Genomic DNA, 115,776 nt, shown 5'->3' with positions numbered 1-115,776 from the left:
ATTTCAATACGGATCCCGCAATTTCCCCGTGTACGACCATCATCCAAAACCAAACCATCATCTGATGCTTATTTTCGCTACTAGGTGGCACTAGAGAGTTCGGGAATTTCGCAAATTATACTGAAAAATTTGTTGAAGGAAGATAGTAACGCCTACTTTTTAATATAGTAGCCAGTAGATTGATGCTTTATTGTTCATTTCATATCATACTTATAATTTTTGATATTTAGTGGTGAAAAATTACTTAAAATGAAAAATACTAAACTAAAAGTAAGTTTCAGGACCAGAAAGTATAAAAACTGAGCCGAACGCGGAGGGTTACTAAAATATATACTGAACTTTCTTTATGCTCTTGCCTTCTTTTCAATCAACCATATAATTATTTCTCTTGACTATGAATTAAAATATTTTATTAGTTTTGTTTTTTGATCAAGCAAATATTAAAACTTTGTATTCTCTTTTTATTTTGTCATACATATTTCTTGAACATTTACCTTTAAAATATAAACAAATATGAAAGAAACTAAAAAAAAAAACAATTGTGCTAATGTTTGTGTAATACCCTTTTTCTATAGTAAAACATATTAACTTATAGAGGATATGGGAAGGCTAAAATTTCATACCTGTGCACTTATAGAACTGAACACTGTACATATTTGTCATTAGTTGTATCATCCATGTACATATATCTTTGAAAAATAAGATATCATTTCTAGAATATAATATGTTGTCTCTGTAAATATTATAACTGTGATTCATTATGTACTGAATGAATTGTATCCCGATTAAATGAACTTGTTAAGCCTTATCTTTAAGTATTTTAGAAACAGCCTTAAATTTTATCTAAATTTGATAATTGAATATGCATTGTTATTTTTTTGATATAAACGCATCTCGAAAGTTCTTATTTACCATAAATTGGAGAATATATGTTTTCACTTCCTCAACTATGATTGCTCTTGTTATATTTATCTGCTGGCAGATAATTACGTAAATTTTTTAATAATTTTAATGCTATGTCTAAAGAAGAAAAAATAACTAGAGTATTATAAGTGATCTTAAAATTATTTATTAAAATAGTTTTTATATTTAAAACTGAAAAAAACATATACATAAGGACGTTGATTATTACAACTCAAGAATTAAAACTTCTCTAAAATTTTGCCAAATTCTTTTTAGTTTTAAAACAAAAGTTTATTCAGGATGTTCCATAATCACTGAATCACTAGTGAAGAAAGGAGGATGAAAAGTATTTTGATTGCCTTGATAACTTAAAGGTGTTTCTAATAAACGATTTTCAACTCCTGATTCCTCCAGCAGTCAAACAGGTTTTGATGTTTTTAGACTTGTATTCCTCATTAGTGATTTGTTAGATTTCGATAGTATATTTGTTTTGTTCGTCACTTTTAATATTGATTTGAGAATACTTATTGAGAAGGTTTTTTTTTTAAAGAAAGTATTTTAAAGACTGTCATTACAAAGCAACTTATATTTGCTAAAATAATTTTTCTTTTTTATATAAGAAATACTTAAAATATTTTAAGCACAGTACATTCATAATGAACTGTATTAAAGAATTAAAACAAATAATTGAAATTACTAACAGAAAAGTTTATTATCTCAACTCTATGGTATGTTGAATTTATGCGTATTTGATTTTAATTCAAAACTGACTTAATTGGTTTGATTAAAAAAATTAAACATTAATCACTTTTTTTGAGGTCCTATTCCTGCTATTTTAGTTGCTATCATACCCAGTTGTTTTTCATTGTGAATCAGTTTTGTAGAATTGAATCATAACAAAGCTAATTATGCAGTAGAATTGAATCATAACAAAGCTAAATATGCATCACTTTTGTTTTATTTTTAAAAGTGTTACCTCTTTGATACATGGGAATCATTCTTCCTTACAATCTTGTTAGTTTACTCTTGGCTGTATTTCAAATACTCTGTAAGTAAATCATGTTATCAACTAATTTAATGTATTTATCTCAAATTGTAAATCAAATTCTTTTTCTTATAATAAATATATTTTTTTCTTAACTTGTGGGTTTGTTGAATGTGGACTCATGCATGACTTAGTTAAAATTCCACTTACCCTTCCTGTTTTAAAATGAGAGATTTCATTTTTATTTTGTATTCAGGACAAAGTTTTATAACAGAATTTTATTCTGCTGCAAAATACCGATGAAAAATCACTTATCTAATTTTAGATCAAGGATTTTTTTTTTTAAAAATAATTTGAAGCAATAAAACAAAATTAGTTTAATATGGAACTATAATCAGTGCCGGATTACCTGTTAGTTTAGACTAGGCCATGGGGCTCCCAATGATTAAGGGCCCCCTTAAAAATTTTTTTTTTGAAAATAAATTTTTAAAAAATTAAGAAAAACAATTATTTTTTTAAAATGAAAATCAATTTCAAATATATGTTAATAAAATACGATAATTTTTTTAGAACTAATTTAACAAAATAAAGTAAAATTTAATTTATTATATTTATTTTTATTTTAAATTTTGCTTTTTTAAATGAAAAGATATATAAATACTTTTATATTTGAATAAATAAAAATTATACGAGAAAAAGAATTTAATCTAAGGGCCCTGCTTGCGCTTAATCCGGCCCTGACTATAGTTTAGTAGGGGTTGTTGATTTTTCTGGAAATTTCTTGTAAGAATTTAAAGCGACTCGTGCATTTATATAAGTAATATGCAATTATAATTTGATAATAAACTAGAATTAAAATAAAATGTGTTAAAAAATCACTATTTTCCTGTAATAACACAACAGGAAATTCAATTGAAATACACAAAAAGTCAGGGGAAAATGAATGAAAATAGTATATTTTTTTAGAATGATAATAATATAAGAAGGTAGAAATATATTTCCCCCCTAAAAAATGGATTTGCAGCAACTTTTTAATTTTCTTTTATTTTCAGCTTTCATGGCCTGTATAAATGTTGCGCTATTTATTTATGTTTAATATTGGTACATAACTGAGTATTATTAAGGGATATAACACTAAATACAAAAGTTAGGGAAATTTGCTAAAATCAGCCTGGTAAGAGGTTTTTCTTTTTTTAAATATTCAATAAGGAAAAATTTATATTAAGTTACATCACTATTTTTACATATGAAAGTAAAAGAAATAAAACAACTAAATAATTATACAATCCGTAAATGAATACAATCAGTGTAATAATTAAACAGATACAAATGAACATTTCAATTCAACTCCAAATTATCTACTATAGGCAAAATGCAAATTTTTGAAATAGGCCTTGAGGCCACTCTGTAGATTTATTTTTAAATTATATTGGTCAGTTTTAGTTGAAGATGTTTCTGTTTCTTACCCGTACATTTTGGATTCAGGGTTACTTATGAATAAATAATGTACAGTAGGGAACCGATTATCAGGAACGATCGGGACCATCGCTATTCCGGATAACTGATTTTTCCGGTTTTCTGGATCGCTACAAAAAACCGTTTTTTTTTATTGTTAAACCCAACTAAAAAAATAAATAAATTGGAAATCTTAAAAAGAAGAAAAAACGATGAAGTAATACACTAATGATTATTTCCAAAACGATGGTAAGGTAAACATCTTTCAAAAAAGAAAGAAAAATCCTAAAATCTTCTGAGGAAAAAAATTTTTTTTTTCAAAAATGGCGGCAAAATTTATCGAATTTCGTTCCGGTTTTTTGGTTTTCCGGTTTTCTGATTTCCGGATAACGGGTTCTGTACTGTACTATACTTATAACCTTTTACTTAAAGGGTGGCTACTAACTCTTGAAATAGGAAAAATCTGGAATTTTCTGAGAAATTCCATTATCAACTCAAATATTATTAACAGCTTAGTGATTACATGAATGTATTTATCTCTATTAAAGGGTGCGTAGCGTTTTTAAAAAGTGCTTAAAGGTGCTTATTTTTTATTTATATTTTTTAAAAGCCCGTAAAGGTGCTTTTTTTTACTCGGTGTTTGTAAAAAGTGCTTAATTTTCTATCTTTTAAAAAGATTTTTTCTTTGCTGTATCAGTTGTTCTAAATTACAAAAAATGCCTTATTTTTGCAATTTTTTCTGCAATATTTATCAGAAACTAGTTATATCATCATGTTAATGTCAAGTTTTTGAAAATGTTATTGATTTTATATTTATAAATTAAGTACTTAAAACGATAGAAAAAATAATTTTTATTATTGCACAGATCCTAATTATGATTTTTTTTTTGGAAGTTGATTAAAAAAATTTTTTGAGTGCTTGAAAAGCACTTAAAAGGTGCTTATTTTTTGATTGAAAAACTGGCCATGCAGCCTGTATTATGCATTAGCATTCTTTTATACATATATATATATAATCAAGCATATCTTTTTTAAACCTATCCTGTAGTACTATCATATTTTTTTACTTTTTTAATAAATACTTCTCAATAGCTTACTTATTTCAGCTTAGTATTGTACAATAACTTAGTTATTGTAGTTATTATTAAACATTAATTCACTATTAAGTAAGACATGCAATCTCGATTCAATCTAGAGGTACCTTTTTGATAGATGAAGGTTGACTAAGTTAATAATTATATTCCCACAAAATGGAAGAAGAGAGAGGAGATGAAAGTCGATTATTAATAACATCAAGTATCAACCTGCAATTAAACCCGTTTTGATGTTCATACACTTGCTATCCTTTACTGGAATTTATCAGATTTCAATTGCTGATTGTTGTTTTTTCCGCCCTCAGATTTTGTTGCTTAAAATTTGCAAGTTGCAATTTGTTTTATTTTTTTATAGGATTTTAAATATGTATATTAAAGGCGTTCCTTACGGAACACTCTGAATGTGTTTTACATATCTGGTAATAGGATTTTTCTTAAATATTTTTATAGGTAGCTTGATTAATCATTTCTTATGGAATGAAATTCAATTCGCGAACGCAACGACCTATAGGGGGCGTTGTTATTTGAGACGAATGAATTTTGGTTAACTACCAGCGGAAAAAAAAGAAAAAAGTAAGGGATGTGTGTCAGGACTTTTAAGAATAAAATCTAGAAAGGGTAACACAGCAAAGAAAATAATGAAGTGAGAAAAAAAAATGCAACGATAAAATAAGTCACACAATACATTTTTTTAAAATCATGTTTCATTTTATTACCAACGTATGCAGACGTCCAGAATATTCAATTGACATCTTAGTATTTACACTATTTTATTTGGAAAAAAAAATCTCCCTTGTATCGGAAATGTATCGATTACAGATAATAGTTTTGCCACGGATTCTTGATATTAATCACACCTGACACAAAAGCGGGGGAAAAAGTTCCTATAGGGTTCGAGATTAACGCCTGATAGGAAAAAAGAAAGTCACGTGGTATAGGAGGGAACAAAAAGTCGTCTGCATTCAATTTTCTGGGTCTTGCCATTTTGCCCATTCAACTCTTATTTCTATAACACGCAAGGTTTCCTTTATAAAAACTTTTCAACGTTTCAGTAACACAGAAGCTGTAAAGTGCTAAGGGAGAAGTATATTTTTTATGAACTCAGTAAGGTACGTGAGACGTTTACATCTGATAGGATTGGTTTAAAAAGCTGATATGCACGTAAATATAAATCCCATGTTCTAAGTTGCCTTGTTTGTTCTTTATTCTTAAATTTTCTTTCTATTTTACTGGGAAGCCTTTTATTTTTCGCAAAATCAGCAATCGATTTTATGCTTATAAGAATGCTACTTTGAAATTCGCTGTTAAGCTGTATGGAAAATATAGCAAATGGAATATTTTTTAAAATTAATGTGCTTTATATTATGTATGTTAGGATTTCAAACTGGGGTATTTCTAAATCGAATAAAAGCTCAATATTAATATATTGATAACTATAATTGATTCTTTGCAGCATTTTCCGTCGATAATTGTTTAGGAATTTTGATTTTTTTTATACCTCGAAAACTTTTTTGGATTTTACTATACTAAATATGTCCCGCAGTGAACTGATCGTTAAGACACGGTTCCCAGTAGAACACCGAAGTCAAGCAACACTGGCTGTGGTCAGTGTGTGGGTGGGTGACCACTTGGATCAGTCTACGAAGGGCCCAAGGGTGTGCGGTATTGGTCCTCGTCTAACCGTTCTACCGTAAAGTGCTCGACTTCAAGCTTAGGTTCTCGGGCTACCGAAGCAGGGGTGCCATCCTCTCTGCAGACGATCAAAATTGAGATGGTATGTCTTTGGATTATCCTGTGAGATGTTTCCCAGACCGTTAAAAGCCAACCTATTGCGTGGGTGGCGACGACCCGCCTTGACGTTGCGCTTGCTTAACTTTTTGGTAGTGAAGTAAAAGTGACTACAACTTGAGTTTTATATATGTATTGGAAGTGCATAATTTCCGATCAAAAAATGACTTTTTTAAAATTTTTTCATTGTTTCCTGTTTCATTGGAGTAATTTTAAAAAAGGAAATGCTTGAACTACCAGCTTTCATTTCAGCTTCATCTCAACCAGCTTTCATCAAAAAAATATAATATTTCTTTTGATCAATCATTTTTAGTAAATAATTATTTAAAAAAATGTGTGCTAAAATTTTAGAGTCGCGCAGCTTGCTGAATGCTTGCTTATAATCGTTACGGTTTCAATATCACTAGGCTTTTTGTTTTATTTTATAACCGTTGTTAAACAGCTGACCCTATTTTCGGGTTTACGACTACTAATGTTCAACTACGTAGCCTTGTAATTTTGAACCCAATCCAGAAGACAACTGAACTCCTGGATCAAGTATTGGGAGAAATTTGCCTTCGTGGAAGACTTTTTGATGGAACTAACCCGCATTTGCGTTACATGGAGAGGAAGGATACGAAAACCTTCCACGGTTAGCCTGACGGCAAGGGGACTCTAACCCATGATCCATCTACCACTGAGGATACTTTACGTAAGCACTGTGGTCGGTGCAAGACGGATGCGGAATTCGTATCGACCAGCCATTGCCGGGATTCGAACCCGGTTCACCTCATCGGAAGGCGAACGCTCTATCCCCTGAGCCACTAGGCTTATCACAATCAGAGACGGGGCTAAGAAAAGCAAGGAAAATGCTGAAATGAGGAAAGCATGCAAGGACAATATCAAAAAGCGTCGCTTATGAATTTTAATTTTATTTTAATCTATTTCAGAACAGAACGAGACTGGCGTTTATTTCGAAGATATTGTAAATTGTTTTTCGATGTACCTAATGCGATTTAATAAATGAATATTTATATTTTTTATTTGTCTCTCAATTGGGTACTTGCATTTCAAGAAGAAGAAGACCTCCCATACCGACGCATGTGAGCTATGACGTCAGCGCTGGCTAATCTTTATCAGCAAAATGGCGTATTAAAGTTGAGCTAAGTTTCTCTACCTAAGTTAAAAACGTTAATTAACGAAACGATAAATTAATTAAATACAGTGCCGTATCCCACATCGAATTAGTTTAAATATAATTCTTTCTTGTCTACTTCTTTTACTTATCTTAGAATTATGATTTGTTTATGTATTTTATTGTGACCGTGACATATTTTTGTTTTGTGTACCTGGCAACTTCGATGCACAATTAGTTTATGTTCCACATGGCATCGTGCCTGTCTTTGAGTTACGTCTTTGTATAGATATATGGTGAAAGAATTGAAATCTTTGAATCTTTGTTAAAGAATTTAGAATGTATCACTTAAGAGAATTCATACTTGATGGGCTTGGCTTACTCGAAACAGAATGGAAAGAACAGTTGCTAAAGTAAACAAACAATATGTTTCAACAACCAATCAGGATCAAGATACCCACACTACGTCGCTTGCATGCATCCCATTGCACTAAATCAAATTTTTAATTCAAATAGTATTAAAACTTTCGAAACATTAAACAACCATTTCATACCTATTTCGCTATGGAATGCACTACACCAAACATTATTAAAACATTCGAAACATTAAACTACGATTTTATACCTATTTCACTATTAAATTCACTGTTTAAAACAATGTTAAAACTTTCGAAATATTAAACAACCATTTTATATCTATTTCACCATGGAATTCACTACACCAAACAATATTAAAACTTTTGAAGCATTATACTACGATTTTATACCTATTTCACTATAAAATTCACTGTTTAAAACAATGTTAAAACTTTCGAAATATTAAACAACCATTTTATACCTATTTCAAAATGGAATTCGCTACACCAAACAATATTAAAACTTTCGAAACATAAAACCACGATTTTATACCTATCTCACGAAAAAATTCACTGTTTTAAACAAAGATAAAATTTTCGAAATATTAAACAACCATTTTATACCTATTTCATTATGGAATTCGCTACACCAAACAATATTGAAACTTTCGAAACATAAAACCACGATTTTATACCTATCTCACGAAAAAATTCACTGTTTTAAACAAAGATAAAATTTTCGAAATATTAAACAACCATTTTATACCTATTTCATTATGGAATTCACTACACCAAACAATATTACAGTATTCGAAACATTAAACTACGATTTTGTACCTATTTCTCTATAAAATTCAGTGTTTAAAACAATGTTAAAACCTTCGAAGCATTAAACTACGATTTTATACCTATTTCATAATGGAATTCGCTACACCAAACAATATTAAAACATTCGAAACATTAAACTACGATTTCATACCTATTTCACTATGAAATTCAGTGTTTAAAACAACGTTAAAACCTTCGAAACATTAAACAACGATTTTATACCTATTTCGCTATAAAATTCACTACTCCAAACAATATTAAAACTTTCGAAACATTAAACAACCATTTTATACCTACTTCGCTATGGAATTCACTACTCCAAACAATATCAAAACTTTCGAAACATTAAACAACGATTTTATACCTATTTCACTATAGAATTCATAACTTCAAACAATATTAAAACTTAGAATTATTAAATAACCATTTTATACCTATTTCGCTATGAAATTCACTACTCCAAACAATATTAAAACTTTCGAAACATTAAACAACGATTTTATACCTATTTCACTATAGAATTCATAACTTCAAACAATATTAAAACTTAGAATTATTAAATAACCATTTTATACCTATTTCGCTATGAAATTCACTACTCCAAACAATATTAAAACTTTCGAAACATTAAACAACGATTTTATACCTATTTCACTACAGAATTCATTACTCCAAACAATATTAAAACTTTCGAAATATTAAATAACCATTTTATACCTATTTCACTACAGAATTCACTACTCCAAACAATATTAAAACTTTCGAAACAATAAACAACCATTTTATGCCTATTTCACTATGAAATTCACTACTCCAAACAATATTAAAACTTTCGAAACATTAAAGAACCATTTTATACCCATTTCACCATGGAATTCGCTACACCAAACAATATTAAAACTTTCGAAACATTATATCACGATTTTATACCTATTTCACAAAAAAATTCACTGTTTTAAACAAAGTTAAAATTTTCGAAGTATTAAACAACCATTTTACACCTATTTCACTATGGAATTCACTACACCAAACAATATTACAACATTCGAGACATTAAACTACGATTTTATACCTATTTCACTATAAAATTCAGTGTTTAAAACAATGTTAAAACCCTCGAAATATTAAACTACGATTTTATACCTATTTCACTATGAAATTCACTGTTTCAAACAAAGTTAAAACTTTCTAAATATTAAACAACCATTTCATACCTATTTCACTATGGAATTTACTACACCAAACAATGTTAAAACCTTCGATACATTAAACTACGATTTTATACCTATTCAATTATAAAATTCAGTGTTTAAAACAATGTTAAAACCCTCGAAGCATTAAACTACGATTTTATACCTATTTCATAATGAAATTCGCTACACCAAACAATATTAAAACTTTCGAAACATTATACTACGATTTTATACCTATTTCACGATAAAATTCACTGTTTCAAACAAAGTCAAAACTTTCTAAATATTAAACAATCATTTTATACCTATTTCACTATGGAATTCACTACTTCAAACAATGTTAAAACTTTCGAAATATTAAACAACCATTTTATACCGATTTCTCTATGGAATTCACTACTTCAAACAATGTTAAAACTTTCGAAGCATTATAAACAACTATTTTATACCTATTTAAATCCCTCCCACAACATCTTTCAACCAACCATTTTTTTTTCTTTCTCTCCCAAACCAAAAATCCATTAAAGTAAACACAGAATACCCCAAACGCGTTTTATAGACTGAATTATTTGTTCCCCATTCAGAATTTTTTTCCCCACCAAGGGAAACAGTGTTTAGAAATGATAAACGATCACATGATGTAAACTCTCGTGCAAAAAGTCCCTTTTTCCGTTTTTGTCTGATAATGAGTAGTGCCAAGGTAAAAGGGATGTTGTGTGGAATAATAGTGCTTGAGGGATTCATCACTATATAATGTAGTGGATATACAGTCATTATCTATCTTTTGTGGGCATTAATTATAATTATTAACACTGAAGAGGACAAAGAAGATAAATGGATTGGTTTTTTGCAATTTCGCGGGGGTGTTGTCTGAATTATTTATAGTTCGGAACAACGGGACGTGCCAGGGATTAGAAATATTGTGAAAGTTGCCATCATGTTAAAAGTTGTTTTTCGTAGGGTCTGTCTTCACATGAAAAAAAAAATTTTTTTTAAATTTTTTTTTTTGCTGTTTTAATAACTGTTGAGAGTTTGTAACAGCACAACAGTTATAAGTTCTGTAACAGTTATAAGTTCTATCTTTAAACAGCGCCCTCCTCTGCAAATTTTGAAAATGGTGCAAAAAGTCAGCATGAAAAAAGGTATGAAAATATGAAAATAAAAAACCTTTGTGATCGAATTTTTTAAAACTGTAAAAATTACTCCAGAGGTGGACCATCTGAGTTCATAAAAATTTGCAAAAAATGAGAATTGTTTCTCGATTTTTAAAAATTTTCATTTTGTGAAAACTGGCGATTTTTAAAATTTTTCATAGCTTTTTAAGTATAAAAATTTTTGTTCGTTATTTATTTATTTTATATCTATCTATCTAGAACCGTGGTGGCTCAGGGGATAGAGCGCTCGTCTCCCAATGAGGTGAACCGGGTTCAAATCCCAGCGATGATTGGTCGATACGAATTCTGTATCTGGCTTGCACCGACCACAGTGCTGACGTGAAATATCCTCAGTGGTAGACGGATCATGAGTTATCGTTCCCTTGCCTTCAGGGCAACTACGGGAGGTTCTCGTGGTCTTCCTCTCCACGTAACGAAAATGCTGGTTAGTGCCATCAATAAGTCCTCCACGAAGGCAAATTTCTCCCAATACTTGATCCAGGAGTTTCCTTGTCTTCTGGATTGGGTTCAAAATTACAAGGATACACAGTTGAACATTAGTAGTCGTATACTCGAAAATTGGGTCTACTGTTGTTGTCGTTTGACAAGTGCAGAAAAGCTAAAGTACGAGTCAAATGGGACCGAAGGCATGGAGCCCTGGTCACATCTCTGACTTTTTCGGTATAAAGGGTGTCATGGCTGCAGTTGAGGTCGATGTTGAAGAGGGTCGAGGCAACCGAGATATAGGGTCTGCTGTTCAACGACGGTTATAATATATACATATAAATTCCGGTGAAAGAGTAAGAAATATATTTAAACTAACAAACTTAATAAGTAATATAATAAACATAGTTAACAATCTCTTTGAGCATGCGCAGTGGTTCACACAGTACATTTATCACTTAAGTTTCAAACAGTTCAGTTAAGTTGAATACGCCAGGTACACACTTCAGCTGTGGTTTCCAGGAAACATAGGTTTACAATTAATGTAGGAGATACAGATGCCATAGATCGGCCATTCTACAACTTCTCTGGTCTCAGCGACAAATCTTGGAATAAATAATGTTACTAGCATTCCATTAATGCTACTCTAATGCAGCAATTCCATTAATTGCTATTTCAATGATTCCATTCTCCTAATTATGATTCTAAAAATTTATAGTTTCAGAAAAAAAAGAAACGAAACAGACAATCGAATAAACACAAGCACAATAGAACACAAATAGAACATATAGGAAAAAAAAAATAATATTAAAATTTTTTTTCGATGACACAGTCTTAGAATTCTTCCTATTTCTTCATGGGGTCGACTGTTGTAGAGATGATTATTCGGTTCTTCTGGCCGCCCCACTTTTTTTCACATTGTATCTAACTTTCGCCTTTTACTCTTGATACTTGATAGAGTCCGAAGAACTTTGGTTTAAATTTAAGTCCAGTTCCAAATTGAGTCTTCTGGATAGCAACGAAGTTTCCTGCTCGTTGGTTTCCTCCCCCCCCCTTCTTTCATTTTATTATCTGCGGTTTTCTTCCTGGATCTTTAAAATATTCTTTTTAGCTTCCTTTCGGATGTTCTCCTTCCCTGTCTTGGGCTAAGGAGCTTCTAACATTAGCTGGGTTTGTAAGTCCTCTTTTGTTCTCATTTTTTATTCCCATTAACATTTCCAATGGAGTTATTTGAGTGCTACGAGAAACTGTCAAATTCAGGGTACGTTGGAACAAATTTGCCCCACTTGACTTGGGAGGTAAATTCTTGCCATAATTTTTGGCAAGATTAATCAGCTGAAACCTTTTCCCCCCAACGGCTATGCTTGCTTTCGTATGCCTGTTTAGGCAGAGGGGGGGGGGAGCGATATTACTTGTTTTCTAGTGGCGCCATCTATGGCCAAGAATTCGACTTCTGACACACCATACCTCACACCCGTTTATAGGGCGAACCCATTCATTCATTCATCCGCAGATCGTAATTTTGACCTGAATCAGAGAACAATCAATCTCCAATCCAGAACCCCCAGAGGTATTGATTTGTCATGGGAACATGGAGTACTCTGCGACTCGACGGATTTAACGTGCATCAGTCACCATTTACTACACGGATGGTCTTCGGCGGGTTGGGTTTGAACCCACGAATTCTCAGACATGGACCCAGCTCCCTACCGATCAGGCTGTCCCGACCCAACTGCTACAATATGCGAGGCAAACAAAAAATACTTCCACAAGTTTAACATTCAACTTTGTGGGTCCTTCACGCAGTCTTTTGATCACAGAAATGTTTATGCATCTGAAAATTAAAATAAGAATCTGCAGTATGTAATTAAGCTTATTATTATTATTTTTTTTTTAACTTTGTGCAAATTTTGCCAACATTACCAGCCAAACAATATTTACGTATTCACTGTTACAATTTTCGAATTTTTCTTTTTCATAAAAGAAGGACCTGAGAGCTTTTGAAAATGAACTAACGTGACTTCTGAGCTCTCAATTTCTGATGAAACTGATTCTTTCGTGTTCGATAATTGAAGCTCCATGATGATTGTTTGAGATAGGGGCTTCTTAATGGCGAGAAGATGATTGTTAAAGAAGAGCTGCGAAATATTTGCCCAATATGATACTCGTGCATTATTTTTTCATCGCTATTTATAAATTTTAAATGACAGTATAATAATAAGTAATTTTGTTTGTGTTTTCCGAATGACCAACTATTGCCGAACAGATAGAATCTTGAGGTCACAACGAGCTCCCATCCCAACGCTCCTGGGGCCTTCAAATTTATTTGATTATTGGAGCATATTCCGGAGAAAGAATAAGAATTATATTCATAATAAAAAATTAAATTAAAAAAAAACATTTCATAATCTCCCTGAATATTAGTTTAACATGCCCGCTGCGCCCTCCAGCGGAGGTTTCCTGGAGAAGTCTCTAATGTAGGACCACGGGCGTATATAAGCGGGGTGTCCATGGGGTCCGGATCCCCCCCTTCCCTTAGCTTGAGTTTTTTTAATATCCATATTTCCAAATATCGCATAGAACTTCTCATAATACATGCCTTGCCTTGAAAAATAATTTTTTAAGAAATATGTGGAAAAAAAATTTCGTTTGCACCTTACAAAAGTTGAAGAATCCCTGGGTTTGCATGTTTCATTGAGCGAAAGAAAGCATATATATATATATATATATATATATATATATATATATATATATATATATATATATATATATATATATATATATATATATATATATATATATATATATATATATATATATATATATATATATATATATATATATATATATATATATATATATATATATATATATAATGGAAATTCTCAACTATTGTACTACTAACAACTTCCCTTGTAAAAGCTATAGAAATATGTGGACGTATGTAGGACCTGGAACCATACATATATGAATGTCGAATAGAATTCTGTTTTGTTCGAGAAGATATTAAGAGTCCTATTGCTTTTTAAAATATCTGTAAATTATAATATTCTTTACCCCTGGAAAAAATTTTATGCAAAAATCGTTGATGCATAATTCTTAAATTAAAGAGAAATTTCTCAAAAAGTATGTAAGTCCTTCTTAAACTTATACAGCATAATTAATTTGTATGAGAGGCAATTTAATAAGTCTAACACCTATTGAAATGATTTAAAATATAAAAAGAAAGGTAAAGGAAAATAAAACAGATGTAATCTAATGTCAAATGGCATTTAAAGTTCTAATGTGAAAGTTCTTAAGTTCGGAGAAAAGCTAAGAATTCTAGTTGCTTTAAAAAAAAAATCGTTAAGATATTGTACAAATCGTAAAGATATAATGCTCAAACATAACTAAGCATGTAATTCTTAATCACATCAAGCAAAATTTATTAAATTTTATCTTATTACTAATGGGAATGTTCTTAAGTTCGGAGAAAAACTTAGAATTCTAGTTGAAAATCGTTAAGATATCGTATAGATTGCATAAATCGTAATGGCATAATGCTCAAACATAAATAAGTATGTCATTCTTAATCGCATCAAACAAAATGTATTGAATTTTATCTTATTAATAATGTGAATATTCTTAAGTTCGGAGAAAGGCTTAGAATTCTAATTCCTTTAAAAAATCGTTAAGATATTGCACAAATCTTAAAGATATAATGCTCAAACATAAGTAAATATGTCATTCTTAATCACATCAAACAAAATTTATTAAATTTTATCTTATTGCTAATGGGAATGTTCGAAGAAAAGCTTAGAATTCTAGTTGCTTTAAAAGAAATATTTAACACAATGCACAAATCGTAAAGATATAATGCTCAAACATAAGTAAGTATGTCATTCTTAATCACATCAGACAAAATTTATTAAATTTTATCTTATTAATAATGTGAATGTTCTTAAGTTCGGAGAAAAGCTTAGAATTCTAATCGCTTTAAGAAAATCGTTAAGATATTGCACAAATTGTAAGGATATAATGCTCAAACATAAGTATGTCATTCTTAATCACATCAAACAAAATTGATTGAATTTTATCTTATTACTAATGGGAATGTCCTTAAGTTCGGAGAAAAGCTTAGAATTCTAATTGCTTCGAAAAAATCGTTAAGATATTGCACAAATCGTAAGGATATAATGCTCAAACATAAGTAACTATGTCATTCTTAATCACATCAAACAAAATTTATTTAGTTAAGATGAAACCACTCAATTTAACAAGCACAGCACCTGTTCGTGTTCGAAAATGATTTAAAAAAAAGGAAAAACGAGAAGAAAGGTAAGGGAAAAAGAAACAGATGTAACCGAATGTCGAATGGAATTCAATAAACGCTCCTTTCCTGACACAATACCGGTAGACCAAAGGGAAAGAACTCCAATTTCCGAGGACAGCTCGATCTATAGATAGGAAAAGATTGAACGATGCTTTCAGTTGAATAAGACAGGCGGTGGATATCGCAAGCGGTCAAGCGACAGTGAATCTTCCAAGATAGCGAGCGACCACTTCGTTTTTACCCCCAATGGATCGATTTCTTATTGCCTCCGGAGGTCAAAGCCCTCAGGGTGTACCTTTTATTTTTCCATTTCATGTTTCTTCTTAGGATTATCTTCAATGCGGAACGTTTTTTTTTATAGTTCTTTTTTTTTATTTTATTCATCTTCGTTATTCGAAGATTCCATTCCACGGAAAAGTTGATTATCGTCTGACCCATTAGGAGAAGAGTTGAGCTGTTCTGAAAATGACGTGCGTGATCCCAAAAAAGTTCTTTGAGGTTTTCTTTTTATTTTTTTTTTTTTTTATTATTGAGTCTTGATTAGATCGCTGATCGGAAAGAAAACGAAGAAAAGAATCTTTGAACATTCTATCTTGGTAAAACTATTTCACTGTGAGTTTTGGAATCGGTTAATATATTGCTCTTTAACTGACTGTCAGAAAAGAAAAAGTTTAATGGGAAAAAATCGGCATTCTTTCTTTAATCAGAGCAAAATAAAGAGAGAATTGTTTTTTTTTTCGTGCTCTATAACGTCATTGTTACAGTTTAAAATGAGTCTTTTTTGTTTAAATAAAATGTTGACTTTTAAAATTAGAAGTTCAAGAGAAATAACTTTAAGGGAATGTGTCTTGCACTACTCTTACTTTCCATCAGAATTTAAAAGTTTGTACGTGAGATGTTCGACTCCGAATTTTTCTGAGAGCTCGATTCCTACTCCAACTTATACTTAATTTAAATTTTCCCTAAATTCTTGATATTATTGTTACCGCAAAACTCTGAAGGCCATTACTGTGCACATTACCAAATTATTCAGAAGATTAACTAGGGTAAAAATTTATCAAAGGTAGTGAGTGTATATGTACATTACTTATCTAATCAACAAATAATCTATGATTAACCAGGGCAACAATTACCTAGGTAATGTGCTTAATTATATGCACATTACCTAGATAATTAGAGGATTAACTAGAGTAGCAATTTACCTAGATAATGTGTGCATTGATATACACATTATCTAGCTAATTAGAAGATTAATTAGGGAAACAATTTATCTAGATAGTGTGTGTATATGTAAATTACTTATCTAATCTGCAGATTATCTATGATTAACTAGGACAACAATTACCTAGGAAATGTGCTTTATTATATGCACAATACCTAGATAATTAGAGGATTAACTGAGTTGCAATTTACCTAGATAATGTTTGTATTAATATGCACATTGCCTAGCTAATCAGAAGATTAACTAGGGAAACAATTTATCTAGGTAGTGTGTGCATATGTAAATTATTTATCTAATCAGCAAATAAACTATGATTAACCACGGCAACAATTACCTAGGTAATGTGCTGAATTATATGCACATTACCTAGATAATCAGAGGATTAACAAGAGTAGCAATTTACCTAGATAATGTGTGTATTAATATGCACATTGCCTAGCTAATCAGAAGATTGACTAGGGAAGCAATTTATCTAGGTAGTGTGTGTATACATTATTTATCTAATCAGCAGATTATCTATGATTAACCAGGACCACAATTACCTAGGTAATGTGCTTAATTATATACACAACACCTAGATAAATAGAGGATTAACTGGAGTAGCAATTTACCTAGATAATGTGTGCATTAATATACACATTATCTAGCTAATTAGAAGATTAATTAGGGAAACAATTTATCTAGATAGTGTGTGTATATGTACATTACTTATCTAATCTGCAGATTATCTATGATTAACTAGGACAACAATTACCTAGGTAATGTGCTTAATTATATGCACATTACTTAGTTAATTAGAAGAATAACTAGAGTTGCAATTCACCAAGGCAATGTGTGTATCAATATGCACATTACCTAGCTAATCAGCAGATTAACTAGGGAAACAATTTATCTAGGTAGTGTGCATATTAACGGTCTCCGTGTCATTGAAGTTAAAAAAGTTTGTTTATCTTATTCTATCAACTGAGTAATTGATTCTTTTATTTTAAAGACTTTATTCCTTAGATATTCAAAACTAAATAAATAACATTATGCAAATTTCATTAATTATTATGGTAATGTTTAAAAACATTTTTATTCTTTGAATTACGTATTTTTAGAGTGATTGATGATTGATTTCTATCACCTAATATGTTGATTGTTTGATTGTAGGGATATAATTTTTTAGATGGCGAAAAATATAACAATCTATGAATTTAACACTAGAAAGACTGAAACTTAGTATATACCTATATTGCACAAAAGCAGTCAAAATGACTGGATTGTGACTGGATGTGTAAGAAAATTTGTTTAAAATTAATTTTTAAAATTTTTTTTATATTATTTACAGTTATATAACAAGTTATTAGTAAATATTTACAATAAAAAAAAATTATATCTTACACAGAAAAATCTCAAAATTCTAAGAAATTGTATCACTGTATTCATCATTGTTTTTCTAATTGATATTAAAAAGCAGTCAAAATTACTTCCTTTAGCAATCCAGTGTTAAGCAAACAGAAACGTTGCTGTTGTTCCAGCAAAAATCTTGCTTTAACTTTAACGAGTACCAAGTAGGTAATGCGGAGATTATCTAATTCTGGTTATCTTAGTAAATTTTAGAAATGAAACTATTTTTCGGCACTTAAACGAATTACCCTAGTTAATTTGCACATGACTGATTTTAACACTTTAGCGGCAACATTATTACGGAGTAAATATCTATTTCAAATTACATATACCTATATTTATTTTTATGCTGATTAAAGTCAAGGATTTTCCTTTACTTAAAATTGCATTTGTTGGTGTTCACGTATGCCTGTTTAGGCAGAGGAGGTGCGATTGTTCTTGCTTTCCAGAGGCGCCATCTATGGCCAAGAAAAAAAATAGCATTTCATAAAATTTAAAGAAATAAACTTAAAAAGCATACCTGAACAAAATTTCGAAATCGGGTAAGACCATTACACGAAAACATGAAACTTTTAAAGAAAAAAAATTAAAAAGCATACTTGAAAAAATTTTTGAATAATTGCATATTTAATTAGCTGTCACAATTGCACATTATTTTAATTCACTTTTCAAATAAGCTAAATAAGTTTGGTTTCAACATTTATATACTTTTTTAACAGTTCTTTAGCCCGCGATAGCCTGGTAGTCAGGGAGCTGGACTCAGGTTTGTGAGAACGGGAAGTTCGAATGCAGCAGGGCTAAGGGCAGAGGCTCAATGGATAAGGCGCCTGACTACGGAATAGGAGATTGTGGGTTCGAATCCTACCTGGCTCGTTTTTAAAGTTTTATTATTGCCCTGTTCAAAAGCACGAACTTAAGCAGTGTCAGAAAAAGGTTTTCCCGGAACGAGAGAATGTTTTAGAACATGACAAGGTGTATATTTGCTTAGCATTATTATTTAAAGATATTTAGGACGGAAATTATGAATTATTTAGTCCTTGTGGGCCAGTGGCGCAATGGATAACGCGCCTGACTACGGATCAGGAGATTGTAGGTTCGAATCCTACCTGGCTCGTTTTTAAAGTTTTATTATTGCCCTGTTCAAAAGCACGAACTTAAGCAGTGTCAGAAAAAGGTTTTCCCAGAACGAGAGAATGTTTTAGAACATGAAAAGGTGTATCTTTGATTAGCATTATTATTTAAAGATATTTTAAACGGAAATTATAAATTATCTGATCATTGTGGGCCAGTGGCGCAATGGATAACGCGCCTGACTACGAATCAGGAGATTGTAGGTTCGAATCCTACCTGGCTCGTTTTTTAAGTTTCATTATAGCCCTGTTCAAAAGGACGTACTTAAGCAGTGTTCGAAAAAGATTTTCCAAACACGAGAGAATGTTTTAGAACATGAAAGGGTGTATATTTGATTAGCATTATTATTTAAAGATATTTAAAACGGAAATTAAAAATTATCTAATCGTTGAGGGCCAGTGGCGCAATGGATAACGCGCCTGACTACGAATCAGGAGATTGTAGGTTCGAATCCTACCTGGCTCGTTTTTTAAGTTTCATTATAGCCCTGTTCAAAAGGAAGTACTTAAGCAGTGTTCGAAAAAGATTTTCCACACACGAGAGAATGTTTTAGAACATGAAAGGGTGTATATTTGATTAGCATTATTATTTAAAGATATTTTAAACGGAAATTATAAATTATCTGATCATTGTGGGCCAGTGGCGCAATGGATAACGCGCCTGACTACGAATCAGGAGATTGTAGGTTCGAATCCTACCTGGCTCGTTTTTTAAGTTTCATTATAGCCCTGTTCAAAAGGACGTACTTAAGCAGTGTTCGAAAAAGATTTTCCAAACACGAGAGAATGTTTTAGAACATGAAAGGGTGTATATTTGATTAGCATTATTATTTAAAGATATTTAAAACGGAAATTATAAATTATCTAATCGTTGTGGGCCAGTGGCGCAATGGATAACGCGCCTGACTACGAATCAGGAGATTGTAGGTTCGAATCCTACCTGGCTCGTTTTTTAAGTTTCATTATAGCCCTGTTCAAAAGGAAGTACTTAAGCAGTGTTCGAATAAGATTTTCCACACACGAGAGAATGTTTTAGAACATGAAAGGGTGTATATTTGATTAGCATTATTATTTAAAGATATTTAAAACGGAAATTATAAATTATCTAATCGTTGTGGGCCAGTGGCGCAATGGATAACGCGCCTGACTACGAATCAGGAGATTGTAGGTTCGAATCCTACCTGGCTCGTTTTTTATGTTTCATTATAGCCCTGTTCAAAAGGACGTACTTAAGCAGTGTTCGAAAAAGATTTTCCAAACACGAGAGAATGTTTTAGAACATGAAAGGGTGTATATTTGATTAGCATTATTATTTAAAGATATTTAAAACGGAAATTATAAATTATCTAATCGTTGTGGGCCAGTGGCGCAATGGATAACGCGCCTGACTACGAATCAGGAGAGTGTAGGTTCGAATCCTACCTGGCTCGTTTTTTAAGTTTCATTATAGCCCTGTTCAAAAGGACGTACTTAAGCAGTGTTCGAAAAAGATTTTCCAAACACGAGAGAATGTTTTAGAACATGAAAGGGTGTATATTTGATTAGCATTATTATTTAAAGATATTTAAAACGGAAATTATAAATTATCTAATCGTTGTGGGCCAGTGGCGCAATGGATAACGCGCCTGACTACGAATCAGGAGATTGTAGGTTCGAATCCTACCTGGCTCGTTTTTTAAGTTTCATTATAGCCCTGTTCAAAAGGACGTACTTAAGCAGTGTTCGAAAAAGATTTTCCAAACACGAGAGAATGTTTTAGAACATGAAAGGGTGTATATTTGATTAGCATTATTATTTAAAGATATTTAAAACGGAAATTATAAATTATCTAATCGTTGTGGGCCAGTGGCGCAATGGATAACGCGCCTGACTACGAATCAGGAGATTGTAGGTTCGAATCCTACCTGGCTCGTTTTTTAAGTTTCATTATAGCCCTGTTCAAAAGGAAGTACTTAAGCAGTGTTCGAATAAGATTTTCCACACACGAGAGAATGTTTTAGAACATGAAAGGGTGTATATTTGATTAGCATTATTATTTAAAGATATTTAAAACGGAAATTATAAATTATCTAATCGTTGTGGGCCAGTGGCGCAATGGATAACGCGCCTGACTACGAATCAGGAGATTGTAGGTTCGAATCCTACCTGGCTCGTTTTTTAAGTTTCATTATAGCCCTGTTCAAAAGGACGTACTTAAGCAGTGTTCGAAAAAGATTTTCCACACACGAGAGAATGTTTTAGAACATGAAAGGGTGTATATTTGATTAGCATTATTATTTAAAGATATTTAAAACGGAAATTATAAATTATCTAATCGTTGTGGGCCAGTGGCGCAATGGATAACGCGCCTGACTACGAATCAGGAGATTGTAGGTTCGAATCCTACCTGGCTCGTTTTTTAAGTTTCATTATAGCCCTGTTCAAAAGGAAGTACTTAAGCAGTGTTCGAATAAGATTTTCCACACACGAGAGAATGTTTTAGAACATGAAAGGGTGTATATTTGATTAGCATTATTATTTAAAGATATTTAAAACGGAAATTATAAATTATCTAATCGTTGTGGGCCAGTGGCGCAATGGATAACGCGCGTGACTACGAATCAGGAGATTGTAGGTTCGAATCCTACCTGGCTCGTTTTTTAAGTTTCATTATAGCCCTGTTCAAAAGGACGTACTTAAGCAGTGTTCGAAAAAGATTTTCCAAACACGAGAGAATGTTTTAGAACATGAAAGGGTGTATATTTGATTAGCATTATTATTTAAAGATATTTAAAACGGAAATTATAAATTATCTAATCGTTGTGGGCCAGTGGCGCAATGGATAACGCGCCTGACTACGAATCAGGAGATTGTAGGTTCGAATCCTACCTGGCTCGTTTTTTAAGTTTCATTATAGCCCTGTTCAAAAGGACGTACTTAAGCAGTGTTCGAAAAAGATTTTCCAAACACGAGAGAATGTTTTAGAACATGAAAGGGTGTATATTTGATTAGCATTATTATTTAAAGATATTTAAAACGGAAATTATAAATTATCTAATCGTTGTGGGCCAGTGGCGCAATGGATAACGCGCCTGACTACGAATCAGGAGATTGTAGGTTCGAATCCTACCTGGCTCGATTTTTAAGTTTCATTATAGCCCTGTTCAAAAGGACGTACTTAAGCAGTGTTCGAAAAAGATTTTCCAAACACGAGAGAATGTTTTAGAACATGAAAGGGTGTATATTTGATTAGCATTATTATTTAAAGATATTTAAAACGGAAATTATAAATTATCTAATCGTTGTGGGCCAGTGGCGCAATGGATAACGCGCCTGACTACGAATCAGGAGATTGTAGGTTCGAATCCTACCTGGCTCGTTTTTTAAGTTTCATTATAGCCCTGTTCAAAAGGACGTACTTAAGCAGTGTTCGAAAAAGATTTTCCAAACACGAGAGAATGTTTTAGAACATGAAAGGGTGTATATTTGATTAGCATTATTATTTAAAGATATTTAAAACGGAAATTATAAATTATCTAATCGTTGTGGGCCAGTGGCGCAATGGATAACGCGCCTGACTACGAATCAGGAGATTGTAGGTTCGAATCCTACCTGGCTCGTTTTTTAAGTTTCATTATAGCCCTGTTCAAAAGGACGTACTTAAGCAGTGTTCGAAAAAGATTTTCCAAACACGAGAGAATGTTTTAGAACATGAAAGGGTGTATATTTGATTAGCATTATTATTTAAAGATATTTAAAACGGAAATTATAAATTATCTAATCGTTGTGGGCCAGTGGCGCAATGGATAACGCGCCTGACTACGAATCAGGAGATTGTAGGTTCGAATCCTACCTGGCTCGTTTTTTAAGTTTCATTATAGCCCTGTTCAAAAGGAAGTACTTAAGCAGTGTTCGAATAAGAATTTCCAAACACGAGAGAATGTTTTAGAACATGAAAAAGTGTATATTTGATTAGCATTATTATTTAAAGATATTTAAAACGGAAATTATAAATTATCTAATCGTTGTGGGCCAGTGGCGCAATGGATAACGCGCCTGACTACGAATCAGGAGATTGTAGGTTCGAATCCTACCTGGCTCGTTTTTTAAGTTTCATTATAGCCCTGTTCAAAAGGAAGTACTTAAGCAGTGTTCGAAAAAGATTTTCCACACACGAGAGAATGTTTTAGAACATGAAAGGGTGTATATTTGATTAGCATTATTATTTAAAGATATTTAAAACGGAAATTATAAATTATTTAATCCATGTGGGCCAGTGGCGCAATGGATAACGCGCCTGACTACGAATCAGGAGATTGTAGGTTCGAATCCTACCTGGCTCGTTTTTTAAGTTTCATTATAGCCCTGTTCAAAAGGAAGTACTTAAGCAGTGTTCGAATAAGATTTTCCACACACGAGAGAATGTTTTAGAACATGAAAGGGTGTATATTTGATTAGCATTATTATTTAAAGATATTTAAAACGGAAATTATAAATTATTTAATCCATGTGGGCCAGTGGCGCAATGTATAACGCGCCTGACTACGAATCAGGAGATTGTAGGTTCGAATCCTACCTGGCTCGTTTTTTAAGTTTCATTATAGCCCTGTTCAAAAGGACGTACTTAAGCAGTGTTCGAAAAAAATTTTCCAAACACGAGAGAATGTTTTAGAAAATGAAAAGGTGTATATTTGATTTGCATTATTATTTAAAGATATTTAGGACGGAAATTATGAATTATTTAATCCTTGTGGGCCAGTGGCGCAATGGATAACGCGCCTGACTACGGATCAGGAGATTGTAGGTTCGAATCCTACCTGGCTCGTTTTTAAAGTTTTATTATTGCCCTGTTCAAAAGCACGAACTTAAGCAGTGTCAGAAAAAGGTTTTCCCAGAACGAGAGAATGTTTTAGAACATGAAAAGGTGTATATTTGATTAGCATTATTATTTAAAGATATTTAGGACGGAAATTATGAATTATTTAATCCTTGAGGGCCAGTGGCGCAATGGATAACGCGCCTGACTACGGATCAGGAGATTGTAGGTTCGAATCCTACCTGGCTCGTTTTTAAAGTTTTATTATTGCCCTGTTCAAAAGCACGAACTTAAGCAGTGTCAGAAAAAGGTTTTCCCAGAACGAGAGAATGTTTTAGAACATGAAAGGGTGTATATTTGATTAGCATTATTATTTAAAGATATTTAAAACGGAAATTATAAATTATCTAATCGTTGTGGGCCAGTGGCGCAATGGATAACGCGCCTGACTACGAATCAGGAGATTGTAGGTTCGAATCCTACCTGGCTCGTTTTTTAAGTTTCATTATAGCCCTGTTCAAAAGGAAGTACTTAAGCAGTGTTCGAATAAGAATTTCCAAACACGAGAGAATGTTTTAGAACATGAAAAAGTGTATATTTGATTAGCATTATTATTTAAAGATATTTAAAACGGAAATTATAAATTATCTAATCGTTGTGGGCCAGTGGCGCAATGGATAACGCGCCTGACTACGAATCAGGAGATTGTAGGTTCGAATCCTACCTGGCTCGTTTTTTAAGTTTCATTATAGCCCTGTTCAAAAGGAAGTACTTAAGCAGTGTTCGAATAAGAATTTCCAAACACGAGAGAATGTTTTAGAACATGAAAAAGTGTATATTTGATTAGCATTATTATTTAAAGATATTTAAAACGGAAATTATAAATTATCTAATCGTTGTGGGCCAGTGGCGCAATGGATAACGCGCCTGACTACGAATCAGGAGATTGTAGGTTCGAATCCTACCTGGCTCGTTTTTTAAGTTTCATTATAGCCCTGTTCAAAAGGAAGTACTTAAGCAGTGTTCGAAAAAGATTTTCCACACACGAGAGAATGTTTTAGAAAATGAAAAGGTGTATATTTGATTTGCATTATTATTTAAAGATATTTAGGACGGAAATTATGAATTATTTAATCGTTGTGGGCCAGTGGCGCAATGTATAACGCGCCTGACTACGAATCAGGAGATTGTAGGTTCGAATCCTACCTGGCTCGTTTTTTAAGTTTCATTATAGCCCTGTTCAAAAGGACGTACTTAAGCAGTGTTCGAAAAAAATTTTCCAAACACGAGAGAATGTTTTAGAAAATGAAAAGGTGTATATTTGATTAGCATTATTATTTAAAGATATTTAAAACGGAAATTATAAATTATCTAATCGTTGTGGGCCACTGGCGCAATGGATAACGCGCCTGACTACGAATAAGGAGATTGTAGGTTCGAATCCTACCTGGCTCGTTTTTAAAGTTTTATTATTGCCCTGTTCAAAAGCACGAACTTAAGCAGTGTCAGAAAAAGGTTTTCCCAGAACGAGAGAATGTTTTAGAACATGAAAAGGTGTATATTTGATTAGCATTATTATTTAAAGATATTTAGGACGGAAATTATGAATTATTTAATCCTTGAGGGCCAGTGGCGCAATGGATAACGCGCCTGACTACGGATCAGGAGATTGTAGGTTCGAATCCTACCTGGCTCGTTTTTAAAGTTTTATTATTGCCCTGTTCAAAAGCACGAACTTAAGCAGTGTCAGAAAAAGGTTTTCCCAGAACGAGAGAATGTTTTAGAACATGAAAAGGTGTATCTTTGATTAGCATTATTATTTAAAGATATTTTAAACGGAAATTAAAAATTATCTAATCGTTGAGGGCCAGTGGCGCAATGGATAACGCGCCTGACTACGAATCAGGAGATTGTAGGTTCGAATCCTACCTGGCTCGTTTTTTAAGTTTCATTATAGCCCTGTTCAAAAGGAAGTACTTAAGCAGTGTTCGAAAAAGATTTTCCACACACGAGAGAATGTTTTAGAACATGAAAGGGTGTATATTTGATTAGCATTATTATTTAAAGATATTTAAAACGGAAATTATAAATTATCTAATCGTTGTGGGCCAGTGGCGCAATGGATAACGCGCCTGACTACGAACCAGGAGATTGTAGGTTCGAATCCTACCTGGCTCGTTTTTTAAGTTTCATTATAGCCCTGTTCAAAAGGAAGTACTTAAGCAGTGTTCAAATAAGATTTTCCACACACGAGAGAATGTTTTAGAACATGAAAGGGTGTATATTTGATTAGCATTATTATTTAAAGATATTTAAAACGGAAATTATAAATTATCTAATCGTTGTGGGCCAGTGGCGCAATGGATAACGCGCCTGACTACGAATCAGGAGATTGTAGGTTCGAATCCTACCTGGCTCGTTTTTTAAGTTTCATTATAGCCCTGTTCAAAAGGACGTACTTAAGCAGTGTTCGAAAAAGATTTTCCAAACACGAGAGAATGTTTTAGAACATGAAAGGGTGTATATTTGATTAGCATTATTATTTAAAGATATTTAAAACGGAAATTATAAATTATCTAATCGTTGTGGGCCAGTGGCGCAATGGATAACGCGCCTGACTACGAATCAGGAGATTGTAGGTTCGAATCCTACCTGGCTCGTTTTTTAAGTTTCATTATAGCCCTGTTCAAAAGGAAGTACTTAAGCAGTGTTCGAATAAGATTTTCCAAACACGAGAGAATGTTTTAGAACATGAAAAGGTGTATGTTTGATTAGCATTATTATTTAAAGATATTTAAAACGGAAATTATAAATTATCTAATCGTTGTGGGCCAGTGGCGCAATGGATAACGCGCCTGACTACGAATCAGGAGATTGTAGGTTCGAATCCTACCTGGCTCGTTTTTTAAGTTTCATTATAGCCCTGTTCAAAAGGAAGTACTTAAGCAGTGTTCGAATAAGAATTTCCAAACACGAGAGAATGTTTTAGAACATGAAAAAGTGTATATTTGATTAGCATTATTATTTAAAGATATTTAAAACGGAAATTATAAATTATCTAATCGTTGTGGGCCAGTGGCGCAATGGATAACGCGCCTGACTACGAATCAGGAGATTGTAGGTTCGAATCCTACCTGGCTCGTTTTTTAAGTTTCATTATAGCCCTGTTCAAAAGGAAGTACTTAAGCAGTGTTCGAAAAAGATTTTCCACACACGAGAGAATGTTTTAGAAAATGAAAAGGTGTATATTTGATTTGCATTATTATTTAAAGATATTTAGGACGGAAATTATGAATTATTTAATCGTTGTGGGCCAGTGGCGCAATGTATAACGCGCCTGACTACGAATCAGGAGATTGTAGGTTCGAATCCTACCTGGCTCGTTTTTTAAGTTTCATTATAGCCCTGTTCAAAAGGACGTACTTAAGCAGTGTTCGAAAAAAATTTTCCAAACACGAGAGAATGTTTTAGAAAATGAAAAGGTGTATATTTGATTAGCATTATTATTTAAAGATATTTAAAACGGAAATTATAAATTATCTAATCGTTGTGGGCCACTGGCGCAATGGATAACGCGCCTGACTACGAATAAGGAGATTGTAGGTTCGAATCCTACCTGGCTCGTTTTTAAAGTTTTATTATTGCCCTGTTCAAAAGCACGAACTTAAGCAGTGTCAGAAAAAGGTTTTCCCAGAACGAGAGAATGTTTTAGAACATGAAAAGGTGTATATTTGATTAGCATTATTATTTAAAGATATTTAGGACGGAAATTATGAATTATTTAATCCTTGAGGGCCAGTGGCGCAATGGATAACGCGCCTGACTACGGATCAGGAGATTGTAGGTTCGAATCCTACCTGGCTCGTTTTTAAAGTTTTATTATTGCCCTGTTCAAAAGCACGAACTTAAGCAGTGTCAGAAAAAGGTTTTCCCAGAACGAGAGAATGTTTTAGAACATGAAAAGGTGTATCTTTGATTAGCATTATTATTTAAAGATATTTTAAACGGAAATTAAAAATTATCTAATCGTTGAGGGCCAGTGGCGCAATGGATAACGCGCCTGACTACGAATCAGGAGATTGTAGGTTCGAATCCTACCTGGCTCGTTTTTTAAGTTTCATTATAGCCCTGTTCAAAAGGAAGTACTTAAGCAGTGTTCGAAAAAGATTTTCCACACACGAGAGAATGTTTTAGAACATGAAAGGGTGTATATTTGATTAGCATTATTATTTAAAGATATTTAAAACGGAAATTATAAATTATCTAATCGTTGTGGGCCAGTGGCGCAATGGATAACGCGCCTGACTACGAACCAGGAGATTGTAGGTTCGAATCCTACCTGGCTCGTTTTTTAAGTTTCATTATAGCCCTGTTCAAAAGGAAGTACTTAAGCAGTGTTCAAATAAGATTTTCCACACACGAGAGAATGTTTTAGAACATGAAAGGGTGTATATTTGATTAGCATTATTATTTAAAGATATTTAAAACGGAAATTATAAATTATCTAATCGTTGTGGGCCAGTGGCGCAATGGATAACGCGCCTGACTACGAATCAGGAGATTGTAGGTTCGAATCCTACCTGGCTCGTTTTTTAAGTTTCATTATAGCCCTGTTCAAAAGGACGTACTTAAGCAGTGTTCGAAAAAGATTTTCCAAACACGAGAGAATGTTTTAGAACATGAAAGGGTGTATATTTGATTAGCATTATTATTTAAAGATATTTAAAACGGAAATTATAAATTATCTAATCGTTGTGGGCCAGTGGCGCAATGGATAACGCGCCTGACTACGAATCAGGAGATTGTAGGTTCGAATCCTACCTGGCTCGTTTTTTAAGTTTCATTATAGCCCTGTTCAAAAGGAAGTACTTAAGCAGTGTTCGAATAAGATTTTCCAAACACGAGAGAATGTTTTAGAACATGAAAAGGTGTATGTTTGATTAGCATTATTATTTAAAGATATTTAAAACGGAAATTATAAATTATCTAATCGTTGTGGGCCAGTGGCGCAATGGATAACGCGCCTGACTACGAATCAGGAGATTGTAGGTTCGAATCCTACCTGGCTCGTTTTTTAAGTTTCATTATAGCCCTGTTCAAAAGGAAGTACTTAAGCAGTGTTCGAAAAAGATTTTCCACACACGAGAGAATGTTTTAGAACATGAAAGGGTGTATATTTGATTAGCATTATTATTTAAAGATATTTAAAACGGAAATTATAAATTATTTAATCCATGTGGGCCAGTGGCGCAATGGATAACGCGCCTGACTACGAATCAGGAGATTGTAGGTTCGAATCCTACCTGGCTCGTTTTTTAAGTTTCATTATAGCCCTGTTCAAAAGGAAGTACTTAAGCAGTGTTCGAATAAGATTTTCCACACACGAGAGAATGTTTTAGAACATGAAAGGGTGTATATTTGATTAGCATTATTATTTAAAGATATTTAAAACGGAAATTATAAATTATTTAATCCATGTGGGCCAGTGGCGCAATGTATAACGCGCCTGACTACGAATCAGGAGATTGTAGGTTCGAATCCTACCTGGCTCGTTTTTTAAGTTTCATTATAGCCCTGTTCAAAAGGACGTACTTAAGCAGTGTTCGAAAAAAATTTTCCAAACACGAGAGAATGTTTTAGAAAATGAAAAGGTGTATATTTGATTAGCATTATTATTTAAAGATATTTAAAACGGAAATTATAAATTATCTAATCGTTGTGGGCCACTGGCGCAATGGATAACGCGCCTGACTACGAATAAGGAGATTGTAGGTTCGAATCCTACCTGGCTCGTTTTTTAAGTTTCATTATAGCCCTGTTCAAAAGGACGTACTTAAGCAGTGTTCGAAAAAGATTTTCCAAACACGAGAGAATGTTTTAGAACATGAAAGGGTGTATATTTGATTAGCATTATTATTTAAAGATATTTAAAACGGAAATTAAAAATTATCTAATCGTTGAGGGCCAGTGGCGCAATGGATAACGCGCCTGACTACGAATCAGGAGATTGTAGGTTCGAATCCTACCTGGCTCGTTTTTTAAGTTTCATTATAGCCCTGTTCAAAAGGAAGTACTTAAGCAGTGTTCGAATAAGATTTTCCACACACGAGAGAATGTTTTAGAACATGAAAGGGTGTATATTTGATTAGCATTATTATTTAAAGATATTTAAAACGGAAATTATAAATTATCTAATCGTTGTGGGCCAGTGGCGCAATGGATAACGCGCCTGACTACGAATCAGGAGATTGTAGGTTCGAATCCTACCTGGCTCGTTTTTTAAGTTTCATTATAGCCCTGTTCAAAAGGAAGTACTTAAGCAGTGTTCGAATAAGAATTTCCAAACACGAGAGAATGTTTTAGAACATGAAAAGGTGTATATTTGATTAGCATTATTATTTAAAGATATTTAAAACGGAAATTATAAATTATCTAATCGTTGTGGGCCAGTGGCGCAATGGATAACGCGCCTGACTACGAATCAGGAGATTGTAGGTTCGAATCCTACCTGGCTTGTTTTTTAAGTTTCATTATAGCCCTGTTCAAAAGGAAGTACTTAAGCAGTGTTCGAATAAGATTTTCCAAACACGAGAGAATGTTTTAGAACATGAAAAGGTGTATGTTTGATTAGCATTATTATTTAAAGATATTTAAAACGGAAATTATAAATTATCTAATCGTTGTGGGCCAGTGGCGCAATGGATAACGCGCCTGACTACGAATCAGGAGATTGTAGGTTCGAATCCTACCTGGCTCGTTTTTTAAGTTTCATTATAGCCCTGTTCAAAAGGAAGTACTTAAGCAGTGTTCGAAAAAGATTTTCCACACACGAGAGAATGTTTTAGAACATGAAAGGGTGTATATTTGATTAGCATTATTATTTAAAGATATTTAAAACGGAAATTATAAATTATTTAATCCATGTGGGCCAGTGGCGCAATGGATAACGCGCCTGACTACGAATCAGGAGATTGTAGGTTCGAATCCTACCTGGCTCGTTTTTTAAGTTTCATTATAGCCCTGTTCAAAAGGAAGTACTTAAGCAGTGTTCGAATAAGATTTTCCACACACGAGAGAATGTTTTAGAACATGAAAGGGTGTATATTTGATTAGCATTATTATTTAAAGATATTTAAAACGGAAATTATAAATTATTTAATCCATGTGGGCCAGTGGCGCAATGTATAACGCGCCTGACTACGAATCAGGAGATTGTAGGTTCGAATCCTACCTGGCTCGTTTTTTAAGTTTCATTATAGCCCTGTTCAAAAGGACGTACTTAAGCAGTGTTCGAAAAAAATTTTCCAAACACGAGAGAATGTTTTAGAAAATGAAAAGGTGTATATTTGATTAGCATTATTATTTAAAGATATTTAAAACGGAAATTATAAATTATCTAATCGTTGTGGGCCACTGGCGCAATGGATAACGCGCCTGACTACGAATAAGGAGATTGTAGGTTCGAATCCTACCTGGCTCGTTTTTTAAGTTTCATTATAGCCCTGTTCAAAAGGACGTACTTAAGCAGTGTTCGAAAAAGATTTTCCAAACACGAGAGAATGTTTTAGAACATGAAAGGGTGTATATTTGATTAGCATTATTATTTAAAGATATTTAAAACGGAAATTAAAAATTATCTAATCGTTGAGGGCCAGTGGCGCAATGGATAACGCGCCTGACTACGAATCAGGAGATTGTAGGTTCGAATCCTACCTGGCTCGTTTTTTAAGTTTCATTATAGCCCTGTTCAAAAGGAAGTACTTAAGCAGTGTTCGAATAAGATTTTCCACACACGAGAGAATGTTTTAGAACATGAAAGGGTGTATATTTGATTAGCATTATTATTTAAAGATATTTAAAACGGAAATTATAAATTATCTAATCGTTGTGGGCCAGTGGCGCAATGGATAACGCGCCTGACTACGAATCAGGAGATTGTAGGTTCGAATCCTACCTGGCTCGTTTTTTAAGTTTCATTATAGCCCTGTTCAAAAGGAAGTACTTAAGCAGTGTTCGAATAAGAATTTCCAAACACGAGAGAATGTTTTAGAACATGAAAAGGTGTATATTTGATTAGCATTATTATTTAAAGATATTTAAAACGGAAATTATAAATTATCTAATCGTTGTGGGCCAGTGGCGCAATGGATAACGCGCCTGACTACGAATCAGGAGATTGTAGGTTCGAATCCTGCCTGGCTCGTTTTTTAAGTTTCATTATAGCCCTGTTCAAAAGGACGTACTTAAGCAGTGTTCGAAAAAGATTTTCCAAACACGAGAGAATGTTTTAGAAAATGAAAAGGTGTATATTTGATTAGCATTATTATTTAAAGATATTTAAAACGGAAATTAAAAATTATCTAATCGTTGTGGGCCACTGGCGCAATGGATAACGCGCCTGACTACGAATAAGGAGATTGTAGGTTCGAATCCTACCTGGCTCGTTTTTTAAGTTTCATTATAGCCCTGTTCAAAAGGACGTACTTAAGCAGTGTTCGAAAAAGATTTTCCAAACACGAGAGAATGTTTTAGAGCATGAAAGGGTGTATATTTGATTAGCATTATTATTTAAAGATATTTAAAACGGAAATTAAAAATTATCTAATCGTTGAGGGCCAGTGGCGCAATGGATAACGCGCCTGACTACGAATCAGGAGATTGTAGGTTCGAATCCTACCTGGCTCGTTTTTTAAGTTTCATTATAGCCCTGTTCAAAAGGAAGTACTTAAGCAGTGTTCGAAAAAGATTTTCCACACACGAGAGAATGTTTTAGAACATGAAAGGGAGTATATTTGATTAGCATTATTATTTAAAGATATTTAAAACGGAAATTAAAAATTATCTAATCGTTGAGGGCCAGTGGCGCAATGGATAACGCGCCTGACTACGAATCAGGAGATTGTAGGTTCGAATCCTACCTGGCTCGTTTTTTAAGTTTCATTATAGCCCTGTTCAAAAGGAAGTACTTAAGCAGTGTTCGAATAAGATTTTCCACACACGAGAGAATGTTTTAGAACATGAAAGGGTGTATATTTGATTAGCATTATTATTTAAAGATATTTAAAACGGCAATTATAAATTATCTAATCGTTGTGGGCCAGTGGCGCAATGGATAACGCGCCTGACTACGAATCAGGAGATTGTAGGTTCGAATCCTACCTGGCTCGTTTTTTAAGTTTCATTATAGCCCTGTTCAAAAGGAAGTACTTAAGCAGTGTTCGAATAAGAATTTCCAAACACGAGAGAATGTTTTAGAACATGAAAAGGTGTATATTTGATTAGCATTATTATTTAAAGATATTTAAAACGGAAATTATAAATTATCTAATCGTTGTGGGCCAGTGGCGCAATGGATAACGCGCCTGACTACGAATCAGGAGATTGTAGGTTCGAATCCTACCTGGCTCGTTTTTTAAGTTTCATTATAGCCCTGTTCAAAAGGACGTACTTAAGCAGTGTTCGAAAAAGATTTTCCAAACACGAGAGAATGTTTTAGAAAATGAAAAGGTGTATATTTGATTAGCATTATTATTTAAAGATATTTAAAACGGAAATTATAAATTATCTAATCGTTGTGGGCCACTGGCGCAATGGATAACGCGCCTGACTACGAATAAGGAGATTGTAGGTTCGAATCCTACCTGGCTCGTTTTTTAAGTTTCATTATAGCCCTGTTCAAAAGGACGTACTTAAGCAGTGTTCGAAAAAGATTTTCCAAACACGAGAGAATGTTTTAGAACATGAAAGGGTGTATATTTGATTAGCATTATTATTTAAAGATATTTAAAACGGAAATTAAAAATTATCTAATCGTTGAGGGCCAGTGGCGCAATGGATAACGCGCCTGACTACGAATCAGGAGATTGTAGGTTCGAATCCTACCTGGCTCGTTTTTTAAGTTTCATTATAGCCCTGTTCAAAAGGAAGTACTTAAGCAGTGTTCGAAAAAGATTTTCCACACACGAGAGAATGTTTTAGAACATGAAAGGGTGTATATTTGATTTGCATTATTATTTAAAGATATTTAAAACGGAAATTATAAATTATCTAATCGTTGTGGGCCAGTGGCGCAATGGATAACGCGCCTGACTACGAATCAGGAGATTGTAGGTTCGAATCCTACCTGGCTCGTTTTTTAAGTTTCATTATAGCCCTGTTCAAAAGGAAGTACTTAAGCAGTGTTCGAATAAGATTTTCCACACACGAGAGAATGTTTTAGAACATGAAAGTGTGTATATTTGATTAGCATTATTATTTAAAGATATTTAAAACGGAAATTATAAATTATCTAATCGTTGTGGGCCAGTGGCGCAATGGATAACGCGCCTGACTACGAATCAGGAGATTGTAGGTTCGAATCCTTCCTGGCTCGTTTTTTAAGTTTCATTATAGCCCTGTTCAAAAGGAAGTACTTAAGCAGTGTTCGAATAAGAATTTCCAAACACGAGAGAATGTTTTAGAACATGAAAAGGTGTATATTTGATTAGCATTATTATTTAAAGATATTTAAAACGGAAATTATAAATTATCTAATCGTTGTGGGCCAGTGGCGCAATGGATAACGCGCCTGACTACGAATCAGGAGATTGTAGGTTCGAATCCTACCTGGCTCGTTTTTTAAGTTTCATTATAGCCCTGTTCAAAAGGAAGTACTTAAGCAGTGTTCGAATAAGATTTTCCACACACGAGAGAATGTCTTAGAACATGAAAGGGTGTATATTTGATTAGCATTATTATTTAAAGATATTTAAAACGGAAATTATAAATTATCTAATCGTTGTGGGCCAGTGGCGCAATGGATAACGCGCCTGACTACGAATCAGGAGATTGTAGGTTCGAATCCTACCTGGCTCGTTTTTTAAGTTTCATTATAGCCCTGTTCAAAAGGAAGTACTTAAGCAGTGTTCGAATAAGAATTTCCAAACACGAGAGAATGTTTTAGAACATGAAAAGGTGTATATTTGATTAGCATTATTATTTAAAGATATTTAAAACGGAAATTATAAATTATCTAATCGTTGTGGGCCAGTGGCGCAATGGATAACGCTCCTGACTACGAATCAGGAGATTGTAGGTTCGAATCCTACCTGGCTCGTTTTTTAAGTTTCATTATAGCCCTGTTCAAAAGGAAGTACTTAAGCAGTGTTCGAAAAAGATTTTCCACACACGAGAGAATGTTTTAGAACATGAAAGGGTGTATATTTGATTAGCATTATTATTTAAAGATATTTAAAACGGAAATTATAAATTATTTAATCCATGTGGGCCAGTGGCGCAATGGATAACGCGCCTGACTACGAATCAGGAGATTGTAGGTTCGAATCCTATCTGGCTCGTTTTTTAAGTTTCATTATAGCCCTGTTCAAAAGGAAGTACTTAAGCAGTGTTCGAATAAGATTTTCCACACACGAGAGAATGTTTTAGAACATGAAAGGGTGTATATTTGATTAGCATTATTATTTAAAGATATTTAAAACGGAAATTATAAATTATTTAATCCATGTGGGCCATTGGCGCAATGTATAACGCGCCTGACTACGAATCAGGAGATTGTAGGTTCGAATCCTACCTGGCTCGTTTTTTAAGTTTCATTATAGCCCTGTTCAAAAGGACGTACTTAAGCAGTGTTCGAAAAAAATTTTCCAAACACGAGAGAATGTTTTAGAAAATGAAAAGGTGTATATTTGATTTGCATTATTATTTAAAGATATTTAGGACGGAAATTATGAATTATTTAATCCTTGTGGGCCAGTGGCGCAATGGATAACGCGCCTGACTACGGATCCGGAGATTGTAGGTTCGAATCCTACCTGGCTCGTTTTTAAAGTTTTATTATTGCCCTGTTCAAAAGCACGAACTTAAGCAGTGTCAGAAAAAGGTTTTCCCAGAACGAGAGAATGTTTTAGAACATGAAAAGGTGTATATTTGATTAGCATTATTATTTAAAGATATTTAGTACGGAAATTATGAATTATTTAATCCTTGTGGGCCAGTGGCGCAATGGATAACGCGCCTGACTACGGATCAGGAGATTGTAGGTTCGAATCCTACCTGGCTCGTTTTTAAAGTTTTATTATTGCCCTGTTCAAAAGCACGAACTTAAGCAGTGTCAGAAAAAGGTTTTCCCAGAACGAGAGAATGTTTTAGAACATGAAAAGGTGTATCTTTGATTAGCATTATTATTTAAAGATATTTTAAACGGAAATTAAAAATTATCTGATCATTGTGGGCCAGTGGCGCAATGGCTAACGCGCCTGACTACGAATCAGGAGATTGTAGGTTCGAATCCTACCTGGCTCGTTTTTTAAGTTTCATTATAGCCCTGTTCAAAAGGAAGTACTTAAGCAGTGTTCAAAAAAGATTTTCCACACACGAGAGAATGTTTTAGAACATGAAAGGGTGTATATTTGATTAGCATTATTATTTAAAGATATTTAAAACGGAAATTATAAATTATCTAATCGTTGTGGGCCAGTGGCGCAATGGATAACGCGCCTGACTACGAATCAGGAGATTGTAGGTTCGAATCCTACCTGGCTCGTTTTTTAAGTTTCATTATAGCCCTGTTCAAAAGGAAGTACTTAAGCAGTGTTCGAATAAGATTTTCCACACACGAGAGAATGTTTTAGAACATGAAAGGGTGTATATTTGATTAGCATTATTATTTAAAGATATTTAAAACGGAAATTATAAATTATCTAATCGTTGTGGGCCAGTGGCGCAATGGATAACGCGCCTGACTACGAATCAGGAGATTGTAGGTTCGAATCCTACCTGGCTCGTTTTTTAAGTTTCATTATAGCCCTGTTCAAAAGGAAGTACTTAAGCAGTGTTCGAAAAAGATTTTCCAAACACGAGAGAATGTTTTAGAACATGAAAGGGTGTATATTTGATTAGCATTATTATTTAAAGATATTTAAAACGGAAATTATAAATTATGTAATCGTTGTGGGCCAGTGGCGCAATGGATAACGCGCCTGACTACGAATCAGGAGATTGTAGGTTCGAATCCTACCTGGCTCGTTTTTTAAGTTTCATTATAGCCCTGTTCAAAAGGAAGTACTTAAGCAGTGTTCGAATAAGATTTTCCAAACACGAGAGAATGTTTTAGAACATGAAAGGGTGTATATTTGATTAGCATTATTATTTAAAGATATTTAAAACGGAAATTATAAATTATCTAATCGTTGAGGGCCAGTGGCGCAATGGATAACGCGCCTGACTACGAATCAGGAGATTGTAGGTTCGAATCCTACCTGGCTCGTTTTTTAAGTTTCATTATAGCCCTGTTCAAAAGGAAGTACTTAAGCAGTGTTCGAAAAAGATTTTCCAAACACGAGAGAATGTTTTAGAACATGAAAGGGTGTATATTTGATTAGCATTATTATTTAAAGATATTTAAAACGGAAATTATAAATTATGTAATCGTTGTGGGCCAGTGGCGCAATGGATAACGCGCCTGACTACGAATCAGGAGATTGTAGGTTCGAATCCTACCTGGCTCGTTTTTTAAGTTTCATTATAGCCCTGTTCAAAAGGAAGTACTTAAGCAGTGTTCGAATAAGATTTTCCAAACACGAGAGAATGTTTTAGAACATGAAAGGGTGTATATTTGATTAGCATTATTATTTAAAGATATTTAAAACGGAAATTATAAATTATCTAATCGTTGAGGGCCAGTGGCGCAATGGATAACGCGCCTGACTACGAATCAGGAGATTGTAGGTTCGAATCCTACCTGGCTCGTTTTTTAAGTTTCATTATAGCCCTGTTCAAAAGGAAGTACTTAAGCAGTGTTCGAAAAAGATTTTCCAAACACGAGAGAATGTTTTAGAACATGAAAGGGTGTATATTTGATTAGCATTATTATTTAAAGATATTTAAAACGGAAATTATAAATTATCTAATCGTTGTGGGCCAGTGGCGCAATGGATAACGCGCCTGACTACGAATCAGGAGATTGTAGGTTCGAATCCTACCTGGCTCGTTTTTTAAGTTTCATTATAGCCCTGTTCAAAAGGAAGTACTTAAGCAGTGTTCGAATAAGATTTTCCAAACACGAGAGAATGTTTTAGAACATGAAAAGGTGTATGTTTGATTAGCATTATTATTTAAAGATATTTAAAACGGAAATTATAAATTATCTAATCGTTGTGGGCCAGTGGCGCAATGGATAACGCGCCTGACTACGAATCAGGAGATTGTAGGTTCGAATCCTACCTGGCTCGTTTTTTAAGTTTCATTATAGCCCTGTTCAAAAGGAAGTACTTAAGCAGTGTTCGAAAAAGATTTTCCACACACGAGAGAATGTTTTAGAACATGAAAGGGTGTATATTTGATTAGCATTATTATTTAAAGATATTTAAAACGGAAATTATAAATTATCTAATCGTTGTGGGCCACTGGCGCAATGGATAACGCGCTTGACTACGAATAAGGAGATTGTAGGTTCGAATCCTACCTGGCTCGTTTTTTAAGTTTCATTATAGCCCTGTTCAAAAGGACGTACTTAAGCAGTGTTCGAAAAAGATTTTCCAAACACGAGAGAATGTTTTAGAACATGAAAGGGTGTATATTTGATTAGCATTATTATTTAAAGATATTTAAAACGGAAATTAAAAATTATCTAATCGTTGAGGGCCAGTGGCGCAATGGATAACGCGCCTGACTACGAATCAGGAGATTGTAGGTTCGAATCCTACCTGGCTCGTTTTTTAAGTTTCATTATAGCCCTGTTCAAAAGGAAGTACTTAAGCAGTGTTCGAATAAGATTTTCCACACACGAGAGAATGTTTTAGAACATGAAAGGGTGTATATTTGATTAGCATTATTATTTAAAGATATTTAAAACGGAAATTATAAATTATCTAATCGTTGAGGGCCAGTGGCGCAATGGATAACGCGCCTGACTACGAATCAGGAGATTGTAGGTTCGAATCCTACCTGGCTCGTTTTTTAAGTTTCATTATAGCCCTGTTCAAAAGGAAGTACTTAAGCAGTGTTCGAAAAAGATTTTCCAAACACGAGAGAATGTTTTAGAACATGAAAGGGTGTATATTTGATTAGCATTATTATTTAAAGATATTTAAAACGGAAATTATAAATTATCTAATCGTTGTGGGCCAGTGGCGCAATGGATAACGCGCCTGACTACGAATCAGGAGATTGTAGGTTCGAATCCTACCTGGCTCGTTTTTTAAGTTTCATTATAGCCCTGTTCAAAAGGAAGTACTTAAGCAGTGTTCGAATAAGATTTTCCAAACACGAGAGAATGTTTTAGAACATGAAAAGGTGTATGTTTGATTAGCATTATTATTTAAAGATATTTAAAACGGAAATTATAAATTATCTAATCGTTGTGGGCCAGTGGCGCAATGGATAACGCGCCTGACTACGAATCAGGAGATTGTAGGTTCGAATCCTACCTGGCTCGTTTTTTAAGTTTCATTATAGCCCTGTTCAAAAGGAAGTACTTAAGCAGTGTTCGAAAAAGATTTTCCACACACGAGAGAATGTTTTAGAACATGAAAGGGTGTATATTTGATTAGCATTATTATTTAAAGATATTTAAAACGGAAATTATAAATTATTTAATCCATGTGGGCCAGTGGCGCAATGGATAACGCGCCTGACTACGAATCAGGAGATTGTAGGTTCGAATCCTACCTGGCTCGTTTTTTAAGTTTCATTATAGCCCTGTTCAAAAGGAAGTACTTAAGCAGTGTTCGAATAAGATTTTCCACACACGAGAGAATGTTTTAGAACATGAAAGGGTGTATATTTGATTAGCATTATTATTTAAAGATATTTAAAACGGAAATTATAAATTATTTAATCCATGTGGGCCAGTGGCGCAATGTATAACGCGCCTGACTACGAATCAGGAGATTGTAGGTTCGAATCCTACCTGGCTCGTTTTTTAAGTTTCATTATAGCCCTGTTCAAAAGGACGTACTTAAGCAGTGTTCGAAAAAAATTTTCCAAACACGAGAGAATGTTTTAGAAAATGAAAAGGTGTATATTTGATTAGCATTATTATTTAAAGATATTTAAAACGGAAATTATAAATTATCTAATCGTTGTGGGCCACTGGCGCAATGGATAACGCGCCTGACTACGAATAAGGAGATTGTAGGTTCGAATCCTACCTGGCTCGTTTTTTAAGTTTCATTATAGCCCTGTTCAAAAGGACGTACTTAAGCAGTGTTCGAAAAAGATTTTCCAAACACGAGAGAATGTTTTAGAACATGAAAGGGTGTATATTTGATTAGCATTATTATTTAAAGATATTTAAAACGGAAATTAAAAATTATCTAATCGTTGAGGGCCAGTGGCGCAATGGATAACGCGCCTGACTACGAATCAGGAGATTGTAGGTTCGAATCCTACCTGGCACGTTTTTTAAGTTTCATTATAGCCCTGTTCAAAAGGAAGTACTTAAGCAGTGTTCGAATAAGATTTTCCACACACGAGAGAATGTTTTAGAACATGAAAGGGTGTATATTTGATTAGCATTATTATTTAAAGATATTTAAAACGGAAATTATAAATTATCTAATCGTTGTGGGCCAGTGGCGCAATGGATAACGCGCCTGACTACGAATCAGGAGATTGTAGGTTCGAATCCTACCTGGCTCGTTTTTTAAGTTTCATTATAGCCCTGTTCAAAAGGAAGTACTTAAGCAGTGTTCGAATAAGAATTTCCAAACACGAGAGAATGTTTTAGAACATGAAAAGGTGTATATTTGATTAGCATTATTATTTAAAGATATTTAAAACGGAAATTATAAATTATCTAATCGTTGTGGGCCAGTGGCGCAATGGATAACGCGCCTGACTACGAATCAGGAGATTGTAGGTTCGAATCCTACCTGACTCGTTTTTTAAGTTTCATTATAGCCCTGTTCAAAAGGACGTACTTAAGCAGTGTTCGAAAAAGATTTTCCAAACACGAGAGAATGTTTTAGAAAATGAAAAGGTGTATATTTGATTAGCATTATTATTTAAAGATATTTAAAACGGAAACTATATAAATTATCTAATCGTTGTGGGCCACTGGCGCAATGGATAACGCGCCTGACTACGAATAAGGAGATTGTAGGTTCGAATCCTACCTGGCTCGTTTTTTAAGATTCATTATAGCCCTGTTCAAAAGGACGTACTTAAGCAGTGTTCGAAAATGATTTTCCAAACACGAGAGAATGTTTTAGAACATGAAAGGGTGTATATTTGATTAGCATTATTATTTAAAGATATTTAAAACGGAAATTAAAAATTATCTAATCGTTGAGGGCCAGTGGCGCAATGGATAACGCGCCTGACTACGAATCAGGAGATTGTAGGTTCGAATCCTACCTGGCTCGTTTTTTAAGTTTCATTATAGCCCTGTTCAAAAGGAAGTACTTAAGCAGTGTTCGAATAAGATTTTCCAAACACGAGAGAATGTTTTAGAACATGAAAAGGTGTATGTTTGATTAGCATTATTATTTAAAGATATTTAAAACGGAAATTATAAATTATCTAATCGTTGTGGGCCAGTGGCGCAATGGATAACGCGCCTGACTACGAATCAGGAGATTGTAGGTTCGAATCCTACCTGGCTCGTTTTTTAAGTTTCATTATAGCCCTGTTCAAAAGGAAGTACTTAAGCAGTGTTCGAAAAAGATTTTCCACACACGAGAGAATGTTTTAGAACATGAAAGGGTGTATATTTGATTAGCATTATTATTTAAAGATATTTAAAACGGAAATTATAAATTATCTAATCGTTGTGGGCCACTGGCGCAATGGATAACGCGCCTGACTACGAATAAGGAGATTGTAGGTTCGAATCCTACCTGGCTCGTTTTTTAAGTTTCATTATAGCCCTGTTCAAAAGGACGTACTTAAGCAGTGTTCGAAAAAGATTTTCCAAACACGAGAGAATGTTTTAGAACATGAAAGGGTGTATATTTGATTAGCATTATTATTTAAAGATATTTAAAACGGAAATTAAAAATTATCTAATCGTTGAGGGCCAGTGGCGCAATGGATAACGCGCCTGACTACGAATCAGGAGATTGTAGGTTCGAATCCTACCTGGCTCGTTTTTTAAGTTTCATTATAGCCCTGTTCAAAAGGAAGTACTTAAGCAGTGTTCGAATAAGATTTTCCACACACGAGAGAATGTTTTAGAACATGAAAGGGTGTATATTTGATTAGCATTATTATTTAAAGATATTTAAAACGGAAATTATAAATTATCTAATCGTTGAGGGCCAGTGGCGCAATGGATAACGCGCCTGACTACGAATCAGGAGATTGTAGGTTCGAATCCTACCTGGCTCGTTTTTTAAGTTTCATTATAGCCCTGTTCAAAAGGAAGTACTTAAGCAGTGTTCGAAAAAGATTTTCCAAACACGAGAGAATGTTTTAGAACATGAAAGGGTGTATATTTGATTAGCATTATTATTTAAAGATATTTAAAACGGAAATTATAAATTATCTAATCGTTGTGGGCCAGTGGCGCAATGGATAACGCGCCTGACTACGAATCAGGAGATTGTAGGTTCGAATCCTACCTGGCTCGTTTTTTAAGTTTCATTATAGCCCTGTTCAAAAGGAAGTACTTAAGCAGTGTTCGAATAAGATTTTCCAAACACGAGAGAATGTTTTAGAACATGAAAGGGTGTATATTTGATTAGCATTATTATTTAAAGATATTTAAAACGGAAATTATAAATTATCTAATCGTTGTGGGCCAGTGGCGCAATGGATAACGCGCCTGACTACGAATCAGGAGATTGTAGGTTCGAATCCTACCTGGCTCGTTTTTTAAGTTTCATTATAGCCCTGTTCAAAAGGAAGTACTTAAGCAGTGTTCGAAAAAGATTTTCCACACACGAGAGAATGTTTTAGAACATGAAAGGGTGTATATTTGATTAGCATTATTATTTAAAGATATTTAAAACGGAAATTATAAATTATTTAATCCATGTGGGCCAGTGGCGCAATGGATAACGCGCCTGACTACGAATCAGGAGATTGTAGGTTCGAATCCTACCTGGCTCGTTTTTTAAGTTTCATTATAGCCCTGTTCAAAAGGAAGTACTTAAGCAGTGTTCGAATAAGATTTTCCACACACGAGAGAATGTTTTAGAACATGAAAGGGTGTATATTTGATTAGCATTATTATTTAAAGATATTTAAAACGGAAATTATAAATTATTTAATCCATGTGGGCCAGTGGCGCAATGTATAACGCGCCTGACTACGAATCAGGAGATTGTAGGTTCGAATCCTACCTGGCTCGTTTTTTAAGTTTCATTATAGCCCTGTTCAAAAGGACGTACTTAAGCAGTGTTCGAAAAAAATTTTCCAAACACGAGAGAATGTTTTAGAAAATGAAAAGGTGTATATTTGATTAGCATTATTATTTAAAGATATTTAAAACGGAAATTATAAATTATCTAATCGTTGTGGGCCACTGGCGCAATGGATAACGCGCCTGACTACGAATAAGGAGATTGTAGGTTCGAATCCTACCTGGCTCGTTTTTTAAGTTTCATTATAGCCCTGTTCAAAAGGACGTACTTAAGCAGTGTTCGAAAAAGATTTTCCAAACACGAGAGAATGTTTTAGAACATGAAAGGGTGTATATTTGATTAGCATTATTATTTAAAGATGTTTAAAACGGAAATTAAAAATTATCTAATCGTTGAGGGCCAGTGGCGCAATGGATAACGCGCCTGACTACGAATCAGGAGATTGTAGGTTCGAATCCTACCTGGCACGTTTTTTAAGTTTCATTATAGCCCTGTTCAAAAGGAAGTACTTAAGCAGTGTTCGAATAAGATTTTCCACACACGAGAGAATGTTTTAGAACATGAAAGGGTGTATATTTGATTAGCATTATTATTTAAAGATATTTAAAACGGAAATTATAAATTATCTAATCGTTGTGGGCCAGTGGCGCAATGGATAACGCGCCTGACTACGAATCAGGAGATTGTAGGTTCGAATCCTACCTGGCTCGTTTTTTAAGTTTCATTATAGCCCTGTTCAAAAGGAAGTACTTAAGCAGTGTTCGAATAAGAATTTCCAAACACGAGAGAATGTTTTAGAACATGAAAAGGTGTATATTTGATTAGCATTATTATTTAAAGATATTTAAAACGGAAATTATAAATTATCTAATCGTTGTGGGCCAGTGGCGCAATGGATAACGCGCCTGACTACGAATCAGGAGATTGTAGGTTCGAATCCTACCTGACTCGTTTTTTAAGTTTCATTATAGCCCTGTTCAAAAGGACGTACTTAAGCAGTGTTCGAAAAAGATTTTCCAAACACGAGAGAATGTTTTAGAAAATGAAAAGGTGTATATTTGATTAGCATTATTATTTAAAGATATTTAAAACGGAAACTATATAAATTATCTAATCGTTGTGGGCCACTGGCGCAATGGATAACGCGCCTGACTACGAATAAGGAGATTGTAGGTTCGAATCCTACCTGGCTCGTTTTTTAAGATTCATTATAGCCCTGTTCAAAAGGACGTACTTAAGCAGTGTTCGAAAATGATTTTCCAAACACGAGAGAATGTTTTAGAACATGAAAGGGTGTATATTTGATTAGCATTATTTTTTAAAGATATTTAAAACGGAAATTAAAAATTATCTAATCGTTGAGGGCCAGTGGCGCAATGGATAACGCGCCTGACTATGAATCAGGAGATTGTAGGTTCGAATCCTACCTGGCTCGTTTTTTAAGTTTCATTATAGCCCTGTTCAAAAGGAAGTACTTAAGCAGTGTTCGAAAAAGATTTTCCACACACGAGAGAATGTTTTAGAACATGAAAGGGTGTATATTTGATTAGCATTATTATTTAAAGATATTTAAAACGGAAATTATAAGTTATCTAATCGTTGTGGGCCAGTGGCGCAATGGATAACGCGCCTGACTACGAATCAGGAGATTGTAGGTTCGAATCCTACCTGGCTCGTTTTTTAAGTTTCATTATAGCCCTGTTCAAAAGGAAGTACTTAAGCAGTGTTCGAATAAGATTTTCCACACACGAGAGAATGTTTTAGAACATGAAAGTGTGTATATTTGATTAGCATTATTATTTAAAGATATTTAAAACGGAAATTATAAATTATCTAATCGTTGTGGGCCAGTGGCGCAATGGATAACGCGCCTGACTACGAATCAGGAGATTGTAGGTTCGAATCCTACCTGGCTCGTTTTTTAAGTTTCATTATAGCCCTGTTCAAAAGGAAGTACTTAAGCAGTGTTCGAATAAGAATTTCCAAACACGAGAGAATGTTTTAGAACATGAAAAGGTGTATATTTGATTAGCATTATTATTTAAAGATATTTAAAACGGAAATTATAAATTATCTAATCGTTGTGGGCCAGTGGCGAAATGGATAACGCGCCTGACTACGAATCAGGAGATTGTAGGTTCGAATCCTACCTGGCTCGTTTTTTAAGTTTCATTATAGCCCTGTTCAAAAGGAAGTACTTAAGCAGTGTTCGAAAAAGATTTTCCACACATGAGAGAATGTTTTAGAACATGAAAGGGTGTATATTTGATTAGCATTATTATTTAAAGATATTTAAAACGGAAATTATAAATTATTTAATCCATGTGGGCCAGTGGCGCAATGGATAACGCGCCTGACTACGAATCAGGAGATTGTAGGTTCGAATCCTATCTGGCTCGTTTTTTAAGTTTCATTATAGCCCTGTTCAAAAGGAAGTACTTAAGCAGTGTTCGAATAAGATTTTCCACACACGAGAGAATGTTTTAGAACATGAAAGGGTGTATATTTGATTAGCATTATTATTTAAAGATATTTAAAACGGAAATTATAAATTATTTAATCCATGTGGGCCAGTGGCGCAATGTATAACGCGCCTGACTACGAATCAGGAGATTGTAGGTTCGAATCCTACCTGGCTCGTTTTTTAAGTTTCATTATAGCCCTGTTCAAAAGGACGTACTTAAGCAGTGTTCGAAAAAAATTTTCCAAACACGAGAGAATGTTTTAGAAAATGAAAAGGTGTATATTTGATTTGCATTATTATTTAAAGATATTTAGGACGGAAATTATGAATTATTTAATCCTTGTGGGCCAGTGGCGCAATGGATAACGCGCCTGACTACGGATCCGGAGATTGTAGGTTCGAATCCTACCTGGCTCGTTTTTAAAGTTTTATTATTGCCCTGTTCAAAAGCACGAACTTAAGCAGTGTCAGAAAAAGGTTTTCCCAGAACGAGAGAATGTTTTAGAACATGAAAAGGTGTATATTTGATTAGCATTATTATTTAAAGATATTTAGGACGGAAATTATGAATTATTTAATCCTTGTGGGCCAGTGGCGCAATGGATAACGCGCCTGACTACGGATCAGGAGATTGTAGGTTCGAATCCTACCTGGCTCGTTTTTAAAGTTTTATTATTGCCCTGTTCAAAAGCACGAACTTAAGCAGTGTCAGAAAAAGGTTTTCCCAGAACGAGAGAATGTTTTAGAACATGAAAAGATGTATCTTTGATTAGCATTATTATTTAAAGATATTTTAAACGGAAATTATAAATTATCTGATCATTGTGGGCCAGTGGCGCAATGGATAACGCGCCTGACTACGAATCAGGAGATTGTAGGTTCGAATCCTACCTGGCTGGTTTTTTAAGTTTCATTATAGCCCTGTTCAAAAGGACGTACTTAAGCAGTGTTCGAAAAAGATTTTCCAAACACGAGAGAATGTTTTAGAACATGAAAGTGTGTATATTTGATTAGCATTATTATTTAAAGATATTTAAAACGGAAATTAAAAATTATCTAATCGTTGAGGGCCAGTGGCGCAATGGATAACGCGCCTGACTACGAATCAGGAGATTGTAGGTTCGAATCCTACCTGGCTCGTTTTTTACGTTTCATTATAGCCCTGTTCAAAAGGAAGTACTTAAGCAGTGTTCAAAAAAGATTTTCCACACACGAGAGAATGTTTTAGAACATGAAAGGGTGTATATTTGATTAGCATTATTATTTAAAGATATTTAAAACGGAAATTATAAATTATCTAATCGTTGTGGGCCAGTGGCGCAATGGATAACGCGCCTGACTACGAATCAGGAGATTGTAGGTTCGAATCCTACCTGGCTCGTTTTTTAAGTTTCATTATAGCCCTGTTCAAAAGGAAGTACTTAAGCAGTGTTCGAATAAGATTTTCCACACACGAGAGAATGTTTTAGAACATGAAAGGGTGTATATTTGATTAGCATTATTATTTAAAGATATTTAAAACGGAAATTATAAATTATCTAATCGTTGTGGGCCAGTGGCGCAATGGATAACGCGCCTGACTACGAATCAGGAGATTGTAGGTTCGAATCCTACCTGGCTCGTTTTTTAAGTTTCATTATAGCCCTGTTCAAAAGGACGTACTTAAGCAGTGTTCGAAAAAGATTTTCCAAACACGAGAGAATGTTTTAGAACATGAAAGGGTGTATATTTGATTAGCATTATTATTTAAAGATATTTAAAACGAAAATTATAAATTATTTAATCCATGTGGGCCAGTGGCGCAATGGATAACGCGCCTGACTACGAATCAGGAGATTGTAGGTTCGAATCCTACCTGGCTCGTTTTTTAAGTTTCATTATAGCCCTGTTCAAAAGGAAGTACTTAAGCAGTGTTCGAATAAGATTTTCCACACACGAGAGAATGTTTTAGAACATGAAAGGGTGTATATTTGATTAGCATTATTATTTAAAGATATTTAAAACGGAAATTATGAATTATTTAATCCATGTGGGCCAGTGGCGCAATGTATAACGCGCCTGACTACGAATCAGGAGATTGTAGGTTCGAATCCTACCTGGCTCGTTTTTTAAGTTTCATTATAGCCCTGTTCAAAAGGACGTACTTAAGCAGTGTTCGAAAAAGATTTTCCAAACACGAGAGAATGTTTTAGAACATGAAAGGGTGTATATTTGATTAGCATTATTATTTAAGGATATTTAAAACGGAAATTATAAATTATCTAATCGTTGTGGGCCAGTGGCGCAATGGATAACGCGCCTGACTACGAATCAGGAGATTGTAGGTTCGAATCCTACCTGGCTCGTTTTTTAAGTTTCATTATAGCCCTGTTCAAAAGGAAGTACTTAAGAAGTGTTCGAATAAGATTTTCCAAACACGAGAGAATGTTTTAGAACATGAAAAGGTGTATATTTGATTAGCATTATTATTTAAGGATATTTAAAACGGAAATTATAAATTATCTAATCGTTGTGGGCCAGTGGCGCAATGGATAACGCGCCTGACTACGAATCAGGAGATTGTAGGTTCGAATCCTACCTGGCTCGTTTTTTAAGTTTCATTATAGCCCTGTTCAAAAGGAAGTACTTAAGCAGTGTTCGAAAAAGATTTTCCACACACGAGAGAATGTTTTAGAACAAGAAAGGGTGTATATTTGATTAGCATTATTATTTAAAGATATTTAAAACGGAAATTATAAATTATTTAATCCATGTGAGCCAGTGGCGCAATGGATAACGCGCCTGACTACGAATCAGGAGATTGTAGGTTCGATTCCTACCTGGCTCGTTTTTTAAGTTTCATTATAGCCCTGTTCAAAAGGAAGTACTTAAGCAGTGTTCGAATAAGATTTTCCACACACGAGAGAATGTTTTAGAACATGATAGGGTGTATATTTGATTAGCATTATTATTTAAAGATATTTAAAACGGAAATTATAAATTAATTAATCCATGTGGGCCAGTGGCGCAATGGATAACGCGCCTGACTACGAATCAGGAGATTGTAGGTTCGAATCCTACCTGGCTCGTTTTCTAAGTTTCATTATAGCCCTGTTCAAAAGGACGTACTTAAGCAGCGTTCGAAAAAGATTTTCCAAACACGAGAGAATGTTTTAGAAAATGAAAAGGTGTATATTTGATTAGCATTATTATTTAAAGATATTTAAAACGGAAATTATAAATTATCTAATCGTTGTGGGCCAGTGGCGCAATGGATAACGCGCCTGACTACGAATCAGGAGATTGTAGGTTCGAATCCTACCTGGCTCGTTTTTTAAGTTTCATTATAGCCCTGTTCAAAAGGAAGTACTTAAGCAGTGTTCGAATAAGATTTTCCACACACGAGAGAATGTTTTAGAACATGAAAGGGTGTATATTTGATTAGCATTATTATTTAAAGATATTTAAAACGGAAATTATAAATTATTTAATCCATGTGGGCCAGTGGCGCAATGGATAACGCGCCTGACTACGAATCAGGAGATTGTAGGTTCGAATCCTACCTGGCTCGTTTTTTAAGTTTCATTATAGCCCTGTTCAAACGGACGTACTTAAGCAGTGTTCGAAAAAGATTTTCCAAACACGAGAGAATGTTTTAGAAAATGAAAAGGTGTATATTTGATTAGCATTATTATTTAAAGATATTTAAAACGGAAATTATAAATTATCTAATCGTTGTGGGCCAGTGGCGCAATGGATAACGCGCCTGACTACGAATCAAAAGATTGTAGGTTCGAATCCTACCTGGCTCGTTTTTTAAGTTTCATTATAGCCCTGTTCAAAAGGAAGTACTTAAGCAGTGTTCGAAAAAGATTTTCCACACACGAGAGGATGTTTTAGAACATGAAAGGGTGTATATTTGATTAGCATTATTATTTAAAGAAATTTAAAACGGAAATTATAAATTATCTAATCGTTGTGCGCCAGTGGCGCAATGGATAACGCGCCTGACTACGAATCAGGAGATTGTAGGTTCGAATCCTATCTGGCTTGTTTTTAAAGTTTCATTATAGCCCTGTTTAAAAGGAAGTACTTAAGCAGTGTTCGAATAAGATTTTCCACACACGAGAGAATGTTTTAGAACATGAAAGGGTGTATATTTGATTAGCATTATTATTTAAAGATATTTAAAACGGAAATTATAAATTATCTAATCGTTGTGGGCCAGTGGCGCAATGGATAACGCGCCTGACTACGAATCAGGAGATTGTAGGTTCGAATCCTACCTGGCTCGTTTTTTAAGTTTCATTATAGCCCTGTTCAAAAGGAAGTACTTAAGCAGTGTTCGAATAAGATTTTCCACACACGAGAGAATGTTTTAGAACATGAAAGGGTGTATATTTGATTAGCATTATTATTTAAAGATATTTAAAACGGAAATTATAAATTATTTAATCCATGTGGGCCAGTGGCGCAATGGATAACGCGCCTGACTACGAATCAGGAGATTGTAGGTTCGAATCCTACCTGGCTCGTTTTTTAAGTTTCATTATAGCCCTGTTCAAAAGGACGTACTTAAGCAGTGTTCGAAAAAGATTTTCCAAACACGAGAGAATGTTTTAGAAAATGAAAAGGTGTATATTTGATTAGCATTATTATTTAAAGATATTTAAAACGGAAATTATAAATTATCTAATCGTTGTGGGCCAGTGGCGCAATGGATAACGCGCCTGACTACGAATCAAGAGATTGTAGGTTCGAATCCTACCAGGCTCGTTTTTTAAGTTTCATTATAGCCCTGTTCAAAAGGAAGTACTTAAGCAGTGTTCGAAAAAGATTTTCCACACACGAGAGGATGTTTTAGAACATGAAAGGGTGTATATTTGATTAGCATTATTATTTAAAGATATTTAAAACGGAAATTATTAATTATCTAATCGTTGTGGGCCAGTGGCGCAATGGATAACGCGCCTGACTACGAATCAAGAGATTGTAGGTTCGAATCCTACCTGGCTCGTTTTTTAAGTTTCATTATAGCCCTGTTCAAAAGGAAGTACTTAAGCAGTGTTCGAATAAGATTTTCCACACACGAGAGAATGTTTTAGAACATGAAAGGGTGTATATTTGATTAGCATTATTATTTAAAGATATTTAAAACGGAAATTATAAATTATCTAATCGTTGTGGGCCAGTGGCGCAATGGATAACGCGCCTGACTACGAATCAGGAGATTGTAGGTTCGAATCCTACCTGGCTCGTTTTTTAAGTTTCATTATAGCCCTGTTCAAAAGGAAGTTCTTAAGCAGTGTTCGAAAAAGATTTTCCACACACGAGAGAATGTTTTAGAACATGAAAGGGTGTATATTTGATTAGCATTATTATTTAAAGATATTTAAAACGGAAATTACAAATTATTTAATCCATGTGGGCCAGTGGCGCAATGGATAACGCGCCTGACTACGAATCAGGAGATTGTAGGTTCGAATCCTACCTGGCTCGTTTTTTAAGTTTCATTATAACCCTGTTCAAAAGGAAGTACTTAAGCAGTGTTCGAATAAGATTTTCCACACACGAGAGAATGTTTTAGAACATGAAAGGGTGTATATTTGATTAGCATTATTATTTAAAGATATTTAAAACGGAAATTATAAATTATCTAATCGTTGTGGGCCAGTGGCGCAATGGATAACGCGCCTGACTACGAATCAGGAGATTGTAGGTTCGAATCCTACCTGGCTCGTTTTTTAAGTTTCATTATAGCCCTATTCAAAAGGAAGTTCTTAAGCAGTGTTCGAAAAAGATTTTCCACACACGAGAGAATGTTTTAGAACATGAAAGGGTGTATATTTGATTAGCATTATTATTTAAAGATATTTAAAACGGAAATTACAAATTATTTAATCCATGTGGGCCAGTGGCGCAATGGACAACGCGCCTGACTACGAATCAGGAGATTGTAGGTTCGAATCCTACCTGGCTCGTTTTTTAAGTTTCATTATAGCCCTGTTCAAAAGGAAGTACTTAAGCAGTGTTCGAATAAAATTTTCCACACACGAGAGAATGTTTTAGAACATGAAAGGGTTTATATTTGATTAGCATTATTATTTAAAGATATTTAAAACGGAAATTATAAATTATTTAATCCATGTGGGCCAGTGGCGCAATGGATAACTCGCCTGACTACGAATCAGGAGATTGTAGGTTCGAATCCTACCTGGCTCGTTTTCTAAGTTTCATTATAGCCCTGTTCAAAAGGACGTACTTAAGCAGTGTTCGAAAAAGATTTTCCAAACACGAGAGAATGTTTTAGAAATTGAAAAGGTGTATATTTGATTAGCATTATTATTTAAAGATATTTAAAACGGAAATTATAAATTATTTAATCCATGTGGGCCAGTGGCGCAATGGATAACGCGCCTGACTACGAATCAGGAGATTGTAGGTTCGAATCCTACCTGGCTCGTTTTTTAAGTTTCATTATAGCCCTGTTCAAAAGGACGTACTTAAGCAGTGTTCGAAAAAGATTTTCCAAACACGAGAGAATGTTTTAGAAAATGAAAAGGTGTATATTTGATTAGCATTATTATTTAAAGATATTTAAAACGGAAATTATAAATTATCTAATCGTTGTGGGCCAGTGGCGCAATGGATAACGCGCCTGACTACGAATCAAGAGATTGTAGTTTCGAATCCTACCTATCTCGTTTTTTAAGTTTCATTATAGCCCTGTTCAAAAGGAAGTACTTAAGCAGTGTTCGAAAAAGATTTTCCACACACGAGAGGATGTTTTAGAACATGAAAGGGTGTATATTTGATTAGCATTATTATTTAAAGATATTTAAAACGGAAATTATAAATTATCTAATCGTTGTGGGCCAGTGGCGCAATGGATAACGCGCCTGACTACGAATCAGGAGATTGTAGGTTCGAATCCTACCTGGCTCGTTTTTTAAGTTTCATTATAGCCCTGTTTAAAAGGAAGTACTTAAGCAGTGTTCGAATAAGATTTTCCTCACACGAGAGAATGTTTTAGAACATGAAAGGGTGTATATTTGATTAGCATTATTATTTAAAGATATTTAAAACGGAAATTATAAATTATCTAATCGTTGTGGGCCAGTGACGCAATGGATAACGCGCCTGACTACGAATCAGGAGATTGTAGGTTCGAATCCAACCTGGCTCGTTTTTTAAGTTTCATTATAGCCCTGTTCAAAAGGACGTACTTAAGCAGTGTTCGAAAAAGATTTTCCACACACGAGAGGATGTTTTAGAACATGAAAGGGTGTATATTTGATTAGCATTATTATTTAAAGAAATTTAAAACGGAAATTATAAATTATCTAATCGTTGTGTGCCAGTGGCGCAATGGATAACGCGCCTGACTACGAATCAGGAGATTGTAGGTTCGATTCCTATCTGGCTTGTTTTTAAAGTTTCATTATAGCCCTGTTTAAAAGGAAGTACTTAAGCAGTGTTCGAATAAGATTTTCCACACACGAGAGAATGTTTTAGAACATGAAAGGGTGTATATTTGATTAGCATTATTATTTAAAGATATTTAAAACGGAAATTATAAATTATCTAATCGTTGTGGGCCAGTGGCGCAATGGATAACGCGCATGACTACGAATCAGGAGATTTTAGGTTCGAATCCTACCTGGCTCGTTTTTTAAGTTTCATTATAGCCCTATTCAAAAGCAAGTTCTTAAGCAGTGTTCGAAAAAGATTTTCCACACACGAGAGAATGTTTTAGAACATGAATGGGTGTATATTTGATTAGCATTATTATTTAAAGATATTTAAAACGGAAATTGTAAATTATCTAATCGTTGTGGGCCAGTGGCGAAATGGATAACGCGCCTGACTAAGAATCAGGAGATTGTAGGTTCGAATCCTACCTGGCTCGTTTTCTAAGTTTCATTATAGCCCTGTTCAAAAGGACGTACTTAAGCATTGTTCGAAAAAGATTTTCCAAACAGGAGAGAATGTTTTAGAAATTGAAAAGGTGTATATTTGATTAGCATTATTATTTAAAGATATTTAAAACGGAAATTATAAATTATCTAATCGTTGTGGGCCAGTGGCGCAATGGATAACGCGCCTGACTACGAATCAGGAGATTGTAGGTTCGAATCCTACCTGGCTCGTTTTTTAAGTTTCATTATAGCCCTGTTCAAAAGGAAGTACTTAAGCAGTGTTCGAATAAGATTTTCCACACACGAGAGAATGTTTTAGAACATGAAAGGGTGTATATTTGATTAGCATTATTATTTAAAGATATTTAAAACGGAAATTATAAATTATTTAATCCATTTGGGCCAGTGGCGCAATGGATAACGCGCCTGACTACGAATCAGGAGATTGTAGGTTCGAATCCTACCTGGCTCGTTTTTTAAGTTTCATTATAGCCCTGTTCAAAAGGACGTACTTAAGCAGTGTTCGAAAAAGATTTTCCTCACACGAGAGAATGTTTTAGAACATGAAAGGGTGTATATTTGATTAGCATTATTATTTAAAGATATTTAAAACGGAAATTAAAAATTATCTAATCGTTGTGGGCCAGTGACGCAATGGATAACGCGCCTGACTACGAATCAGGAGATTGTAGGTTCGAATCCAACCTGGCTCGTTTTTTAAGTTTCATTATAGCCCTGTTCAAAAGGACGTACTTAAGCAGTGTTCGAAAAAGATTTTCCAAACACGAGAGAATGTTTTAGAACATGAAAAGGTGTATATTTGATTAGCATTATTATTTAAAGATATTTAAAACGGAAATTATAAATTATTTAATCCATGTGGGCCAGTGGCGCAATGGATAACGCGCCTGACTACGAATCAGGAGATTGTAGGTTCGAATCCTACCTGGCTCGTTTTTTAAGTTTCATTATAGCCCTGTTCAAAAGGACGTGCTTAAGCAGTGTTCGAAAAAGATTTTCCAAACACGAGAGAATGTTTTAGAACATGAAAAGGTGTATATTTGATAGGCATTATTATTTAAAGATATTTAAAACGGAAATTATAAATTATTTAATCCATGTGGGCCAGTGGCGCAACGGATAACGCGCCTGACTACGAATCAGGAGATTGTAGGTTCGAATCCTACCTGGCTCGTTTTTTAAGTTTCATTATAGCCCTGTTCAAAAGGACGTACTTAAGCAGTGTTCGAAAAAGATTTTCCAAACACGAGAGAATGTTTTAGAACATGAAAAGGTGTATATTTGATTAGCATTATTATTTAAAGATATTTAAAACGGAAATTATAAATTATTTAATCCATGTGGGCCAGTGGCGCAATGGATAACGCGCCTGACTACAAATCAGGAGATTGTAGGTTCGAAGCCTACCTGGCTCGTTTTTTAAGTTTCATTATAGCCCTGTTCAAAAGGAAGTACTTAAGCAGTGTTCGAAAAAGATTTTAAAAACACGAGAGAATGTTTTAGAACATGAAAGGGTGTATATTTGATTAGCATTATTATTTAAAGATATTTAAAACGGAAATTATAAATTATTTAATCCATGAGGGCCAGTGGCGCAATGGATAACGCGCCTGACTACGAATCAGGAGATTGTAGGTTCGAATCCTACCTGGCTCGTTTTTTAAGTTTCATTATAGCCCTATTCAAAAGGAAGTTCTTAAGCAGTGTTCGAAAAAGATTTTCCAAACACGAGAGAATGTTTTAGAACATGAAAAGGTGTATATTTGATTAGCATTATTATTTAAAGATATTTAAAACGGAAATTATAAATTATTTAATCCATGTGGGCCAGTGGCGCAATGGATAACGCGCCTGACTACGAATCAGGAGATTGTAGGTTCGAATCCTACCTGGCTCGTTTTTTAAGTTTCATTATAGCCCTGTTCAAAAGGACGTACTTAAGCAGTGTTCGAAAAAGATTTTCCAAACACGAGAGAATGTTTTAGAACATGAAAACGTGTATATTTGATAGGCATTATTATTTAAAGATATTTAAAACGGAAATTATAAATTATTTAATCCATGAGGGCCAGTGGCGCAATGGATAACGCGCCTGACTACGAATCAGGAGATTGTAGGTTCGAATCCTACCTGGCTCGTTTTTTAAGTTTCATTATAGCCCTATTCAAAAGGAAGTTCTTAAGCAGTGTTCGAAAAAGATTTTCCACACACGAGAGAATGTTTTAGAACATGAAAGGGTGTATATTTGATTAGCATTATTATTTAAAGATATTTAAAACGGAAATTATAAATTATCTAATCGTTGTGGGCCAGTGGCGCAATGGATAACGCGCCTGACTACGAATCAGGAGATTGTAGGTTCGAATCCTACCTGGCTCGTTTTTTAAGTTTCATTATAGCCCTGTTCAAAAGGAAGTACTTAAGCAGTGTTCGAATAAGATTTTCCTCACACGAGAGAATGTTTTAGAACATGAAAGGGTGTATATTTGATTAGCATTATTATTTAAAGAAATTAAAAACTGAAATTATAAATTATCTAATCGTTGTGGGCCAGTGGCGCAATGGATAACGCGCCTGACTACGAATCAGGAGATTGTAGGTTCGAATCCTACCTGGCTCGTTTTTTAAGTTTCATTATAGCCCTGTTCAAAAGGACGTGCTTAAGCAGTGTTCGAAAAAGATTTTCCAAACACGAGAGAATGTTTTAGAACATGAAAAGGTGTATATTTGATAGGCATTATTATTTAAAGATATTTAAAACGGAAATTATAAATTATTTAATCCATGTGGGCCAGTGGCGCAATGGATAAAGCGCCTGACTACGAATCAGGAGATTGTAGGTTCGAATCCTACCCGGCTCGTTTTTTAAGTTTCATTATAGCCCTGTTCAAAAGGACGTACTTAAGCAGTGTTCGAAAAAGATTTTCCAAACACGAGAGAATGTTTTAGAACATGAAAAGGTGTATATTTGATTAGCATTATTATTTAAAGATATTTAAAACGAAAATTATCAATTATTTAATCCTTGTGGGCCAGTGGCGCAATGGATAACGCGCCTGACTACGAATCAGGAGATTGTAGGTTCGAATCCTACCTGGCTCGTTTTTTAAGTTTCATTATAGCCCTGTTCAAAAGGACGTGCTTAAGCAGTGTTCGAAAAAGATTTTCCAAACACGAGAGAATGTTTTAGAACATGAAAAGGTGTATATTTGATAGGCATTATTATTTAAAGATATTTAAAACGGAAATTATGAATTATTTAATCCATGTGGGCCAGTGGCGCAATGGATAAAGCGCCTGACTACGAATCAGGAGATTGTAGGTTCGAATCCTACCCGGCTCGTTTTTTAAGTTTCATTATAGCCCTGTTCAAAAGGACGTACTTAAGCAGTGTTCGAAAAAGATTTTCCTCACACGAGAGAATGTTTTAGAACATGAAAGGGTGTATATTTGATTAGCATTATTATTTAAAGATATTTAAAACGGAAATTATAAATTATCTAATCGTTGTGGGCCAGTGACGCAATGGATAACGCGCCTGACTACGAATCAGGAGATTGTAGGTTCGAATCCAGCCTGGCTCGTTTTTTAAGTTTCATTATAGCCCTGTTCAAAAGGACGTACTTAAGCAGTGTTCGAAAAAGATTTTCCAAACACGAGAGAATGTTTTAGAACATGAAAAGGTGTATATTTGATTAGCATTATTATTTAAAGATATTTAAAACGGAAATTATAAATTATTTAATCCATGTGGGCCAGTGGCGCAATGGATAACGCGCCTGACTACGAATCAGGAGATTGTAGGTTCGAATCCTACCTGGCTCGTTTTTTAAGTTTCATTATAGCCCTGTTCAAAAGGACGTGCTTAAGCAGTGTTCGAAAAAGATTTTCCAAACACGAGAGAATGTTTTAGAACATGAAAAGGTGTATATTTGATTAGCATTATTATTTAAAGATATTTAAAACGGAAATTATAAATTATTTAATCCATGTGGGCCAGTGGCGCAATGGATAACGCGCCTGACTACAAATCAGGAGATTGTAGGTTCGAAGCCTACCTGGCTCGTTTTTTAAGTTTCATTATAGCCCTGTTCAAAAGGAAGTACTTAAGCAGTGTTCGAAAAAGATTTTAAAAACACGAGAGAATGTTTTAGAACATGAAAGGGTGTATATTTGATTAGCATTATTATTTAAAGATATTTAAAACGGAAATTATAAATTATTTAATCCATGAGGGCCAGTGGCGCAATGGATAACGCGCCTGACTACGAATCAGGAGATTGTAGGTTCGAATCCTACCTGGCTCGTTTTTTAAGTTTCATTATAGCCCTGTTCAAAAGGACGTACTTAAGCAGTGTTCGAAAAAGATTTTCCAAACACGAGAGAATGTTTTAGAACATGAAAACGTGTATATTTGATAGGCATTATTATTTAAAGATATTTAAAACGGAAATTATAAATTATTTAATCCATGTGGGCCAGTGGCGCAATGGATAACGCGCCTGACTACGAATCAGGAGATTGTAGGTTCGAATCCTACCTGGCTCGTTTTTTAAGTTTCATTATAGCCCTATTCAAAAGGAAGTTCTTAAGCAGTGTTCGAAAAAGATTTTCCACACACGAGAGAATGTTTTAGAACATGAAAGGGTGTATATTTGATTAGCATTATTATTTAAAGATATTTAAAACGGAAATTATAAATTATCTAATCGTTGTGGGCCAGTGGCGCAATGGATAACGCGCCTGACTACGAATCAGGAGATTGTAGGTTCGAATCCTACCTGGCTCGTTTTTTAAGTTTCATTATAGCCCTGTTCAAAAGGAAGTACTTAAGCAGTGTTCGAATAAGATTTTCCTCACACGAGAGAATGTTTTAGAACATGAAAGGGTGTATATTTGATTAGCATTATTATTTAAAGAAATTAAAAACTGAAATTATAAATTATCTAATCGTTGTGGGCCAGTGGCGCAATGGATAACGCGCCTGACTACGAATCAGGAGATTGTAGGTTCGAATCCTACCTGGCTCGTTTTTTAAGTTTCATTATAGCCCTGTTCAAAAGGACGTGCTTAAGCAGTGTTCGAAAAAGATTTTCCAAACACGAGAGAATGTTTTAGAACATGAAAAGGTGTATATTTGATAGGCATTATTATTTAAAGATATTTAAAACGGAAATTATAAATTATTTAATCCATGTGGGCCAGTGGCGCAATGGATAAAGCGCCTGACTACGAATCAGGAGATTGTAGGTTCGAATCCTACCCGGCTCGTTTTTTAAGTTTCATTATAGCCCTGTTCAAAAGGACGTACTTAAGCAGTGTTCGAAAAAGATTTTCCAAACACGAGAGAATGTTTTAGAACATGAAAAGGTGTATATTTGATTAGCATTATTATTTAAAGATATTTAAAACGAAAATTATCAATTATTTAATCCTTGTGGGCCAGTGGCGCAATGGATAACGCGCCTGACTACGAATCAGGAGATTGTAGGTTCGAATCCTACCTGGCTCGTTTTTTAAGTTTCATTATAGCCCTGTTCAAAAGGACGTGCTTAAGCAGTGTTCGAAAAAGATTTTCCAAACACGAGAGAATGTTTTAGAACATGAAAAGGTGTATATCTGATAGGCATTATTATTTAAAGATATTTAAAACGGAAATTATAAATTATTTAATCCATGTGGGCCAGTGGCGCAATGGATAAAGCGCCTGACTACGAATCAGGAGATTGTAGGTTCGAATCCTACCCGGCTCGTTTTTTAAGTTTCATTATAGCCCTGTTCAAAAGGACGTACTTAAGCAGTGTTCGAAAAAGATTTTCCAAACACGAGAGAATGTTTTAGAACATGAAAAGGTGTATATTTGATTAGCATTATTATTTAAAGATATTTAAAACGGAAATTATAAATTATTTAATCCATGTGGGCCAGTGGCGCAATGGATAACGCGCCTGACTACGAACCAGGAGATTGTAGGTTCGAATCCTACCTGGCTCGTTTTTAAAGTTTTATTATTGCGCTGTTCAAAAGCACGAACTTAAGCAGTGTTAGAAAAAGATTTTCCCAGATCGAGAGAATGTTTTAGAACATGAAAGGGTGTATATTTGATTAGCATTATTATTTAAAGATATTTTAAACGGAAATTATAAATTATCTAATCGTTGTGGGCCAGTGGCGCAATGGATAACGCGCCTGACAACGAATTAGGAGATTGTAGGTTCGAATCCTACCTGGCTTGTTTTTTAAGTTTCATTATAGCCCTGTTCAAAAGGAAGTTCTTAAGCAGTGTTCGAAAAAGATTTTCCACACACGAGAGAATGTTTTAGAACATGAAAGGGTGTATATTTGATTAGCATTATTATTTAAAGATATTTAAAACGGAAATTATAAATTATCTAATCGTTGTGGGCCAGTGGCGCAATGGATAACGCGCCTGACTACGAATCAGGAGATTGTAGGTTCGAATCCTACCTGGCTCGTTTTTTAAGTTTCATTATAGCCCTGTTCAAAAGGAAGTACTTAAGCAGTGTTCGAATGAAATTTTCCTCACACGAGAGAATGTTTTAGAACATGAAAGGGTGTATATTTGATTAGCATTATTATTTAAAGATATTTAAAACGGAAATTATAAATTATCTACTCGTTGTGGGACAGTGGCGCAATGGATAACGCGCCTGACTACGAATCAGGAGATTGTAGGTTCGAATCCTACCTGGCTCGTTTTTTAAGTTTAATTATAGCCCTGTTCAAAAGGAAGTACTTAAGCAGTGTTCGAAAAAGATTTTCCACACACGAGTGAATGTTTTAGAACATGAAAGGGTGTATATTTGATTAGCATTATTATTTAAAGATATTTAAAACGGAAATTATAAATTATCTAATCGTTGTGGGCCAGTGGCGCAATGGATAACGCGCATGACTACGAATCAGGAGATTTTAGGTTCGAATCCTACCTGGCTCGTTTTTTAAGTTTCATTACAGCCCTATTCAAAAGCAAGTTCTTAAGCAGTGTTCGAAAAAGATTTTCCACACACGAGAGAATGTTTTAGAACATGAATGGGTGTATATTTGATTAGCATTATTATTTAAAGATATTTAAAACGGAAATTATAAATTATCTAATCCATGTGGGCCAGTGGCGCAATGGATAACGCGCCTGACTACGAATCAGGAGATTGTAGGTTCGAATCCTACCTGGCTCGTTTTTTAAGTTTCATTATAGCCCTGTTCAAAAGGACGTGCTTCAGCAGTGTTCGAAAAAGATTTTCCAAACACGAGAGAATGTTTTAGAACATGAAAAGGTGTATATTTGATAGGCATTATTATTTAAAGATATTTAAAACGGAAATTATAAATTATCTCATCGTTGTGGGACAGTGGCGCAATGGATAACGCGCCTGACTACGAATCAGGAGATTGTAGGTTCGAATCCTACCTGGCTCGTTTTTTAAGTTTCATTATAGCCCTGTTCAAAAGGAAGTACTTAAGCAGTGTTCGAAAAAGATTTTCCAAGCACGAGAGAATGTTTTAGAACATGAAAAGGTTTATATTTGATTAGCATTATTATTTAAAGATATTTAAAACGGAAATTAGAAATTATCTAATCGTTGTGGGCCAGTGGCGCAATGGATAACGCGCCTGACTACGATTCAGGAGATTGTAGGTTCGAATCCTACCTGGCTCGTTTTTTAAGTTTCATTATAGCCCTGTTCAAAAGGACGTACTTAAGCAGTGTTCGAAAAAGATTTTCCAAACACGAGAGAATGTTTTAGAACATGAAAAGGTGTATGTTTGAATAGCATTATTATTTAAAGATATTTAAAACGGAAATTATAAATTATTTAATCCTTGTGGGCCAGTGGCGCAATGGATAACGAGCCTGAATACGAATCAGGAGATTGTAGGTTCGAATCCTACCTGGCTCGTTTTCTAAGTTTCATTACAGCCCTGTTCAAAAGGACGTACTTAAGCAGTGTTCGAAAAAGATTTTCCAAACACGAGAGAATGTTTTAGAACATGAAAAGGTGCATATTTGAATAGCATTATTATTTAAAGATATTTAAAACGGAAATTATAAATTATTTAATCCTTGTGGGCTAGTGGCGCAATGGATAACGCGCCTGACTACGGATCAGGAGATTGTAGGTTCGAATCCTACCTGGCTCGTTTTTGTTGATGCGTTAGCGGAGTAGCACAGTATTGAGTGAAAGTGTTAACTCACATAAAGAAACTTGAAGATTTAAGCATTTCTTTATTTCATACAGTACCATCTCGATACAGCGTACAACTGAAGATATTTAAACATAAATATATCTTAACAAAAATGTTGGTACGTCACCGGAAACAACAACACAGTGACGTGACATAGTGAAGAGACAAGACAGGAAGTCGACAAGAACACATGCTTACAACAATGCATGCTTTATATACAGATTCCATAATCATATGCACGGATGACGTCACTTACGTTATCTGAAAAGAAAATGTCTGTTGCCACCACACGACCGAAACTTAATTCTGTTAACTTAATGTATTCAGAGGAGTAACAAACCACTCCAACATACGGCCCCACGGTCGTGTGATCTATATCAGAGAAAAATATATTATTCACAACTTCTTTAAATTTATTACCCATTAATGGTTTTGTTAGGAAATCTGCTAAGTTATTCTTAGAATGAATAAAAGCTAATTCTACTGGATTTTCTTCAATAAGTTGTCGAATAAATTTATATCGAATATCTATATGTTTTGTCTTAAAATTTTCACAATTATTTCTAGAGAAATGTATAGCAGCCTGATTATCACAAAACACTTTTGGTACAATTTTGTCAGGCAGAATACTAAGTTCATTAATTACTCTAGAAAACCAAACTGTTTCTTTCATACTTTCACATAAGGCAACAAATTCAGATTCCATTGAGCTAAGGGCAATACATTTTTGTTTACTTGAACGCCAACTAAAAATTACGTCTCCAAATTTTATTAAATATCCACTAGTTGAATGGCGATTACTTAAACTACAGCCCCAATTAGCATCAGAAAAACAAATTAAATTTAAATTATTAGCTTTACTTAAATTAATTTTGTAATCCTTAGTGTTAAATACATAATTCATTAAATCAACCACGATTTTCCAATGTTCGAACGTATAACCATTTGAAAATTGAGACATCAAATTTACTGAAAAACTTATATCAGGTCTCGTACGATCAGCTAAAAAGGTTAAACAGCCGATTAATGTTCGATATGGAAATCGTTTCATTAAGTCGTTTTCAACAATATCACTTTCATTTATTTTTTCAGGAAGTTTACATCCGAGTTTTATCGGAAGACTAACATTAGACTTTGGAAGTTCTTTAAACTTTATCCTTAATTTCTCAATATACGTATTTTGATGCATTAATAAAGCACCATTGTTCATATCAAAATTTACACCTAACAAATATTTTACCTGACCTAATTCAGTTAATTCTAATTTACTTTTAATTAGTGAAATAGCATTATTAACCTCAATTTGTGTTTTACCAAAAATTACAATATCATCAACATACACAATTAAAATAGTATTCTTACATTTATAAACACAATTTAACCATTTTAATTTCTCAAATTTTAAATCCTTAAATATACTATCAAGTTCAAAGTTCCAATATCGACTACTTTGATGTAGCCCGTATAAGGATTTATGCAATAAATAAACTTTACCTTCATGACCTTTAACAATATATCCTGGAGGTTGTTTAACATATACAGGTTCCGATAAATTACCATACAAGTATGCAGACTTTACATCGACTTGATAATGACACCAGTTTAACATTGATACTAATAAAATAAATAACAATTTAATAATTGAAAAGTTAACAACAGGAGAAAATGTTTCTCCATAATCAATACCTGCTCTTTGTTTAAAACCCAAAGCAACAAGTCTAGCTTTATATTTCTTAGGTCTATTATTTTCATCACGTTTAACAGTGTAAACCCATTTAGTGCCTATCACTTTAGTGTTTTTAGGAAGATCTACTAACTCCCACACTTTGCGTTTTTCAATCATTTTGAGTTCTTCACTCATAGCAAAATCCCATTTTTCTTTATCTTTGCAAATTTGTGTATCCTCAAAAGTTTTGGGAAATTCAGAAAAATGACACTCGTATTCGAAATCCTCATTTGAATTTAAATCTTCCTCACTACTTGAACTTTTAGTTACGTTATTAGGATGTTTACTTTTTGCTTTAAATGAAAATTTCTCAGGTTCAAAAGAGAGTTTGTTTTTCTCACAATACTTTTTAACATCATTTAAAGATCTAAGTCTTAGTTTACTTGAAGGAGGATAATAAAATACATCTATTCTTTTACTTTTAGTTCGTGGACATTCTTTCCTTTCCCACTTTTCGATATCAATAGGACTTACTTTATCTAACGCTGTTTTATCATTACTAGATTCATTATCAAAGTTATCTAGCTCGTTTTTCAAATTTAGGTTGAATTTAACATATTCAAATGATTTATTTTTCCCAAATAAAGTTTCTACACCCTTTTTGGTTTCATCAATACTAACATGAATTGTTTCAATTACTCTCCTATCGTTCGGAATAAAAATTCTGTACCCTTTGGTTCGTACAGCATATCCTACAACAATTCCAAGTTTAGCTCTAGGTTGAAGTTTATTTCTATTAATTTTGGGAATATGTACATAAGCTAGTGATCCAAAAATTTTAAAGTGTCTTACTGAAGGTTTAAAACCTGACCATATTTCAATTGGACTTAAATGATTAGTTAGTTTATGCTCGCATCTGTTTTTGGTATGCACGAAAGCTAACAAAGCTTCCCCCCAAAATTTGGGTTGTAACCCACTATCATGTAACATTGCTCTTACCGCGTCCATTGCACTTCTATTAAACTTTTCTGCTATCCCGTTCATTTCTGGAGTATATACATTAGTCCTTTCGATTCTAATTCCGAGATTGCTTAAGAACTTTTCAAATTCTTTATGGCAAAACTCTAACCCGTTATCAGTTCTAACACATTTTAACTTAAGATTAGTTTCCCTTTCACACTTAGCTAAATATTTCTTAAAACATTCGAAAACTTCGGTTTTACTCTTTATAACATATACTTCAACTTTACGAGAAAAATCATCAATACAAGATAAGAAATATTTGTTACCACCTAAAGAGTTTACTGGAGAAGGTCCCCATAAATCACAATGCACTCTTTCTAAACAAGTTTTAGTAGTTCTATGATAAATACGATTTCGTTTTAAAGATACCCTAGTCGATTTGGCAATTTTACAACTAGTACAATTTTCGTTTTTACTTTTACTTAAGTTTTCAATGCCTTTTACTACATTATTTTTACTCATACTTTGAATTAATGGCATATTCACATGACAGAATCGTCTGTGTACAATATCTAAATTTAAAGTTGAAATTAAAGCTATATTCTTACTATAAAGACTTTCGTTAAGTTTATCTTTAAATTTTGTTGGATATCCATTCAAAATATACAATTTATCTTTTCTGTTTACAGTAAACATATAATTATGAAATTTATCAAAAATTACCATTTTATTGCGGCCCCATTCAACATAGTTACCAGCAATATCAATTTTCGCTCCACTAATCAAATTACGCCTCATGTTGGGCACATATAGAACATTTTTTAAAGTAATTTCCACCTTACCTTTAATGTCCAATATAGTAAAGTCAATGTCTCCAACACCAGTGGCAATTGTTGAGCTATTTGTGTCACCAACTAGAACCTCTGTCGGTGTAATCTCTTTATACCAGGAGAACCATTCTCTTTCTTTACAGATGTGAGATGTAGCTGCTGTATCTACTAGAAATTCTCCTATGAATTGATTAGTATTAGACGATTCCACAGACATAGATTCAAATTTTTCATTCAGGCTTGAATAGTCTTTTTCACATAAAAAAGCTTTCTTTCGACGTTGCACATTCACTTTCTTGTAGCATTTATCCTCAGTGTGACCCAATTTTTCACAGAACTTGCATACTACTGAACGACGAGGATTTGTTACTTCGAATTTCTTGTCAGGGTCCAGACTGCTTCCACTGAAGTTTTTCTTATTCTCTGCTTGTCTTTTATATTCACCCTTTCGAACTTTAGTTGAATAAGCATCATTCACAAACGTAATTTTATTTTCGTCTTTTTGTTTCAGTTCAATCCTTCCAGATTCCGTAATTAGTTGCTTAGTAATTGAATCGATCGTAAATTCTTCATCTTTTACTCTGTAAAGAATCTGTACCAAATTATCATATTCAGAAGGCAGATATCTTATCAGCTGAAAACACACTAATATTGAAGGCAATTTAAATCCAGCATCCTCAATTTGTTTATTCTTCTCCAACATTCTTTTGCTGTATATTCCGATCGTTTCTTCGTCGGGTGAAAATCTTGTGCTAAAGAAATCATCGACTAAACCAGCCAGACGAGCTCTCGACGTAGGTTCAAAGTTTACTTTCAGCGTTTCCCAAGCTGTCTTACCGTCTTCGGTATCAGCAATCAGGGATTGGTATTTCCGTTCGATTCCCATGTAAATTGTCGTATAGGCTCGTTGTTTTCGTAGAAGATAGGCCAATTTGTCTCTTTCAGCTGCTGTATCATCAAGTGGTATTTCTTTTCCAGTTATAAAGTCCCAGCATCCTTTTTCCATCAACAAAACTTTCATGTCAATTTTCCAGCTTCCATAATTAAAATCTCCGAGCTTTGGAAAGGCAAAAACTGTTCCATCAGTAGACTCAGCCATATTGAAAATTGAAGACTTATTTCCACTTTTCACTCCTTATTAGACTATTTATTCCATATTCCAGACCAAAGGTTTGCGGGTTCGAAGGCCCATAACCAACTGTTGATGCGTTAGCGGAGTAGCACAGTATTGAGTGAAAGTGTTAACTCACATAAAGAAACTTGAAGATTTAAACATTTCTTTATTTCATACAGTACCATCTCGATACAGCGTACAACTGAAGATATTTAAACATAAATATATCTTAACAAAAATGTTGGTACGTCACCGGAAACAACAACACAGTGACGTGACATAGTGAAGAGACAAGACAGGAAGTCGACAAGAACACATGCTTACAACAATGCATGCTTTATATACAGATTCCATAATCATATGCACGGATGACGTCACTTACGTTATCTGAAAAGAAAATGTCTGTTGCCACCACACGACCGAAACTTAATTCTGTTAACTTAATGTATTCAGAGGAGTAACAAACCACTCCAACAGTTTTTAAAGTTTTATTATTGCGCTGTTCAAAAGCACGAACTTAAGCAGTGTTAGAAAAAGATTTTCCCAGATCGAGAGAATGTTTTAGAACATGAAAAGGTGTAAATTTAATTTGCATTATTATTTAAAGATATTTAAAACGGAAATTGTAAATTATTTAATCCATGTGGCCCAGTGGCGCAATGGATAACGCGCCTGACTACGGATCAGGAGATTGTAGGTTCGAAGAACGAGAAAATGTTTTAGAACATGAAAAGGTGTATATTTGATTAGCATTATTATTTAAAGTTATTTAAAACGGAAATTATAAATTATTTAATCCTTGTGGGCCAGTGGCGCAATGGATAACGCGCCTGACTACGAATCAGGAGATTGTAGGTTCGAATCCTACCTGGCTCGTTTTTTAAATTTCATTATTGCCCTGTTCAAATGGACGTACTTAAGCTGTGTTAGAAAAAGATTTTCCAAGAACGAGAGAATGTTTTAGAACATGAAAAGGTGTAAATTTAATTTGCATTATTATTTAAAGATATTTAAAACGGAAATTATAAATTATCTAATCGTTGTGGGCCAGTGGCGAAATGGATAACGCGCCTGACTACGAATCAGGAGATTGTAGGTTCGAGTCCTACCTGGCTCGTTTTTTAAGTTTCATTATAGCCCTGTTCAAAAGGACGTACTTCAGCAGTGTTCGAAAAAGATTTTCCAAACACGAGAGAATGTTTTAGAACATGAAAAGGTGTATATTTGATTAGCATTATTATTTAAAGATATTTAAACCGGAAATTATAAATTATCTCATTGTTGTGGGACAGTGGCGCAATGGATAACGCGCCTGACTACGAATCAGGAGATTGTAGGTTCGAATCCTACCTGGCTCGTTTTTTAAGTTTCATTATAGCCCTGTTCAAAAGGACGTACTTAAGCAGTGTTCGAAAAAGATTTTCCAAACACGAGAGAATGTTTTAGAACATGAAAAGGTGCATATTTGATTAGCATTATTATTTAAAGATATTTAAAGCGGAAATTATAAATTATTTAATCCTTGTGGGCCAGTGGCGCAATGGATAACGCGCCTGACTACGGATCAGGAGATTGTAGGTTCGAAGAACGAGAAAATGTTTTAGAACATGAAAAGGTGTATATTTGATTAGCATTATTATTTAAAGTTATTTAAAACGGAAATTATAAATTATTTAATCCTTGTGGGCCAGTGGCGCAATGGATAACGCGCCTGACTACGAATCAGGAGATTGTAGGTTCGAATCCTACCTGGCTCATTTTTTAAATTTCATTATTGCCCTGTTCAAATGGACGTACTTAAGCTGTGTTAGAAAAAGATTTTCCAAGAACGAGAGAATGTTTTAGAACATGAAAGGGTGTATATTTGATTAGCATTATTATTTAAAGATATTTAAAACGGAAATTATAAATTATCTAATCGTTGTGGGCCAGTGGCGCAATGGATAACGCGCCTGACTACGAATCAGGAGATTGTAGGTTCGAGTCCTACCTGGCTCGTTTTTTAAGTTTCATTATAGCCCTGTTCAAAAGGACGTACTTCAGCAGTGTTCGAAAAAGATTTTCCAAACACGAGAGAATGTTTTAGAACATGAAAAGGTGTATATTTGAATAGCATTATTATTTAAAGATATTTAAAACGGAAATTATAAATTATCTAATCGTTGTGGGCCAGTGGCGCAATGGATAACGCGCCTGACTACGAATCAGGAGATTGTAGGTTCGAGTCCTACCTGGCTCGTTTTTTAAGTTTCATTATAGCCCTGTTCAAAAGGACGTACTTCAGCAGTGTTCGAAAAAGATTTTCCAAACACGAGAGAATGTTTTAGAACATGAAAAGGTGTATATTTGATTAGCATTATTATTTAAAGATATTTAAACCGGAAATTATAAATTATCTCATTGTTGTGGGACAGGTGCGCAATGGATAACGCGCCTGACTACGAATCAGGAGATTGTAGGTTCGAATCCTACCTGGCTCGTTTTTTAAGTTTCATTATAGCCCTGTTCAAAAGGACGTACTTAAGCAGTGTTCGAAAAAGATTTTCCAAACACGAGAGAATGTTTTAGAACATGAAAAGGTGTATATTTGAATAGCATTATTATTTAAAGATATTTAAAACGGAAATTATAAATTATTTAATCCTTGTGGGCCAGTGGCGCAATGGATAACGCACCTGACTACGAATCAGGAGATTGTAGGTTCGAATCCTACCTGGCTCGTTTTTTAAGTTTCATTATAGCCCTGTTCAAAAGGACGTACTTAAGCAGTGTTCGAAAAAGATTTTCCAAACACGAGAGAATGTTTTAGAACATGAAAAGGTGTATATTTGAATAGCATTATTATTTAAAGATATTTAAAACGGAAATTATAAATTATTTAATCCTTGTGGGACAGTGGCGCAATGGATAACGCGCCTGACTACGAATCAGGAGATTGTAGGTTCGAATCCTACCTGGCTCGTTTTTTAAGTTTCATTATAGCCCTGTTCAAAAGGACGTACTTAAGCAGTGTTCGAAAAAGATTTCCCAAACACGAGAGAATGTTTTAGAACATGAAAAGGTGCATATTTGATTAGCATTATTATTTAAAGATATTTAAAGCGGAAATTATAAATTATTTAATCCTTGTGGGACAGTGGCGCAATGGATAACGCGCCTGACTACGAATCAGGAGATTGTAGGTTCGAATCCTACGTGGCTCGTTTTTTAAGTTTCATTATAGCCCTGTTCAAAAGGACGTACTTAAGCAGTGTTCGAAAAAGATTTTCCAAACACGAGAGAATGTTTTAGAACATGAAAAGGTGCATATTTGATTAGCATTATTATTTAAAGATATTTAAAACAGAAATTATAAATTATTTAATCCTTGTGGGCCAGTGGCGCAATGGATAACGCGCCTGACTACGAATCAGGAGATTGTAGGTTCGAATCCTACCTGGCTCGTTTTTTAAGTTTCATTATAGCCCTGTTCAAAAGGACGTACTTAAGCAGTGTTCGAAAAAGATTTTCCAAACACGAGAGAATGTTTTAGAACATGAAAAGGTGTATATTTGAATAGCATTATTATTTAAAGATATTTAAAACGGAAATTATAAATTATTTAATCCTTGTGGGCCAGTGGCGCAATGGATAACGAGCCTGAATACGAATCAGGTGATTGTAGGTTCGAATCCTACCTGGCTCGTTTTCTAAGTTTCATTACAGCCCTGTTCAAAAGGACGCACTTAAGCAGTGTTCGAAAAAGATTTTCCAAACACGAGAGAATGTTTTAGAACATGAAAAGGTGCATATTTGATTAGCATTATTATTTAAAGATATTTAAAGCGGAAATTATAAATTATTTAATCCTTGTGGGCCAGTGGCGCAATGGATAACGCGCCTGACTACGGATCAGGAGATTGTAGGCTCGAAGAACGAGAAAATGTTTTAGAACATGAAAAGGTGTATATTTGATTAGCATTATTATTTAAAGTTATTTAAAACGGAAATTATAAATTATTTAATCCTTGTGGGCCAGTGGCGCAATGGATAACGCGCCTGACTACGAATCAGGAGATTGTAGGTTCGAATCCTACCTGGCTCATTTTTTAAATTTCATTATTGCCCTGTTCAAATGGACGTACTTAAGCTGTGTTAGAAAAAGATTTTCCAAGAACGAGAGAATGTTTTAGAACATGAAAAGGTGTATATTTGATTAGCATTATTATTTAAAGATATTTAAAACGGAAATTATAAATTATCTAATCGTTGTGGGCCAGTGGCGCAATGGATAACGCGCCTGACTACGAATCAGGAGATTGTAGGTTCGAGTCCTACCTGGCTCGTTTTTTAAGTTTCATTATAGCCCTGTTCAAAAGGACGTACTTCAGCAGTGTTCGAAAAAGATTTTCCAAACACGAGAGAATGTTTTAGAACATGAAAAGGTGTATATTTGAATAGCATTATTATTTAAAGATATTTAAAACGGAAATTATAAATTATCTAATCGTTGTGGGCCAGTGGCGCAATGGATAACGCGCCTGACTACGAATCAGGAGATTGTAGGTTCGAGTCCTACCTGACTCGTTTTTTAAGTTTCATTATAGCCCTGTTCAAAAGGACGTACTTCAGCAGTGTTCGAAAAAGATTTTCCAAACACGAGAGAATGTTTTAGAACATGAAAAGGTGCATATTTGATTAGCATTATTATTTAAAGATATTTAAAGCGGAAATTATAAATTATTTAATCCTTGTGGGACAGTGGCGCAATGGATAACGCGCCTGACTACGAATCAGGAGATTGTAGGTTCGAATCCTACGTGGCTCGTTTTTTAAGTTTCATTATAGCCCTGTTCAAAAGGACGTACTTAAGCAGTGTTCGAAAAAGATTTTCCAAACACGAGAGAATGTTTTAGAACATGAAAAGGTGCATATTTGATTAGCATTATTATTTAAAGATATTTAAAACAGAAATTATAAATTATTTAATCCTTGTGGGCCAGTGGCGCAATGGATAACGCGCCTGACTACGAATCAGGAGATTGTAGGTTCGAATCCTACCTGGCTCGTTTTTTAAGTTTCATTATAGCCCTGTTCAAAAGGACGTACTTAAGCAGTGTTCGAAAAAGATTTTCCAAACACGAGAGAATGTTTTAGAACATGAAAAGGTGTATATTTGAATAGCATTATTATTTAAAGATATTTAAAACGGAAATTATAAATTATTTAATCCTTGTGGGCCAGTGGCGCAATGGATAACGAGCCTGAATACGAATCAGGTGATTGTAGGTTCGAATCCTACCTGGCTCGTTTTCTAAGTTTCATTACAGCCCTGTTCAAAAGGACGTACTTAAGCAGTGTTCGAAAAAGATTTTCCAAACACGAGAGAATGTTTTAGAACATGAAAAGGTGCATATTTGATTAGCATTATTATTTAAAGATATTTAAAACAGAAATTATAAATTATTTAATCCTTGTGGGCCAGTGGCGCAATGGATAACGCGCCTGACTACGAATCAGGAGATTGTAGGTTCGAATCCTACCTGGCTCGTTTTTTAAGTTTCATTATAGCCCTGTTCAAAAGGACGTACTTAAGCAGTGTTCGAAAAAGATTTTCCAAACACGAGAGAATGTTTTAGAACATGAAAAGGTGTATATTTGAATAGCATTATTATTTAAAGATATTTAAAACGGAAATTATAAATTATTTAATCCTTGTGGGCCAGTGGCGCAATGGATAACGAGCCTGAATACGGATCAGGAGATTGTAGGTTCGAAGAACGAGAAAATGTTTTAGAACATGAAAAGGTGTATATTTGATTAGCATTATTATTTAAAGTTATTTAAAACGGAAATTATAAATTATTTAATCCTTGTGGGCCAGTGGCGCAATGGATAACGCGCCTGACTACGAATCAGGAGATTGTAGGTTCGAATCCTACCTGGCTCGTTTTTTAAATTTCATTATTGCCCTGTTCAAATGGACGTACTTAAGCTGTGTTAGAAAAAGATTTTCCAAGAACGAGAGAATGTTTTAGAACACGAAAAGGTGTAAATTTAATTTGCATTATTATTTAAAGATATTTAAAACGGAAATTATAAATTATCTAATCGTTGTGGGCCAGTGGCGAAATGGATAACGCGCCTGACTACGAATCAGGAGATTGTAGGTTCGAGTCCTACCTGGCTCGTTTTTTAAGTTTCATTATAGCCCTGTTCAAAAGGACGTACTTCAGCAGTGTTCGAAAAAGATTTTCCAAACACGAGAGAATGTTTTAGAACATGAAAAGGTGTATATTTGATTAGCATTATTATTTAAAGATATTTAAACCGGAAATTATAAATTATCTCATTGTTGTGGGACAGTGGCGCAATGGATAACGCGCCTGACTACGAATCAGGAGATTGTAGGTTCGGATCCTACCTGGCTCGTTTTTTAAGTTTCATTATAGCCCTGTTCAAAAGGACGTACTTAAGCAGTGTTCGAAAAAGATTTTCCAAACACGAGAGAATGTTTTAGAACATGAAAAGGTGCATATTTGATTAGCATTATTATTTAAAGATATTTAAAGCGGAAATTATAAATTATTTAATCCTTGTGGGCCAGTGGCGCAATGGATAACGCGCCTGACTACGGATCAGGAGATTGTAGGTTCGAAGAACGAGAAAATGTTTTAGAACATGAAAAGGTGTATATTTGATTAGCATTATTATTTAAAGTTATTTAAAACGGAAATTATAAATTATTTAATCCTTGTGGGCCAGTGGCGCAATGGATAACGCGCCTGACTACGAATCAGGAGATTGTAGGTTCGAATCCTACCTGGCTCATTTTTTAAATTTCATTATTGCCCTGTTCAAATGGACGTACTTAAGCTGTGTTAGAAAAAGATTTTCCAAGAACGAGAGAATGTTTTAGAACATGAAAAGGTGTATATTTGATTAGCATTATTATTTAAAGATATTTAAAACGGAAATTATAAATTATCTAATCGTTGTGGGCCAGTGGCGCAATGGATAACGCGCCTGACTACGAATCAGGAGATTGTAGGTTCGAGTCCTACCTGGCTCGTTTTTTAAGTTTCATTATAGCCCTGTTCAAAAGGACGTACTTCAGCAGTGTTCGAAAAAGATTTTCCAAACACGAGAGAATGTTTTAGAACATGAAAAGGTGTATATTTGAATAGCATTATTATTTAAAGATATTTAAAACGGAAATTATAAATTATCTAATCGTTGTGGGCCAGTGGCGCAATGGATAACGCGCCTGACTACGAATCAGGAGATTGTAGGTTCGAGTCCTACCTGGCTCGTTTTTTAAGTTTCATTATAGCCCTGTTCAAAAGGACGTACTTCAGCAGTGTTCGAAAAAGATTTTCCAAACACGAGAGAATGTTTTAGAACATGAAAAGGTGTATATTTGATTAGCATTATTATTTAAAGATATTTAAACCGGAAATTATAAATTATCTCATTGTTGTGGGACAGGTGCGCAATGGATAACGCGCCTGACTACGAATCAGGAGATTGTAGGTTCGAGTCCTACCTGGCTCGTTTTTTAAGTTTCATTATAGCCCTGTTCAAAAGGACGTACTTCAGCAGTGTTCGAAAAAGATTTTCCAAACACGAGAGAATGTTTTAGAACATGAAAAGGTGTATATTTGAATAGCATTATTATTTAAAGATATTTAAAACGGAAATTATAAATTATTTAATCCTTGTGGGCCAGTGGCGCAATGGATAACGCACCTGACTACGAATCAGGAGATTGTATGTTCGAATCCTACCTGGCTCGTTTTTTAAGTTTCATTATAGCCCTGTTCAAAAGGACGTACTTAAGCAGTGTTCGAAAAAGATTTTCCAAACACGAGAGAATGTTTTAGAACATGAAAAGGTGTATATTTGAATAGCATTATTATTTAAAGATATTTAAAACGGAAATTATAAATTATTTAATCCTTGTGGGACAGTGGCGCAATGGATAACGCGCCTGACTACGAATCAGGAGATTGTAGGTTCGAATCCTACCTGGCTCGTTTTTTAAGTTTCATTATAGCCCTGTTCAAAAGGACGTACTTAAGCAGTGTTCGAAAAAGATTTCCCAAACACGAGAGAATGTTTTAGAACATGAAAAGGTGCATATTTGATTAGCATTATTATTTAAAGATATTTAAAGCGGAAATTATAAATTATTTAATCCTTGTGGGACAGTGGCGCAATGGATAACGCGCCTGACTACGAATCAGGAGATTGTAGGTTCGAATCCTACGTGGCTCGTTTTTTAAGTTTCATTATAGCCCTGTTCAAAAGGACGTACTTAAGCAGTGTTCGAAAAAGATTTTCCAAACACGAGAGAATGTTTTAGAACATGAAAAGGTGCATATTTGATTAGCATTATTATTTAAAGATATTTAAAACAGAAATTATAAATTATTTAATCCTTGTGGGCCAGTGGCGCAATGGATAACGCGCCTGACTACGAATCAGGAGATTGTAGGTTCGAATCCTACCTGGCTCGTTTTTTAAGTTTCATTATAGCCCTGTTCAAAAGGACGTACTTAAGCAGTGTTCGAAAAAGATTTTCCAAACACGAGAGAATGTTTTAGAACATGAAAAGGTGTATATTTGAATAGCATTATTATTTAAAGATATTTAAAACGGAAATTATAAATTATTTAATCCTTGTGGGCCAGTGGCGCAATGGATAACGAGCCTGAATACGAATCAGGTGATTGTAGGTTCGAATCCTACCTGGCTCGTTTTCTAAGTTTCATTACAGCCCTGTTCAAAAGGACGCACTTAAGCAGTGTTCGAAAAAGATTTTCCAAACACGAGAGAATGTTTTAGAACATGAAAAGGTGCATATTTGATTAGCATTATTATTTAAAGATATTTAAAACAGAAATTATAAATTATTTAATCCTTGTGGGCCAGTGGCGCAATGGATAACGCGCCTGACTAAGAATCAGGAGATTGTAGGTTCGAATCCTACCTGGCTCGTTTTTTAAGTTTCATTATAGCCCTGTTCAAAAGGACGTACTTAAGCAGTGTTCGAAAAAGATTTTCCAAACACGAGAGAATGTTTTAGAACATGAAAAGGTGTAAATTTAATTTGCATTATTATTTAAAGATATTTAAAACGAAAATTATAAATTATTTGATCCTTGTGCGCCAGTGGCGGAATGGGTAACGCGCCTGACTACGGATCAGGAGATTGTAGGTTCGAATCCTACCTGGCTCGTTTTTAAAGTTTTATTATTGCGCTGTTCAAAATCGCGAACTTAAGCAGTGTTAGAAAAAGATTTTCCCAGATCGAGAGAATGTTTTAGAACATGAAAAGGTGTAAATTTAATTTGCATTATTATTTAAAGATATTTAAAACGGAAATTGTAAATTATTTAATCCTTGTGGGCCAGTGGCGCAATGGATAACGCGCCTGACTACGGATCAGGAGATTGTAGATTCGAATCCTTCCTGGCTCGTTTTTTAAGTTCTAATATTGCTCTGTTTAAAAGGTCGTACTTAAGCAGTGTTAGAAAAAGATTTTCCCAGAACGAGAGAATGTTTTAGAACATGAAAAGGTGTATATTTGATTAGCATTATTATTTAAAGATGTTTAAAAAGTAAATTACAAATTATTTAATCTCTGTTGGCCATTGGTGCAATGGATAACGTGTCCGACTGCGGATCAGGAGATTGTATGGTGGTTCGAATCCTACCTGGCTCGTGTTTCAAATGCTATTATTGCTTTGTTTGAGAAAACACAGTTACGTCTTGTTAGAAAAAGAATATTTCTAAACGAGAGAATGTTTTACGATCAGTATGGGGTATATTTGATAAGAATTAATATTTTGAAGATATTCGAAAAGTCTAATTTTATAAGTATTTTATCGGTTTGGGCCAGAGGCGCAATGCATAACGCGCCTAACTTCGCGTTAAGAGATTGTAGGCTCAATCTGGGTCATTTTTCAATTTCTTGGTTCGACTCGTGATGGCTCAGAGGTACGAGCGTTCGTTTACAATTAGATGAACCGGGTTTGATTGACAGCGACTGCTGATCAATAGGAGTTCCGCCATCGGCTTGCACCGACCACAGTGATGACACAGAATATGTTCAGTGATAGACTGATCTAGTGTCAGAGCCCCCTTGTGTCATTCTAATCATTGGAGGTTTCAGTGGTTTTCTTCAGCATGTAACAAAAATGCGGGTTAGTTCTGTGAAAAAGTCCTGAAGGAAGACAAATTTTTCTTAATACTTGATCTAGCAGTTCCCTTGTCTTCTGGATTGGATTCAAAATTGCAAAGCTTCGAAGTTGAACATCAGTAAGCGTAAACCCAAAAATTGGTTTGGCTGTTCACTGATGGTTAAAAAATAAAAAAATAAAAAATTTTATCGAACGAAAGAGCTTAGTTTCTTAGTTTTAGAAAAAGTATTTTTTCAAGAAGAAAGAGTGTTATATGACACGTTAAGTGATAATTTGATAAACACCATTATTTGAACACATTTAAAATGTAAAATGTTATTCACATGGGTGTGAAATTTTTCTAGGATTATATAAACCAAAAATTAATAATGATTTTCCCTTAAATTCGCTTTTAAGTGTTTAGAAAAAATAATTCTTGCTGACTGTTTACGTACATTAATTCAGGTATATTAAAACACTTATCTCTCATGAAAAAGATTGATAAATTCTATCTTTTTCATATTAAAATCAAAATTTAATCAACTCATAACTAAAATCACTATTAAAAAAGCAAAATATTAACATTTCTTTCTGATATTCTTAGAATAGTTCCTAGATTTCTTTTAGATTTTATTCTAAAACTAAATCTCTCGTAAATTATTTAAAATTCAAATGAATAATATCATTACTACTAAAAGAAGAGAAAAATCCTGCCGATTTTCCTAGTCAAATAATAAAACATTTCTTTTTAATATTCCTTAAATATTTTTCTAAATTTCATTTCATTTTCATAAAAGGCTGAAGTTTTCTAATTTATTTTACATTCACGTGAATTATCATTATTTCTATTAAAAAAGAAATAAAAAAAACACTTTTTAAGGAATAAAAGCAATAAAAAAAACTTCCTTTTAACATTTTTAGAATTGTTCCTAGATTTCTTTCAGCTTTTATTCCAAAACTAAATCTCTTTGCATATTGTTTAAAATTTAAATGAATAATCTTTACTACTAAAAGAAAGGACTCAGTGAAAGAAAAATTCTGTCTATTTTCTTTGTCGAAAAATGACATTTTTTTCGTTCTAATATCCCTTGAATAATTTTCAAATTTTCTTCGTTTTCATAAAAGGCTGAAGTTTCATATTTTATTTTACATTCACGTGAATTATCATCATTCCTATTAAAAAATAACACTTTTTAAGGAATAAAAGCAAGAAAAAAATTATTCTTTTTAATATTCTTAGAATTGTGTCTAGATTTCTTTCATGTTTTATTCTAAAACTAAATCTCTTGCTTATTGTTTAAAATTTAAATGAATAATCATTACTACTAAAAAATAGCACTCAGGAAAAGAAAAATCCTGTCGATTTTCCTTGTCGAAAAAATAAAAGATTTCTTCTTAATATTCTTTGAATAATTTTCAAAATTTTATTTAGTTTCCATAAAAGGCTAAAGTTTTCTATTTTATTTTACATTCACGTGAATTATCATCATTCCTATTAAAAAATAACACTTTTTAAGGAATAAAAGCAAGAAAAAAAATTATTCTTTTTAATATTCTTAGAATTGTTCCTAGGTTTCATTCAGCTTTTATTCCAAAACTAAATCCTTTGCATATTGCTTGAAATTTAAATGAATAATCTTTACTACTAAAAGATAGCACTCAGGAAAAAGAAAAATTCCTATCGACTTTCTTAGTCGACAAATAAAATTTTTTTTTCCTAATATTCATTTAGTAATTTTCAAATTTTATTCAATTTTCATAAAAGGCTGAAGTTTTCTACCTTATTTTAAGTTCGCGTGAACAGCCATTATTCCTAAAAAAGAAAAAAAAAATCACTTTTCAAGGAATAAAAGCAAGAGCAAAAACTATTCTTAGAATTGTTCCTAGATTTCTTTTAGCTTTTATTCTAAAACTAAATCTCTCGTGCATTATTTAAAATTTAAATGAATAATCATTACCACTAAGAGATAGCACTCAGGAAAAAGAAAAATTCCTATCGACTTTCTTAGTCGACAAATAAAACATTTTTTTCCTAATATTCCTTTAGTAATTTTCAAATTTTATTCACTTTTCATAAAAGGCTGAAGTTTTCTACCTTATTTTAAGTTCGCGTGAGCAGCCATTATTCCTAAAAAAGAAAAAAAAAATCACTTTTCAAGGAATAAAAGCAAGAGCAAAAACTATTCTTAGAATTGTCCCTAGATTTCTTTTAGCTTTTATTCTAAAACTAAATCTCTCGTGCATTATTTAAAATTTAAATGAATAATCATTACCACTAAGAGATAGCACTCAGGAAAAAGAAAAATTCCTATCGACTTTCTTAGTCGACAAATAAAACATTTTTTTCCTAATATTCCTTTAGTAATTTTCAAATTTTATTCAATTTTCATAAAAGGCTGAAGTTTTCTACCTTATTTTAAGTTCGCGTGAACAACCATTATTCCTAAAAATAAATAAATAAATAAAAATAAAAAAAACTTTTGAAGGAATAAATGCAAGAAGGAAAAAAGAAAAAAAACCTATCAATCTTTCTTCTCATTCTTCATTCCACCCTTTCTATTCATCTCTCGAAATCTAATTTTCCTCTCATTTCCGATATTTAGCTTATTTTAATGATTGGAATTCGTAGCCTCTAGTGCAAGAGGAAATCAAATTTGCTCTCAGAGAGTAAAGTATTGGGGAGAGAAATTTATGAATGGCATCGTAGTACTTGAGGCATTTACTACAGACGTGGGCGTGGCTCTACTAGTACTACTAAACTAATCAAGTCCATGACGTCACCAACATCCCTGCATACTTCTACAAAGAGAAATAGCTCAGGGTTACCGTAATGGGAATTTCGCCAAATCGAATTCAAAACTCTCTTGTTTTTAAACATGGAATTGAAATGGTTATTGATATTTTTCATTTAAATAAAGTAATTAACAATAAAAAAAACTCATTAAGTTTGGTTATAATCTTAATGTATTGCATTATAATTTTGGCACTTTGTTCTTGATGCAATATGAAACTTGATTTTAACGTTTGAAATTATGTATATTTGACAATCGTCTTTAGCGTCAAGTCTTAAGTTTCAATTTGGATAATTTGTTTCATAAATTTGAAAGTTTTGGTACACTTTAATTTCAACTTTTTGCATCATAAATTCGACAAATCAGTTGTCGAATTTATGATTCAAAAATTTAAATAAGTAATTAAGTAAGTTAAAGAAGTAACTAATAATAAAAATAACCTCAGTAAGTTTGGTTATAATCTTAATATATTGCATTATAATTTTGGCACTTTGCTCTTGATACAATTTGAAACTTGATTTTAACGTTTACATTATATATATTTGACAATTCGTCGTGTCTTAAGTTTTAATTTGGATAATTTGTTTCATAAATTTGAAAGTTTTGGTACGCTTTAAACGTTAATTTTAGCTTTTTAAATCATAAATTCGACAAATCAGTTTTCGAATTTATAATTCATAAATGTAAATAAGTAATTAAGTAGGTTAAAGAAGTAATTAATAATAATAATAACTCAGTAAGTATTAGTATAATCTTAACATATTGCATTATAATTTTGGCACTTTTTTCTTGATGCAATTTAAAACTTGATTTTAACGTTTACATTATATATATTTGACAATTCGTCGTGTCTTAAGTTTTAATTTGGATAATTTGTTTCATACATTTGAAAGTTTTGGTACTCTTTAAACGTTAATTTCAACTTTTTAAATCATAAATTCGACACATCAGTTGTCGAATTTATGATTCACAAATGTAAATAAGTAATTAAATTAGTTAAAGAAGTAATTAATAACAATAATAACTCAGTAAGTTTTAGTATAATCTTAATATATTGCATTATAATTTCGGCACTTTGTTCTTGACGCAATTTAAAACTTGATTTTAACGTTTGCATTAGGTATATTTGACAATTCGTCTTTAGCGTCGTCTCTTAAGATTCAATTTGGATAATTTGTTTCATAAATTTTAAAGTTTTGGTACGCTTTAAGGGTTAATTTCAACATTTTAGATCATAAATTCGACAAATCAGTTGTCGAATTTATGATTCAAAAATGTAAATAAGTAATAAAGTAAGTTAAAGAAGTAATTATTAATAAAAATAACTCAGTAAGTTTTAGTATAATCTAAATATATTACATTATAATTTTAGCACTTTGTTCTTGATCAAATTTAAAACTTGATTTTAACCTTTGCATTATGTATATTTGACAATTCGTCTTTAGCGTCGAATCCTTAAGTTTCAATTTGGATAATTTGTTTCGTAAATTTGAAAGTTTTGGTACACTTTAATTTTAAATCAGTTGTCGAATTTATGATTCAAAAATGTAAATAAGTAATTAAGTAAGTAAGTTAAATAAGTAATTAAGTAAGTTAAATAAGTAATTAATAATATGAATAACTCAGTAAGTTTTATTATAATCTTAATATATTGCATTATAATTTTGGTACTTTGTTCTTGATGCAATTTAAAACTTTATTTTAACGTTTACATTATATATATTTGACAATTCGTCGTGTCTTAAGTTTTAATTTGGATAATTTGTTTCATAAATTTGAAAGTTTTGGTACGCTTTAAACGTTAATTTTAGCTTTTTAAATCATAAATTCGACAAATCAGTTTTCGAATTTATAATTCATAAATGTAAATAAGTAATTAAGTAGGTTAAAGAAGTAATTAATAATAATAATAACTCAGTAAGTATTAGTATAATCTTAACATATTGCATTATAATTTTGGCACTTTTTTCTTGATGCAATTTAAAACTTGATTTTAACGTTTACATTATATATATATTTGACAATTCGTCGTGTCTTAAGTTTTAATTTGGATAATTTGTTTCATACATTTGAAAGTTTTGGTACTCTTTAAACGTTAATTTCAACTTTTTAAATCATAAATTCGACAGATCAGTTGTCGAATTTATGATTCACAAATGTAAATAAGTAATTAAATTAGTTAAAGAGGTAATTAATAACAATAATAACTCAGTAAGTTTTAGTATAATCTTAATATATTGCATTATAATTTCGGCACTTTGTTCTTGACGCAATTTAAAACTTGATTTTAACGTTTGCATTAGGTATATTTGACAATTCGTCTTTAGCGTCGTCTCTTAAGATTCAATTTGGATAATTTGTTTCATAAATTTTAAAGTTTTGGTACGCTTTAAGGGTTAATTTCAACATTTTAGATCATAAATTCGACAAATCAGTTGTCGAATTTATGATTCAAAAATGTAAATAAGTAATAAAGTAAGTTAAAGAAGTAATTATTAATAAAAATAACTCAGTAAGTTTTAGTATAATCTAAATATATTACATTATAATTTTAGCACTTTGTTCTTGATCAAATTCAAAACTTGATTTTAACCTTTGCATTATGTATATTTGACAATTCGTCTTTAGCGTCGAATCCTTAAGTTTCAATTTGGATAATTTGTTTCGTAAATTTGAAAGTTTTGGTACACTTTAATTTTAAATCAGTTGTCGAATTTATGATTCAAAAATGTAAATAAGTAATTAAGTAAGTTAAATAAGTAATTAATAATATGAATAACTCAGTAAGTTTTATTATAATCTTAATATATTGCATTATAATTTTGGTACTTTGTTCTTGATGCAATTTAAAACTTGGTTTTAATGTTTGCATTATGTTTATTTGACAATTCGTCTTTAGCGTCGTGTCTTAAGTTTCAATTTGAATAATTTGTTTCATAAATTTGAAAGTTTTGGTACACTTTAAGCGTTAATTTCAACTCCTTGAATCAAAATTTGACAAATCAGTTGTCGAATTGAAAACTTTCTAGTTTTTAAACATGAAATAGAGATTTTTATTTAAATTAATAATGAAGAAAAAACTCAGTAAATGTTAACATAATGCTAAAATATTGCATTATAATTTTTCGTCTTTGTTCTTGATGCAATTTAAAATTTAATTTGAATTGTTTTGCATTGTATATATTTAATTATGAGCTCGAAAATAGTTTTTTTTTGTTGCAATTACTAGGTAGAAGAGACCACGCCCGGTGGCTGAGTGGAAACGCTTCGCGCTCCCGTGCCACAGGTCCTGGGTTCGATCCTCGGGCCGGGCAAGGTTGACTCAGCCTTTCATCCCTTCAGTGGGTCGATAAATGATGCTTGGGAACTAAACATTGGGGGTGTCGCTTTCGGCTGACCACCTAACCGGAACATCTGCTCCTGCACCCCAGAGCCCAAGGTCAAGAAAACTGAGATGGGCACCGTAGGTCTTGGCCCTCTATGGTTTGGCGCGCCACTGAGTTTAGTTTATATAGAAGAGTCCTAACAAAATGGGCGTGGTTTTAGGTTATGCGAATCCAGATTCTTTAAACTAATTTAACGCAGATGGGACACCAGTTTCCTTTTTATATATTTTTCTGCTGACGTTCTGATTACAAGCAAATATTAATTTTGGAATTCCTTAATTATAAAAAACAGTATAATAGTTACTGAAAAAAAACTGTTAGCTTATCGGATTTATATTTGTACATAAATATAAAATCCAAAAAAGGTAGTTTTGAATTTTTTTTCCATTCATATTTAAATGTTTTTCAACAAATAATTTTAGAAATCAACGAAATTTCAATGATAAATAACTGTTCCTCTTAGACCTAAATAATTGCAAATAAGTACAAATTTGAAAAATTATTGTTTGGAAGTGAGCCGTTCTTGGAAGATTTTATCTTTAACGCAGAAAAGACACCAGTGTTTCATGTTGTATGTCATAACCACAAATTATTAAAATGATAAACATAATAATTTTCAATTTTGATCTAAATTGATACCAAATAATGAAAAGTGTGTTTAATAAAAATATCTGAGTCAAAGGGATAAAGTAAATAAACATTGATGATTGATGACACAGTTCACTGTAATATCTGAAAAATGTTCAAACAAAATTCAAATAAAATCATTAATACTAATAATCAGTACAGAAGTATTCAAATGTAGCAATTATTTTGGAACAAAAGGAGTGTTTCAAAATTCAACCTGAAATATCAAGCAAAAAGAGTAACGATATCTTTACGTGCTTAACACTTAACTTTTTTATACAATTTACCTACTATAGTTCGTTCACCAGGAGTTGGCTCTTGGCTCAGCTTTCATCACGTGGTATCTGACGATACTATTTTGCTATTTTTGGGAGAAGGATGTGAACAATCCTGAACAAGGTTGCCATTTGGCAATCGTATGACTAAAATATTTATGTCGCAATCTTTACGTGCATTTTTTTAACAATGAATATTTCATAAATTTGATATTTCTCTCTTTTGAGTGAATAGTTGGTGCTTTTTGAGACATTTTGCTGCAATTTATTTAATTAGCTAGAGTGAATAAAGTTATAGTAGCAGATGATAAAGCGAAGTAAGTGACTGGTAAAGAATTCACTGTTTGCGTTTGGTGCGCATTAAGGGTTGTCTCAATTTCAAGCGCGAAAACATTTCAACTCTTATTCCTGCGCTGAAATGAACTCTTCGTCCGAGGAGGTGGAGCCAAGGCCAAGGTAGGGCACTGGGCCCATATCCAAGAGGACGTGGGTTCGATCCTCGCCGGCCGAAGACTCCCCGTGTAGTAAATGGTGACTGATGCACGTTAAATCTGTCGAGTCTCAAAGTCCTCCATGTTCCCACAACAAATCAATACCTCTGGGGGTACTGATCCAGGAGTTTCCTTGTCTTCTGGATTGGTTCAAAATTACAAGGCTACGGAGTTGAACGTAAGTGGTCGTAAACCCATGAAATTGGGTCGGCTGTTCAACGACGGTTATAAAATAAAATAAAATACCTCGATTTTAAGCTAACTTCCCGACTAGCTACAGACTTCAAATTTGGCACATAGTTTAGAATTGGATGACAATGCATGAAAATGAAGAGAAAAAAGACATACAAAGTAAAAAATAAAATTAAAATTAAAGAAAAATTAATATTTTCGCGATTGTCTTTTGTTGCCAATTCGACTATTTCAAATTAGTGTCACATGTCAGTTGAAAAGTTTTGTGTACAATGAGTGAAAAAAATTGAGATTTTGAAAGTGAGTAAAAAAAAAAAAATTTTTAAAAACTACGATTTTGTAGTGGAGAATAGTATTTAAAAAACAAAAATTAGAAAAACGAAAAACATGGGGTGCATGAAATACATAACAATATATATACACATACATATAAACATTTTCTTACTCATACACATGCACAACCACATCCACATGCGCATTCAGGTACAATTACAGATATACATACACATATTCTCATGAGCACACATACTGTTACTGTTATGTATTCATGCGCCCCACGTTTTTCGCTTTTCAAATTTTTGTTTTTTAATTATTATTCTCCACTACAAAAACGTGGTTTTTAAAAATATTATTTTTGATGTTATACTTCTTATGTGACTTTCAACAAGGTTGCGTTAAACGTTTAAAGGTACATTTTTATTGGCCGGGAAATCACGTGGTAGGATCCAATTTTCCTTCATTCATTTCCATATTGTTTTGGTTCTCACTAGCATAAAAATAACAAAAGTCATAAAAGTATTCGCGATCGCAACGAACTATAGGGGGCGTTGTTGTATGAGACGCATACCTGCGATTTCCATATGAACCGTCATTCAGTTACTCTGGAGACGTCGTTAATGTAGCGTGTAGCATTGCAACGTTCCTTCTTTTATGTGGCTTATTAAATTTAAAAAAGAAAAATGCTTGATATTCTTTCTTATGCAAACGAAAACAAAATGGTATCTCTTTTTATTAGAGAAGGAATATCCAAAACACATCGGAAAAATATTTGTACATTAACAGAAAAAAATATGTATATTCTTATAAGAGTTAAAACCTAATCCCCGAGAAATAGTATTACTAAATTTAATGATATAACATGAAAGGCCCATTTAAACTTTACATTCTATAGTTTTAAGAATCATATTACTTCAAAAATTAAAATGAACAAAAAGTATACATAAGCCTCATAATTTTATGAAATTTAATTTTGACAACAATTTTTATCAAAAAATTTCAAGTTTCAATAAAAATCATTATTTAGAAACTAAGAAACGTAAAATAAAGAATGCTGACGAAACAAAAACAAAAAAACAATTCTTTTTTGTCGCCATTTTTAGTGCTACGAAAATTCGTCTTTGGGATTTGCCAAAAACAAAACAAGATGCAATTTTATTTTTTCAGGAGGGAAATATTTTACCGAAAAAACGAAAATGTACCAATTCCCACAACATGAAACTTTATCTTGGTAAACGTACGTTTTAGAAATGTTATTTCATTTGGAATCTTATTTATCAGAGTTCATATGGCGATATGATTGTTTTGAATCTATGCTAAACTCTATATCGGCTCATTTTCCACCGAAATTCGATTGACTATTTTGATTTTAAATAAAGTGTTTTATTTTATGAATTGTCGCAAAAATTTTAAGTGTAGATTGGCGGCACTTAAAAACCGCCAAATCTGTAGCGGCGGTGGCGTAAATACGTAAGTACCGAATTTTTATTCCATATTTTTCTGAATCATATTACTTCAAACATTGGAATATACAAGAAGTATACATAAACACATAATGTTATACCATTTAATTTTTCAAAAAAAGTATTTTGAGAACAATTTTTATCAAAAAATTATAAACTAAAAAACGGAAAATAAAGAATTCTTAGGATAAAAAAACGATTTTAAGAATTGTTTACATTGAAATAAAAACTTTCATATTGTTTCTTTTTTTTATTATTCTTATAGTTCTTAATCAGACGTAAAAAACCATTCTGTAGAGAACCATCATCAAATGAAAAAAAAATATTTACAAGCAAATTTTTTATTGTAAAAATCATTGCACTTACCTGATTTATAGTTCCCGGAGAATTCCAAAATGATAAGTTCCTTGTTTGAAAACTTTATTCTCAAATAATAGATACATAGTTTATCCCTTCATTACTTTTAGATAACATACTACACAGCAAAATTTTATAATTGATATGAATTTGAATATGTAGCTAAAAACAGAATAGCTGAATTCTAGTTGAACTTATTCTTTCAAAACTAAAAAAAACTTACCAAGAAAACGATTAAAATTAATTAAGAATCAGCACAAATGGCACTATTTCAAGTAACTTGGATAATTTTTTATTTTTGTTTTCCGAATTATATGGATACAGAAATATATACTATTCTATAACGAAGAAGAATATGCTATAACTATTACAATTCTGTATGTTCTGAATTCATATTTATTCACTGGAATGACGAAAGCAATGTTGACTTCACTTTAATTCGTAATGAATTGAAGACAGAAGAAATGTATTTTACCTTAATACACACATCTGTAACAGTATCCGAAATCGGAAGTCATCAGTTGCAAGTTTGTTGATAATAGAAATTAAAAATTATTGAAGAATTTTTCTTCAAATGTTTGGCGTGTTCTGTTCCTGAAGGATTTACTAATATTCTGGAGATTTTTTTCAAGTTCTTCGGCCTTTTCCTTAGGGAAATTTTGTTTCTTATTTGCTGCTAAAAAATGGCGTCTGATTCTGTCAATGACTTTGATGGAACTAAATGAAAACGTGATAAATTAATGTCTGATATTTACAGGCTCCCGCTAGACGGCGTACTCGAGCGTTGCGATCGCGAATTGTTTTTCTATAAATATTTTTTTAGTTTGTTTTGATGCACATATAATTTTATAGGGTAGTATTTTTTATTTTCAAATTTAGTGGATAACAATTGTAAAAAATGAGTGAAAACAATCCCATGGGCAATGCGACGGATTTAAGGTTACGTCAAGGTACATCTCTTGTAAATATCAATTGATTGTTTCTCTTCTGAAATTACATTATGACGCATTCACATGCTTATTAATACAAATACATTTTGCAGGGCGAGACGATGAGGCAACCACAAGCACTTCCACTGGTTCAAGAGGTCCAAAGGAAAAATGCACAATATTACCGTAATTACAGAGCACGGAAGCGAGCGGAGCAGGAAAAAGAGTTGTTGAATAGAACTAGTGATCCTTCTACGACTGCTGATTCTTCTACAATTAACGTCGCAGGTTGCGAAGTTTAACTTCTTCCGCGCGGAGGGACTCCACGCACTATTTTTTTTTTAAAATTTTGTTTACTTTTAATTCTTTGATTCATTCCTAAACTTTAATCAGAACGATTTACTTCCCGAATACATTTAAAAAAAATTAAAAATGCACAGTTTTTTTCTCTTTTTCTTTTCTTTCCTTAAGAAAAAGAAAAGAAGAAAGAAAAAAAACAGTTAAAGAAGGAGTCGTGCAGGAGTTAAAAATTCTGTCTGTGTAATATGATACGTGACAAAATTTCTCACTGCCACAAAAAGATCGTCGCGATTCGGAACAGCCGCTTACTCTCATCGATTTGGAGAGAGTAAAAAAAAAAAATAGTGATTTCAGTGAAAATATTTTCTTTCGAAAATAAGTAATGGTCTTTAAAAGATGTAAAAAGTTTTCGCTTCTTTTGAATACAAAATAACTCAGTAATAAAAAGAAGCATTAGGGGAAAAGGTCTGGTGAATTCTGTTGCTTATTTGGAAAGGAAAAAAATGCATGTTTGTATTCAAAAACGAAAACATATTTTTCGAAATTGTTTTGAATTTTAAAAGAAATTGCTTTTTTTTTTCACCAGACGTATTTAAAATATTTTAAATAAATTTAAGAAAGGAAATGTTTACGCAAAACACGTTTTATTTTATGTCGATGAGTTTTTAAAAACATGTAAATGCTACAAATATCCATACCTGATCCATTTTCTCTCATCTGAGCCCATTTGCAAACATGCCCTTTTTAGTACAGTATACTCTCGATACATCAAACTTCGATATATCGAAACTTTTTATGCAAAAAAAAATATTTCTTCCCCTGGCATTATATATCCACCTGATGTTATTCTATCTATGAGTTTCTGATGAATTTCTGGTAATTTCTAATGAATCCACCTGATGAATTTCTATTGATAGGTTTTGTCACAAAACCTTGCTATGTGGATTTTGTTTCGAAATAGAATTGAATTTTTTCAGAAAAATCACAGTGCAAGTTTATTTTAAACCAATTCTTTTCTATTTGATGCATAATTGCTCTTGTCTCACTCTTAAAAATGAAATTATCATTGTTGTATTTAGACTCATAGTCAACTATCATTTTAATTATTAATTATTATCATATTAATTAGTAATCATCTTTATGTTTCATGACTCTACTTTTTAGAATTCATTTTTATACTTTTTAGAACATATTTAGTTCCGAACTCGCTATCGCATGAATTTTTTTAGCGTCCCTTCAACTTTTAGACATAGAGAGTATACTGTACATAGGTAACAGCGTTAATATTATGTCTATGGCATTTGTCTTTCAAAAATATTTAAAAAGCAATTTACTAAGATTATTAGAAGTAATTTTTAAATACAAATTAGTTCAAGAATACTTAGTAGGGGAGACTGGGGCCAATTGTAACATTTTTTACTTAACTATTTTTAACTAACAAAAAAATCCAACATATTATTAGTATTAATTGACAGACGAGTAAAGTAGACTATCTTCTACTAGAAAAAAAATAAATACCTTAGTTTAAATGTTATTATATCAGTTATTAACAATTTTTGACAGTCGTGCACTTGTTACAATTGTCCCCACTTACGGGGTCAATTGTAACAGTTCATAAATTCAACTAAAACATAGTTAATTATACATATTATCATAGTTGTGATATATATTTTTTATTGATCAAAATAGTAGTGATATTTTAGGAGTAAAAATAATAATGAGCAGAGACCTTTTAACTTTAAGGGGTGAGAAATTTTAATTTATGCTGTGAAAGGTGACAAATAAAATAATGCACATGCAACATAATATAAATGATATAGAAAACTATTGGTGGTTCTTAAAGAGTTAAGTAATGGTTTGTAAACATAAGATTATTTATTTTCAGCTGTTACATTCGTCCCTTTACTTATTGTTACAATCGTCCTCAAGACGCCATTTCAGCTTCTTTTGTTTAAAACAATGCTAGTTAATTAACAAAACTAATCTTTTTTTTTGAAATGTTAATTAAGGTGTCCACTTACATATTCGGTTAATAATTTTTATTTGTTTAAACAAAATTACTTTGTTACAATATAATATTCTAATACCAAAAAAAGTACTTAGGTAGCATGAAAATGTCTTTTGTGATGTAACTTTTTCAAAAGTACATAAAAATGGTTGCCAGCAGGGATGTACATGTAGATTTATTAAATACACCTTGTGCGCCACCTAGGAACCACATCTAGAACCCGACACTCGAAATTTTTGCCCTGTTACAATTGTACCCTGTTACAATTGACCCCACTCTCCCCTAATGCAAGCAATGTCTTAATAAATACGTTAACTCTATTTATCAATAAAACTGCTATTATTCAACTTTAATAATGCGAGTGACAATTTGCGAAATAAAGAAATTTTATTCAGGAACTTTTTTTAAAAAAAATATTGGAAAAATACATCATTACAGTTTTTTGAATTTGGTTGATATTCAAACTTTATATTTTTCATTACTTACGTAATACTGTTGATTGGCAAATCACGGGATAATTTTTATTTTTTAAAATACTCCGCCCTTCACGAAGCAGATTGTCAATTTAAAGCTCACGCTCTTCATAAATATATTAATTCAAATTACTTATAACCACCCAAAGATCAAGTCAAATTTTATATTGAATTCTTTCTAAAATTAAACTTTTTTTATTGTTAGATATGAACGACTCTGTAATTATCGTTAATTTTCTTTTCAAATAGTTTTGAAGTTATATTTATTATTATATATTGCTAAATATCAATAGATTAGACATATAAGTAGCGGATAATTGTACGGAATAGTGTGTTTCTATATAATATAAGAACATAATGGTTCAGCTCAGTTTTCCACAATTATCGGTGCTTTTTCATTAGCCGGAGAACAAGATGGTAGGATCTAATTTTCCCACATTGATTTCCATATTGTTTTGGTTGTCATTAACATAAAAGGTTATTGTTTTCCTATAAAAAATGCCTAGTTTAAAGGTATTTACCAGTATTGTTGATATTGTGTTTAATATTTTGATTGTTAGAGAGAATCTCAAATTTTCGTTAACTTCCGTTCAATTACTTAAGATTTCAAGTAATTGCGCATGAGCACTTCTAGTGCGCATACGTCAGCTCTGGAGAAGTGCGCATACTTCCGTGAAAAAAAATCAAACTTACGTAAGTGAAAATAAGTGATTTTGCAAAACTCCGTAAGTTAAAAACGCTAATCTAGTGGAATATCAATTTAACTTAGACTACAAAATCAAAACAATCATTTACAATAGACGTAGACCACCTCTTTAAGGCTTTGGCATACGATTCAAGATGTTTTGTAGATTTTTCGTAAAACTGTCGTTCTTTGAACAGAAAAATTCGATTTTGTAGATTATAGATTTTTTATAAATTCAGCACTAAAGAATGCAGCTTATTTTGATTATTATTAATATTTATAAAAAATATGTTTTAAAACTTGATTATTTAACTTTTTTTTTAACAAAATTGTATAGTTGAAATATAAATAAAGTTCATAATTTTAAAATCGCGAAAATATATCTAGTTTCCCATGGAACTAGTGCGATTGAGCAACCATTATGTTAAAACAAAAACTTATGTTAAGCAAAAACACGCGATTTACTTCTAAACTTCATCGATACATTTCTTCAAACTCGCATTCCTTGTCCAAGTTTTTAGTTCAAAGGTAGGCTTTAACAGGAAACAATATTTGATATCTATAAACAGTGTGCTTGTAGCTTTGTCTTTTAGTGTAACGAGCATGCGCAGTTGCTTCAATCTTACTTACAGGACCGAGCGGAAGCTTACGTAAAAGTACGAAATCTCCCTATTTTCTAAATTGAAAGTTTAAAACTAAGAAAATTGTTCTTTTTTATTATCATAACGTAATTCGATACTACATTTCAAGATAATGTTATTTAAATCGGCGCCTTAATCTTATTAACTGTTTCAGAATTATTACTTTCGCACAAATTACATTATTATACTATTATGAGCTACAGTTCAGTTAAAGAGATTCTTTAAATGATTCAGAACTTAACGATCAGCTTCATGCACAATGAGTTACATGCATATATGGCAACGTTACTTTTAAAAAGTAACGAGTAAAAGTACAAGTATTTTTAAAAAAAGTAACGAGTAAAAAGTAAAAAGTTCTCATTTTAAAAAAGTAACGAGTAAAAAGTACAAGTAAAAGTACAAGTACTAAACAAAAAAAGTAACGATTTAAAAGTACATTTTTAGGAAATCGAAAATTCAAAGTAACCTAAAATTTTATTGAATAATATTCTTATGCTCTTTAATGTTTTTGCAAAATTGTTGTTATTTATTTAATTATTTTTAATTTTGAAAGTTATGGATATCAATTTATTTTTAAATTCGGAAGAATATTATAATATAATTTTATAATATAATCGTATAATATAATTTTAAAATCAAATATAATTTTAATATCAAACTTTTTATGGATTTGCACGAAAAAGAAATTTTATCTATTGATTTCAATTTTTAGTTTATTATTTTTATTTATTTAAATTACCATTGATTTAAAATTGTTTTACTCTTTAGAAACGCGTTTTAAAAGCACAAACATAAACAAAGCAAACACGGGGTTTTAGATAGCTTTGAGCTAGTGATCTATTAGCTAGTAAAAAATAATTGAATGTGCAGTATAAGTTGAAACAGAAGGTATTTAAACACGAAGTTAGCTATGAATGCATATATATTGCTCATTAATTTTATAAATTAAAAAAACATAAGCAGTTTTTTTAATTTAATTTTTTTTTAGAAAGCTTACCGAGTTTCAGAAAAAAGTAACGATTTCATTAGATATTTCTGCTACAAATACTTGTACTTTTTATCTGAAAAAATAACGAAAGTACAAGTAAAAGTACTAAATTTAAAAAGTAATGAAGTACAAGTAAAAGTACGTACTTTCTACTTGTACCGGCGGTACAAGTAGCGAAAGTTAAAGTACTGCCATATATGGTTACATGTATAAATTTTCTTTAATATATCCGTCCGTTTGGGAAGCGAAATTATTAAATCATGGATAACATTTCTTATAGTATTTACATATAACATTATAATATTTACATATAACATTATAATATTTACATATAACATTACTTTCATAAATCATGGATAACATTTCTTATAGTATTTACACATAACATTATAATATTTACATAAACATTATAATATTTACATAAACATTATAATATTTACATATAACATTACTTTCATAAATCATGGATAACATTTCTTATAATATTTACATATAGCATTATTTTCATATAAAATTATACTTTCAATTTCAATTATTATTTAAAAAAATGATTATTCAGAAAATTACTTATGTTCACTAATAGATTTTAATAGAAGAAGCATTTGGACGCGAGAATTGAGAGCACAAGCGTAAGCAGGCAGAATTTTTATCTGTACATATATTTTAAGCGAATAATTTCCCCTTTCACAGAAAAAACTAATTTATGCTAAGAAGCATTAATTACTTCATACTGCAAAGCAATCATCAGGATTGGTGACCTGTAGCGAACTACTAATTATCGATGTAAATATTTTTACCTACAATTTTAATTTAACTGTCATTTAGCTACCTATTGGGGATATCATCCTCCGAGACTCTTTAAGTTGGCATTAAATATTGTTTGCGTTATCGTAAATGAGTAACGTAACCGTTTCTTTTCTTTTACGGGGTTATTCAGGCTATTTGAAAATTCTGTGGGACACTATACAAAGTAAAGCATCTCATAAAAATGATTATTCCAGCCAATAGTTTTACCTTGAAAGTCTTCACGGCAGATGAAGTAAATTCTAGGAGAAACACTTTTAAAGGGTTCTTTCGACCAGTTTTCGCTGGTAATCTTTTATATTCTAGATTTGTTTAATTTGAATTTAAATATAAATTCTTTAATACTTTGTATAATTTTACAACTATTTTACGTAGTAAAGTTGATATATGGTCACGTGAAGTTAGACAGTGCTTATACAATAGTTCTAAAGAAAGGTCACTAAAAGATAATTGAAATCTTCCATGCAATTTGAAGTTTCTCGCTAATTATAGCTTTGCTTCTGCTCGCTTAACCCTTTGCTTCAGAATTTTTTACTAAACATATTTTTAATAATTTTGCATTATTTTGTATTAATTTAGGTCAATTAAATGAAAAATATTATATTTGGTGTTTTAATAATTTATGTTTTTGAAATATAGCATGAAATACTGGTGTCTATTTCTGTATTAAAGGTAAAATCTTCCAAAACGGCTCACTTCCAAACAATAATTTTTCAAATTTGTTTCTCGTTAATTATTTGTTTCTCGTTAATTATTATAGCCTTGCTTCTATTTTAACTCACTTGCTGCAGAATTTTTATTAAACGTATTTTTAATAATTTTTCATTATTGTGTATTAATTTAGGCCAAATAAGTGAAAAATATTATGTTTAGTGTCTCAATTTATGGTTTTCAAATACAGCATAATATACTTGTGCCTATTTCTGTCTGAAAATAAAAATCTTCCAAAACCGCTCACTGCCAAACAATAATTTTTCAATTTGCACTTCAATTATTAATCACTGAAATTTCTCTCATTTACAAAATTAATAAATTTTTGAATATGAATAAATTTTTTTTCATACAAGGTTTCTTGGATTTTGTATTTTAATAAAAGTGTAATTACGATAATCTAACGGATATTTAGTAACCAGTAGACTGTTTTTTATTTTTAAAAAATACCAAAATATACTTTTGATTGTAATTTTGTCATTAGAAAAAAAAATTACAGAAAGGACACCGCTGTCTCATCTTCGTCAAAGGGCGAAACTGTGGCTTTTTTTTGTCCAAATGGGCATTCGAAAAACACCTTTAACCCCTTGGGGACGGGTGATTCAGAAAAGCATTCGAACAAAATCAGAATCAAGATGTAATTAAATAAAAAAACGGTAACTTAAATGTAGTCGTTTCTAATTTGACAGACTTACTTTGTTTATACTTTAATTAGTGTTAGTTTAATCATATATATAATCAATGTTAATTCAAAGTATAACTAAATAGTTTTATTTTGAACAAAGTAATGGTGAATTAAATAAATCAAACAATTATAACTCCGCCCACAAATAAACTGCTAAAGAATTAATTTGATTACCAGTTTTATTTTTTTACCCTGGTTGATACGGTTTTATGCTGGCACGTATTTGTGACAGTCGGCGCGAAAGGGTTAAGGAACTTGTACAGAGCGCAAAATAAAAAAGTAAACACCTTGATCGGATTTTCACTTACGATCTTAACTATTCTAAGATCCAACTTCATCTATGCTAATTGCTTATAGCTGGAAATATTTTTTAAATCCGACACAACGTGCTATCTCTCAAAAAACATACTTTTTTTCGATAGGTTTGTGATCCTCAATATTTTAGGGTAGCTACAATCTGGAAAACATATGATCCTTATAGTTTGGGTCAGGAGAGCGGCTGATAGTTAGGACCCCTTAACGTTAATCTCCTATTATGTATATTTTGGTATCTCAAAGAAATCACTTTTTAAAATTTTATTTCTCAACAACTTTTAAGCCGATTGTTTTTCAAATTTTGGATTTTGTCATTCAATATTGCGTTGATCGAATGTTAAATAAATTTAAAACATACGCTTTTTGGGCGGATAAATGTATTAGTTGTATAATTGGGTGCAAAATATTTTAAATCATTTCGGTATTTTCAGAGATATGACGAAATGCACAAAAAAGAAAAGAAAATCAACACGAAGAATTAACTTTCGGCTACATTTCTGACCACACTTTCCAGATTACGTCTAGTTTGAGGGTCAGCAACCTCAATCCATCGAAAAAAAAGGTGCGTTTATTTAGAGAGAGTACATCTTTCTGTCTGATTTTGTTGCTTAAGTTTCGTCTACCCTTAATAATTAACACATTTAAAGTTATGCCTTCGAACCATTGAAATCATAATGTCTTGTCAGTTCTAGTACGTGAAAATCTTATCATTAAAGTCAAAAGTTAATTAGGATGTTTACTTTTATCTCGGTGAAGGTTGATCAATTTGAATGATACTGTTTCTGGTTCACACAACCACAGTTCTGACATAAAATATTCCTAATGGCCTAAGAACCATGAAGAAGAGTCTTCTTGCCGACAAGATAACCATGAAAGGTTTTCGTAATTTTTTTCTTCGCGCAATTGTTGGCTTTTTATGTAGTTAATTTAACAATAATAAATTCTTTATAGAAAACAAAAACAATATTTATAGATAATATAAGTGCACTCGTAACTTACAACATTCACGTAAATTTCATATCGACGTTCCACAAATTTTTATAAAAAAAAGAAAAAAACTAAACATAATCGCTGTTGCCATTCGTAATTTTATAATATATATGCTTTTACATTCGAACTAAGTATAATTCGCTGTTGCCATTCTTAATTTAGTGTATATATGCGCTTACACAATGTAAATACTTATTAGTTTAATCATAATGTCCTCCAGAAAGACAAATTTACTTCAATGCTTGACTGCGGAGTTCCCTTGTGTTCTGGCTTGAGTTTAATATTACAATAAAAACCTACAGGCTGTGTATTCATACAATAATGCCCAGAAATCAAAACTGAATCGGTTGTTTGAAAGTTGGTAATAAAATGAATAAATATAATGTTTTGTCAGATGCGACTGATGAGCGCCTGATGCGTATACACATACTTGTCTGATACATGGTTACGGCTATTGTAACATATGAAGTAAACTATTGCAAAAAATAAAGCAATTTATTGCAAAATATGTAACAATCCCTTGAAAAATGTAAAACAATCTATTGCAAAATATTAAATAATCTAATGAAAAATTTGAAGCAATCTGCTGAAAAATATAAAGCAGTCTATTGCAAAATAGTCTATTGAGAAATATAAAATAATCTACTTCAAAATATAAAGTTATCTATTGCGAAGTATAAAACAATCTATTACAAAATATAAGGAATTTCTGTAGCAAAATATAAAATAATATATTACAAAATATTAAATAAAGTAAAGCAAAATATAAAGCAGTTTATTGTCAGATGTAAAACAATCTACAGCAAAATATAAAGCAATCTTCTAAAATGTTAAAAAAAACCTATTGCGAAACATTAAATAATCTATTGAAGAACATAATCTATTGCGAAAATTATTATTTATTAAAAAATATAAAGTTATCTACTGCAAAATATAAAGCGATCTATTGCAAAATACAAAGCTGTCTACTGCGAAATGCATAACAGTCTGTTTGAAAATATGAAAAAAATCTGTTTCAAAACATTAAATAGCCTATTAAAAAACTTAAAGTACTCTATTGCAAAATATAAAGAAATTTATCGTAGAATGGAAAGAAATCTATTGCAAAATATAAGGCGATCAATTCTAAAATATAATGCGATCTATCGCGAAGTGTAAAACAATCTGTTGCAAAATATTAAGAAATCTCTAGCAAAATACATAAAACAGTTTATTGGAAACTGCAAAACAATCTATAACAAAATATTAACTAACTAAACAAACATAAAGCAATTTTTTACAAAATATAAAGTACAAAAAATTTTAAGTGATATATAGCGAAACATAAAGCGATCTATTTCGAAATAAAAAGCAATCTATTGCAAAGTATACAGTATTCTATTGCGGAATGTAATCAATTATAAAATATAAAAAGTGTAAAACAGTTTATTGAAACGGTAAAACAATCTATCGCAAAATGCTAACTGATCTAAAAAAACATAAAGCAATTTTTTACAAAATATAAAGCAATCTACTGCAAAAAATATTAAGCGGTATATTGCAAAATATAAAACAATCTATTGCGAAATAAAAAGCAATCTATTGCAAAGTATAGAGTATTCTATTGTAAAATGTAATCAATTATGAAATATAAAAAGTATTAAACAGTTTATTGAAACGGTAAAACAATCTATCGCAAAATGCTAACTGATCTAAAAAAACATAAAGCAATTTTTTACAAAATATAAAGCAATCTACTGCAAAAAATATTAAGCGGTATATTGCAAAATATAAAACAATCTATTGCGAAATAAAAAGCAATCTATTGCAAAGTATAGAGTATTCTATTGTAAAATGTAATCAATTATAAAAAGTATAAAACAGTTAATTGAAACGGTAAAATAATCTATCGCAAAATGCTAACTGATCTAAAAAAAACATGAAGCAATTTTTTACAAAATATAAAGCAATCTACTGCAAAAAATATTAAGCGGTATATAGCAAAATATAAAGCAATCTATTGCGAAATAAAAAGCAATCTATTGCAAAGTTAGAGTATTCTATTGTAAAATGTAATCAACCATGAAATATAAGAAGTATAAAACAGCTTATCGAAACTGTAAGACAATCTACCTCAAAATATTAACTGCTCTAAAAAAACGTAAAGCAATTTTTGCAAAATATAAAACAGTATATTGGAAACTGTAAAACAATCTATCGCAAAATACTAACTGATTTAAAAAAACATAAAGCAATTTTTTACAAAATATAAAGCAATCCACTGCAAAAAATATTAAGCGATATATAGCGAAATATAAAGCAATCGACTGCGAAATAAAAAGCAATCTATTGCAAAGTATAAAGCACTCTATTGCAAAATGTGATCGGTTACAAAATATAAAGTATTGCAATAGATTCTCAAAATACCACTGAAATGTTCGATAAAACAGTATATTGGAAACTGTAAAACAATCTATCGCAAAATACTAACTGATTTAAAAAAACATAAAGCAATTTTTTGCAAAATATAAAGCAATCCACTGCTAAAAATATTAGGCGATATATAGCGAAATATAAAGCAATCGACTGCGAAATAAAAAGCAATCTATTGCAAAGTATAAAGTTCTCTATTGCAAAAGGTAATCAATTACAAAATATAAAGTATTGCAATAGATTCTCAAAATACCACTGAAATGTTCGATAAAACAGTATATTGGAAACTGTAAAACAATCTATCGCAAAATACAAACTAATCTAAAAAAAAGCATAAAGCAATTTTTTACAAAATATAAAGCAATCCACTGCAAAAAATATTAAGCGATATATAGCGAAATATAAAGCAATCGACTGCGAAATAAGAAGCAATCTATTGCAAAGTATAAAGCACTCTATTGCAAAATGTGATCGGTTACAAAATATAAAGTATTGCAATAGATTCTCAAAATACCACTGAAATGTTCGATGAAACGTTAACCGGAATGTAATTCAATTTAAAGTGGACTTCCCAAAATTGTTCTTCGAGGAAAATCGGCTCTACTGCAGAATGAAGTGAAATGAGTGAGAAGCACTTTTAATGTCTCTTCCCTTTAATGTGTACTGCTCCGCATTGATGATGCAAGCTCCGCCTTATATTCTGCTCGGCTACGTAAACTCTAATAATAATTATCGGTGATTTATTCATCACTGCTTCTCAGAAATTTTGCTTAAAATTTGTCAGCGCGAAAGAACAATTTAATTAAATTACATTTTCAGGATTGCTATTGTCTACTTTCGTCTAAAATTTGCTTTATTTTATAACCGTCGTTGAACAGCCGAACCAATTTCGGGTTGACGTCTAATGTTCAACTCCATAGCCTTGTAATTTTGAACCCAATTCAGAAGACAATGGAACTTCTGGATCAGGTATTGGGTGAAATTTGCCTTCGTGGATGACTTTTTGATGGAACTAACCAGCATTTGCATTATATGGAGATGAAAACCACGAAAACCTCTCATGGTTAGCCAAACGGCAAGGGGATTCCAACGCATGATTCGTCAGTCACTGAGGATATTTTACGTCAGCACTGTGGTCGGTGCAAGCCGAATTCGGAATTAGTATTGACCAGCCATCCCTGGGATTCGAACCTGGTTCACCTCCTTGGAAGGAGAACGCTCTATCTTCTGAGCCATCACGGCTCACGGTAGTTGTCACAAATGCGTTAAGGGATCGAATTTCGTCGTCTTTTTCTTACCGTACCATTACATCGTTTTGAATCCAAATGGAATTCAGTGCGATTCAATGCTTTGACGCTGATGGTATACCGGTGTTTCTTTTGAATATTTTTTTCTGAGATTCGAATTACGAGCAAAGTTATATTTTGTTATTGTAATTATAAAAAACAAACTAATAGTTACTAAAAAGTTCCGTTAGCTTATCAGAATTATATTTGTATTAAAGTACAAATCCAAAGAAAAGTAATTTTAAAATTTTTTTACACACATTCAAATAATTATCAGCAATTGAATTTTTTAAATTAACGAAATTTTAATGATGAATTACTGTTTCTCTTTGAACTAACTAACAGCGAATCAGTGCTAATTTGAGAAATTAAAGTTAGCCGTGTTTGGAAGATTTTATCTTAAGTCACCGGTATTTCATAATTATAAATTATTGAAATGCTAAATATAATATTTTTCACTTATTTGGGCCTATAGTAATACTAAAAAATAAATTGAAAAAGAGCATGAAAAATATGTTGAACACGTTGAATGCCACGTTAATTTTACATGGCTTGCCCGTTTGGCCAAACGGTAAGTAACTGCAAACTAAATTGCAAATACTAGACAGATTTTGTAGTTTTTAAAAAGTTTAAGCATGACTTATCAGAAAAAAAATGGTGAATTATATAAGCCTACGAATTGTTTAGAAATAGTGGTGGATAAAAATCTACTAAATTGAATTTATTAAACCAAGAATTACAATTAATGAACTACCACTTGAAAATATTTATTCGCAGCCCGAAGTAAGTTGGCATCCCTGTGAACATAAATAAAACTATTTTTGTGTGTTTTATATTGCATTAATTTCTTCAAACCATTTTAGTAACGATAATAATGTAAAAAATTATAAAAATTAATAATTAAAAATACTCGAATTATGTGTTTCTAATGATCTCCGCTTCACTGATGACCCCCGTGGCGCTACGAACAAACTCAGTGCCGGTCACCGGTGACCCCTATGGCATTCAACGTGTTGATATAAAATTTTGCTTCAAAGGGGAAAAGATTTATAGACATTACAGTTTCGACGTTAATACTAGGAGGATATAAGTTCCTTTTTTTAGCGTTTAGATATCTTGCATGCCAGAATTTGCATACTGATTTACGTCCTATGAAAATTTATATGGTCACGAATAGAATAAAATAACGACGTTAATTTAATCCTTGTCTTCATGTTCCGAAATTTGTGGAAACTTTGTTAAAAAGGATAATCTTGGAAAGTTTTAATTTATCAAATATAGTGAAAGTTTAAGTGATGCTCCTTTTTAACCCTTTCGCGCCGACTGTCACAAATACGTGCCAGCATAAAACCGTATCAACCAGGGTAAAAAGATAAAACTGGTAAACAAAGTATTTCCTTAGCAGTTTATTTGTGGGCGGAGTTATAATTGCTTGATTTATTTAATTCACCATTACTTTGTTCAAAATAAAACTATTTAGTTATACTTTGAATTAACATTGATTATATGGGTCATTCTCACAAAAACAGTCATTTCCATGTCCCCAGTATAATTTATGTTTGTTTTACAGCTTACGAAAAAAAAAAATTCAGGGAAAGTGTCCTTCGGAATGCAAGCTAACAAAAGAATAAAAATAGAATTATCAATTTTTATTTTTTATTTATTGTAGGTAATTAAAATATACCAATATGTCATTCCCTTACTTGTCCCCACTGCTTATTTAAAAAAAAAAAAAATTGTTTCTGAAATAATTTTTTTTTTTTTTACAAATTCGTGTTTTTTATTTCAGAATACTGAAATATAGAATTCAGAAAATCAATTTTATATTTAATTTCTGATAAAAATATCAACACAGCACTATTTTAAACTTTGTCCCCAGTGTTTCGCGTCATTCCCTCACGACAATGTTCTTATCACCTGCAATCTTCTTAGAATAAAAATATTTTAATAAAAACTTCAGAAGTTAACAACTGGCATCATAGAACAAAATTGCAGTATGTTTCCATCTTCAACTTAAAGAAGCTTTGCTGTGGAATAAATTTGAATGAATCAAGCCAGGTAAAATTTTTTACATTTGTCATTCCCTCATGTCGTTTTTTAGAGTAAAATAAAATACAACTTCATCGAGAAAGTGGATAATTATATGTTGCTTTTTTGTATGAATATAATTGTATGTGATTGACTTCAGAAATTAATTAGGCCTAACTGTTATTTTTAAATTTTATTGAATTCGTCATTCCCTCACTAGTGTATAAAGTGAGGGAATGACGCTGAAGTGAGGGAATGATTCAAGATGAGTATATTATCAAATTTTTTTTTGTTCAATCGTGTCAGCCAATTTTATTTCCCAAACCTGTAAAAACTATTAAATATATAAGACTAAATTATAATAAATATTAGATATACTTAGTATGTTATCATTTTCAAACTTTAGGTAGATGTAACTTAGATAAAAACATGTATTAAAATAAAATATCCTTCCCTCATTATTAGTGTCATTCCCTCATTTTTTAAAGAGTGAAAATAATTAGTTTACTTATTAATTAATTTGAAAAATAAATTAAAAAATTAATAAGTTAATTTATTAAACTAATTAATTTATTTATTAAATTAATTAATTAATTATTATAAATTAATTATAAATTAATTATTTAAAAAATTAATTAATTTAAATATTAAGTATAATTTATAGGATATATACTTTCTTTATAATGCCATTACATATTTCTATTAATATAAAAAGTTTCAGAGCTTTTTATTCACTTTACTTTTTTGGGATTTTATGAACTGAAAAATGACAGTTTTCGTGAGAATGACCCATATATGTGATTAAACTAACAATAATTAAAGTAAAAGCAAAGTAAGTCTGTCAAATTAGAAACGACTACATTTAAGTTACCGTTTTTTATTTAATTACAACTTGATTCTGATTTTGTACGAATGCTTTTCTGAATCACCCGTCCCCAAGGGGTTAATCATACCTCCGTGAAAGAAAATTAAAAAGATGTAATGTAATATATGTAAATGTATTTCCAATAAATCAGTAATCCCAAAATGACAAAAGAAGGGATTTGAAGAGATTTAAGAAAATTGAATAGATTCGAAATCACTTGGTCATTTAATATCTTTTTGTGTGCCCTCTTAACCATGAAGTGCATCTAATTTTTTAGTTAAATTAAAAATAAAAAGAAATGATACTTTTTCAACCGACATTAAAATTTTCCAATTTTTTCGCAAATAAAAAATTCAATGTTAAATTCAATAATAAATGTTCAATTTAATGTTAAAGTAAAAATAAAACGAGCATTTGAATAAAATATGCATCAAAATTCAATCAAGCAAATATAATAATCTTTTTTTTTAAAAAAAAACAACATATTTTCCACAAATATATTTTCCATCATTTATGGTTATAACGATCGGCAAATAACACTTTTCCGATACAACTTCTCTGAAAGAACCGTGCCCTAGTATTGCTTTCTTTTTTTTCTTCTTCATTTTCTTCGATATCCAATTATAGCTGACTTATTTACATGGGCAATAGATCTTGCCACTGAAACTGCCTGATGTTGAGGGCTAGACTGGCAATTTGCCAGTTACCTGCATTCGGTTTTAGTTTTTTTTACTTTGTTTTTTTTTCCACCGTAAACACTTTCTTTTCGTACTTTTTGTATCGATTTTTTTCTCCACTACAGACATTAATTGAATTTTATTCGATTCCTATATTGTTTATGTACGAAAACCCTTTCAATAAAAAAAGAATTTATTACAGCTGAAAAGGTGAGGGACCTTAATGTGGTTATTGTTTGAATTTTTCATTCAGAAATGAAATCCAATAGCTGGAAGGAATGAGTTTATTCAAAACGAAATTTGAATATTTCCTTTTAAGATAATTGTACAGTTTGTTAAGTATATTTTCTAGCATTTGTTATTATTAATATTTTTTAAATTTAATGTCCCGCAGTGGACTGATCGTAAAGATGGGTCCCGCAGTGGACTGATCGTTAAGACACGGTTCCCAGCAGATCACCGAAGTCAAGCATCACTGGCTACGGTCAGTGTGCGGGTGGGTGACCACTTGGATCAGTCTGCGTAGGGACCGAGGGTGTGCGGTATTGGTCCTCGTTAAACTGTGCTACCGTAAAGTGCTCGACTTCGCGCACAGGTCGTCGGGCTACCGAAGCGGGGGTGCCATCCCCTCCGCAGAGGATCAAAGTTGTGATGGCATGTCTTCGGATCATCCTTCGGGATGTTTCCCAGACCGTCGCCAATAGCCCATTGTGCAGCTCTAGTGCGACGTAAATTAACAACAACAACAACGTAAAGATGGTTCCCAGTAGAACACCGAAGTCAAGCATCCCTTGCTGCTGTAAGTAAGAGAGTGGGTGACAACTCTGCCAAGTTGTTGTTAATTTACGTCACACTAGAGCTGCACAATGGGCTATTGGCGACGGTCTGGGAAACATCCCGGAGGATGATCCGAAGACATGCCATCACAATTTTGATCCTCTGCGGAGGGGATGACACCCCCGCTTCGGTAGCCCGACGACCTGCGCGTGAAGTCGAGCACTTTACGGTAGCACAGTTTAACGAGGACTAATACCGCACACCCTCGGTCCCTAAGCAGACTGATCCAAGTGGTCACCCACCCACACACTGACCGTAGCCAGTGATGCTTGACTTCGGTGATCTGCTGAGAACCGTGTCTTAACGATCAGTCCACTGCGGGACCTGAATGCATTTCTGTGATGTCTTCTTCGTATTTGTGCTAGCTGTTTTACAATTAAATGAGGGCTTATAAGCCGTATTTGCTATGAGCGCACAAGCTTGCATATTTATGAGTAAGGAAGAAAAAAAAATGACAGAATTAATAATCATTCTTTGTGCAAACGATTGGTAATAGCTTTTGAACTAAAAAAAAAAGCTGCAGAAGTTCTTTACTTTTCAAATTTTTTTTCGCTTTTTTGGAAAGAAAATTAACTTAAATTTCTTGTAAGGCGCAGGAAAAATGGATAGATCTGAGTATTTTTTGAAAAATTGTTCTCTGTGTTTGCATGATGGTTTTAGAAATGTTGAATCTTCTTTCTTTATTTATTTATAAAAAATTGGGCACCTGGGTCGCGCAGAAGGCCCATATCCCATACATCATGAAATAGAATAAAAAGTCAAAATTAAAGCCAGTTTGAGTTCAGCTGTCTATGGGGTGGCTGTTACTGGGAGACAAGCACCTTGCTTGTGTAACTGAAAGAAAATGAAAATAATAAGAGCAACTTGGTGTTGAATCCTTTAACCCTTTCGCGCCGACTGTCGCAAATACGTGACAGCAAAAAACCGTATCAATCAGGGTAAGAAGATAAAACTGGTAATCAAAGTATTTCTTTAGCAGTTTATTTGTGGGCGGAGTTATAATTTTTTTATTTATTTAATTCACCATTACTTTGTTCAAAATAAAACTATTTAGTTATACTTTGAATTAACATTGATTATATGTATGATTAAACTAACAATAATTAAAATAAAAGCAAAGTAAGTCTGTCAAATTAGTAACGACTACATTTAAGTTACCGTTTTTTATTTAATTGCAACTTGATTCTGATTTTGTACGAATGCTTTTCTGAATCACCCGTCCCCAAGGGGTTAAGGGCCAAAGTACTAATTTTTTTAAAACAAAATTAAGACTAGTAATTTAATTATTCTATTCTTTAAACTTATCTAGGTCTAGCGAATTCACCAATTGGACGCATGTAACTCTAATTATTAATTGAAATTGGGATTAATTGAAATTGCGTTGAATTGAAATTGGTTCAAAAGATTGTAGTATTTAAAATCAGCTAAGAGATGAACGGACTTCTATAAGTTATATAACTTTATATCTAATTTAATAAACCAAGAATCACAATAAAAGCATACATCTAGCTACCACTGGAAAAATTATCTACAAAATGAAGCATCCTTGAGTGTTGAAATAAACAACAAAATGAACATGAATCGAGCGTAAAGTTGGCCTCCTTGAGTGTTTATATTACTTATCATGTAAGAGATTATATTCACCAAAAGCAATGTCATCATCAAAATGTTTCTGGTCGCATGAGGTTTTTTTTCCATCCATCTTGATATGTTAACCTTAAAAGGGACACTGGACGAATGAGAAAAATCCTTCAAAAATCCACTATTTGGTTTTTGAGATATAAAAAGAAATTTACACTTTACTAAGTAATAGCCAACAGGCAAATCAGTTTAAATCAGAGTTTTTCGTGCCGAGTTGTAAGATTACGAACTTGTAAAGGTTCAAACATCAATATGTAGTTCTCGTTGTCAAAGTCGCTTTTATTGGTAATGGAAATTTTTCTATGTTTTCACAACTTCAAAAAGCTCTTTGCGCACCAGTTTTTTTACTTACTTACTTTACTTTATTAATCCAAAACTGGGTGCCTGGGCCGCGCAGCGGCCCCCAACCCATCCATCATGAAGTATTTACAAGTTGAATTAAAAACATTTTGAATTATGCAGCATTAAGGTAGCAGAACAGAAGATCAAGCAAATTTGCTTGATAAATTAAACATGAATTGATATTTAATATGAGTCATGATTTATAAAATAATCAGAAATTTTCATGAATATAAAAAGCACAATTGATATTGAAGTATTGAATGGGATTAAATTTGATGCAATCATAAGTTGTGTTTTAAAAGTGAATTAATTTAAAATATAAACAAGTACAATTGAAATTTTAGCATTGAATGGAGTTTAAATTTGATGCAGTCATAAGTTGTGATAAAGATATGAATAGAATCAAGATATATACAAATACAATTGACATTTTAGCATTGAATTGAGTTAGAATTACGTGATTTGTAAGACAAATGTGAAATGAAACAAAATCATTAAGTTTTAGCATAAGTTTTGCATTTTCTTAGTGGTTTCCTTATCTAGTTAGTTTCCTTATCTAACGTGGCAATAAGCAGTATTAAATTTAGTGTTGAATTTACCAGTTCATAAGTTCAGTAGAATAGAGTTCTATGTTGAGTGAAAACAAGTCAGAGGGAGACATTGTTCAGAAGTGGACATGATTGTTTGCAGTAGTTGGAAAACTTCTCTGTCTTTTAATAGTTCTTGTAGTTCTTTTAAAATTGAGACCAGTTTATGAGCTTTGCCTGCTTTTGAAGTGGGAACTATAGCTGGAGTGACACGATGGCCCCTCATAGGGGGACGGAAGCTGCATCCCGTGTAGTTAGCAGTGTGTGCTTCCCCACAGTTACAGCATTTTGGAGGTATGTTGATGTCCTTATGGCACAAATAGACCCGCGGCACATTTAACACATCTGGGAGGATAACAGCAATTTCTTTGAGTGTGACCAAAGTTTTGGCATTTGAAACATTGAGTTGGACTGTTCCCTCCACGGAACCTTTCTATTTTCACCGGGACATCGCATATGCTGGTGATTGAGTAGATTTGTCGGTTATTTTCGGATTCTATGAGTATTATGAGAAAAAGTGGGAGGAGCCGACAGGCCTCGCCCACTTTTCTCTTGAACTGGATAACTTTCTGTGATTTAATGCCTTTCTTGTCCAAATCAAGGTAAATATTATCTGTAGGGAAACCCTCTGGAAGTCCACGACCAGTTTTTTTAATATTTGAACAAACATAATTAAAGCGGGCAGTTTGTAGAAATTTCTGGTGACCAAAGTAAAATTATTGTCTAGTTACGATATATTTTTAAACGGTTACTATAACATACCTGCCAACTCTTACGGATTTTCCGGAAGATTTTATTTTCATATTTAAAGTGGTAGTAAATATATACTATTTTTTTCTTTTATGAACTTAATTTTTAAATGATTTTGATCACCAATATTCTTACAAAAATTAAGCACATATATTAATATACGTACTATCATGGTTGTCAACTTCAAAATGGGAGATTGGGATAAAAGGATGGGATCAGATGGGAGTGTGGAAAACTGATGACTCAAGGATTCATGGTGATTCAACTTAACACTACAAATGATGATTTACGAAATGATTCTGAACACGGTCAAGATTTGGATTGACGTTCTACTGACATAGAGATCCTTGACGATTCCGGTCAGCCCATTTGATGTTCCTGACGAAGAAAAAATTTTGATGTTTTGAGTTATTGATGTTTAATCCTTTTGGTGAGTAGTTCTTAATAATTCTCTCGAAATTATGTCTGAACGTGGTAAAGTTTGAAGCTCGTAGTTTAAAGTAAAGTACAAAAATTAAGTTTATTCAATCCAATTTTTAAAGTACTGCAAAATGAGTCTTCGACGTTGCGGACGTGGTGGAAAGACAAGCACGCCTACCGGGCGTCAAAACCTCAGTGACTCTACGACGGATGAGGAATCCACAGAATTCAAATCACGCAATATGGCTACGTATCAAAATCATCCACGTGGCGGAAAATGCCAAACCGAAAAGACTTCACGAGAACCAACGGTAAATGTGGAAAGCATGAGTCCAGGTGAACGAAAGTTATATGAAGAATGGATGGAAATGATAAGGATGACCAACGAAGAAATTGAAACAACAGCGAAAGAGCTCCAGGATTGCTCGCAACTCAAAACTCAACTTATGGAAACTCAAGATGCAGGCCAAAATTTAGAACAGAAAAGCGAAATGACTACCGATACAGAAAATACAGCTAAAAATAATGCAGAGCCTCCTACAAAAAAGCGAAAAAGGAAGAAGAAAAAGCAAAACAAAGCCAAAAATATTGAGGATACACAAATCATGATTACAGAAAGCACCTCTTCTTCACCAATAGATGCCGCCACCTCCTTGCTACTATCTGAAGCAATAGTTAACTCCGACATAGCTCCACCCATGGAAGTTCCCAATGAAGAAACAGACACACCCATAACCTCTGCACAAGCAACTCCAACCATACATAATTAAGTATTACTCCGTGGACTATCAACAGAATACAAAACAGATGAGATCTCCCATCAACTGGCAAAAACAGGCATTACAACTCATAAAGTCATACAGTTTAAGAGAAAAGTGGGCGAGGCCTATAGGCTCCTCCCACTTTTTCTCATAATTCTTAAAAATACAGTGCAAAATCATCAAATTAACTCCATCACCACTATTCAAAGTATTCCAGTCAGAATAGAGAGATTTAGAGGAGGTCGTGGACCAATTCAATGTTTTAATTGTCAAGCATTCCACCACACTCAAAGATCATGCAACGCTGCCTCAAGATGTGTGAAATGCGCTGGCAATCATCGCTCCCATGAATGCAGAAAGGACAGACACACTCCACCAAAATGTTGCAACTGTAGTGAATCCCACACCGCAAACTACACTGGGTGCATAGCCCGTCCGACTAGGAAGGGCTCTCGCCCGATTTCCACAACAACAGCCGGTATGGCTTGCAGACTTGTCATAATAATAAAAGAACTGCAAGAACTCATAAAGAATGAAGAGGTACTCCAATTACTGCAAGGAATCATTAGAGATAATGCTTCATAATGTCATAGTCATGCCCAATTCCGGACTATTCATTCTGAACTCTTGCATTAGTGTAATATGTAGATTATCAAACTCTTCTTCAATGAAAAAAGTAAGACAGCTCAATTAAATTGCAAACTGTATCCGATAGATGGCGACACAAATATTAAACAAAACTTCTGTAAATTTATCATATATCATGTTATATTTGTTTTACAACTTAAAATTACACAATTCTAACTTTATTCAATGCTAAATTGTCAATCGCATTTGCATATATTCTAATTTTACTCATAATTTATCACAACTTATGAATGCATCAAATTTAAATTCCATTCAATGCTAAAATATCAATTGTAATTGTTTATATATTAATTTAATTCATATTTTAATCACAACCTACGATTGCATCAAACTTAATACCAATCAATGCTTAAATATCAATAATGCTTTTCATATTCATGAAAATTTCTGATTATTTTATAAATCATGACTTATATTAAATATCAAATCATGTTTAATCTGTACTTGTTTATATATTAATTTAATTTCATACTTTAATCACAACCTATGACTGCATCAAATTTAATACCAATCAATGCTTAAATATCAATTGTGCTTTTCACATTCACGAAAATTTCTGATTATTGCATAAATCATGACTTATATTAAATATCAAATCATGTTTAATTTATCAAGCAAATATGCTTGATCTTCTGTAATGCTACCTAAATGCTGCATAATTCAAAATGTTTTTTAATTCAACTTGTAAATACTTCATGATGAATGGGATAGGGGTGGCTGCGCGGCCCAGGCACCCAATTTTAGTTAAATAAAGAGAGAAAGATGGTTGTCAACTTACGTTTTTTCAAATGCAACGTATTTGTTTGCTTAAAATTGAAGTTTTAATTCCATTTTAATACCACTGGGAAAAATGATAATGGAAGGGATTAAAAGTTGGCAGGTATGTACTATAACCACTTGTGAGGAATGTTTAAATTGCCAAAAATTGAAAACCATACTTATAGCTATAACTTTAAAGCTAATAGTAATTTTGTATTTGAATTTTGCACACAGACTTCTACTAATGCTACCAATATTCTGTTAAAATTTGAAAGAAATCTAATGAAAATTAAAATTTTTTGTTTTGAATGTCTGTGTCCCTTTGAGGTGGTTTTTAATGGTACCTGGAACACAAATTGGAGTGAAAAGTGAATCAAATATAGTGTAACCTCTCGATAACGACCACTTTCAGTTTCACCACAGTAAAACGGTCGGTAACGAAGGTTGGGGGTTCCTAGAGGTTACCTGCGTTGACTTAATTGTTAACGAAGGTACATGATTTTTTACAAACGATTTTATTTTTAGTCAGTGTCATTTTCTTGGCGCGGAAATGTCACTTCTGTTGGCGTTATGAAAATGAAAAGACAGATCTATGAATTAAATTTAGCGTCAGTAAAAATGAACTCTACGGATATAATTACGTCAAAAACAAATTTACCAATTATGAATCAATTTTAAATAAATAAGCAGTTACATACCTGCCAACTTTTTATCCTTTCGAGGATGCTTTTCCCAAGTGGTAGTAAAAAGGAAATTAAATTACAATTTTAGGCAGTAACATACGACGCTATATTTTGAAAAAAGCTTAAACGGAGTGCAAAAGAAAGTAATACATATTAATATATATGCTTATTTTTTTTAAAAAAATTAGTGGTGGTCAAAAAAGATTATAAATTGAGTTTATAAATGCAAGGAATGCAGACCTGCCAATTTTTAATCCCTTCCATTATCATTTTTCCCAGTGGTATTAAAATGGAATTAAAACTTCAATTTTAAGCAAACAAATACGTTGTATTTGAAAAAACTTAAGTTGACAACCAGGATAATAACGCATATTAATATATAAGCTTAATTTTTGTAAGAATAGTGGTGGTCAAAATCATTTAAAAATTAAATTTATAAAAGAAAAAATAGTATATATTTACTACCACTTTATATATGAAAATAAAATCTCCCGCAAAATCCGGGAGAGTTGGCAGGTATGGGAATGTATAGAAAGCAAACATTTTACTACCACTTTAAATATCGAAATAAAATTTTACGCCAAATGCGTAAAAGTTGGCAGGTCAGCAGTTATGTTTTTCGTTTAAGTTTGCATTTAATTTTATAGCATAAAAATTAGTTAGCTTTAAAAGATGATTGTGATACTTGTTTTCTTTTAAATAACTTTTATTTTCTTATTTAACTTTTAGTACTAAAAGTAAATCATTGATAGCATCGTCTTTAGAGTACTCTGACTGCAACAGAAGCATATATGGCAACGTTACTTTTAAAAAGTAACGAGTAAAAAGTACAAGTAAAAGTACAAGTACTAAACAAAAAAAGTAACGATTTAAAAGTACATTTCTATAAAATCAAAAATTCAAAGTAACCTAAAATTTTATTGAATAATATTCTTATGTTCTTTAATGTTAATGCGAAATTGTTGTTATTTATTTAATTATTTTTAGTTTTGAAAGTTATGGATATCAATTTATTTTTAAATTCGGAAGAATATTATTATATAATTTTATAATATAATCGTATAATATAATTCAAATCAAATCAAATATAATTTTAATATCAAACTTTTTATGGATTTGCACGAAAAAGAAATTTTATCTATTGATTTTAATTTTTAGTTTATTATTTTCATTTATTTAAATTACCATTGATTTAAAATTGTTTTACTCTTTAGAAACGCGTTTTAAAAGCACAAACATAAACAAAGCAAACACGGGGTTTCAGATAGCTTTGAGCTAGTGATCTTTGAGTTAGTAAAAAATAATTGAATGTGCAGTATAAGTTGAAACAGAAGGTATTTAATCACGATGTTAGCTATGAATGCATATATATTGTTCATTAATTTTATAAATTAAAAAAAACAAAAGCAGTTTTTTTAATTTAATTTTTTTTTAGAAAGCTTACCGAGTTTTAGAAAAAAGTAACGATTTCATTCGATATTTCCGTTACAAATACTTGTACTTTTTCTCTAAAAAAGTAACGAAAGTACAAGTAAAAGTACTAAATTTAAAAAGTAATGAAGTACAAGTAAAAGTACGTACTTTCTACTTGTACCGGCGGTACAAGTAGCGAAAGTAAAAGTACTGCCATATATGAACAGAAGGTTGTATCGTCGATAAGAACTCTGTAAATAACAGTCTCACACATAATTAGAATGAATACATTTTAATCTACTTATTTGTTTTGTTAAGTTTTTTGTTTTGATATTTTTTTGTGTTTCCTTATTTGACTTTTTCTGCATTTGGTGCAGATGTTTGCCTTGTCTCTGAGAGAGTTTTTAATGGTCTCTCCTAAAGGTTTTCTTCAACACAAAATCCATGGAAAAATTTCCATGCCTCCCAAATGTGGTCGAAAATAGAGGTGGTCTTTCCCGGTGGGTTTACTGTATTTCGTATTTTAGATAAGGATGCATCACCACAAAAATAATCTGCCATTGTCACCAAAATCAATAATAAATGCTTGCAAACTTTTCTTTTTACCATAAATGATTTTCGATTGGTAGTAAGATTATATTACCGTCACATTTCTGACAAGGGAAACTAGGGAAGTGTGACTCGCCAATTTTGAAATAAATTAGTGGGATGTATGCCTTATGAGGAATAATTTTAGGGGGAAACATTCGTTTCGGCCCATAGAAGGTCCTGTGAGAGATAAAAAATAATTCAATATATAGAAAAATCGGTATTTTATTACTTCAATGCAGACTATTAGTTATTGCAATTGTCTCATACTCCAATTAATTTTGTGGTACTTTCACGTACTATATAGTGCATATTTATTGTCAAAATTGATTTCGAAAATTTTATATATCTGTAGTTTTTCAGAAAAACCTGTTAGGTTAATTTAAAAAAAAAAATTGACATCAAATTTTCTTAATTTTTTTTTTTTCAAAAAACTTTCCAAATTAATTGGAGTGTGTAATTGCAAATCAATTAATTAATAAAAAAATAATTAACAATTAATTAATAATTACTTAATAATTAATTTTCTGATTTGTTTATTAATTAGAAAATTAATTAATTATCCAGTAAATTACAAATTAATTGGATTATGAGACAATTACAATAACTAACAGTTTACATTGAAGTAATAAAATACTGATTTTTCTATATATTGAATTATTTTTTATCTCTCACAGGACCTTCTAAGGGCTGAAACGAATGTTAAATAATTTATCAATTAGAAAATTAATTAATTATCCAATTAATTACAAATTAATTGTATTATGAGACAATTACAGTAACTAATAGTCTGCAATCTGCATTGAAGTAATAAAATACCGATTTTTCTATATATTGAATTTCTTTTTATCTCTCACAGGACCTTCTCTGGGCCGAAACGAATGTTGCCCCCTAAAATTATTCCTCATAAAGCATACATCCCACTAGCTTATTTCAAAATTGGCGAGTCACACTTCCCTAGTTTCCCTTGTGAGCAGAGGCATTTTTTTCTTCGAACTGAAAAGGGAGAAATTCAATTTTCTTTTAAAAATACCTCTTGAGCTTTTCGCTCTTAAAATTTTTTTTAAAAATTATTTACAAGTATGATTATTATACAAACTTAAATTATTATATAAGTCATTTTTGTGGATATAAACAATCAGTTCAAGTCCCATAAAATCCAAGAAAATTGAAATATATTGAAATTTTAATCCATATAATGGATAGAAAAACTGAAAAACACATATTTAGCAGTAGATACTGGCATTTTAAATAGTTAAAGCGCTAGAATCTGTAGCAGGCTAATTATTTCCGATTTTCTAGGTAGTTTTATTTTAATATTTCAACCCGTTTTATTCCGACTTTTTAAATAAAAATTATAAAAAATGAGACTTCATGGTAAAACAATGGCATAAGTTCCAGAACGAAACTTAAATTATTAAAGAATTATGGGACGAATTTTTCGATTCTCCATTACAAATGATAATACTAAAACAATTGTCTCACAACAACATATGTTTTTGGAAAAAGAAACTATCCTATAATAAGGTTTGAACAGTCCTTAAAAATCTAAAGTGTGGTAGCAAACAATAAAAGAGACATGCTTTTTAATTAATTAAAGAAATGGATAGTTGCCGGGATTGCCTGATTGGCAGGGTGCTGGACTCTCGTTCGTGATAATAGGAGTTCGAAACCAGCCGACTAAAGACTCTCCGAGTAGTAAATATTACTAGTGCTGGTTAAATCCGTCTGGTCACAAAGTCCTCCATGTTCCCATTACAAATTATGCTTCTGTGGGTACTGAATTGGAGATTGATAGTTCTCTGGTTCAGGTCAAAATTACTATCTGTGGATGAATGAGTGAATGTATGAATGAGTTCACCCTATGAACGGGTGTGACGCATGCGTGCGGCATAATTCGAATTCTTGAATCAGAGATGGCGCCACTAGAAAACAGGAACATTCTCACCCTACGACAACAACAACAACAACAATAATTCTTTAAAAATCCAAAGTGTGGTAGAAAACAAAAGAAAGAGACATATTTTGCAAATTAATTAAAAAAATGATATATTAGATGCCTCGAAAAACTCTGTTCGTGAAAGTACACGCCTCCTAGTGATAGTGATGTAAAAAATTCTTTAATCAAAGAAAGTGGTAGGGTATTTATCCTTTACCGCAATGGTAATGTTCTAGCTTAAAGAGACACAGCATGCATGGCACAAAACAGCGTGCGTATATATTTTCAAGGTTGCCAACTACTACTCTTATTGCAAAATATATTATTGAGTAGTAGACAATTAAAAATTGAGGCTACAGAATTTTTGGCAATTTTGCCAGCATTTCGAAAGCTTCACAATGGCATACCCTCCAACTTATGAAGATTTTGAAAATAATTCTTTCTAGTGGTAGCGAACCAAAGTAGAAATTTTTAAAGCAAATGGATCTCTCATAAAACTTTTATCAGAACTTAAGAATCTAGCCATATGGCTTGCACTTTTATAAGTCATAGTGGACAAGTTACTCTAAAATAATTTTTTTTTTAAATATTAAGAGATTTCTGAAACTACGGAAATTCCGTAGCAGTTGGAGGGTATGCAATGGAATAAAGAGGGCTTTTTATATAAGCTCTCGAATCATTTACAAATAGTGGCGTGAAAAATAAATTTAAATAAAATTTATGAAAGAAAGAATAATATATTAAAGCATAAACTTAACTACCACGAGAAGAAATTTTTCCAAAAAGCGTAGAAAGTTGGCAGGCCTGCATCGTTAAACTTTTAACGAAACTATCCGACATAACTAAGTAGCACATTTGATATATACATTTACAGGTTAATTTCCTGCCACATTAAAAAATTTTAATAACGGCTAGATTTTTCCTTTGTTAGTTTAAGACCTGATCATTTAGATTTTTGC

General features: G+C 32.5%; 180 non-coding genes across 180 annotated transcripts; all 180 read left to right on the top strand.

Moving 5' to 3' along the window:
* Positions 1-19,278: 19,278 nt before the first annotated feature.
* Positions 19,279-19,351, top strand: TRNAR-ACG (transfer RNA arginine (anticodon ACG)). Its single transcript has one exon. It is a non-coding gene; the product is annotated as a tRNA-Arg (tRNA).
* A 168-nt stretch (positions 19,352-19,519) lies between these two features.
* TRNAR-ACG (transfer RNA arginine (anticodon ACG)) lies at positions 19,520-19,592 on the top strand. The gene has a single exon. It is a non-coding gene; the product is annotated as a tRNA-Arg (tRNA).
* A 168-nt stretch (positions 19,593-19,760) lies between these two features.
* On the top strand, positions 19,761-19,833 carry TRNAR-ACG (transfer RNA arginine (anticodon ACG)). Its single transcript has one exon. It is a non-coding gene; the product is annotated as a tRNA-Arg (tRNA).
* Positions 19,834-20,001: 168 nt separating this feature from the next.
* TRNAR-ACG (transfer RNA arginine (anticodon ACG)) lies at positions 20,002-20,074 on the top strand. The gene has a single exon. It is a non-coding gene; the product is annotated as a tRNA-Arg (tRNA).
* Positions 20,075-20,242: 168 nt separating this feature from the next.
* Positions 20,243-20,315, top strand: TRNAR-ACG (transfer RNA arginine (anticodon ACG)). The gene has a single exon. It is a non-coding gene; the product is annotated as a tRNA-Arg (tRNA).
* A 168-nt stretch (positions 20,316-20,483) lies between these two features.
* TRNAR-ACG (transfer RNA arginine (anticodon ACG)) lies at positions 20,484-20,556 on the top strand. Its single transcript has one exon. It is a non-coding gene; the product is annotated as a tRNA-Arg (tRNA).
* A 168-nt stretch (positions 20,557-20,724) lies between these two features.
* Positions 20,725-20,797, top strand: TRNAR-ACG (transfer RNA arginine (anticodon ACG)). Its single transcript has one exon. It is a non-coding gene; the product is annotated as a tRNA-Arg (tRNA).
* Positions 20,798-20,965: 168 nt separating this feature from the next.
* TRNAR-ACG (transfer RNA arginine (anticodon ACG)) lies at positions 20,966-21,038 on the top strand. Its single transcript has one exon. It is a non-coding gene; the product is annotated as a tRNA-Arg (tRNA).
* Positions 21,039-21,206: 168 nt separating this feature from the next.
* TRNAR-ACG (transfer RNA arginine (anticodon ACG)) lies at positions 21,207-21,279 on the top strand. Its single transcript has one exon. It is a non-coding gene; the product is annotated as a tRNA-Arg (tRNA).
* A 168-nt stretch (positions 21,280-21,447) lies between these two features.
* On the top strand, positions 21,448-21,520 carry TRNAR-ACG (transfer RNA arginine (anticodon ACG)). The gene has a single exon. It is a non-coding gene; the product is annotated as a tRNA-Arg (tRNA).
* Positions 21,521-21,688: 168 nt separating this feature from the next.
* On the top strand, positions 21,689-21,761 carry TRNAR-ACG (transfer RNA arginine (anticodon ACG)). The gene has a single exon. It is a non-coding gene; the product is annotated as a tRNA-Arg (tRNA).
* A 168-nt stretch (positions 21,762-21,929) lies between these two features.
* TRNAR-ACG (transfer RNA arginine (anticodon ACG)) lies at positions 21,930-22,002 on the top strand. Its single transcript has one exon. It is a non-coding gene; the product is annotated as a tRNA-Arg (tRNA).
* Positions 22,003-22,170: 168 nt separating this feature from the next.
* Positions 22,171-22,243, top strand: TRNAR-ACG (transfer RNA arginine (anticodon ACG)). The gene has a single exon. It is a non-coding gene; the product is annotated as a tRNA-Arg (tRNA).
* Positions 22,244-22,411: 168 nt separating this feature from the next.
* TRNAR-ACG (transfer RNA arginine (anticodon ACG)) lies at positions 22,412-22,484 on the top strand. The gene has a single exon. It is a non-coding gene; the product is annotated as a tRNA-Arg (tRNA).
* Positions 22,485-22,652: 168 nt separating this feature from the next.
* TRNAR-ACG (transfer RNA arginine (anticodon ACG)) lies at positions 22,653-22,725 on the top strand. Its single transcript has one exon. It is a non-coding gene; the product is annotated as a tRNA-Arg (tRNA).
* A 168-nt stretch (positions 22,726-22,893) lies between these two features.
* Positions 22,894-22,966, top strand: TRNAR-ACG (transfer RNA arginine (anticodon ACG)). Its single transcript has one exon. It is a non-coding gene; the product is annotated as a tRNA-Arg (tRNA).
* A 168-nt stretch (positions 22,967-23,134) lies between these two features.
* Positions 23,135-23,207, top strand: TRNAR-ACG (transfer RNA arginine (anticodon ACG)). Its single transcript has one exon. It is a non-coding gene; the product is annotated as a tRNA-Arg (tRNA).
* Positions 23,208-23,375: 168 nt separating this feature from the next.
* On the top strand, positions 23,376-23,448 carry TRNAR-ACG (transfer RNA arginine (anticodon ACG)). Its single transcript has one exon. It is a non-coding gene; the product is annotated as a tRNA-Arg (tRNA).
* A 168-nt stretch (positions 23,449-23,616) lies between these two features.
* TRNAR-ACG (transfer RNA arginine (anticodon ACG)) lies at positions 23,617-23,689 on the top strand. The gene has a single exon. It is a non-coding gene; the product is annotated as a tRNA-Arg (tRNA).
* A 168-nt stretch (positions 23,690-23,857) lies between these two features.
* On the top strand, positions 23,858-23,930 carry TRNAR-ACG (transfer RNA arginine (anticodon ACG)). The gene has a single exon. It is a non-coding gene; the product is annotated as a tRNA-Arg (tRNA).
* A 168-nt stretch (positions 23,931-24,098) lies between these two features.
* TRNAR-ACG (transfer RNA arginine (anticodon ACG)) lies at positions 24,099-24,171 on the top strand. The gene has a single exon. It is a non-coding gene; the product is annotated as a tRNA-Arg (tRNA).
* A 168-nt stretch (positions 24,172-24,339) lies between these two features.
* Positions 24,340-24,412, top strand: TRNAR-ACG (transfer RNA arginine (anticodon ACG)). The gene has a single exon. It is a non-coding gene; the product is annotated as a tRNA-Arg (tRNA).
* Positions 24,413-24,580: 168 nt separating this feature from the next.
* On the top strand, positions 24,581-24,653 carry TRNAR-ACG (transfer RNA arginine (anticodon ACG)). Its single transcript has one exon. It is a non-coding gene; the product is annotated as a tRNA-Arg (tRNA).
* A 168-nt stretch (positions 24,654-24,821) lies between these two features.
* TRNAR-ACG (transfer RNA arginine (anticodon ACG)) lies at positions 24,822-24,894 on the top strand. Its single transcript has one exon. It is a non-coding gene; the product is annotated as a tRNA-Arg (tRNA).
* Positions 24,895-25,062: 168 nt separating this feature from the next.
* Positions 25,063-25,135, top strand: TRNAR-ACG (transfer RNA arginine (anticodon ACG)). The gene has a single exon. It is a non-coding gene; the product is annotated as a tRNA-Arg (tRNA).
* A 168-nt stretch (positions 25,136-25,303) lies between these two features.
* Positions 25,304-25,376, top strand: TRNAR-ACG (transfer RNA arginine (anticodon ACG)). The gene has a single exon. It is a non-coding gene; the product is annotated as a tRNA-Arg (tRNA).
* A 409-nt stretch (positions 25,377-25,785) lies between these two features.
* On the top strand, positions 25,786-25,858 carry TRNAR-ACG (transfer RNA arginine (anticodon ACG)). The gene has a single exon. It is a non-coding gene; the product is annotated as a tRNA-Arg (tRNA).
* Positions 25,859-26,026: 168 nt separating this feature from the next.
* Positions 26,027-26,099, top strand: TRNAR-ACG (transfer RNA arginine (anticodon ACG)). Its single transcript has one exon. It is a non-coding gene; the product is annotated as a tRNA-Arg (tRNA).
* Positions 26,100-26,267: 168 nt separating this feature from the next.
* TRNAR-ACG (transfer RNA arginine (anticodon ACG)) lies at positions 26,268-26,340 on the top strand. The gene has a single exon. It is a non-coding gene; the product is annotated as a tRNA-Arg (tRNA).
* A 168-nt stretch (positions 26,341-26,508) lies between these two features.
* Positions 26,509-26,581, top strand: TRNAR-ACG (transfer RNA arginine (anticodon ACG)). Its single transcript has one exon. It is a non-coding gene; the product is annotated as a tRNA-Arg (tRNA).
* A 168-nt stretch (positions 26,582-26,749) lies between these two features.
* TRNAR-ACG (transfer RNA arginine (anticodon ACG)) lies at positions 26,750-26,822 on the top strand. Its single transcript has one exon. It is a non-coding gene; the product is annotated as a tRNA-Arg (tRNA).
* A 168-nt stretch (positions 26,823-26,990) lies between these two features.
* Positions 26,991-27,063, top strand: TRNAR-ACG (transfer RNA arginine (anticodon ACG)). The gene has a single exon. It is a non-coding gene; the product is annotated as a tRNA-Arg (tRNA).
* A 168-nt stretch (positions 27,064-27,231) lies between these two features.
* TRNAR-ACG (transfer RNA arginine (anticodon ACG)) lies at positions 27,232-27,304 on the top strand. Its single transcript has one exon. It is a non-coding gene; the product is annotated as a tRNA-Arg (tRNA).
* Positions 27,305-27,472: 168 nt separating this feature from the next.
* Positions 27,473-27,545, top strand: TRNAR-ACG (transfer RNA arginine (anticodon ACG)). Its single transcript has one exon. It is a non-coding gene; the product is annotated as a tRNA-Arg (tRNA).
* Positions 27,546-27,954: 409 nt separating this feature from the next.
* TRNAR-ACG (transfer RNA arginine (anticodon ACG)) lies at positions 27,955-28,027 on the top strand. The gene has a single exon. It is a non-coding gene; the product is annotated as a tRNA-Arg (tRNA).
* A 168-nt stretch (positions 28,028-28,195) lies between these two features.
* On the top strand, positions 28,196-28,268 carry TRNAR-ACG (transfer RNA arginine (anticodon ACG)). Its single transcript has one exon. It is a non-coding gene; the product is annotated as a tRNA-Arg (tRNA).
* A 168-nt stretch (positions 28,269-28,436) lies between these two features.
* On the top strand, positions 28,437-28,509 carry TRNAR-ACG (transfer RNA arginine (anticodon ACG)). Its single transcript has one exon. It is a non-coding gene; the product is annotated as a tRNA-Arg (tRNA).
* Positions 28,510-28,677: 168 nt separating this feature from the next.
* Positions 28,678-28,750, top strand: TRNAR-ACG (transfer RNA arginine (anticodon ACG)). The gene has a single exon. It is a non-coding gene; the product is annotated as a tRNA-Arg (tRNA).
* A 168-nt stretch (positions 28,751-28,918) lies between these two features.
* TRNAR-ACG (transfer RNA arginine (anticodon ACG)) lies at positions 28,919-28,991 on the top strand. Its single transcript has one exon. It is a non-coding gene; the product is annotated as a tRNA-Arg (tRNA).
* Positions 28,992-29,159: 168 nt separating this feature from the next.
* TRNAR-ACG (transfer RNA arginine (anticodon ACG)) lies at positions 29,160-29,232 on the top strand. The gene has a single exon. It is a non-coding gene; the product is annotated as a tRNA-Arg (tRNA).
* A 168-nt stretch (positions 29,233-29,400) lies between these two features.
* On the top strand, positions 29,401-29,473 carry TRNAR-ACG (transfer RNA arginine (anticodon ACG)). Its single transcript has one exon. It is a non-coding gene; the product is annotated as a tRNA-Arg (tRNA).
* Positions 29,474-29,641: 168 nt separating this feature from the next.
* TRNAR-ACG (transfer RNA arginine (anticodon ACG)) lies at positions 29,642-29,714 on the top strand. The gene has a single exon. It is a non-coding gene; the product is annotated as a tRNA-Arg (tRNA).
* A 409-nt stretch (positions 29,715-30,123) lies between these two features.
* TRNAR-ACG (transfer RNA arginine (anticodon ACG)) lies at positions 30,124-30,196 on the top strand. Its single transcript has one exon. It is a non-coding gene; the product is annotated as a tRNA-Arg (tRNA).
* A 168-nt stretch (positions 30,197-30,364) lies between these two features.
* Positions 30,365-30,437, top strand: TRNAR-ACG (transfer RNA arginine (anticodon ACG)). Its single transcript has one exon. It is a non-coding gene; the product is annotated as a tRNA-Arg (tRNA).
* A 168-nt stretch (positions 30,438-30,605) lies between these two features.
* On the top strand, positions 30,606-30,678 carry TRNAR-ACG (transfer RNA arginine (anticodon ACG)). Its single transcript has one exon. It is a non-coding gene; the product is annotated as a tRNA-Arg (tRNA).
* Positions 30,679-30,846: 168 nt separating this feature from the next.
* TRNAR-ACG (transfer RNA arginine (anticodon ACG)) lies at positions 30,847-30,919 on the top strand. Its single transcript has one exon. It is a non-coding gene; the product is annotated as a tRNA-Arg (tRNA).
* Positions 30,920-31,087: 168 nt separating this feature from the next.
* TRNAR-ACG (transfer RNA arginine (anticodon ACG)) lies at positions 31,088-31,160 on the top strand. Its single transcript has one exon. It is a non-coding gene; the product is annotated as a tRNA-Arg (tRNA).
* A 168-nt stretch (positions 31,161-31,328) lies between these two features.
* On the top strand, positions 31,329-31,401 carry TRNAR-ACG (transfer RNA arginine (anticodon ACG)). The gene has a single exon. It is a non-coding gene; the product is annotated as a tRNA-Arg (tRNA).
* Positions 31,402-31,810: 409 nt separating this feature from the next.
* On the top strand, positions 31,811-31,883 carry TRNAR-ACG (transfer RNA arginine (anticodon ACG)). The gene has a single exon. It is a non-coding gene; the product is annotated as a tRNA-Arg (tRNA).
* A 168-nt stretch (positions 31,884-32,051) lies between these two features.
* Positions 32,052-32,124, top strand: TRNAR-ACG (transfer RNA arginine (anticodon ACG)). The gene has a single exon. It is a non-coding gene; the product is annotated as a tRNA-Arg (tRNA).
* A 168-nt stretch (positions 32,125-32,292) lies between these two features.
* TRNAR-ACG (transfer RNA arginine (anticodon ACG)) lies at positions 32,293-32,365 on the top strand. Its single transcript has one exon. It is a non-coding gene; the product is annotated as a tRNA-Arg (tRNA).
* Positions 32,366-32,774: 409 nt separating this feature from the next.
* TRNAR-ACG (transfer RNA arginine (anticodon ACG)) lies at positions 32,775-32,847 on the top strand. Its single transcript has one exon. It is a non-coding gene; the product is annotated as a tRNA-Arg (tRNA).
* Positions 32,848-33,015: 168 nt separating this feature from the next.
* TRNAR-ACG (transfer RNA arginine (anticodon ACG)) lies at positions 33,016-33,088 on the top strand. The gene has a single exon. It is a non-coding gene; the product is annotated as a tRNA-Arg (tRNA).
* Positions 33,089-33,256: 168 nt separating this feature from the next.
* Positions 33,257-33,329, top strand: TRNAR-ACG (transfer RNA arginine (anticodon ACG)). Its single transcript has one exon. It is a non-coding gene; the product is annotated as a tRNA-Arg (tRNA).
* Positions 33,330-33,497: 168 nt separating this feature from the next.
* On the top strand, positions 33,498-33,570 carry TRNAR-ACG (transfer RNA arginine (anticodon ACG)). Its single transcript has one exon. It is a non-coding gene; the product is annotated as a tRNA-Arg (tRNA).
* A 409-nt stretch (positions 33,571-33,979) lies between these two features.
* On the top strand, positions 33,980-34,052 carry TRNAR-ACG (transfer RNA arginine (anticodon ACG)). The gene has a single exon. It is a non-coding gene; the product is annotated as a tRNA-Arg (tRNA).
* A 168-nt stretch (positions 34,053-34,220) lies between these two features.
* Positions 34,221-34,293, top strand: TRNAR-ACG (transfer RNA arginine (anticodon ACG)). Its single transcript has one exon. It is a non-coding gene; the product is annotated as a tRNA-Arg (tRNA).
* A 168-nt stretch (positions 34,294-34,461) lies between these two features.
* Positions 34,462-34,534, top strand: TRNAR-ACG (transfer RNA arginine (anticodon ACG)). The gene has a single exon. It is a non-coding gene; the product is annotated as a tRNA-Arg (tRNA).
* Positions 34,535-34,702: 168 nt separating this feature from the next.
* Positions 34,703-34,775, top strand: TRNAR-ACG (transfer RNA arginine (anticodon ACG)). Its single transcript has one exon. It is a non-coding gene; the product is annotated as a tRNA-Arg (tRNA).
* Positions 34,776-34,943: 168 nt separating this feature from the next.
* TRNAR-ACG (transfer RNA arginine (anticodon ACG)) lies at positions 34,944-35,016 on the top strand. The gene has a single exon. It is a non-coding gene; the product is annotated as a tRNA-Arg (tRNA).
* Positions 35,017-35,184: 168 nt separating this feature from the next.
* On the top strand, positions 35,185-35,257 carry TRNAR-ACG (transfer RNA arginine (anticodon ACG)). The gene has a single exon. It is a non-coding gene; the product is annotated as a tRNA-Arg (tRNA).
* A 168-nt stretch (positions 35,258-35,425) lies between these two features.
* TRNAR-ACG (transfer RNA arginine (anticodon ACG)) lies at positions 35,426-35,498 on the top strand. The gene has a single exon. It is a non-coding gene; the product is annotated as a tRNA-Arg (tRNA).
* A 409-nt stretch (positions 35,499-35,907) lies between these two features.
* Positions 35,908-35,980, top strand: TRNAR-ACG (transfer RNA arginine (anticodon ACG)). Its single transcript has one exon. It is a non-coding gene; the product is annotated as a tRNA-Arg (tRNA).
* A 168-nt stretch (positions 35,981-36,148) lies between these two features.
* TRNAR-ACG (transfer RNA arginine (anticodon ACG)) lies at positions 36,149-36,221 on the top strand. The gene has a single exon. It is a non-coding gene; the product is annotated as a tRNA-Arg (tRNA).
* A 168-nt stretch (positions 36,222-36,389) lies between these two features.
* On the top strand, positions 36,390-36,462 carry TRNAR-ACG (transfer RNA arginine (anticodon ACG)). The gene has a single exon. It is a non-coding gene; the product is annotated as a tRNA-Arg (tRNA).
* A 168-nt stretch (positions 36,463-36,630) lies between these two features.
* On the top strand, positions 36,631-36,703 carry TRNAR-ACG (transfer RNA arginine (anticodon ACG)). Its single transcript has one exon. It is a non-coding gene; the product is annotated as a tRNA-Arg (tRNA).
* A 168-nt stretch (positions 36,704-36,871) lies between these two features.
* On the top strand, positions 36,872-36,944 carry TRNAR-ACG (transfer RNA arginine (anticodon ACG)). The gene has a single exon. It is a non-coding gene; the product is annotated as a tRNA-Arg (tRNA).
* Positions 36,945-37,112: 168 nt separating this feature from the next.
* Positions 37,113-37,185, top strand: TRNAR-ACG (transfer RNA arginine (anticodon ACG)). The gene has a single exon. It is a non-coding gene; the product is annotated as a tRNA-Arg (tRNA).
* Positions 37,186-37,353: 168 nt separating this feature from the next.
* On the top strand, positions 37,354-37,426 carry TRNAR-ACG (transfer RNA arginine (anticodon ACG)). Its single transcript has one exon. It is a non-coding gene; the product is annotated as a tRNA-Arg (tRNA).
* Positions 37,427-37,594: 168 nt separating this feature from the next.
* On the top strand, positions 37,595-37,667 carry TRNAR-ACG (transfer RNA arginine (anticodon ACG)). The gene has a single exon. It is a non-coding gene; the product is annotated as a tRNA-Arg (tRNA).
* A 168-nt stretch (positions 37,668-37,835) lies between these two features.
* On the top strand, positions 37,836-37,908 carry TRNAR-ACG (transfer RNA arginine (anticodon ACG)). Its single transcript has one exon. It is a non-coding gene; the product is annotated as a tRNA-Arg (tRNA).
* A 168-nt stretch (positions 37,909-38,076) lies between these two features.
* TRNAR-ACG (transfer RNA arginine (anticodon ACG)) lies at positions 38,077-38,149 on the top strand. Its single transcript has one exon. It is a non-coding gene; the product is annotated as a tRNA-Arg (tRNA).
* A 168-nt stretch (positions 38,150-38,317) lies between these two features.
* TRNAR-ACG (transfer RNA arginine (anticodon ACG)) lies at positions 38,318-38,390 on the top strand. Its single transcript has one exon. It is a non-coding gene; the product is annotated as a tRNA-Arg (tRNA).
* Positions 38,391-38,799: 409 nt separating this feature from the next.
* Positions 38,800-38,872, top strand: TRNAR-ACG (transfer RNA arginine (anticodon ACG)). Its single transcript has one exon. It is a non-coding gene; the product is annotated as a tRNA-Arg (tRNA).
* Positions 38,873-39,040: 168 nt separating this feature from the next.
* On the top strand, positions 39,041-39,113 carry TRNAR-ACG (transfer RNA arginine (anticodon ACG)). Its single transcript has one exon. It is a non-coding gene; the product is annotated as a tRNA-Arg (tRNA).
* Positions 39,114-39,281: 168 nt separating this feature from the next.
* Positions 39,282-39,354, top strand: TRNAR-ACG (transfer RNA arginine (anticodon ACG)). The gene has a single exon. It is a non-coding gene; the product is annotated as a tRNA-Arg (tRNA).
* A 168-nt stretch (positions 39,355-39,522) lies between these two features.
* Positions 39,523-39,595, top strand: TRNAR-ACG (transfer RNA arginine (anticodon ACG)). Its single transcript has one exon. It is a non-coding gene; the product is annotated as a tRNA-Arg (tRNA).
* Positions 39,596-39,763: 168 nt separating this feature from the next.
* TRNAR-ACG (transfer RNA arginine (anticodon ACG)) lies at positions 39,764-39,836 on the top strand. The gene has a single exon. It is a non-coding gene; the product is annotated as a tRNA-Arg (tRNA).
* A 168-nt stretch (positions 39,837-40,004) lies between these two features.
* On the top strand, positions 40,005-40,077 carry TRNAR-ACG (transfer RNA arginine (anticodon ACG)). Its single transcript has one exon. It is a non-coding gene; the product is annotated as a tRNA-Arg (tRNA).
* A 409-nt stretch (positions 40,078-40,486) lies between these two features.
* On the top strand, positions 40,487-40,559 carry TRNAR-ACG (transfer RNA arginine (anticodon ACG)). Its single transcript has one exon. It is a non-coding gene; the product is annotated as a tRNA-Arg (tRNA).
* Positions 40,560-40,727: 168 nt separating this feature from the next.
* On the top strand, positions 40,728-40,800 carry TRNAR-ACG (transfer RNA arginine (anticodon ACG)). The gene has a single exon. It is a non-coding gene; the product is annotated as a tRNA-Arg (tRNA).
* Positions 40,801-40,968: 168 nt separating this feature from the next.
* On the top strand, positions 40,969-41,041 carry TRNAR-ACG (transfer RNA arginine (anticodon ACG)). Its single transcript has one exon. It is a non-coding gene; the product is annotated as a tRNA-Arg (tRNA).
* Positions 41,042-41,452: 411 nt separating this feature from the next.
* On the top strand, positions 41,453-41,525 carry TRNAR-ACG (transfer RNA arginine (anticodon ACG)). Its single transcript has one exon. It is a non-coding gene; the product is annotated as a tRNA-Arg (tRNA).
* A 168-nt stretch (positions 41,526-41,693) lies between these two features.
* TRNAR-ACG (transfer RNA arginine (anticodon ACG)) lies at positions 41,694-41,766 on the top strand. Its single transcript has one exon. It is a non-coding gene; the product is annotated as a tRNA-Arg (tRNA).
* A 409-nt stretch (positions 41,767-42,175) lies between these two features.
* Positions 42,176-42,248, top strand: TRNAR-ACG (transfer RNA arginine (anticodon ACG)). The gene has a single exon. It is a non-coding gene; the product is annotated as a tRNA-Arg (tRNA).
* A 168-nt stretch (positions 42,249-42,416) lies between these two features.
* TRNAR-ACG (transfer RNA arginine (anticodon ACG)) lies at positions 42,417-42,489 on the top strand. The gene has a single exon. It is a non-coding gene; the product is annotated as a tRNA-Arg (tRNA).
* Positions 42,490-42,657: 168 nt separating this feature from the next.
* TRNAR-ACG (transfer RNA arginine (anticodon ACG)) lies at positions 42,658-42,730 on the top strand. Its single transcript has one exon. It is a non-coding gene; the product is annotated as a tRNA-Arg (tRNA).
* A 168-nt stretch (positions 42,731-42,898) lies between these two features.
* TRNAR-ACG (transfer RNA arginine (anticodon ACG)) lies at positions 42,899-42,971 on the top strand. The gene has a single exon. It is a non-coding gene; the product is annotated as a tRNA-Arg (tRNA).
* Positions 42,972-43,139: 168 nt separating this feature from the next.
* On the top strand, positions 43,140-43,212 carry TRNAR-ACG (transfer RNA arginine (anticodon ACG)). Its single transcript has one exon. It is a non-coding gene; the product is annotated as a tRNA-Arg (tRNA).
* A 168-nt stretch (positions 43,213-43,380) lies between these two features.
* Positions 43,381-43,453, top strand: TRNAR-ACG (transfer RNA arginine (anticodon ACG)). Its single transcript has one exon. It is a non-coding gene; the product is annotated as a tRNA-Arg (tRNA).
* A 409-nt stretch (positions 43,454-43,862) lies between these two features.
* TRNAR-ACG (transfer RNA arginine (anticodon ACG)) lies at positions 43,863-43,935 on the top strand. Its single transcript has one exon. It is a non-coding gene; the product is annotated as a tRNA-Arg (tRNA).
* A 168-nt stretch (positions 43,936-44,103) lies between these two features.
* Positions 44,104-44,176, top strand: TRNAR-ACG (transfer RNA arginine (anticodon ACG)). The gene has a single exon. It is a non-coding gene; the product is annotated as a tRNA-Arg (tRNA).
* A 168-nt stretch (positions 44,177-44,344) lies between these two features.
* On the top strand, positions 44,345-44,417 carry TRNAR-ACG (transfer RNA arginine (anticodon ACG)). Its single transcript has one exon. It is a non-coding gene; the product is annotated as a tRNA-Arg (tRNA).
* A 411-nt stretch (positions 44,418-44,828) lies between these two features.
* On the top strand, positions 44,829-44,901 carry TRNAH-AUG (transfer RNA histidin (anticodon AUG)). The gene has a single exon. It is a non-coding gene; the product is annotated as a tRNA-His (tRNA).
* A 168-nt stretch (positions 44,902-45,069) lies between these two features.
* Positions 45,070-45,142, top strand: TRNAR-ACG (transfer RNA arginine (anticodon ACG)). Its single transcript has one exon. It is a non-coding gene; the product is annotated as a tRNA-Arg (tRNA).
* Positions 45,143-45,310: 168 nt separating this feature from the next.
* Positions 45,311-45,383, top strand: TRNAR-ACG (transfer RNA arginine (anticodon ACG)). The gene has a single exon. It is a non-coding gene; the product is annotated as a tRNA-Arg (tRNA).
* A 168-nt stretch (positions 45,384-45,551) lies between these two features.
* Positions 45,552-45,624, top strand: TRNAR-ACG (transfer RNA arginine (anticodon ACG)). Its single transcript has one exon. It is a non-coding gene; the product is annotated as a tRNA-Arg (tRNA).
* A 168-nt stretch (positions 45,625-45,792) lies between these two features.
* Positions 45,793-45,865, top strand: TRNAR-ACG (transfer RNA arginine (anticodon ACG)). Its single transcript has one exon. It is a non-coding gene; the product is annotated as a tRNA-Arg (tRNA).
* A 168-nt stretch (positions 45,866-46,033) lies between these two features.
* Positions 46,034-46,106, top strand: TRNAR-ACG (transfer RNA arginine (anticodon ACG)). Its single transcript has one exon. It is a non-coding gene; the product is annotated as a tRNA-Arg (tRNA).
* Positions 46,107-46,274: 168 nt separating this feature from the next.
* Positions 46,275-46,347, top strand: TRNAR-ACG (transfer RNA arginine (anticodon ACG)). The gene has a single exon. It is a non-coding gene; the product is annotated as a tRNA-Arg (tRNA).
* Positions 46,348-46,515: 168 nt separating this feature from the next.
* On the top strand, positions 46,516-46,588 carry TRNAR-ACG (transfer RNA arginine (anticodon ACG)). The gene has a single exon. It is a non-coding gene; the product is annotated as a tRNA-Arg (tRNA).
* A 168-nt stretch (positions 46,589-46,756) lies between these two features.
* TRNAR-ACG (transfer RNA arginine (anticodon ACG)) lies at positions 46,757-46,829 on the top strand. The gene has a single exon. It is a non-coding gene; the product is annotated as a tRNA-Arg (tRNA).
* Positions 46,830-46,997: 168 nt separating this feature from the next.
* On the top strand, positions 46,998-47,070 carry TRNAR-ACG (transfer RNA arginine (anticodon ACG)). Its single transcript has one exon. It is a non-coding gene; the product is annotated as a tRNA-Arg (tRNA).
* A 168-nt stretch (positions 47,071-47,238) lies between these two features.
* Positions 47,239-47,311, top strand: TRNAR-ACG (transfer RNA arginine (anticodon ACG)). Its single transcript has one exon. It is a non-coding gene; the product is annotated as a tRNA-Arg (tRNA).
* A 168-nt stretch (positions 47,312-47,479) lies between these two features.
* On the top strand, positions 47,480-47,552 carry TRNAR-ACG (transfer RNA arginine (anticodon ACG)). Its single transcript has one exon. It is a non-coding gene; the product is annotated as a tRNA-Arg (tRNA).
* A 168-nt stretch (positions 47,553-47,720) lies between these two features.
* Positions 47,721-47,793, top strand: TRNAR-ACG (transfer RNA arginine (anticodon ACG)). Its single transcript has one exon. It is a non-coding gene; the product is annotated as a tRNA-Arg (tRNA).
* A 168-nt stretch (positions 47,794-47,961) lies between these two features.
* TRNAR-ACG (transfer RNA arginine (anticodon ACG)) lies at positions 47,962-48,034 on the top strand. Its single transcript has one exon. It is a non-coding gene; the product is annotated as a tRNA-Arg (tRNA).
* Positions 48,035-48,202: 168 nt separating this feature from the next.
* On the top strand, positions 48,203-48,275 carry TRNAR-ACG (transfer RNA arginine (anticodon ACG)). Its single transcript has one exon. It is a non-coding gene; the product is annotated as a tRNA-Arg (tRNA).
* Positions 48,276-48,443: 168 nt separating this feature from the next.
* On the top strand, positions 48,444-48,516 carry TRNAR-ACG (transfer RNA arginine (anticodon ACG)). The gene has a single exon. It is a non-coding gene; the product is annotated as a tRNA-Arg (tRNA).
* Positions 48,517-48,684: 168 nt separating this feature from the next.
* Positions 48,685-48,757, top strand: TRNAR-ACG (transfer RNA arginine (anticodon ACG)). The gene has a single exon. It is a non-coding gene; the product is annotated as a tRNA-Arg (tRNA).
* Positions 48,758-48,925: 168 nt separating this feature from the next.
* TRNAR-ACG (transfer RNA arginine (anticodon ACG)) lies at positions 48,926-48,998 on the top strand. Its single transcript has one exon. It is a non-coding gene; the product is annotated as a tRNA-Arg (tRNA).
* A 168-nt stretch (positions 48,999-49,166) lies between these two features.
* TRNAR-ACG (transfer RNA arginine (anticodon ACG)) lies at positions 49,167-49,239 on the top strand. Its single transcript has one exon. It is a non-coding gene; the product is annotated as a tRNA-Arg (tRNA).
* A 168-nt stretch (positions 49,240-49,407) lies between these two features.
* TRNAR-ACG (transfer RNA arginine (anticodon ACG)) lies at positions 49,408-49,480 on the top strand. Its single transcript has one exon. It is a non-coding gene; the product is annotated as a tRNA-Arg (tRNA).
* Positions 49,481-49,648: 168 nt separating this feature from the next.
* Positions 49,649-49,721, top strand: TRNAR-ACG (transfer RNA arginine (anticodon ACG)). Its single transcript has one exon. It is a non-coding gene; the product is annotated as a tRNA-Arg (tRNA).
* Positions 49,722-49,889: 168 nt separating this feature from the next.
* TRNAR-ACG (transfer RNA arginine (anticodon ACG)) lies at positions 49,890-49,964 on the top strand. The gene has a single exon. It is a non-coding gene; the product is annotated as a tRNA-Arg (tRNA).
* A 166-nt stretch (positions 49,965-50,130) lies between these two features.
* Positions 50,131-50,203, top strand: TRNAR-ACG (transfer RNA arginine (anticodon ACG)). The gene has a single exon. It is a non-coding gene; the product is annotated as a tRNA-Arg (tRNA).
* A 168-nt stretch (positions 50,204-50,371) lies between these two features.
* TRNAR-ACG (transfer RNA arginine (anticodon ACG)) lies at positions 50,372-50,444 on the top strand. The gene has a single exon. It is a non-coding gene; the product is annotated as a tRNA-Arg (tRNA).
* Positions 50,445-50,612: 168 nt separating this feature from the next.
* On the top strand, positions 50,613-50,685 carry TRNAR-ACG (transfer RNA arginine (anticodon ACG)). The gene has a single exon. It is a non-coding gene; the product is annotated as a tRNA-Arg (tRNA).
* A 168-nt stretch (positions 50,686-50,853) lies between these two features.
* Positions 50,854-50,926, top strand: TRNAR-ACG (transfer RNA arginine (anticodon ACG)). The gene has a single exon. It is a non-coding gene; the product is annotated as a tRNA-Arg (tRNA).
* Positions 50,927-51,094: 168 nt separating this feature from the next.
* Positions 51,095-51,167, top strand: TRNAR-ACG (transfer RNA arginine (anticodon ACG)). The gene has a single exon. It is a non-coding gene; the product is annotated as a tRNA-Arg (tRNA).
* Positions 51,168-51,335: 168 nt separating this feature from the next.
* Positions 51,336-51,408, top strand: TRNAR-ACG (transfer RNA arginine (anticodon ACG)). The gene has a single exon. It is a non-coding gene; the product is annotated as a tRNA-Arg (tRNA).
* A 168-nt stretch (positions 51,409-51,576) lies between these two features.
* On the top strand, positions 51,577-51,649 carry TRNAR-ACG (transfer RNA arginine (anticodon ACG)). The gene has a single exon. It is a non-coding gene; the product is annotated as a tRNA-Arg (tRNA).
* A 168-nt stretch (positions 51,650-51,817) lies between these two features.
* Positions 51,818-51,890, top strand: TRNAR-ACG (transfer RNA arginine (anticodon ACG)). Its single transcript has one exon. It is a non-coding gene; the product is annotated as a tRNA-Arg (tRNA).
* A 168-nt stretch (positions 51,891-52,058) lies between these two features.
* On the top strand, positions 52,059-52,131 carry TRNAR-ACG (transfer RNA arginine (anticodon ACG)). Its single transcript has one exon. It is a non-coding gene; the product is annotated as a tRNA-Arg (tRNA).
* Positions 52,132-52,299: 168 nt separating this feature from the next.
* TRNAR-ACG (transfer RNA arginine (anticodon ACG)) lies at positions 52,300-52,372 on the top strand. The gene has a single exon. It is a non-coding gene; the product is annotated as a tRNA-Arg (tRNA).
* A 409-nt stretch (positions 52,373-52,781) lies between these two features.
* On the top strand, positions 52,782-52,854 carry TRNAR-ACG (transfer RNA arginine (anticodon ACG)). Its single transcript has one exon. It is a non-coding gene; the product is annotated as a tRNA-Arg (tRNA).
* Positions 52,855-53,263: 409 nt separating this feature from the next.
* TRNAR-ACG (transfer RNA arginine (anticodon ACG)) lies at positions 53,264-53,336 on the top strand. The gene has a single exon. It is a non-coding gene; the product is annotated as a tRNA-Arg (tRNA).
* Positions 53,337-53,745: 409 nt separating this feature from the next.
* Positions 53,746-53,818, top strand: TRNAL-AAG (transfer RNA leucine (anticodon AAG)). The gene has a single exon. It is a non-coding gene; the product is annotated as a tRNA-Leu (tRNA).
* A 168-nt stretch (positions 53,819-53,986) lies between these two features.
* Positions 53,987-54,059, top strand: TRNAR-ACG (transfer RNA arginine (anticodon ACG)). The gene has a single exon. It is a non-coding gene; the product is annotated as a tRNA-Arg (tRNA).
* A 168-nt stretch (positions 54,060-54,227) lies between these two features.
* TRNAR-ACG (transfer RNA arginine (anticodon ACG)) lies at positions 54,228-54,300 on the top strand. The gene has a single exon. It is a non-coding gene; the product is annotated as a tRNA-Arg (tRNA).
* Positions 54,301-54,709: 409 nt separating this feature from the next.
* On the top strand, positions 54,710-54,782 carry TRNAR-ACG (transfer RNA arginine (anticodon ACG)). The gene has a single exon. It is a non-coding gene; the product is annotated as a tRNA-Arg (tRNA).
* Positions 54,783-54,950: 168 nt separating this feature from the next.
* On the top strand, positions 54,951-55,023 carry TRNAR-ACG (transfer RNA arginine (anticodon ACG)). Its single transcript has one exon. It is a non-coding gene; the product is annotated as a tRNA-Arg (tRNA).
* A 168-nt stretch (positions 55,024-55,191) lies between these two features.
* Positions 55,192-55,264, top strand: TRNAC-ACA (transfer RNA cysteine (anticodon ACA)). Its single transcript has one exon. It is a non-coding gene; the product is annotated as a tRNA-Cys (tRNA).
* Positions 55,265-55,432: 168 nt separating this feature from the next.
* On the top strand, positions 55,433-55,505 carry TRNAR-ACG (transfer RNA arginine (anticodon ACG)). The gene has a single exon. It is a non-coding gene; the product is annotated as a tRNA-Arg (tRNA).
* Positions 55,506-55,673: 168 nt separating this feature from the next.
* TRNAR-ACG (transfer RNA arginine (anticodon ACG)) lies at positions 55,674-55,746 on the top strand. The gene has a single exon. It is a non-coding gene; the product is annotated as a tRNA-Arg (tRNA).
* Positions 55,747-55,914: 168 nt separating this feature from the next.
* Positions 55,915-55,987, top strand: TRNAR-ACG (transfer RNA arginine (anticodon ACG)). Its single transcript has one exon. It is a non-coding gene; the product is annotated as a tRNA-Arg (tRNA).
* A 168-nt stretch (positions 55,988-56,155) lies between these two features.
* TRNAR-ACG (transfer RNA arginine (anticodon ACG)) lies at positions 56,156-56,228 on the top strand. Its single transcript has one exon. It is a non-coding gene; the product is annotated as a tRNA-Arg (tRNA).
* A 168-nt stretch (positions 56,229-56,396) lies between these two features.
* On the top strand, positions 56,397-56,469 carry TRNAR-ACG (transfer RNA arginine (anticodon ACG)). Its single transcript has one exon. It is a non-coding gene; the product is annotated as a tRNA-Arg (tRNA).
* Positions 56,470-56,878: 409 nt separating this feature from the next.
* Positions 56,879-56,951, top strand: TRNAR-ACG (transfer RNA arginine (anticodon ACG)). The gene has a single exon. It is a non-coding gene; the product is annotated as a tRNA-Arg (tRNA).
* A 650-nt stretch (positions 56,952-57,601) lies between these two features.
* On the top strand, positions 57,602-57,674 carry TRNAR-ACG (transfer RNA arginine (anticodon ACG)). Its single transcript has one exon. It is a non-coding gene; the product is annotated as a tRNA-Arg (tRNA).
* Positions 57,675-57,842: 168 nt separating this feature from the next.
* On the top strand, positions 57,843-57,915 carry TRNAC-ACA (transfer RNA cysteine (anticodon ACA)). Its single transcript has one exon. It is a non-coding gene; the product is annotated as a tRNA-Cys (tRNA).
* A 168-nt stretch (positions 57,916-58,083) lies between these two features.
* Positions 58,084-58,156, top strand: TRNAR-ACG (transfer RNA arginine (anticodon ACG)). The gene has a single exon. It is a non-coding gene; the product is annotated as a tRNA-Arg (tRNA).
* Positions 58,157-58,324: 168 nt separating this feature from the next.
* Positions 58,325-58,397, top strand: TRNAR-ACG (transfer RNA arginine (anticodon ACG)). The gene has a single exon. It is a non-coding gene; the product is annotated as a tRNA-Arg (tRNA).
* A 168-nt stretch (positions 58,398-58,565) lies between these two features.
* Positions 58,566-58,638, top strand: TRNAR-ACG (transfer RNA arginine (anticodon ACG)). The gene has a single exon. It is a non-coding gene; the product is annotated as a tRNA-Arg (tRNA).
* Positions 58,639-58,806: 168 nt separating this feature from the next.
* Positions 58,807-58,879, top strand: TRNAR-ACG (transfer RNA arginine (anticodon ACG)). The gene has a single exon. It is a non-coding gene; the product is annotated as a tRNA-Arg (tRNA).
* Positions 58,880-59,288: 409 nt separating this feature from the next.
* TRNAR-ACG (transfer RNA arginine (anticodon ACG)) lies at positions 59,289-59,361 on the top strand. Its single transcript has one exon. It is a non-coding gene; the product is annotated as a tRNA-Arg (tRNA).
* Positions 59,362-59,770: 409 nt separating this feature from the next.
* Positions 59,771-59,843, top strand: TRNAR-ACG (transfer RNA arginine (anticodon ACG)). The gene has a single exon. It is a non-coding gene; the product is annotated as a tRNA-Arg (tRNA).
* Positions 59,844-60,252: 409 nt separating this feature from the next.
* On the top strand, positions 60,253-60,325 carry TRNAR-ACG (transfer RNA arginine (anticodon ACG)). The gene has a single exon. It is a non-coding gene; the product is annotated as a tRNA-Arg (tRNA).
* Positions 60,326-60,493: 168 nt separating this feature from the next.
* On the top strand, positions 60,494-60,566 carry TRNAR-ACG (transfer RNA arginine (anticodon ACG)). Its single transcript has one exon. It is a non-coding gene; the product is annotated as a tRNA-Arg (tRNA).
* Positions 60,567-60,975: 409 nt separating this feature from the next.
* On the top strand, positions 60,976-61,048 carry TRNAR-ACG (transfer RNA arginine (anticodon ACG)). The gene has a single exon. It is a non-coding gene; the product is annotated as a tRNA-Arg (tRNA).
* A 168-nt stretch (positions 61,049-61,216) lies between these two features.
* On the top strand, positions 61,217-61,289 carry TRNAR-ACG (transfer RNA arginine (anticodon ACG)). The gene has a single exon. It is a non-coding gene; the product is annotated as a tRNA-Arg (tRNA).
* Positions 61,290-61,457: 168 nt separating this feature from the next.
* Positions 61,458-61,530, top strand: TRNAR-ACG (transfer RNA arginine (anticodon ACG)). Its single transcript has one exon. It is a non-coding gene; the product is annotated as a tRNA-Arg (tRNA).
* A 409-nt stretch (positions 61,531-61,939) lies between these two features.
* Positions 61,940-62,012, top strand: TRNAR-ACG (transfer RNA arginine (anticodon ACG)). Its single transcript has one exon. It is a non-coding gene; the product is annotated as a tRNA-Arg (tRNA).
* Positions 62,013-67,433: 5,421 nt separating this feature from the next.
* Positions 67,434-67,506, top strand: TRNAR-ACG (transfer RNA arginine (anticodon ACG)). The gene has a single exon. It is a non-coding gene; the product is annotated as a tRNA-Arg (tRNA).
* A 168-nt stretch (positions 67,507-67,674) lies between these two features.
* Positions 67,675-67,747, top strand: TRNAR-ACG (transfer RNA arginine (anticodon ACG)). The gene has a single exon. It is a non-coding gene; the product is annotated as a tRNA-Arg (tRNA).
* Positions 67,748-67,915: 168 nt separating this feature from the next.
* TRNAR-ACG (transfer RNA arginine (anticodon ACG)) lies at positions 67,916-67,988 on the top strand. Its single transcript has one exon. It is a non-coding gene; the product is annotated as a tRNA-Arg (tRNA).
* Positions 67,989-68,314: 326 nt separating this feature from the next.
* On the top strand, positions 68,315-68,387 carry TRNAR-ACG (transfer RNA arginine (anticodon ACG)). The gene has a single exon. It is a non-coding gene; the product is annotated as a tRNA-Arg (tRNA).
* A 168-nt stretch (positions 68,388-68,555) lies between these two features.
* Positions 68,556-68,628, top strand: TRNAR-ACG (transfer RNA arginine (anticodon ACG)). Its single transcript has one exon. It is a non-coding gene; the product is annotated as a tRNA-Arg (tRNA).
* Positions 68,629-68,796: 168 nt separating this feature from the next.
* TRNAR-ACG (transfer RNA arginine (anticodon ACG)) lies at positions 68,797-68,869 on the top strand. The gene has a single exon. It is a non-coding gene; the product is annotated as a tRNA-Arg (tRNA).
* A 409-nt stretch (positions 68,870-69,278) lies between these two features.
* On the top strand, positions 69,279-69,351 carry TRNAR-ACG (transfer RNA arginine (anticodon ACG)). Its single transcript has one exon. It is a non-coding gene; the product is annotated as a tRNA-Arg (tRNA).
* A 168-nt stretch (positions 69,352-69,519) lies between these two features.
* On the top strand, positions 69,520-69,592 carry TRNAR-ACG (transfer RNA arginine (anticodon ACG)). The gene has a single exon. It is a non-coding gene; the product is annotated as a tRNA-Arg (tRNA).
* A 168-nt stretch (positions 69,593-69,760) lies between these two features.
* On the top strand, positions 69,761-69,833 carry TRNAR-ACG (transfer RNA arginine (anticodon ACG)). The gene has a single exon. It is a non-coding gene; the product is annotated as a tRNA-Arg (tRNA).
* Positions 69,834-70,001: 168 nt separating this feature from the next.
* TRNAR-ACG (transfer RNA arginine (anticodon ACG)) lies at positions 70,002-70,074 on the top strand. Its single transcript has one exon. It is a non-coding gene; the product is annotated as a tRNA-Arg (tRNA).
* Positions 70,075-70,641: 567 nt separating this feature from the next.
* On the top strand, positions 70,642-70,714 carry TRNAR-ACG (transfer RNA arginine (anticodon ACG)). Its single transcript has one exon. It is a non-coding gene; the product is annotated as a tRNA-Arg (tRNA).
* Positions 70,715-70,882: 168 nt separating this feature from the next.
* Positions 70,883-70,955, top strand: TRNAR-ACG (transfer RNA arginine (anticodon ACG)). The gene has a single exon. It is a non-coding gene; the product is annotated as a tRNA-Arg (tRNA).
* A 168-nt stretch (positions 70,956-71,123) lies between these two features.
* TRNAR-ACG (transfer RNA arginine (anticodon ACG)) lies at positions 71,124-71,196 on the top strand. The gene has a single exon. It is a non-coding gene; the product is annotated as a tRNA-Arg (tRNA).
* A 168-nt stretch (positions 71,197-71,364) lies between these two features.
* Positions 71,365-71,437, top strand: TRNAR-ACG (transfer RNA arginine (anticodon ACG)). The gene has a single exon. It is a non-coding gene; the product is annotated as a tRNA-Arg (tRNA).
* A 168-nt stretch (positions 71,438-71,605) lies between these two features.
* On the top strand, positions 71,606-71,678 carry TRNAR-ACG (transfer RNA arginine (anticodon ACG)). Its single transcript has one exon. It is a non-coding gene; the product is annotated as a tRNA-Arg (tRNA).
* Positions 71,679-72,087: 409 nt separating this feature from the next.
* On the top strand, positions 72,088-72,160 carry TRNAR-ACG (transfer RNA arginine (anticodon ACG)). The gene has a single exon. It is a non-coding gene; the product is annotated as a tRNA-Arg (tRNA).
* Positions 72,161-72,486: 326 nt separating this feature from the next.
* TRNAR-ACG (transfer RNA arginine (anticodon ACG)) lies at positions 72,487-72,559 on the top strand. The gene has a single exon. It is a non-coding gene; the product is annotated as a tRNA-Arg (tRNA).
* A 168-nt stretch (positions 72,560-72,727) lies between these two features.
* On the top strand, positions 72,728-72,800 carry TRNAR-ACG (transfer RNA arginine (anticodon ACG)). The gene has a single exon. It is a non-coding gene; the product is annotated as a tRNA-Arg (tRNA).
* A 567-nt stretch (positions 72,801-73,367) lies between these two features.
* Positions 73,368-73,440, top strand: TRNAR-ACG (transfer RNA arginine (anticodon ACG)). The gene has a single exon. It is a non-coding gene; the product is annotated as a tRNA-Arg (tRNA).
* Positions 73,441-73,608: 168 nt separating this feature from the next.
* On the top strand, positions 73,609-73,681 carry TRNAR-ACG (transfer RNA arginine (anticodon ACG)). Its single transcript has one exon. It is a non-coding gene; the product is annotated as a tRNA-Arg (tRNA).
* Positions 73,682-73,849: 168 nt separating this feature from the next.
* Positions 73,850-73,922, top strand: TRNAR-ACG (transfer RNA arginine (anticodon ACG)). Its single transcript has one exon. It is a non-coding gene; the product is annotated as a tRNA-Arg (tRNA).
* Positions 73,923-74,331: 409 nt separating this feature from the next.
* On the top strand, positions 74,332-74,404 carry TRNAR-ACG (transfer RNA arginine (anticodon ACG)). Its single transcript has one exon. It is a non-coding gene; the product is annotated as a tRNA-Arg (tRNA).
* A 168-nt stretch (positions 74,405-74,572) lies between these two features.
* Positions 74,573-74,645, top strand: TRNAR-ACG (transfer RNA arginine (anticodon ACG)). The gene has a single exon. It is a non-coding gene; the product is annotated as a tRNA-Arg (tRNA).
* Positions 74,646-74,813: 168 nt separating this feature from the next.
* On the top strand, positions 74,814-74,886 carry TRNAR-ACG (transfer RNA arginine (anticodon ACG)). The gene has a single exon. It is a non-coding gene; the product is annotated as a tRNA-Arg (tRNA).
* Positions 74,887-75,054: 168 nt separating this feature from the next.
* Positions 75,055-75,127, top strand: TRNAR-ACG (transfer RNA arginine (anticodon ACG)). Its single transcript has one exon. It is a non-coding gene; the product is annotated as a tRNA-Arg (tRNA).
* A 409-nt stretch (positions 75,128-75,536) lies between these two features.
* Positions 75,537-75,609, top strand: TRNAL-AAG (transfer RNA leucine (anticodon AAG)). The gene has a single exon. It is a non-coding gene; the product is annotated as a tRNA-Leu (tRNA).
* A 168-nt stretch (positions 75,610-75,777) lies between these two features.
* TRNAR-ACG (transfer RNA arginine (anticodon ACG)) lies at positions 75,778-75,850 on the top strand. Its single transcript has one exon. It is a non-coding gene; the product is annotated as a tRNA-Arg (tRNA).
* The last annotated feature ends 39,926 nt before the right edge of the window (positions 75,851-115,776 follow it).

Source organism: Parasteatoda tepidariorum, chromosome 5 (assembly GCF_982258835.1).
Source record: "Parasteatoda tepidariorum strain Cologne lab strain chromosome 5, Ptep-v5.0, whole genome shotgun sequence".
Taxonomy (NCBI): Eukaryota; Metazoa; Arthropoda; class Arachnida; order Araneae; family Theridiidae; genus Parasteatoda; species Parasteatoda tepidariorum.
Note: the sequence above shows the minus strand (reverse complement) of the source record. Positions and strands in the feature narration are given on the sequence as shown.